At 42.4% G+C, this 144,179-nt stretch overlaps 3 protein-coding genes across 14 annotated transcripts; 2 read left to right on the top strand and 1 right to left on the bottom strand.

Moving 5' to 3' along the window:
- The first annotated feature begins 76,785 nt into the window (after positions 1-76,785).
- LOC135524351 (receptor-interacting serine/threonine-protein kinase 3-like) lies at positions 76,786-93,701 on the top strand. Of its 3 annotated transcripts, none has more exons than XM_064951809.1 (10): positions 76,786-76,892; positions 79,963-80,114; positions 80,302-80,632; positions 80,894-81,045; positions 81,140-81,192; positions 89,545-89,667; positions 89,846-89,928; positions 91,817-91,856; positions 93,066-93,314; positions 93,545-93,701. In XM_064951809.1, the coding sequence occupies exons 1-10, from the start codon at positions 76,812-76,814 to the stop codon at positions 93,562-93,564; spliced, it is 1,284 nt and encodes a 427-aa protein (XP_064807881.1). In that variant the 5' UTR covers positions 76,786-76,811; the 3' UTR covers positions 93,565-93,701. The 3 variants fall into 3 exon arrangements, with proteins under 3 accessions (XP_064807881.1, XP_064807880.1, XP_064807882.1); XM_064951808.1 differs by having other exon boundaries at positions 89,500-89,667; XM_064951810.1 differs by having other exon boundaries at positions 79,946-80,114; positions 89,500-89,667.
- A 1,189-nt stretch (positions 93,702-94,890) lies between these two features.
- LOC135524354 (uncharacterized) lies at positions 94,891-98,861 on the top strand. 3 transcript variants are annotated; one of them, XM_064951812.1, is made up of 6 exons: positions 94,904-95,169; positions 95,290-95,572; positions 95,986-96,048; positions 96,533-96,781; positions 97,012-97,062; positions 97,236-98,861. In XM_064951812.1, exons 2-5 carry the CDS (start codon positions 95,299-95,301, stop codon positions 97,029-97,031), a joined length of 606 nt encoding a protein of 201 aa, XP_064807884.1. In that variant the 5' UTR covers positions 94,904-95,169; positions 95,290-95,298; the 3' UTR covers positions 97,032-97,062; positions 97,236-98,861. The 3 variants fall into 3 exon arrangements, with proteins under 3 accessions (XP_064807885.1, XP_064807884.1, XP_064807883.1); XM_064951811.1 differs by lacking the exon at positions 97,236-98,861 and having other exon boundaries at positions 94,910-95,169; positions 97,012-97,180; XM_064951813.1 differs by lacking the exons at positions 95,986-96,048; positions 97,236-98,861 and having other exon boundaries at positions 94,891-95,169; positions 97,012-97,180.
- Positions 98,862-103,561: 4,700 nt separating this feature from the next.
- LOC135524350 (protein FAM107B-like) lies at positions 103,562-134,279 on the bottom strand. 8 transcript variants are annotated; one of them, XR_010452932.1, is made up of 6 exons: positions 133,693-133,844; positions 118,907-119,081; positions 117,162-117,318; positions 111,578-111,753; positions 104,408-104,583; positions 103,562-104,259 (listed from the first exon to the last, which is right to left on the bottom strand). XR_010452932.1 is itself a non-coding variant. In XM_064951806.1 (4 exons), the coding sequence occupies exons 1-4, from the start codon at positions 133,709-133,711 to the stop codon at positions 111,634-111,636; spliced, it is 471 nt and encodes a 156-aa protein (XP_064807878.1). In that variant the 5' UTR covers positions 133,712-133,843; the 3' UTR covers positions 110,738-111,633. The 8 variants fall into 8 exon arrangements, 1 of the variants encoding a protein (XP_064807878.1); XR_010452934.1 differs by having other exon boundaries at positions 103,562-104,201; XR_010452937.1 differs by lacking the exon at positions 133,693-133,844 and adding an exon at positions 134,091-134,279 and having other exon boundaries at positions 103,562-104,583.
- Between the last annotated feature and the right edge of the window lie 9,900 nt (positions 134,280-144,179).

Genomic DNA, 144,179 nt, shown 5'->3' with positions numbered 1-144,179 from the left:
GATTGTGCACACACATTACCTCAGAAAGTCATCACTGCACAAACCATAGTCTGGACCACCACTATCACCTGAAAACACACACACATGCACTCTCACTCATGACACACACACAGGCCACACCCCGGGCCCAAACTTGAAACGCATGTTAAGTGGTTAAATGTTTGATGCAAATATGACATATTTAATCCATATTTAATTTAGACGGGCTAAATCATAGAGAGAAATGGAGTAAACATGATGCTAACCCCAGGGGTCCAGGGGAACATGGGAGAACACAGCTAACACAGGAGGGAGAGAGAAAGATTCTGACCTCGATTCATATCTTTCCTCCATCTTTCTGCATGGATGTGTTGGATGTCATACTGCCACAACCACTATCACTGTCACTGTCATACTGCGCCTTGTAATGCCCCTCAGAATCACTCTAGGCAGAATAGAATTGAAGAATAAAATGGACCTTCATTTTCTACATCAAAATTCTACCAACACCTCTCTCAGGCCCACACTGCACACACACACACACACACAGTCATATAACACCCCCCAGCCCCCCGCCCCCGCCCCAGAGATAATTAATAATTGTGATCTAACTACCCCCCTATAAAGCTTGTGTATCTGTACCCCATGCATCCCAGCACTACAGCTCAGTGAGAGTATGCAGCCCCCAACCCACCCTACCCCACTCCACAAATGGATCATCACAACCACCGTTCCATCTTACAAATATCTATCTACTGCCCATCTGCCCTTCAAGACTGTGGTTGGCCAACCCAAACCCTGCTGACTGCTACACCCCTCCCCCACACCAGGCAGTATTACTACAGTCCAGATGGGACCAGTAACGTTACCCTGCTGTACTGAAACCATTGTCCTGACATTACCTGAGGAGGGTGGGGTTCTCCTTTTGTTCCAATGATAGGCAGTAACAGAGGCAGGGGAGACAAATTCCCTTTGAAGTGACACTGAGGGAGGGGAAGAAGAGAGAGGGGGAGTCACTCTCCCCCTAGGGCCAGTCCTGTCCCATCTACAGTATGTCTGGATGACCGTTTCTCCTCATCATGGGGTATGGTATGGGCGACAGGGAGTGAATGATAGGGGGCTAGAGGGGCAGAGCAGAGAGAGGAACACGGGGAAATGAGGTAGACAGAGAGGCAAGGGGAGGATCAACGAGGAACAGGGAGGAGGGGTCAGAGGTAGTAGAGAGGGAGGAGCCAGGGGTTAAGTCCAGTGTAAAGGTCTCTCCAGGAAACAGAAGACGTTACAGGCCTGTCAATCTGTCACTAACGCACCCTGTCATTATTATTTCACATACTGCCTATAACACATACTGCATACACTCTCTCTCCTTCTCATTCCCCTTTTCTCTCCTCTTCTCTCTCTCTCTCTCTTTCTCTCTCTCTCTTTTCCTCACTCTCTCACTGGCCAACAGCATATGCTACAATTTGACAGCGGGAGGGGCAGGCTGAGGTCATCAATTAAACATGCACTAGAACCCCCTCGTTAGTGGCCATGTCATAGAGTTAGGAGGCTGACAGATGAGTGGGGAGAGGGTGTGTGTTTGTGTGTGTGTGTGCGTGTGTGTGTGTGTGTGTGTGTGTGTGTGTGTGTGTGTGTGTGTGTGTGTGTGTGTGTGTGTGGTGCGCATACATGTGTGTGTGTATATGATATGTGGGGAGAGATGTCCAATAAAAGGCTTAGTTTATTGGGGCCTTAAGGGGAACTATACAGAGTGACAGGGCCACAGCTCATTACAGTCTGAGCTGATCACAGGTGATTCCCATTAAACAGCACACTCTACTGGTCATCCCCAGAACTGCTGCTGAGGAGAGGGCTCTTCAGAGGAACAAAGATAAAAAGATATTTACAAGGTACGCACATGGACACACAAATATAAAATGCCAAATCTTGGGAAGACACAACAAGATGTACTGTTTACATTCCATAAAGGTCTGTCCTGGTGACTTGAACCATACATAAAGTCAGACGTCATTACAGTGAATCTACAGCATGATTATCTAGAGGTCTATCTATCTCAGGCCTGGGAAATTATTTTCCATGGAGGGCCACAGAATATATTTTTGACATCATAGGCCAGAATCATAATACAGGATTATACATCATGTGTATGACTGTGTTGGCAGATGTTACTTATTTAACATGCACAGAAATAAACCACATATATGTTCTCCTTTTGGTATGCATTTTCATTATTAAACATGCAGTGAACTACATGGAGGGAAAAGTACACTGTGCATTCAGCACCACGGACAGAACTCTTGTTAACTGGTACAAAAACACAAGAAAGAGAGAGAGCTCAACATTACATTTAAACTACTCAGTCAGTGTGAGGAGTGAAGTCTCTGATAGGCATTGACTAGAGTAATGAAGTCAGGTATAGTTTCTGATGTCGCTATGCCCAGGATTGCTGAGAGGTGAGGGTCAGTAAGAGATGATCTGTGCCTTGACTTGTTATATTTCATCACTGAAAATGTCTGTTCACATACATAGGTTGACCCAAACATTACAAACATCTTCCGAGCATGACTCCTAATCTTTGGAAAGTTTTGTTCATCGAAGATGCATTGAACCTTGTCAGTTCTATGCATCTCATCAACGTCAACAGTAAAGAGGCGACTCTTGGGATGCTGGCATTCTAGGCAGTGTTGAAAGAAAAGGCCATATCTCAGACTGGCCAATAAAAAGAAAAGATTAAGATGGGCAAAAGAACACAGACACTGGACAGAGGAACTCTGCCTAGAAGGCCAGGATCACGGAGTCACCTCTTCACTGTTGACGTTGAGACTGACTATTTAATGAAGCTGCCATTTGAGGACTTGTGAGACGTCTGTTTCTCAAACTAGACACTCTAATGTACTTGTCCTCTTGCTCAGTTGTGCACCGTGGCCTCCCACTCCTCTTTCTATTATGGTTAGAGCCAGTTTACGCTGTTCTGTGAAGGGAGTAGTACACTGTGTTGTACGAGATCTTCAGTTTCTTGGCAATTTCTCGCATGGAATATCCTTCATTTCTCAAAACAAGAATAGACTGACGAGTTTCAGAAGGAAGTTCATTTTGAGCCTGTAATCGAACCCCCAAATGCTGATGCTCTAGATACTTAAGTAGTCTAAAGAAGGCCAGTTTTATTGTTTCTTTAATCAGTAACAGTTTTCAGCTGTGCTAACATAATTGCAAAAGGGTTTTCTAATGATCAATTAGCCTTTTAACATGATAAACTTAGCTAACACAACATGCCATTGGAACACAGGAGTGATGGTTGCTGATAATGGGCCTCTGCACAGTTATATAGATATTCCATAAAAAACAGCCATTTCCAGCTACAATAGTAATTTACAACATTAACAATGTCTACACTGTATTTCTGATCAATTTAATGTTTTTTTAATGGACAAAAAAGTGCTTTTCTTTCAAAAACAAGGACATTTCTAAGTGACCCTAAACTTTTGAACGGAAGCGTATTTATTTATCTTTGATCTCTCTGTGTTTCATGATTTTCCTTCAATTCGCAAGAGGCTGAATGGATCTCACAGGACAAAGCATCTGAGTGAGTGAAACAGTGCCGCGCAGACTCTCCACGTGTAGGCCATCTATCTGATGATGTCTGGTTCAAACGAGTATGAGATTTCGCCTCCCATAGCAATGAAGGCAAGAGAATCCAGTGAGTATCTGGCCTTCCTAGACAAAAAAATACATCAAAAATTTGCCAATCAGCATTGAACTAAAATGAGCGTGCTCAACTGTTAATGGTCCTGGCGCACCAAAAAAAGTGTCACGGTAAGCCAGTTTGATTTTGGTGTCACTCATATCAAATCCCATTGAGAGCAAACATCATTGACAGAAAAACTTGAGTTGCTGCATCTCCTTATGTTGTTGTCCTCCAGTGGCTGGCTAGCTAGCTAAAATTGTCCCTTTCCTAAATTAGCCATAGGTGGAGATAGGGATTTGGACTTGTGGTTTTACTTAATTCTCTGGACTGGCCAATGATTATAATGTCAATTCTGATCTAACCATACATTCAAGCATTGTTGTGCCCATGGCCTGAGAGGATGGAAGTTCAATATGTAGCTAGATGTAGAAGGCTAATGTTAACTAGCTAACGTTGCCCATGAATGGACGTTAGGCTAGTGAGTTATAGCCAGGTAGCCTAGGACAACAAAAAATACTGTATGACAGTGATAGACCGTTTCGTCAATATAAAAGAGAGAAGGATGGCATTGGCGTTGCTCCACAGGTAGGGAGAGTCAACATATTTTTCTACTTGCACGAAAGCACACGCGCACACACACAAATCAGAACCATGGACAGCCACATCATATTTAGCTTACGTTGATTGGACTAAATTGTTTTTGTTATATATCTGTTGTCACTGCATTAGACTAAGCAGAGGTGATTTGATTGAAAGGGTGCTGGAATAGTGACGACAGCTCCTGTTTTCTTTATGACTTTGCTGAAACTCTGTGGTTCTAAATCAATAGTTGTTTAGTGGTCCAAAAATGTGGGAAACATTAACTTGCTTGACCCTGCTGTAGGTCATGTAACTGTCTTACTGTACATGCAATATGCTTTGTGGAATTCACTGGACTATGTGTGTGGTTTAATTTAATTTATTCTGCCACTGTGTCTTCTTACATATCACGGTGTCAAGGTATATGAACTAACAGGCTATAAAGCCAGCAACCCAATTATCACAACACATAGGATGTAATATGGGTTATACACACCGCTACTGTCTAGGCCTGACCGCTACTATCTAGGCCTGACCACTACTGTCTAGGCCTGACCACTACTGTCTAGGCCTGACCGCTACTGTCTAGGCCTGACCGCTACTGTCTAGGCCTGACCACTACTGTCTAGGCCTGACCGCTACTGTCTAGGCCTGACCACTACTGTCTAGGCCTGACCGCTACTATCTAGGCCTGACCACTACTGTCTAGGCCTGACCGCTACTATCTAGGCCTGACCACTACTATCTAGGCCTGACCGGTACTATCTGGGCCTGACCGGTACTATCTAGGCCTTACCACTACTAGCTAGGCCTGACCGGTACTGTCTGGGCCTGGCCGGTACTGTCTGGCCCTACCACTAGCCTAGTGGTTAGAGCGTTTTACTAGTAACCGGACGGTTGCAAGTTCAAATCCCCGAGCTGACAAGGTACAAATATGTCGTTCAGCCCCTGAACAGGCAGTTAACCCACTGTTCCTAGGCCGTCATTGAAAATAAGAATTTGTTCTTAACTGACTTGCCTAGTTAAAAAAAAAGGTAAAAAAAAAATCTAGGCCTGACCGCTATTATCTAGGCCTGACCGGTGCTATCTAGGCCTGACCACTACTATCTAGGCCTGACCACTACTACCTAGACCTGACCGCTACTATCTAGGCCTGACCGCTACTATCTAGGCCTGACCGCTATTATCTAGGCCTGACCGGTACTATCTAGGCCTGACCGGTACTATCTAGGCCTGACCACTACTATCTAGGCCTGACCAGTACTAAGGCCTGACCACTACTATCTAGGCCTGACCGCTATTATCTAAACCAGTACTATCTAGACCTGACCACTACTATCTAGGCCTGACCACTTCTAGGCCTGACCACTAATCTAGACCTGACCACTACTATCTAGACCTGAAACTATCTAGGCCTGACCACTACTATCTAGGCCTGACCGCTATTATCTAGGCCTGACCGGTACTATCTAGGCCTGACCACTACTATCTAGGCCTGAGCACTACTATCTAGGCCTGACCACTACTATCTAGGCCTGACCACTACTATCTAGACCTGACCAGTACTGTCTAGGCCTGACCACTACTATCTAGGCCTGACCAGTACTGTCTAGGCCTGACCACTACTATCTAGCCCTGACCGGTACTATCTAGGCCTGACCAGTACTATCTAGACCTGACCGGTACTATCTAGGCCTGACCACTACTATCTAGGCCTGACCAGTACTGTCTAGGCCTGACCACTACTATCTAGGCCTGACCACTACTATCTAGGCCTGACCACTACTACCTAGACCTGACCGCTACTATCTAGGCCTGACCGCTACTATCTAGGCCTGACCAGTACTGTCTAGGCCTGATCAGTACCATCTAGGCCTGACCAGTAATATCTACGCCTGGCCACTACTGTGTTGGCCTGGCCACTACTGTCTAGGCCTGACCGGTAGTATCTAGGCCTGGCCACTACTGTCTAGGCCTGACCGCTACTGTCTAGGCCTGACCACTACTATCTAGGCCTGACCACTACTGTCTAGGCCTGACCGGTACTATCTAGGCCTGGCCACTACTGTCTAGGCCTGGCCACTACTGTCTAGGCCTGACCACTACTATCTAGGCCTGACCACTACTGTCTAGGCCTGACCACTACTATCTAGGCCTGACCACTACTGTCTAGGCCTGACCGGTACTATCTAGGCCTGGCCACTACTGTCTAGGCCTGGCCACTACTGTCTAGGCCTGACCACTACTGTCTAGGCCTGACCGCTACTGTCTAAGCCTGATCGCTACTATCAAATCAAATCAAATTGTATTTGTTACATACACATGGTTAGCAGAAGTTAATGTGAGTGTAGCGAAATGCTTGTGCTTGTAGTTCCGACCATGCAATGTAGTAATCTAACAATTTCACAACAACTACCTCATACACACAAGTGTAAAGGAATGAATAAGAATATGTACATAAAGATATATGAATGAGCGATGGCCGAACAGCATAGGCAAGATGCTAGATGGTAAAGAGTACAGTATATACATATGCGATGAGTAATGTAGGGTATGTAAACATTATATAAAAGTGGCTAGTGATACATTTATTACATCCATTTTTCATTATTAAAGTGGCTGGAGTTGAGTCTGTATGTTGGCAGCAGCCACTCAATGTTAGTGATGGCTGTTTAACAGTCTGATGGCCTTGAGATAGAAGCTGTTTTTCAGTCTCTCGGTCCCTGCTTTGATGCACCTGTACTGACCTCGCCTTCTGGATGATAGCGGGGTGAACAGGCAGTGGCTCGGGTGGTTGTTGTCCTTCATGATCTTTTTGGCCTTCCTGTGACATCGGGTGCTGTAGGTGTCCTGGAGGGCAGGTAGTTTGCCCCCGGTGATGCGTTGTGCAGACCTCACTACCCCCTGGAGAGCCTTACAGTTGTGGGCGGAGCAGTTGCCTCTACCAGACGGTGATACAGCCCGACAGAATGCTCTCGATTGTGTATCTGTAAAAGTTTGTGAGTGTTTTTGGTGACATGCCGAATTTCTTCAGCCTCCTGAGGTTGAAGAGGTTCTGTTGCGCCTTCTTCACCACGCTGTCTGTGTGGGTGGACCATTTCAGTTTGTCCATGATGTGTACGCCGAGGAACTTAAAACTTTCTACCTTCTCCACTACTGTCCCGTCAATGTGGATAGGGGGCTGCTCCCTCTGCTGTTTCCTGAAGTCCACGATCATCTCCTTTGTTTTGTTGACATTGAGTTTGAGGTTATATTCCTGACATTACACTCTGAGGGCCCTCACCTCATCCCTGTAGGCTGTCTCGTCGTTGTTGGTAATCAAGCCTACCACTCTAGTGTCGTCTAGGCCTGACCTCTACTGTCTAGGCCTGGCCTCTACTGTCTAGGCCTGACTGCTACTGTTTAGGCCTGACCGGCACTATCTAGGCCTGACCACTACTGTCTAGGCCTGACCTCTACTGTCTAGGCCTGACCTCTACTGTGTAGGCCTGACCTCTACTGTGTAGGCCTGACCTCTACTGTCTAGGCCTGACCTCTACTGTCTAGGCCTGACCTCTACTGTCTAGGCCTGCCCTCTACTGTCTTGACCTGACTGCTACTGTTTAGGCCTGACCGCTACTGTCTATGTCTGACCCCAAATGTACGATCTTTGTCCCCATGTGCAGTTGCAAACCGTAGTCTTGCTTTTTTCATGGTGGTTTTAGAGCAGTGGCTTCTTCCTTGCTGAGCGGCCTTTCAGGTTATGTCAGTATAGGACTCGTTTTACTGTGGATGTAGATACCTTTGTACCTGTTTCCTCCAGCATCTTCACAAGGTCCTTTGCTGTTGTTCTGGGATTGATTTGCATTTGTGCACCAAAGTACGTTCATCTCTAGGAGACAGAATGTGTCTCCTTCCTGAGCGGTATGACGGCTGCGTGGTCCCATGGTGTTTATACTTGTGTACTATTGTTTGTACCTTCAGGTGTTTGGAAATGTTTCACAAGGATGAACCAGACTTGTGGAGGTCTACAGTTTTTTTTCCTGAGGTCTTGGCTGATTTCTTGATATTTTTCCATGATGTCAAGCAAAGAGGCACTGAGATTGAAGGTAGACCTTGAAATACATCCACAGGTACACCTCCGTTTGACTCAAATTATGCCAATTAGCCTATCAGAAGCTTCTAAAGCAATGACATTATTTTCTAGAGTTTTCCAAGCTGTTTAAAGGCACAGTTAACAACTTAGTATATGTAAACTTCTGACCCACTGGAATTATGATACAGTGAATTATAAGTGAAATAATCTGTCTGTAAACAATTGTTGGAATAATGACTTGTGTCATGCACAAAGTAGGTGTCTTAACCAACTTGCCAAAACTATGGTTTGTTTACAAGAAATTTGTGGAGTGGTTGAAAAACTAGTTTTATTGACTCCAACCTAAGTGTATGTAAACTTCTGACTTCAACTGTATGTCCATCTGTCTGATGTGTAGTTGTGCAGCTCTCACAGATGTGTGTAGATGTATGGGTAAACGTAGAGGGTAGTGGTAGGGTGTGTGCATATGTGTGTGTGTGTGTGTGTGTGTGTGTGTGTGTGTGTGTGTGTGTGTGTGTGTGTGTGTGTGTGTGTGTGTGTGTGTGTGTGTGTGTGTGTGTGTGTGTGCGTGCGTGCGTGCGTGCGTGCGTGCGTGCGTGCGTGTGTGTGTGTGTGTGTGTGTGTGAGTGAGTGAGTGAGTGAGAGAGAACTGTTCTGAATGTGTGCGAGCTCAGTTTCTCCTTTGTATCCTTGGGCAGCAGTGTATGTAAATCATGAATTAGACATTTGTGCACTTAAGCATAAAAACTGCAGCTGCAAATGCAGTGTATGCTAATATCACAGACACTGCAGAAGGATTACAATAACTGAACACTGAGAGAGGAAAAGGTGCACTGCAAATACACTACTTTGTGTGTGTGTACGTGCATGTAACCAACTTGATTTCACTACATCAACATTGCCCAAATCAGAGAAATGTTATTCTCTGATACGCAAATCAACTGATACTTACATGCACGTTTTGCAACCTCCTAGCAAAAAATGTATCTTATTGCTCTTGCTGCCTTTCCCCTGTCTCAGGGCTGTGTCACCAGATGCAAAGATCAAAGGAAAATGTTATGCCTCTTAAAACTGTTCGGAGATATTCCAAGTACTACAAGCTTCAAATGTGTTATATTTAACAGTGTCTGCTCGGAAGAAAAATAACCTAAATTAACGTTGATCTGCAGTTAGAATTCTAACAATCCCTCCATTTCCTTGGAGATGCTACCATCTCTGCATGGGCAGACAGATGGTGAAATGTATGGATTCATAGCCATGGGGGTAAAACACCTTTAATAGCCCCCTGATGTGTCTAATCCCCCCTCTCATACCTACACCCCTCTCTTCCACTGGCCCTAGGACAGTGCTGACACCAGACCAGCTAGGGGTCAACCAATCAAATTTCACAAGGCGTAGATACAGAGTGAAGAGTTGAAGAGCTGTAGGGGAAAGGGGGAGGGAGGAGAGAGGTAGAGGAGAGGATTTGATGAGGGTGAAAGAGAGTAGAGGGATGGGTGATGGGGTGAGGGAGGAATAGAGTAATGGGAGACATTGTGAGGAGAGCGATGAGAGAGGGTGACGGACAGGAAGGCAGAGAGAGAGTTGAAGATTTGATGAGGAAGGTATGGAGACAGGGAGGATGAGAATGGGGGATTGGTGGAAGGTTGAGTGGAGGTAGGAAAGGATGGGTTATGGGAGGAAGAGAAGAGAGGATTGAGTCAAAAGGGGTTGAAGAAAGGAGATAAGAGATGAACAGAAAATGAGGTGAGTGGGAGAGATAAGCTGCTTTCCTATGCAAGGTATACTTCTCTTTCTGCAGGTGCGCGTGCGTGCGTGCGTGTGTGTGTGTGTGTGTGTGTGTAAGTAATAGCCTGTCCAGGCTATGTAGATCGTGAGATAGGGTGGTGTATGACACCTGCTCTATTGGAGAGGTGACCCACCGGTGACAACACTAATCCACTACTTGTTACAACCGTGTGTGTGTATTTATGCATCGTTCAGATGCATGCCAAGGGATGACTTTAAATCATTACTCCCCCCCATACAACCTGAACCCCCCCACACACAACACACACACATACACACTCACTGAAAATAATATAAAGCCCAAGAACTGATGGCAGCCAATGAAGTAGAAAATTAGGTCACTGTGTTTCCATGACAACCGCTAACATTATGTTTTTCATTGGTTCACTCATTCTGTTGTTCTGTGGCACACACAGGCCCAGTAGAGATCAGAGATTGTTTGCTTGTGCGACCTGCAGTGCCATACTGTTTCAATAACAGGCCCAGGACAGATCAGAGACACATAGTGACAGTATCAAACAGGTACAGAGGGTCAGTCAGTCTACATGTCCTCCTACAGCTCACTGACATCACCACCACATGACTGTCTGCTGGTTCTCTCTTTTGCCTGGCACTTGGTTCCCTAAAATAATTCTAAATCAAATGCTGATTTGAACGGAAGAACAAACCAGCAGACACCAAGGCCCCCTAGGACCAGAGATGTCTGTCCCTGCCCCTGCCCCTGACTCTAAAACATAATAACAAATTAGATCATAGATGACTGCCCCCACCTGCCAATCCCCCCTGGTCTGTCTGAGAGCACTAGTGACAGCTGGGAGACAGAGTATCCTGGCTCTGCCTTCAATATGGCCGCCTGTCCTTTGCTCTCTGTCCGCTCTAGCCTTTACCTGCTGCCAATGTGTATGTGTGTGTGTGTGTGTGTGTGTGTGTGTGTGTGTGTGTGTGTGTGTGTTTGTCAAGGGAGTCCACCTCTCACCTCTCTTGTAAGGTCGGACCTTTCAAGATATGCCTTTCTCTCCTAATTATATTCAAGCAGGCAGCGAGGCGGGCAGCTCTATGGGGTCCTGGCCTGACCACCTCCCTCTCTATTCTTCCTTCACCTCATTTTCTCTCTCTGTTCTCTTCCTTCTCTTCTTTTAACCTGAACCATCCTGACTGCTGTCTGCCCTCCAATGAACCAGGTGGAGGGATGGAGGAAGGGAGGGAGGGGGATGAGGAGAGGGATGGAGATAGGGAGGAGGATGGGAGTGAGAAAAGAGGAGGCGAGAGGGAGAGAGTAGGGGGGCGCAATAAACATGATGCTTGAGGCCAGCCTGCTATATGGGCTGCCTAGGAGAGTCATTTTGGCTGCTGGAGGCTGTGTATGTGTGTGTGTGTGTGTGTGTGTGTGTGTGTGTGTGTGTGTGTGTGTGTGTGTGTGTGTGTGTGTGTGTGTGTGTGTGTGCGCGCCCGTCCATGCTTGCGTGCGTGTGTCTTCCAGCCCTTGGCCGTTCCTATAATGGCTCAATCTGTTAGTATAAACACAGACAGCTGGACACCAGATACACATACAGTACATGTTCACACACACACACACACACACACACACACACACACACACACACACACACACACACACACACACACACACACACACACACACACACACACACACACACACACACACACATGTTCTCTTTAGTAAGGACTAGTAAGCTGTTGCGTTTCGTACTATTCTACTGCCCTACATGCATACATTACACACTACAGATGATACCACAAGGGACAGAGATGGTGTTTGTGTTTGTGTGACATTCTGATTTCTGCATAGCTATATAACTAAACAAAGAGGCATGCAAGTACAGTCCAGTGACGCTTGTTTTATTCAAATGTTATGCTTGACTGACCATCATTACTACCATGGCTATTGAATGTACAAAAGAGAGAGAGGTAGAGTGAGATAGAAGGAGGGAGAGAGAAAGGGAGAGAGAAAAATAATCAAGGGAACAGAAATCAGAGATTGGGAGACATGATAGACAAAGTGAGAGAAAGAAAAAGGAGAGATAACAGTGCCACTGGTAATTGCGGTCTCAGAAAGAGTTTAGCTCTATGGGCTCGAACACACCGATAGCGTTTGCCTGTCAAGAGTACTTGCAAACCGAGTGCAAATCAATTTGACATGTCTGCAGTCAGACTTCAACAGCGCGCTGAACGATCGGTAGAAGAACGGGAGATCCATTCAGTGCGATGTGTGCAACCCTTTAGGCTTGGGAATGGCTATACTGTCCCTCCTCTCTCTACCAACCCCAACTCCCACCAGTCTCTTTAACACTGTTTAGTGTTTAAAGTAACATATATCGAGTTGAAGTGTACCAATCAGAATTGGAAAGACTCTCTTTCTATGTGTTCATATGTGAGTAACCTGACACAAACCCATTCAAATGTACAGTATACAGTGTGAAACACTGACCTTCTTTTAGCAGACAACTGTCATTATGTCTGACACTCTAGTCAATGAAATCCATGGAACTCCCCTTGGCTGTTTGGTTTGGCTTGGCTGGGATTGATATGGAGATGGCACTGATACATTAGGGCTGGGTGGAGGGGGTGGCACACACAAAGACAGATGGCAAACCACTCCTAGCCCTCCTAGCCACCCAATAACTCTCCACTTGGCTCAGATCACAGAGAGATCTGGAAAAACCTATTACAGAGATCAGATGGACTGCCAAAACAGAAAGAGAGAGAGAGTCTGGAACCATTGATGTAGGGGGATTGATGGAGGAGAGTAAAGGGGAATGAGATGAGAGGAGAGGAGGACGAGTGTTGCAGTGTGTGAAAACCCTGATTGGACAAACCCCTTCAAAATTGGTTTGTAACTCACTGGTCGTGAATTCAGGTGTGAACATGTTGAGTGGAGAGGATTAGATCAGACTCACTCTACCACACACACACACGCACGCGCATGCGCACGCACGCACGCACGCACACACACACACACACACACACACACACACACACACACACACACACACACACACACACACACACACACACACACACACACACACACACACACACACACACACACACACACACACACACAGATGTGCGTACATGGGGTTGGAACTCACTGTGCTCACTGTGTTCATTTTATAGTCTAAGAAGTCCATGAAAAGAATAGTTGTCCTCACTTGATGCTCTGAGGTTTTCAAGCAAGAGACAACATGCTGCAACCAGCTTGACTTTGTTACACACTCAACAGTTTATAGCCAACAGCTTGGATTTACACCTTTACCACTCTGTGTGGCTGGGGAACACTGTTAACATGTTGGAGAGTAGAGGGGTGGTGTGTGTGTGTATATGTGGGGGGGGGGGGCACAGGGGAGAGAGGGGTGAGGGGAGGGAGAGAAGCCTGTAGAGATGTGAAGGGAAGGGGGATTCTGTCTAAATTATCAACTCTCCTCTCCCAGGAGATATTAGAACTACACAGTCATTCAGCCCACTGTATAACTGGGATTGTGTGTGTGTGTGTGTGTGTGTGTGTGTGTGTGTGTGTGTGTGTGTGTGTGTGTGTGTGTGTGTGTGTGTGTGTGTGAGAGAGAGAGAGGACTATTCAGTGCATATCTTACTGAACAATGGACATTAATCAACACTACACTGTGACAGACAAACAGAGAGCAACATTTCACCTCCCATCCCTGATGATAATAGCAGAATGCTATTTTATCTGGTCATAGCAGCAGCAGCAACAACATATACATATTTATTACAGCAGCACTGCCCTTCCCCATCTATATTGTATACTATGATGTTTACTCACACCACACTCATACATACACAGGGTACCTACAAATGTTATGCTCAGCCAGGTTACCTGTGATACAAGTCATTATTCCACATCCATCCATGTCTGAGGACGTTGGGAGAGGATGTGGAAACTGGGCACTAGGGGCAACAGTGAGCGATGTTACCTTCAAGTAGGTTTCAGTTTTGCTAGGATATTGTGGATGGTGAATTGGTGTAAGCGTCTGCCTTTGATAGAGAGACTGTATGGAACAAATGGAACAGTAGATAGACTCTGTATGGAACAAATGGAACAGTAGAGAGACTCTGTATGGAACAAATGGAATAGTAGAGAGACTCTGTATGGAACAAATCGAACAGTAGAGAGACTGCATGGAACAAATGAAACAGTAGAGAGACTCTGTATGGAACAAATGGAACAGTAGAGAGACTCTGTATGGAACAAATGGAACAGTAGAGAGACTGTATGGAACAAATGGAACAGTAGAGAGACTCTGTATGGAACAAATGGAATAGTAGAGAGACTCTGTATGGAACAAATGGAACAGTAGAGAGACTGTATGCAACAAATGGAACAGTAGAGAGACTCTGTATGGGACAAATGGAACAGTAGAGAGACTCTGTATGGGACAAATGGAACAGTAGAGAGACTGTATGGAACAAATGGAACAGTAGAGAGACTCTGTATGGAACAAATGGAACAGTAGAGAGACTCTGTATGGAACAAATGGAACAGTAGAGAGACTCTGTATGGAACAAATGGAACAGTAGAGAGACTCTGTATGGAAAATGGAACAAATGGAAAATGGAACAGTAGAGAGACTCTGTATGGAACAAATGGAACAGTAGAGAGACTCTGTATGGAACAAATGGAACAGTAGAGAGACTGTATGGAACAAATGGAACAGTAGAGAGACTCTGTATCGAACAAATGGAACAGTAGAGAGACTGTATGGAACAAATGGAACAGTAGAGAGACTCTGTATGGAACAAATGGAACAGTAGAGAGACTCTGTATGGAACAAATGGAACAGTAGAGAGACTGTATGGAACAAATGGAACAGTAGAGAGACTGTATGGAACAAATGGAACAGTAGAGAGACTCTGTATGGAACAAATGGAACAGTAGAGAGACTGTATGCAACAAATGGAACAGTAGAGAGACTGTATGGAACAAATGGAACAGTAGAGAGACTCTGTATCGAACAAATGGAACAGTAGAGAGACTGTATGGAACAAATGGAACAGTAGAGAGACTGGAACAAATGGAACAGTAGAGACTCTGTATGGAACAAATGGAACAGTAGAGAGACTCTGTATGGAACAAATGGAACAGTAGAGAGACTCTGTATGGAACAAATGGAACAGTAGAGAGACTCTGTATGGAACAAATGGAACAGTAGAGAGACTCTGTATGGAACAAATGGAACAGTAGAGAGACTCTGTATGGAACAAATGGAACAGTAGAGATACTCTGTATGGAACAAATGGAACAGTAGAGAGACTCTGTATGGAACAAATGGAACAGTAGAGAGACTCTGTATGCAACAAATGGAACAGTAGAGAGACTCTGTATGGAACAAATGGAACAGTAGAGAGACTGTGTGAAACAAATGGAAAAATAGAGAGATAGGAACTGCTATGATTGAAACACACACAGCATGTAAACCTGAATTTTCACAGCAGTATGACTCCTCTCTTCAACATTCTGCCCATCGCCCCTAGCAACGGCGGCAACCATTAACTTTCCCTCTGACTTCTATCATCACCACGGTGACAGCAGCATGAGAACCCAAATTGTTAAGGCAACCAAATCCTGTAAACAAATTTTCAAGTTTATCATCACCATAGTGGTGCGGAGTGGTGCCAGGAAAATATTCTCTCCTTCAACTTCAACAAAATGAAGGAGCTGATCGTGGACTTCAGGAGTCAGCAGAGAGAGCACGCCCACATCCACATCGACGGGGTCACAGTGAAGAGGGTGAAAACATTCAACCTGAAATGGTCCATTAACACAGACAGTGTGGTGAAAGCGCAACCTCGGGAGGCTGAAGAAATTCGGCTTAGCCCCTAACTCCCTCTAAACCTTCTGCAGATGCACCATTGAGAGCATCCTGTCGGGCTGTATCACTGCCTGGCACAGCAATTGCATCGTGCACAACCGCAGGACTCTCCAGAGGGTGGTGTGGTCAGGCCCATGCATCACCGGGGGCACACTGCCTGCCCTCTAGGGTATCTACATCACACAGTGTCACAGGAAGGCAAAGAAGATCATCAAAGACCTCAGCCACCAGAACCACGGCTTGTTCACCCCGCTACCATCTACAACGTGGCGACGGTACAGGTACATCAAGGCTGGGACTGAGAGCCTGAGAAACAGCTTCTATCTCCACATCAACAGACTGTTAAACAGTTATGGCCTGCTACCACCTGGTACTCTACCCTGTCCCTTAGAGACTGCTGCCCCATGTGTATAGTCATTGAACACTGGTCACTTTAATCACATTTACATTTTTACTCACTGTTCTTGCCACAATAAGAACTTGGTCTTTTACCAAATAGGGCTATCTTTTATATACCACCCCTACGTTGTCACAACACTACTGATTTGTTCAAATGCATTAAGAAGGAAAGAAATTCCACAAATGAACTTTTAACAAGTCCCACTTGTTAATTGAAATGCATTCTTGGTGACTTCCTCATGAAGCTGGTTGAGAGAATGCCAATAGTTTGCAAAGCTGTCATCAAGGCAAAGGGTGGCTACTTTGAAGAATTTCAAATATAAAATATATTTTGATTTGTTTAACACTTTTTTGGTTACTACATGATTCCATATGTGTCATTTCATAGTTTTGATGTCTTCACTACTATTCTACAATGTAGAACATAGTAAAAAAATAAAAAAAAACCTTGAATGAGTAGGTGTGTCCAAACCTTTGACTGGTACTGTACATATAGAGTGGGTAAAAAAAAATATACTTTATACAGTATATATATATAGTTATTCCTGACTTTTATTTTTGGGATTTGTCTGTATTGGTAGGTATTACAGCATTGTTGGAGCTAGAAACATAAGCATTTTGCTGCACCTACGATAGCATCTGCAAATATGTGTACTCGACCAATAACATTTGATTTGCTTTGATTTAGTAAAATTAGCCCGGGTAACTAACAAACAAACACGCACACACGCACGCACGCACGCACGCACACACGCACACACGCACACACACACACACCTACCCTGGTCCTCATGGGAGAGAGCAGTCCTTCCATGTCAGATCCTGGTAGTGATCCAGTCAGTCAGTATATTATATTCCAGATGAATAGATCCTGTTAGGAACGTTGTTAGGGATGATGTCTCATCCTCATCATTCCCAGTATTTCCAATATAACGCTCTAGATTCAACCCGAGACCGGAGGAGACTGGAAGAAGAGTGTGAGTCCTCTCTCGCTGGCGCGCGCGCGCACACAGACACAGAGGGGCGCATAGGAGGAAAGGACAAACTCGCTGTGTGTCGCTCTTCACAGCAGCTTCTGTGTGCAGTGACGGTGTAAGATCTCTCTCTCTATGTCTCTCTCTATGTCTCTCTGTCTTTCTCTCTCTCTCTATGTCTCTCTGTCTGTCTCTGTCTTTCTCTCTCTCTATGTCTCTCTGTCTTTCTCTCTCTCTCTATGTCTCTCTTTCTGTCTCTCGGTCTTTCTCTCTCTCTATGTCTCTCTGTCTTTCTCGATCTCTCTATGTCTCTCTGTCTGTCTCTCTGTCTTTCTCTCTCTCTCTATGTCTCTCTGTCTGTCTCTCTGTCTTTCTCTCTCTCTCTATGTCTCTCTGTCTGTCTCTCTGTCTTTCTCTCTCTCTATGTCTCTCTGTCTGTCTCTCTGTCTTTCTCTCTCTCTCTATGTCTCTCTGTCTGTCTCTCTGTCTTTCTCTCTCTCTCTATGTCTCTCTGTCTGTCTCTCTGTCTTTCTCTCTCTCTCTATGTCTCTCTGTCTGTCTCTCTGTCTTTCTCTCTCTCTCTATGTCTCTCTGTCTGTCTCTCTGTCTTTCTCTCTCTCTATGTCTCTCTGTCTTTCTCTCTCTCTATGTCTCTGTCTGTCTTCTGTCTTTCTCTCTCGCTCTATGTCTCTCTGTCTGTCTCTCTGTCTTTCTCTCTCTCTCTGTCTCTCTGTCTTTCTCTCTCTCTTTCTCTCTCTCTCTATGTCTCTCTGTCTTTCTCTCTCTCTCTATGTCTCTATGTCTTTCTCTCTCTCTCTGTCTCTCTGTCTTTCTCTCTCTCTATATCTCTCTTTCTTTCTCTCTATGTCTCTCTGTCTGTCTCTCTGTCTTTCTCTCTATATATCTCTCTGTCTTTCTCTCTATGTCTCTCTGTCTGTCTCTCTGTCTTTCTCTCTCTCGATGTCTCTCTGTCTTTCTCTCTCTCCCTGTCTCTCTGTCTTTCTCTCTCTCTCTATGTCTCACTGTCTATCTGTATTTTTCTCTCTCTCTATGTCTCTCTGTCTTTCTCTCTCTCTATGTCTTTCTCTCTCTCTATGTCTCCCTGTCTTTCTCTCTCTTTGTATCTCTGTCTTTCTCTCTCTCTGTCTCTGTCTTTCTCTCTCTCTCTATGTCTCTCTGTCTTTCTGTCTTTCTATGTCTCTCTCTTTGTATCTCTGTCTTTCTCTCTCTCTGTCTCTGTCTTTCTCTCTCTCTCTATGTCTCTCTGTCTTTCTCTCTCTCTCTATGTCTTTCTCTCTCTCTATGTCTCTCTGTCTTTCTCTCTCTCTGTCTCTGTCTTTCTCTCTCTCTCTATGTCTCTCTGTCTTTCTCTCTCTCTGTCTCTGTCTTTCTCTCTCTCTCTATGTCTCTCTGTCTTTCTCTCTCTCTGTCTCTGTCTTTCTCTCTCTCTCTATGTCTCTCTGTCTTTCTCTCTCTCTATGTCTTTCTCTCTCTATGTCTCTCTGTCTTTCTCTCTCTCTGTCTCTGTCTTTCTCTCTCTCTATGTCTCTCTGTCTTTCTCTCTCTGTCTCTGTCTTTCTCTCTCTCTCTATGTCTCTCTGTCTTTCTCTCTCTCTCTATGTCTTTCTCTCTCTATGTCTCTCTGTCTTTCTCTCTCTCTCTGTCTTTCTCTCTCTCTATGTCTCTCTGTCTTTCTCTCTCTATGTCTTTCTCTCTCTCTATGTCTCTCTGTCTTTCGCTCCCTCTGTCTCTGTCTTTCTCTCTCTCTCTATGTCTCTCTGTCTTTCTCTCTCTCTCTATGTCTTTCTCTCTCTCTATGTCTCTCTGTCTTTCTCTGTCTCTGTCTTTCTCTCTCTATGTCTCTCTGTCTTTCTCTCTCTCTGTCTCTGTCTTTCTCTCTCTCTCTATGTCTCTCTGTCTTTCTCTCTCTGTCTCTGTCTTTCTCTCTCTCTCTATGTCTCTCTGTCTTTCTCTCTCTCTCTATGTCTTTCTCTCTCTATGTCTCTGTCTTTCTCTCTCTCTGTCTCTGTCTTTCTCTCTCTCTATGTCTCTCTGTCTTTCTCTCTCTCTCTATGTCTTTCTCTCTCTCTATGTCTCTCTGTCTTTCTCTCTCTCTGTCTCTGTCTTTCTCTCTCTCTCTATGTCTCTCTGTCTTTCTCTCTCTTTCTCTATGTCTCTCTGTCTTTCTCTCTCTCGCTCTCTCTCTGTCTTTCTCTCTCTCTATGTCTCTCTGTCTTTCTCTCTGTGTGTCTCTCTGTCTTTCTATCTCTCTGTCTCTGTCTTTTTCTCTCTCTGTGTGTGTCTCTCTCTCTCTCTGTCTCTCTCTCTGTCTCTCTGTCTTTTTCTCTCTCTGTCTCTGTCTTTTTCTCTCTCTATGTCTCTCTGTCTTTCTCTCTCTCTACGTCTCTCTGTCTTTCTCTCTCACCCCTCTCTCCTTCTCTCACTCTCTTGTTCTCTTGCCCTTTTCCCTTCTACTAATTTCTACCCTTGCCTCCATCATTCTCTCCCGCTCTGACCCTTGGCTGGGGTCATGGTGTGTGTGTGTGATTGAGTGTGTGTGTGTAAGGTTCAAGGGGTGTCTTCTCCAGGGCTTGATTGTTCCACCAGACAATAGAAGCTCCTAAATGCTTAGCAACCTGATCTACCTCTATTCTCTTACAATATTGGGGGTGATTCACACACACGCACACGCACACGCACACACGCGTGCATATACCCTAGGGATGCACCAACATGAAATGCATCCTTACGTTATAGGGCCATTCCATTCCGGAGTTCTGCTGGGAATTGCAAAAAACTAGCAATCTCACAGATCAAAATGACACCTACCTACTGAATTTAAAAACATGTATTTTTAATCACTTGACTTCCAACCATTTTGGCACACACACAAATCTGCCACCAGCGCCTCCCTTTATTTTAAAGGTTTTTGGGGGTTCAGCCAAGCTTGCCAGCTAGCTTACTAGCTTAAGTTATGCTAATGTCTATGTGAAAAGATAGTGGATTCCTAATTTTATAGCCGGCTATTTGCCAGCAATGTACAATCATCTACACGCCACAGCTAACGACAATAAAGCAAAATGGCTTACTTATAACTTGAGCATAAATATCTAGCCTCCCCATAGACCCCTAGCTATGTAGTTTGTGGCAGAAGGGCTAACAGAACCTGGCCATTTGCAAGGTATTATGGAATCAGTCAAAATAAAATACTGTATACCCCTTTTAAGTTATACACTGAGGAAATCACTATAACCAGCCAACCAGCTCTGTCCTGGATATCATGAGTGGGTGCTTAATGGAGTGTGTGTACGTGAGTGTGTGTGTGTTTGAGTATGTGTGTCCGTGCAAGTGCGTGTCTGTAGAATGGACCAACAGGGTGAAGCCTCACCTCTGCTCTCCGAGCGGCATCTCGGCGTTACCATGGCAACAGCATTCGTCACCGACGAGAGAGAGCGAACAACTGAGACCATTAGAAGAGAAAACCTCTGAATCAGGGACCACAGTACTGAACAACATGCTAAGTGCCACTCCTATCTTATTTATTTCAAGTGTCAAAGATAGGATCAGTCCTAATGTGCCATTACAGAAGCAAATCCTAATGTTAGGACACTATTTAGGACCTGTAATCTGCTAACCTCAATAGTGTGCACACCCTCTAACCACACTACTGCTGTTCAGTACCTGTTCTAGCTCCAACACGACAATGATGAGATCATGAGAGACAGTCCCGTAGTACTGGAGAGTATAAGGAGATGAATTTGCAGGATGTCTTTGGCCTGTATTCTCTCTGACCTAGTTACAGCACTAGGAATTCAATTAAACCCTCTGGAATTACCATAGAAGATCCTCTCATTAACACACGTACCCACCCACACACACACACACACACACCAAAAGGAATTACCACAGAGGGATAGGCATTAGTTTCACACTGTGCCATTTAATTCAAGGTTAAAGTATGTCCTTACTATAGCCTAGATATCAATTAATAACACATTGTGATCTGAAATTAACCTCAAATTAATGACCTACACCCTGTCATTCATGACTGTATGGATTTAATATTATGTCACTAACTGATATTAGTAGTAATGTATAGCTATACCAGGTGTCCAGGAGTGGGATGAAGTAATGTATGTCTGTCTCTGTGTGCCTCTCTCTCCCTCTGTGTGTGTGTGTGTGTGTGTGTGTGTGTGTGTGTGTGTGTGTGTGTGTGTGTGTGTGTGTGTGTGTGTGTGTGTGTGTGTGTGTGTGTGTGTGTGTGTGTGTGTGTGTGTGTGTGTGTGTGTGTGTGTGTGTGTGTGTGTGTGTGTGTGTGTGTGTGTGTGGTATGTACATGTGGGAGTGTCTGCATCTCCACCCCTACAATTACCACTGGTGACTGCGGGACCAGTAATTGATTCGTGCCGACAACCAGGCAATTTACTGCAACGCTGATACACCATCGATTTACCACTGTGACTGGACGACACAGACATCCCTGCACAACAACGCATAGAGACGATCAATTCTCAATTTCACCAATACCAGTTAGAAAAATGTACCTAAAATACATCTTAAATATAACTCCAAAATGAAGCCCATCCAAAACTAAGTCTACATTCTTTCAACACATCTCTAAACCTCGTATTTAACAGTACATAACTCAAAAACCCAATTCAACGGCCGTGTAGGACTCATCTCGTCTCTCCAGTCCTCGAGAGGTAAAGCAGGGTTGTATACAGAGTATAAATCCAATATGGAAGGATAATGGAGAAGAGATAATTGACTGAATGTGTTCTCTCTCTAGATATATACCCTATTTCCCTTATCCCCTGCTCCCACTGCAATTCCCCTATTAATTCTACAAACACTTTCTCTGTCACCCCCTTTCTCTCACTCTTCCTCGCCCACTCTCTTCTCTTCCCCTCTGTATCTTCTCTCTCTCTCATTGTTTCTTTTTTGTTGCCCCATGTCTCAGTCTCCTGCTCTTTAAATCTCCATCTTTCCAATCACAATTTTCTCTAATTCAATCTCCATTTCCACCTGACCACCCTCTCAAGGTTCGTTGAGTGGTTGGTGCTATCGTCTGTGGACCATCTGTGATGTCCCTGGGTTGACTCATAAGGATTATGTGTCATATGTCTTGATGTAGTATTCTGTTTGTGTGTTTGCACCTGCATGCCTGACACCTACAGAAAGGAATTCAGCTACTCAGAATTACTTCCAGACTTAACAGTGTCATGACGTTGCCCTGTTGGGTGAGGTTTATGACCCCCCCCCCATAAATACCTTTCCCCGTTTCTCTCCACTCTACAGAATGGCCTCTTGGAAAGCCCTGTGTTACCACAGAGAGAGTATGGGAACATCAAAAGGTTGGGGAATTAAACAATATTTCCCTTTCTCAACCAGTTGAAAGTGTCGGTTGGTACTTAATGAATATGATGTCAGATCAGTTGGACATTATATCTGATGATAGGATGACATAAATTGTATCTTTGAAAGTCTAGACATTCTAGTTATCAGATTCACATGGAATTGTTCTGCAATTTATTTGTGAAAAGATTACAATTAATTTTAGCATCTAAATTAGAAAAAAAAAATCATAAGATAACTATACTCACTCAGTGGCCACGCTCAAGTGAACAGACATTGGTTATGAAACATCCCCTTCTCTCCCCCAAATCAAAAGCCCGTTGACAGAAGACAAATTTAGTTCCCGACGACGTGAGGACTGCTGTCCATACATTTCAGCTAATTTCAACTACAACCTAACAAAATTAACATTTAGTTTCTGATGACGTGAGGACTGGTGTCCATACGTTTATTAAAAGGGCTCATTTCAACGTGGAGGTGACGATCACCACGTTGGAATAGTGAATTTCGACCAGCCAGAATACAGCGTGAGCTGGTTATGGCAACTTGGTATGAACTTTGAACGATTATTCACTAAAAAAGTGATACATCCTAGATGTCGAGTTCTCAGCTGCAGCTGTAAACATATGTGGCCTAGGAAAGGACAGACAATCTCAGAAGAATGACAGTCTACTTTAATGTATCCACTCTACAACACTACGACCAGAAAGATTCTTCAAAGGACAATGGCAATCTCCGCTGGGTAAACCAGACTTCTATCTTCAACCCATCTACCGAAGCGCAGCTCAGAATACATATTTTATCTTCCATTTTCCTTTTCCAAATGGGCGGTTACTAGAATGCATAAGATTCTGTATTAACAGTAGCATAGCTTCTCAAGGTCCGATAGACCCAATCCCTTTTTCCCTCAGTCTTCCCGCTCTTTCATTCAAACCCAACCCCCTTCCTCATATCAGGTTAGCGCAAAAACAAATCAAATGTATTTATATAGCCCTTTGTACATCAGCTGAAATCTCAAAGTGCTGTACAGAAACCCAGCCTAAAACCCTAAACAGCAAGCAATGCAGGTATAGAAGCACGGTGGCTAGGAAAAACTCCCTAGAAAGGCCAAAACCTAGGAAGAAACCTAGAGAGGAACCAGGCTATGAGGGGTGGCCAGTCCTCTTCTGGCTGTGCCGGTTGGAGATTATAACAGAACATGGCCAAGATGTGACAATGTTCATAAATGACCAGCTTGGTCAAATAATAATAATCACAGTAGTTGTCGAGGGTGCAGCAAGTCAGCAACCCAATAGGGGCTTTTCATGACATGATTAGTAATTGATGTGTGATCTACCCTGTGTATATATATGTCATTCTGTGTGATTATTTTGGTATTTAGTAAATAAATAATTAAGACAATTTGTGTATTGCTGATTCAACTTGTTAGCTAGGGTTTATGCAGATAACCAAGTACTTACAACAATCAGAATGAGACCAATCGAGGTGACGATTAATAATGGACTACTATTGATATAAAAGATTTTCTGATCTTTAAGAGAGTGGATTCGGGAGATAACCGTGGTTCTGTGGTGCCCCAGGTTATTAATGGTTTAATTGTTGCATGGTTTAATTTAATCACGTAATAAATAAATGTTAGGTAATCGATTTGATAAAATAGCATGTCTTATAATGTAATCAGTCAGAGACACGACAACAGGTAACTGGTCTACAAGCACACACATACACACGCACACACACAGATTTCTAGAATTGGTGTATAACTTTATCTTGAAGCTAATGACCATATCATTATGCAGACTAATTTAAATCTGGATTCATATTAATAACATGATTTCAGGGGAAAAGCAAATTATTCCCAGGCCAGGCACCACCATGGAATATAATTACTATGCGGTCCACAACACAATCACCCAGAGAGACTAGCCAATTCACACAACCAACCTAGTCCATCAGACCATGTGATTACACACACACACACACACACACACACACACACACACACACACACACACACACACACACACACACACACACACACACACACACACACACACACACACACACACACACACACACACACACACACACACACACACGCACACACACACACAGTCCTACCCCTCCATTCCCACACACTCATTGCTAGTGTATATAATTGAATAAGAGCTGTGTTATAGCAGCAGCAGTTCCAGTGGGGAGGAGGTGAGACGAGAATCTTCACAACCTGCTACTAACATCTCATTATGCTGCTGACCCCTGACCGTGTGTGTGTGTGTGTGTGTGTGTGTGTGTGTGTGTGTGTGTGTGTGTGTGTGTGTGTGTGTGTGTGTGTGTGTGTGTGTGTGTGTGTGTGTGTGTGTGTGTGTGTGTGTGTGTGTGTCAGCCATGTTGGCTCAATAAACCCCAGGGTCCACAGTTTCCTGCTGCTCACTTATTAAACCTGGCGGGATGGGTACCACACAATCTTAGGCCTGATAATGCCGTGTGTGTATTTATTTGTATTTACACATGCATGCTTCTGTTTACTGATAAAGTATGAGAGAACACAGGTGAAAGGGTCATTCCAGTCAGCCAATGCAGTTGCAATGGTGAAAAATATCCCAAGAAGCAATGAGCATAGTAACATGGTTTTAAAATAAATGTAATTTAAATAAATATAATAGAGGCAGTTGTAATAGAATTGGATTTCTGCTGTTTTCTGTTTTCTGCTGTAAATGCATACTAATATAATTGTACAGCCATAAGACATAAGCAAAGCTTTAGGCACAATAATGCATGTGTAAAGGTGCATGTGTGGGTTGGCAGGTAGCCTAGTGGTTAGAGCGTTGGGCCAGTAAACGAAAGGATGCTGGATCAAATCCCGAGCTGAAAGGATAAAAATCTGTCATTCTGCCCCTGAACAAGGCAGTTAACCCACTGTTCCCCAGTAGGCCAGCATTGTAAATAAGAATTTGTTCTTAACTGACTTAGTCAAATGAAGGTTAAATACAAGATAACAAATGTTAAAAAAAAAGGTGAGCAGTGTTGATATAACAATAGTATAGCAGCATTGTTGTGTCTGGCTGTATGTCTGTTTGTCTATATATACAAAAGTATGTGGACACCTCTTCAAATGAGTGGATTTGGATATTTCAGCCTCATCCGTTGATGACGTGTATAAAATCAAGCACACAGCCATGCAATCTCCATAGACAATCATTGGTATTAGAATGGCCTTACTGAAGAGCTCAGTTACATTCAACAAGGCACCGTCATAGGATTCCACCTTTCCAACAAGTCAGTTTGTCAAATTTCTGCCATGTTAGAGCTGCCGCGGGCAACTGTAAGTGCTTGTGAAGTGAAAACGTCAAGGAGCAAATCCGGCTCAGCCACAAAGTGGTAGGCCACACAAGCTCACAGAACAGGACCGCCAAGTGCTGAAGCGCGTTGTTGTCCTCGGTTGCAAAAATCACCACCGAGTTCCAACCTTCTCTGGAAGCAGAGTCAGCACAAGAACTGTTAGTCGGGAGCTTCATGAAATTGGTTTCCATGGCCAAACAGCCGCACACAAACCTAAGATCACCATGCGCAATGCCAAGAGTCGACTGGAGTGGTGTACAGTTCACCGCCATTGGACTCTGGAGCTGTGGAAACACATTCACTGGAGTGATGAATCACACTTCACCATCTGGCAGTCTGATGAACAAATCTAGGTTTGGCGGATGCCAGGAGAACACTACCTACGCCATTGTGTAATGCCAACTGTACAATATGGTGGAGGTTGAATAATGGTCTGGGGCTGTTTTTCATGGTTCGGTCTAGGCCCCTTAGTTCCATTGAAGGGAAATCTTCACACTACAGCATACAATGGCATTCTAAACGATCCTGTGCTTCCAACTTTGTGGCAACAGTTTGGGGAAGACCATTTCCTGTTTCAGCATCACAATGGCCCTGTGCACAAAGTGATGTGACGACCCTCCCACTCTGTCTGCCGTATTCTGTCTTTGTTCTTGTTTCCTTATTAGGATGCCGGTGGGCGGAGTTGGGGAGGGTCGTCAGCTACATGGGAAACACCTGGGCCAGGTGTGTCCCAGGATAAATAGACCTCTTCCACATTCATGGAGGAGACTCTCTCCATGCAGACACCTTTGTAGATTGTGTTGTGGTTCTTGGTGGCCTTTTGTTTGTTTGCATTGGCACCTTTCAACACCCTGCATTATCACATTCATGCATGCAAAACACTCACTTACTCTACTGATTACTGATTACACACACCATTGTATATTTTCCTTCGTTGCTTTGGTTAATAAATATATATTTTGTTACTCCTTATCTCCACGTTGTCTCCCTTTGTTACGGGCTTTGAGCCGGTTCGTGACAGTGAGGTCCATACAGAAATAGTTTGTCAAGATCGGTGTAGAAGAACATGACTGGCCTACACAGAGCCCTGACCTCAACCCAAGTCGAACACCTTTGGGATGATTTGGAACACCAACTGTGAGCCAGGCCTAATTGCCCAACATCAGTGCCCAACCTCAGTAATGCTCTTGTGACTGAATGGAAACAAGTCCCCACAGCAATGTTCCAACATCTAGTGGAAAGCCTTCGCAGAAGGGTGGAGGCTCTTATGGCAGAGGGTTCACCAACTCCATATTAATGCCCATGATTTTGGAATGAGATGTTCGATGAGCCCATGTCCACATACTTTTGGTCATGTAGTGTATCTACAGTATCTGTATGTTTCAACAGAGGCAGAGTGACTTATAGCCCCATCAAACCCTAACATACTTTCCTGCTGACGCAACATTAACCTGTCAGCCATTCACACACACATGCATGTGCGCACATATTAGGGGTAATAAATGGCCTTAATGAACCATGAACGCGTTTCTTGAGTAATAAAAGTCACTTTTCATTTTGTATTTATTCATTATTTTAGAAAAAATTGGGACCCTTAATTTCTAACAATGTGACGCGTGAATTTCTGATTCATTCAGATCCAATTCAGTCCACAATATAATGGCCACTGTACTAACATGACCCCTTCACTGTTGACCATCTGTCAAGTTGGGGGTTACAATGCCTGTATATAAATACAACACATTAACCACATTATAACCATTGTTCATTGGGTCTACATTGAACACATGAGATATCTCTGTATTTCATTTTTTATAAAATTGCAAGCATTTCTAAAAACATGTTTAGATGTGTAGATGGGTGAGATAAAAATTATATTGAATCAATTTTGAATTGAGGCTGTAACACAACAAAATGTTGAATAAGTTGAGGGGTATGAAATACATGATTTATGTCTAAATATATGAAGACACCAAGAACGTCAATTACAGGTCAATTACTGTTTAATGCATTTAACCTAATTATTGTAGACCCAATGAACAATGTTATAATGTGGTTAATGTGTTGTGTTTATTATCAGGCATTTTAACCCCCACCTTGAACAATGGTAAACAGTGCAGGTGTTCTGTTAGTAAAGTGGCTATTATATTATTGAGTGAATTCGATTAATGCAACTGTTTCAAACTGAATTAATCAGACGTTTACACATCATATTGTTATAAATAAACTTGGTTAAACGTTCCTCAAAAAAATATGTTCAAGCGTTCACACGCTTAAGTCACACCAAGTCAGACAATGATTATTAAAAAAAAATGTGTTCACACTTTCACATGTTCACACGTTCAACTGTTCATTTGTGGTATTTACCACACATGCACAATTTGTCCCTCCCTATGTCCCTCTTCAGCCCCACTCCCCTCAGGAGTAGATGAGTGGATGGGTGGGGGAAGGGACAAAGTAGTGGAGAAGATAGTAGAGAAAGACAATATACAGATAGGACAATGCTAGACAATATACCACTCACTGCCACCCCTTCTGCACGAGCGACACCGTCCCCTTTCCCTAGTCCCCTCTTCCCTGTCTCCCCAGTCCCTCTATCCGTCTCCCCTCTTTGCTCCTGTGTTTTCTTTCTGTGCTTCAACAAAGAAAATGCAATTACACTCTTCAGAAAACATTCTAATGGATTTCGGCTGTTGGCTCTGTTCACTTAAAAAGAGCCGTTAATTTGGCTCCCAAACGGCTCTTTGTTCAGTAGTGCTTAACAATTAGTGAAAAACCATGAAAGATTGTATATTTCTAATTGAAAGCCTTAAAGGTTGCCTACCATTATGTCAGTTTGTGAAATGTGAGTTCAAATACATTTTCACCAGGTGAAATTAGATTGCTTGCAAAATTGTAAAAAAAATATTTACAATTTAGCGTGGACCAGAATGAGGCTCTCTCCTCACTATCTATTGTTCCTGCAATGAGGAATTACCTCATTCAGATACATTTTTTTATAACGTATCTACAGATAACCGTTGTCTGGAGCTAAAAAGCAGTAGTAGCAGTATGCAAATCAGGGAGCCAAATGAACGGCTCTTTAATCCTGATGTTCACCAAAAAGATCTGTTCAAAAAGAGCTGTTCGCTCGCGAGCGACCCATCACTATAGGCTATTTCAAATAGAATCCTTAAACACTTCGATGTGTAAAACAACACGAAGCACATCCAGAAGAGGACTGGCTACCCCTCAGAGCCTGGTTCCTCTCCAGGTTTCTTCATAGGTTTCTCCCTTTCGAGGGAGTTTTTCCTAGCCACCGTGCCTCTACATATGCATTGCTTTCTCTCTGGGGTTTTAGGCACGGTTTTGGTTTCTGTATTTTTTATTTCACCTTTATTTAACCAGATGGCCAGTTGAGAACAAGTTCTCATTTACAACTGCGACCTGGCCAAGATAAAGCAAAGCAGTGTGACAAAAACAACAACACAGAGTTACACATAAACAAACGTATAGTCAATAACACAAAAGAAAAGAAAAATAGAAAAATCTATGTACAGTGTGTGCAAATGTAGAAGACTAACAAGGTAGGCAATAAATAGGCCCAAGAGGCGAAAATAATTACAATTTAGAATTAATACTGGAGTGATAAATGTGCAGATGATGATGTGCACGTAGAGATACTGGCGTGCAAAAGAGCAAGAGGGTAAGTAATAATATGGGGATGAGGTAGTCGGGTGTGCTATTTACAGATTGGCTGTGTACAGGTACAGTGATCGGTAAACTGCTCAGACAGCTGATGCTTAAAGTTAGACTCCAGCTTCAGAGATTTTTGCAATTACTTTCAGTCATAGGCATCAGAGAACTGGAAAGAAAGGTGGCCAAAGGAAGTGTTGGATTTGGGGATGACCAGTACAATATACCTGCTGGAGCGCGTGCTACGGGTGGGTGTTGCTATGGTGACCAGTGAGCTGAGATAAGGTGGGGCTTTACCTAGCAAAGACTTATAGATGACCTGGAGCCAGTGGGTTTGGCAACGAATATGTAGTGAGGGCCAGCCAACAAGAGCATACAGGTCGCAGTGGTGGGTAGTATATGGGGCTTTGGTGATAAAACGGATGGCACTGTGATAGACTACATCCAGTTTGCTGAGTAGAGTGTTGGGGGCTATTTTCTAAATGACATCAAGGATCGGTAGGATAGTCCGTTTTACGAGGGTATGTTTGGCGGCATGAGTGAAGGAGGCATTGTTGTGAAATAGGACGCCAATTCTAGATTTGATTTTGGATTGGAGATGCTTAATGTGAGTCTGGAAGGAGAGTTTACAGTCTAACCAGACACCTAGGTATTTATAGTTGTCCACATACTCTAAGTCAGAACCATCCAGAGTAGTAATGCTAGTTGGGCAGGAGGGTGCGGGCAGCAATTGGTTGAAGAGCATGCATTTAGTTTTACTAGCATTTAAAAGCAGTTGGAGGCCACGGAAGGAGTGTTGTATGGCATTGAAACTTGTCTGGAGGTTTGTTAGCACAGTGTCAAAAGAAGGGCCAGATGTATACAGAATGGTGTCATCTGCGTAGAGGTGGATCAGAGAATCACCAGCAGCAAGAGCGACATCATTGATATATACAGAAAAAATAGTCAGCCCGAGAATTGAACCCTGTGGCACCCCCATAGGGACTTCCAGAGGTCCAGACAACAGGCCCTACGATTTGACACACTGAACTCTATGTGAGAAGTAGTTGGTGAACCAGGCGAGGCGGTCATTTGAGAAGCCAAAGCTATAGAGTCTGCCGATAAGAATGCGGTGATTGACAGAGTCAAAAGCCTTGGCCAGGTAGATAAAGACGGCTGCACAGTACTGTCTTTTATCGATGGCGGATATGATATCATTTAGGACCTTAAGCGTGGCTGAGGTGCACCCATGACCAACTCTGAAACCAGATTGCATAGTGGAGAAGTGCTCTTATTCTCCAAAGGACTTTACAGTGTCCCAAAACTTTTGGAATTAGTGCTACAGGAAGCAAATTTCTGTTTAAAAAAGCTAGCCATAGCTTTCTGACTGAATATATTGGTCCCTGACTTTCCTGAAAAGTTGCATATCGCGAGGGTTATTCGATGCTAATGCAGAACGCCACAGGATGTTTTTGTGTTGGTCAAGGGCAGTCAAGTCTGGGGTGAACCAACGGCAATATATGTTCTTAGTTCTACGATGTGACATGCTTATATAACCTCTTTGTACTCTAGGGGCAGTATTTCATTTTTGGATAAAAAAACGTTCCTGTTTTAAACAAGATATTTTGTCACGAAAAGATGCACGACTATGCATATAATTGACAGCTTTGGAAAGAAAACACTCTGACGTTTCCAAAACTGCAAAGATATTATCTGTGAGTGCCACAGAACTGATGCTACAGGCGAAACCAAGATGAAACTTCAAACAGGAAATTAGCAAACTTTTTGAAGCGCTGTTTTCCAATGTCTCCTTATATGGCTGTGAATGCGCCAGGAATGAGCCCACAATTTCTGCCGTTTCCCCAAGGAGTCCGCAGCATTGTGATGTATTTGTAGGCATATCATCGGAAGATTGACCATAAGAGACCACATTTACCAGGTGTCCGCCCGGTGTCCTGCGTCGAAATTGGTGCGTAAACCTCAGCTGCAAGTATTTTTCCATGTAATTCAGAGAAGAAAGCAGACTTCCACGAACGATATATCAATGAAGAGATATGTGAAAAACACCTTGAGGATTGATTCTAAACAACGTTTGCCATGTTTCAGTCGATATTATGGAGTTAATTTGGAAAAAGGTTAGGCGTTTTGGTGACTGAATTTTCAGGGTTTTTTGGTAGCCAAAAGTGATGTACAAAACGGAGCGATTTCTCCTACACAAAGAATCTTTCAAGAAAAACTGAACATTTGTCACGCCTTGGTCTTAGTATTTTGTGTTTTAGTTAATTAGTTGGTCAGGCCAGGGTGTGACATGGGTTTATGTTATTGTGTTGTCGTATTGGGGTTTTTGTAGGCATTGGGATTGTGGTTGATTAGGGGTGTGTTTAGTTTAGGTTTGGCTGCCTGAGGCGGTTCTCAATCAGAGTCAGGTGATTCTTGTTGTCTCTGATGGGGGAACCGTATTTAGGTAGCCTGGGTTTCACTGTGTATTTCGTGGGTGATTGTTCCTGTCTCTGTGTAGTTTCACCAGATAGGCTGTACTTAGGTTTCACGTTCCGTTTTGTTGTTTTGTATTTGTCTCAGTATTTTCATGTAATCGTCATTTGTTTCATTAAAAAACATGAGTAACCAACACGCTGCATTTCGGTCTGACTCTCTTTCGACAAACGAAGAACGCCGTTACAACATTTGCGATCTAACTGAGAGTCTCCTCATTGAAAACATCCGAAGTTCTTCAAAGGTAAATGATTTTATTTGAATGCTTTTCTGGTTTTTGTGAAAATGTTGCCCGCTAAATGCTACGCTAAATGCTATGCTAGCTATCAATACTCCTACACAAATGCTTGTTTTGCTATGGTTGAAAAGCATATTTTGAAAATCTGAGATGACAGTGTTGTTAAGAAAAGTCTAAGCTTGAGAGCAAATATATTTATTTCATTTCATTTGCGATTTTCATGAATAGTTAACGTTGCATTATGCTAATGAGCTTGAGGCTATAAATAGGATCCCGGATCCGGGATTGCCAATGAGCTAAGATGGAAATCAGGCATCCTCTACTGACGGGATGAGGTCAATATCCTTCCAGGATACCTGGGCCAGGTCGATTAGAAAGGCCTGCTCGTGAAGTGTTTTAGGGAGCATTTGACAGTGATGAGGGCTGGTCATTTGAAGACCCAAACGCTGGCAATGATGCAATGATCGCTGAGATCCTGGTTGAAGACAACAGAGGTGTATTTAGATTGGTCAGGATGATATTTTGGTTAAAAACCTGGTAGGTTCCTGGAGGCCTTTGGGACCGGTATCACCGGGCTAACACGCACCTCAGGGCGAGTGTGGAGGAGGCACAGAACATACTGGACTCTGGAGGCGCACTGGAGGCCTGGTGCTTAAAAATGCGTCCTGGCTGGATGCTCGCTAAGCCCTCTGCGGGGCGCTCACAGGATGCACTGGGCTGTGCAGATGCACCGGAGACACAGTACGTAGAGCCGGCGCAAGATGTCCTGGTTCAAGGAGGTGTACTGGCTGAGCCAGCACCATCCGTCCTGGCTGGATGCCCATTCTAGCCCGGCAAATGCGAGGAGCTGGAATAGAGCGCACCGGGCTATGAATGCGAACTGGAGACACTGTGCGAATCACTGCGTAACACGGTGTCTGACCAGTCACACGCTCCCCACGGTAAGCATGAGGAGTTGGCTCAGGTCACCAACCTGACTCAGCCAATCTCCCCGTTTCCCCCCAAAATTTTTTTATGGGCTTTCTCTCGTGCTTGTCTCGTTGGTACAACTCCTCGTAATATCGCCATTCCGCTTTCGCTGCCTCTATCTCCTCCTTAGGACGGCGATACTCCTCAGCATGCGTCCAGGGTCCTGCTCCATCCAGAATCTCCTTCCAGGTCCATTCCTCCTGAACACTCTGCTTGGTCCATTTTTGGTGGGATCTTCTGTCACGTTCGTTATAAGGATCGGACCAAGGTACAGCGTAATATGCCTACAATCTTATTTATTGAAAGAATGAATACTGAACAAACTAACAAAAAAACAAAACTAAACTTGAAACTATACAAACGAGTGCTGACAGGCAACTACACATAGACAAGATCCCATAAACACCAAAGGAGAAATGGCTACCTAAATATGATCTCCAATCATAGACAACGATAAACAGCTGTCTCTGATTGGGAACCATATCAGGCCAACATAGAATTACAAAAACCCTAGACAATACAAAAACCCTAGACAATACAAAACTAGCGTACCCACCCTAGTCACACCCTGTCCTAACAAAAATATAAAGAAAACAGAGATATGTCAGGTCGTGTCAGGTCAAGTTCGTGCTAAACACTGCTGCTAGAATCTTGACTAGAACCAACATATTTGATTATATTACTCCAGTGCTAGCCTCTCTACGCTGGCTTACTGTAAAGGCTAGGGCTGATTTCAAGGTTTTACTGCTAACCTAGAAAGCATTACATGGGCTTGCTCCTACCTATCTCTCCGATTTGGTCCTGCCGTAGATACCTACACATACGCTACGGTCACAAGACACAGGCCTCCTTATTGTCCCTAGATTTCTATGCAAACAGCTGGAGGCAGGGCTTTCTCCTATAGAGCTCTATTTTTATGGAATAGTCTGCCTATCCATGAGAGAGACTCAGACTTGATCTTGACCTTTAAGTCTTTATTGAAGACTCATCTCTTCAGTAGGTCCTATGATTGAGTGTAGTCTGGCCCAGGGGTGTGAAGGTGAACGGAAAGGCACTGGAGCAACAAATTGCCCTTGCTGTCTCTGCCTGGCCGGTTCCCCTCTCTCCACTGGGATTCTCTGCCTATAACCCTATTACGGGGGCTGAGTAACTGGTTTACTGGTGCTCTTCCATCCCGTACCTAGGAGGGGTGCGTCACTTGAGTGGGTTGAGTCACTAACGTGATATTCCTGTTCGGGTTTGGCGCCCTCCTCGGGTTCGTGCCGTGGGGGAAGATCTTCATGGGCTATACTCTTGTCTCAGGGTAGTAAGTTGGTGGTTTGAAGATATCCCTCTGGTGGTGTGGGGCTGTGCTTTGGCAAAGTGGGTGGGGTTATATCTTGCCAGGTTGGCCCTGTCCGTCGGACCCCTCCTGTCTCAGCCTCCAGTATTTATGCCGCAATAGTTTGTGTCGGGGGGCGAGGGTCAGTCTGGAGTATTTCTCCTGTCTTATCCGGTGTCCTGTGAGAATTTAAGTATGCTCCCTCTACTTCTCTCTCTCTCACTCTCCCTCCCCTCCCGGAGGACCTGAGCCCTGAGACAATGCCTCAGGACTACCTGGCCTGATGACTCCTTGCTGTCCCCAGTGCACCTGGTTGTGCTGCTGCTCCAGTTTCAACTGTTCTGCCTGCGGCTATGGAACCCTGACCCGTTCACCGGACGTGCTACCTTGTCCAGGACCTGCTGTTTTCGAACTCTCTCTGCTGCACCTGCTGTCTCTTACTCTGAATGCTCAGCTATGAAAAGCCAACTGACATTTACTCCTGAGGTGCTGATCTGTTGCACCCTCTACAACCACTGTGATTATCATTATTTGACCCTGCTGGTCATCTATGAACGTTTGAACATCTTGGCCATGTCCTGTTATGATCACAACCTGGCACAGCCAGAAGAGGACTGCCTACCCCTCAGAGCCTGGTTCCTCTCTAGGTTTCTTCCTAGGTTTTGGCCTTTCTAGGGAGTGTTTCCATGCTACCGTGCGTGTTGCATTGCTTGTTTTTTGGGGTTTTAGGCTGTGTTTCTTTATAGCACTTTGTGACATCGGCTGATGTAAAAAGGGCTTTATAAATACATGTTCATTGCATTGGCACTCCCTAGTAGGAGCAATCCTCCATAGGAATGAATGTACATCTACAATATTTCAATTAAATGTTTCAAGTACAAAATTATATGTATTTAAGTATTTTTTGTTGTTGTTGTAGTGGAGACAGTTACATCAGTACTCTGTAAAAAAATACTTTAAGGTGAACGTATTTATATACAGTATAAATGTTTATCTCACATAATATAATTAAAGCGTTTGCATTAAGATGTCTGTAATAGAAGAAACGTGTCAGAAACTAATTTAGACACTAATAAATGCATTTATATAGCTTCCAATATATTCTTTTCAATTGAGGAGTGCCAAGATGGCTGCACGGCGGCTTCAAAACAGAGCATCCTGTCAGTCATCCAGGGTTTATTGGACAGAGACTCACTTGACCAGGGAATAAGTTACAGAGGCATGCAGGTACAGTGAACAGCACATGGGGAAAGAGAGAGAGAAGTGCTAGAAGTGCAAATATTTCAACTGTACACTTTCCACATGTTTGTTGAATTTAAATGAATTGAATGAGAGAGTGAATGTCACATTCAATGTTCTTTGGTTTGATCATTGTTCAAAGCAGTGTTCTGAAGGGAGTGATCCGGTAAGTCTGACCTGTGACATCTGACCCTGTCATACTATTACCAATAAATCAATCTCCCAACACGTAGAACAGCTTTCTGCTCATATAGCTTTTCCTTTAACACTGGCCAATAGCTTCGACTCAGGGGGAAGGTTGAGAGAGTAGGTTTCTGAGGGATTACAACAGTAAGCTGGAATCTACTGGTTAATTACTGACTAAATCAAATAACAACATTTAACATCAGACATTATACAAACACAATGGTCCTGCTGGAGAGGGGAGATAAGATGGAGTAAATTGATAGATCTAGAAATTAGTGTGGATGAAACATACACACACACCCACACACACACACAATATCTCACTAGTCCTTTTGCAAACCATGCACGTGATGAGTACCTTGTTGGATCAGACTTGACAAGATCATCTACCAGAGCTGTGTGTCAGGTGCTAACCCACTCCCAGGCCATGTTTGAGAGAGCAGGGAAGTTGTTGTCATTGATATTCTCTTGCAGACGTGTTCAATATGAGACTTGTTAAGACTTGACATTCATGCATTAGGCTATTACTGATGGGCATTCCGTGTTGTTTCGGTGAGTCAGATCTTTTGGCTCTGTTCACCTAAGAGTCGTTCATGTGGATCCTAAAGAACTCCTTGTTCAGTAGTGCTTAACAATTGATGAAAAACCATGAAACATTTCTAATGTACAGCCTAAAAAGTTTGCCTACCATTATGTGAGATCGTGAAATTTAAGTTAAAATGCATTTTTACCGGACGTAAAGGGTAACTTGCAGGCTCAGGTACTAACCCACTTCCAGACCATGTTTGAGACAGCAGGGCAGTTCTCATCCAGAGGGACTGGCTCTGACATCCACTTGAAACATATATTTTTTTGTTTATTAGGCTAAATCACACTTTGTTAACATATGACTTCAAAGTGATCTGTTCTTGCAATTTGTAGTCATTGACATTTCAGATTTCCATATGATAATGTTTCACGAAGTAGTTTGGTTGTAGTGAACAACTTTTTCAAAGTAAATTTAGTTAGTTAAACTTATTTTTCTTAAGGGTAGCTTTAGTGTAGCTTAACTTCTTCATGTGTGATGTAATTGGTAGCTTGGTAAACTACATTTGTAGAGTAGCTTCCCCAACATTGCATGAATCATCAAGTTTGCGGACGACACTACAGTGGTAGGCTTGATTACCAACAATGACGAGAAGGCCTACAGGGAGGAGGTGAGGGCCCTCAGAGTGTGGTGTCAGGAAAATAACCTCACACTCAATGTCAACAAAACAAAGGAGATGATTGTGGACTTCAGGAAACAGTAGAGGGAGCACCCCCCTATCCACATCGACGGGACAGTACTGGAGAGGGTAGTAAGTTTTAAGTTCCTCGGCGTACACATCACGGACAAACTGAATTGGTCCACTCACACAGACAGCATTGTGAAGAAGGTGCAGCAGCGCATCTTCAACCTCAGGAGGCTGACGAAATTCGGTTTGTCACCAAAAGCACTCACAAACTTCTACAGATGCACAATCAAGAGCCTCCTGTCGGGCTGTATCACCGCCTGGTATGGCAACTGCTCCGCCCACAACCATAAGGCTCTCCAGAGGGTAGTGAGGTCTGCCCAACGCATCACCGGGGGCAAACTGCCTGCCCTCCAGGACACCTACACCACCCAATGTCACAGAAAGCCATAAAGATCATCAAGGACAACAACCACCCGAGCCACTGCCTGTTCACCCCGCTATCATCCAGAAGGTGAGGTCAGTACAGGTGCATCAAAGCAGGGACCGAGAGACTGAAAAACAGCTTCTATCTCAAGGCCATCAGACTGTTAAACAGCGATCACTAACATTGACTGGCTGCTGCCAACACACAGACTCAACTCCAGCCACTTTAATAATGGGAATTGAAGGAAATTGATGTAAAATATATCACTAGCCACTTTAAACAATGCTACTTAATATAATGTTTACATACCCTACATTACTCATCTCATATGTATATGTATATACTGTACTCTATATAATCTACTGCATCTTTATGTAATACTGTGCATGTATCACTAGCCACTTTAAACTATGCCACTTTGTTTACATACCCTACATGACTCATCTCATATGTATATACTGTACTCGATACCATCTACTGCATCTTGCCTATGCCGTTCTGTACCATCACTCATTCATATATCTTTATGTACATATTCTTTATCCCTTTACACTTGTTTGTATAAGGTAGTAGTTTTGGAATTTTTAGGTTAGATTACTCGTTGGTTATTACTGCATTGTCGGACCTAGAAGCTCAAGCATTTCGCTACACTCGCATTAACATCTGCTAACCATGTGTATGTGACAAATAAATTTGATTTGATTTGAAGGGAAAACCCTTCTATCCTTTCAACCCAACTACAGCTCAGAGACACGACTATCTTATCTGTATACTGCAGAGATTGAGAAGGGGAGAGGGAGAAGGAGAGAGAGAAGGAGAACCACCGAGATAACAAATGTTGATTCTGGGAACATTCTAGGAACGCTCTCCGAAGGTTGTGGGAGCGTTCCCTGAACGTTATACCAATGTTCCCTAAAGGTTCAAATGGATGCTTTTCTTAACGTTCTCTGAATATTTTCGTTTGGTTGTATGAAGGTAGCGGGGAACGTTCTGTGAACGTTCTCTGAAGGTTACAAAGTTGGGCACATTCTGTAAACGTTCTCTGAAGATTACAAAGTTGGGGACATTCTGTAAACGTTCTCTGAAGGTTACACAATTAGGAACATTCTGGGAATGTTCTCTGAAGGTTACCAATGTTCCTTAAAGGTTCAAACAAATGGTTTTCACAACGTTCTTTGAATGTCCTCTTTTGATTATATGAAGGCAACTGGAATGTTCTGGAAATGTGGTCTGAAGGTTACAACATTGGGAACACACTTACACCCAGGATTACACAATTAAATATGAACAACAACACAATTATGGTTTCAATTATCAATTTGTTTTATAAAACTGTTTGGAGAAATCTAATTGACATATATACACAAACACACGCGCACACACACACACACACACAAAGGATTACACAAAAAATGACTGATATCATACAAGATGGAGGGAACGTTGGAACATCACTAACAAAATAAATTTAAAAAATTAAAATTAAAATTAATAAAAATAAAAAATGTACACTTGATCTAGTATGTATAAACTAATGTATAGAATTTATTATTCAAGAGAATAATCAGAAATTCTACAGCACAACGGCAGAGTCATGTCTTAAGTGTAAAACTAACAATTACTCAATAATCCACGACTTCTGCGAATGCTATAAAGTCCAAATGTTATGGGCGGAGTTAGAAAGTTATTGGTCAGAAATATCATAATGTAAATGTATTTTTAATCCACCTGCCTGCATATTTCAGGACATGAAATATGACCTGATAGGTTGGATGATACCTTTCTCATCAAACATTGTGTAATAAATCCACACTGGAAATCAACCAATCCTCCATCGCTAACACAATGGAAAGGTCAAATACTTTATTATATAAATATTGCGTGGGCGACCTAGAGAAACAAAAAGGTGCAATTTGAAGCCATGTGGCGTGTCATGAATGCTGTCGTTTGAATGTGTATGCTTTGTATTTTTTGAAAAATAATACAATCTTACAAAATAATAACTATATTAACAGTTAAAACATTTCTAATTTTAGTTAACAATTCAGAAATCTGCAATGTAATTGGCACACACACACACACACACACACACACACACACACACACACACACACACACACACACACACACACACACACACACACACACACACACACACACACACACACACACACACACACACAATTGTCTTGTTTGAACACCGTTCACTTCTCCACAACCTCCTATGCAACCCTCTCTGCAAACTGTAAACTAAAGAGTTCTTAATAATTAGTTATAACTTCAAAAGGATCAGTGTCCCTTCCACGGGACGGTTGAGCTAGCGTTTGCTAATGCGATTAGCACGAAGTTGTAAGTAACAAGAAAGTTTCCCAGGACAGACATACAAGTATCTGATATTGGCAGAAAGCTTAAATTCTTGTTAATCTAACTGCACTGTCCAATTTACAGTAGCTATTACAGTGAAATAATACCATGCTATTGTTTGAGGAGAGTGCACCATTTTAAACACAAAAAGTTATTAATAAACAAATTAGGTATATTTGGGCATTCTTGATACAACATTTTTAACAGAAATACAATGGTTCATTCGATCAGTCTTAAACTTAGCAAATACACTGCTGCCTTCTAGTGGCCAGAATGTATATTGCACCTGGGCCAGAATAATACATTATGGCCTTTCTCTTGCATTTCAAAGATGATGGTACAAAATAAATACAAAATAACATCATTTTTTTCTTCTTAGTATTATCTTTTACCAGATCTATTGTGTTATATTCTCCTACATTCCTTTCACATTTCCACAAACTACAAGGTGTTTCCTGTCAAATGGTACCAGGAATATGCATATCCTTGCTTCAGGGCCTGAAGTACAGGCAGTTAGATTTGAGTATGTAATTTCAGGTGAAATTTGAAAAAAAGGGGTAGGTCCTAAAGAGGTTTTTAAATACTATTATCATGGTTCTTAAACTATTGGATCAGGACCCAAAGTGGGCCCTGGGTATGTGAGTTAATACATTTGTAATCACATATAATACTGTTTCTTCTTAATTAATTTGGGTTGTTGGAAGGACAGTTAATTCCTAATCTGGGTCTCGAGCTGAACCCCTGAGGTAGAGAACCGAGACATAACACAAATCATGTCACATACACACAAAGGTGATGAAAGAGAGAATGCTGTATTGGTCAGAAAACAGACTGGGAGCACGACCTCAGCAGATCCCTGACCAGGAAAGACGGTCACCACCTGGGCCAAATAATTGTCACTTGACTGTTAGTGGACTTTGTAAGAGCCATTTTGCCAGTCTGTGGACGGATTCAAGAAAACTGCACAGAGCAGAAAGCGCACTGAGAATGATTACTTTCTGTGTACCAGTGACATGGTTGTGTTGGCAGTACGTCAAATTCTGCAATCAAATGATCAAGGAGGGGAAGCCGTTATACTGCATCATCAAAAGTCCTTGCGCTCGCAATGACTAAGGCATGGATGGCAAATCTTGGTGTACATGCTCCTGCTCTTGAAGAGAAACCTGTGTGGAAGGAATAACAGAGGGAAAACAAACAGAAGGAAAAGTAGGCAGTTTGAACTGGACATCAAATATTTAGCAATACTTGTGCCCTCAATGTTTAAAAGCAGAGAGGAGAGGAGCGACATGAGGGAAAACACGAAAGCTCCCACTAGGATGGACTCACAACAACAAAAACTCATTGCTCAATGAATAACACTGAAACAAAACACAAACTCTCATTCCATGTCATACACTCAGAATGTGCAGCCTAAGGATAGGATATACACAGTGGAGGACCAAGAACAATATTAATCCTCCTACAGACCCACGGACTCTCTTAGGCCTCCGGCCCATGTCTCAATTAGGCCCTCAGAAACGTTAGGGCTCAACAATGTGGAATCAAGGGCTCTAACAGATACCTGATATCTTTAGAGCCCTTGATTCCACCAGTAGACTCAGGCCTCTCTTAGACCCCAAAGGGCAAACTCTTGTAACACTAACTGAAAATACACCCCATGTATCTGTGAAGATGGTCACCCAGTGGAGCAGTGTACAGAAGAAGTTAAATGCACAAGAAAAAGATCACCTTTCTACAGGAAGAGGGATCTATTCTGGCTGATCATAGGAACCATCTTGCCTGCCTCTCAACCAAACCAATAGTCCTTGCTAACCATCAAATATCTGGTCATGTTGGGGCCAGGAAGCAAGTGTAAGAACTGGACACGCAAGGAGGAAGGCGCAATCAGATTTGTGAACATGGTCCCTAGCTGTGTGTTGCCGCTTTCCATGTTGTCTGTTGTCTGTAGCTTGTGAGGTGTGGAAACACTTTGTTGCTTTTATGAATTTTGTCTTGCTGCTTTTTGCTCTATGTTGCTCTGTCTGTATGCTACGTCTTGCTTGGCCTATGTTGCTATGTCTTGCTTGTTCTATGTTGCTATTGTCTATATTGTAATTGTTTTTAATAACCTGCCCAGGGACTGCGGTTGAAAATTAGCCGGCTGGCTAAAACCGGCACTTTTACTGAAACGTTGATTAATGTGCACTGTCCCTGTAAAAATAAAAATAAACTCAAACTCAACTCAAACTCAAGCTGGAACATATCCGTGTAGTGTATTAAGACATTTTGCTACTTCACATTTAAGAAAATAACTGCAAATCATGTCAAGTAAGTGATGGTCCTTTCTTCATTTTTATCTGAACAAGTTAAACGATTTGCTAGACCAGCAGGATAACCCACTAGAGTCGATTGACGCACCGGTGCATCAATCTAAGTTGCATTAAAAAATCCTCATAAAAATCAGTCAGTTTAAACTAGAGATATCTGTTTCGTGTGTGTATTGGATGCGTCTCAAGAACACGATGGTGTTCTCTGTTTTGCTCTACGACCTGAAGTGTCAGGAGATTCGTCTGAAGTCAGTATAGTCGATGTGCCAAATTCTGTTTGTTAGCGTCCGAGCTGTTTGGGCTACAAACTTATTGGAACCCACTGTCGAAACGGGAGATTCTTAAGAAAACATAAAGGGGCAGTATTGTATTTTGAGACAGGCTTGAATAAGCTAAGTAGCCAGTAGGCGGAGAAGAATGGCGCCGGAGGGACTGGCTGCATTTTATGGGCTCCTAACCAAACGTGCTATTATGTAAAAAGAAATTGCATAGCATTTTGTGACATTGGCTGATGTAAAAAGGACTTTATAAATACATTTGATTCATTGATTGATTTGCAACTTATTGTTTAACTTATTTAGTACATAATGCTATCGTCTTTTATGACCGAAAAAAACTTCTGGTCATCAGAACAGTGATTACTCAACTCAAACTGGACAAAGATTTTTTCTTTAATGAGGCTGACGCAAAGGGTACACTGCTTTCTCGGGAACGGGCCCAAATCCACACCCTTTGCGTGAAGAAAATACTGAGAAAAAGGGAACGGAGGTCGGGCTGCCTTCTGAGAATTCGTAGAAGAAACTTCCACAACCATCCGTTCTATTGGCCAACGTGCAATCATTGGAAAACAAAATGGATGATCTATCCAACCAACGGGACATTAAAAACTGTAATGTCTTATGTTTCACCGTGTCGTGGCTGAATGATGACACGGATAATATTGGAACCACCAAGACTCTTCCTAGAGCACTGAGCGATCATGGGAAAAGGGCCTTGGTGGCGAGACGGAAGGCACCTAAAGGACTCAGATCATGAGAAACAAGATTCTCTGGTCTGATGAAACCGAGATTTAACTCTTTGGCCTCAATGCCAAGTGCCACGCCTGGAGAATACCTGGCACCATCCCTACGGTGAAGCATGGAGGTGGCAGCATCATGCTGTGGTGATGTTTTTCATCGGTAGGGACTGTGAGACTAGTCAGATCGAGGGAAAGATGAATAGAGCAAAGTACAGAGAGTTGCTTCAGGACAAGTCTCTGAATGTCATTGAGTGGCCCAGCCAGAGCCTGGACTTGAACCTGATCGAACATCTCTGAAGAGACCTAAAAATATCTGTGCAGCGACGCTCCCCATCTAACCTGACAGAACGTGAGTGGAGTTGCAGAGAGGAATGAGAGAAACTCCTCAAATACAGGTGTGTCCAAGAAGACTCAAGGCTATAATCACAGCCAAAGGTGCTCAGCAAAGTACCGAGTAAAGGGTCTGAATACTTACACTACCATTCAAAGGTTTGGGGTCACTTAAAAATGTCCTTCTTTTTGAAAGGTAAGCTAATTTTTGGTCCAATAAAATAACATCAAATTGATCAGAAATACAGTGTAGACATTGTTAATGTTGTAAACAACTATTGTCGTTTTTTTAATGGATTATCTACATAGCCATAGGCCCATTATCAGAAACCATCACTCCTATGTTCCAATGGCACTTTGTGTTAGCTAATCTAAGTTTATCATGTTAAAAGGCTAATTGATCATTAGATAACCCTTTTGAAATTATGTTAGCACAGCTGAAAACTGTTGTGCTGATTATAGAAGCAAATAAACTGTCATCAGCATTTGTGGGTTCGATTACAGGATCAAAATGGCCAGAAACAAAGACTTTTCTTCTGAAACTTGTCAGTCTATTCTTGTTCTGAGAAATGAAAGATATTCTTGGCAAGAAATTGAAGATCTCGTACAATGATGTGTTCCCTTCACAGAACAGCGCAAACTGGCTCTAACCCGAATAGTAAGAGGAGTGGGAGGCCCCGGTGCACAACTGAGCAAGAGGACAAGTACATTAGAGTGTCTAGTTTGAGAAACAGAAACAACTGGCAGCTTCAATAAATAGTACCCGCAAAACACCAGTCTCAACGTCAACCTTTGAAGAGGCGACTCCGGGATGCTGGCCTTCAACAAATCAAAACTATCTGTTTCAAAATACTCAAATTATTACCCAACTTATGACATAGCAGTCACTTCAGAGGGTTATCAGACTTATTTTGTCACTCTTTACAACTTTAAAATGTGTTTTTATGGTCAGACCTAGCTAGAAGCCAATGCAGCTGGAGAACATGCTCACTAAACTTTCTAATTTACACATAAAAAACTTTCATAATAACTATGCTACCCCTAACATGTTCATATAAACATGTTTTGTAGTTTTGCTTCCCTGACTCCTTACCTGTAAAAATAGTAATGTTAGCAGTACTTGAAACAAGCTAAACTGCCTGGCAGCCATTTCCCAACCGTCAACAGTTGCTATGGTGATCAAGGTGTCACATGATCGTTTGACTTTTAAATAAATTGTTCAAACGTTGTTTTTGGGGGGGGTGGAATAAAAAACTAGTTAGCTAGTTACAAAATGATGTGCACTCATCTCCGCACATACTTTATCTCCTCTTTCAGCAGTTTTACTATCCAAAGACCCTTAGATATGTAATGTTCCCAGAACTTATTTTCTGGAAACTACAGGGGAACGTTTCGTAAAAATTCACAAAAAAATAGGTTATTTGAACATTCTTAGAACAATGTGATTCTGCCTTACCAAAATAGTAATGTTCACTAAAGATTCTCCTTTGGCCCCTATGTTCTCAGAACATTCTGTAAAAGTTATTTTTCTAAGAACCAAAGGAGAACCTTTACAGAACGTTACAAGAAAGTTCTGTGCTCGCTGGGCTGTGTGCTCCTGTATGAAGTCACTCTGGATCGGTCTCTTAGCAACAGTCGTCAGGGGCAACCACGGCCTCTGCAGATGACACACCGTGCTCTGCTGTGTATGTGTGTGTGTGTGGGTGTGTGTGTGTGTGTGTGAATGTGTGTGTGCGTGTGTGTGTGTTTGTGAGCCCAGTACTCATGTAGCCCAGTGTCCATATGCCTCAAACCATATTCCAAACTACAGGCTCTTATTCATCATCTGTCAGTCCTACATATGACATACAGCCATGGAGCAGCATGCATAGCATACTGATTCAAGTTACGCTAGCGAGACCCATTTCGGCACTGATGCTCACACACGCACGCACACGCACAGACACACACACACACACATACACACACACACAATAATGTATAATCCCACAGCCTCTCACAGACATAAACAGATACTGCCCCCTACTGCCGAATATCATAAAAAAACAGTTTCATAGCTGTGAGAGTGAGAGGAAGAAACCATCTGAGATGTCCAAACATAACATTCAGGTTGACCTATATACAGACCTGGGCTTCACTGCTATTTCAACACGCTGGTGTTATGTTCTATCTGTCAACTATGTTGTAACTGGCACAACATCAGACCAAGAGAAAACAGCTTATTTGGTTTATTTTACAGTTGGCAATTTACAGTTTATTCACCATCCCTCTACACATGACACGGTTAAATTGTATGGGAATTCAGAATGTATTAGAATCTAATAGGAGTCACTTAGGAGTCACTTTGTTACTAGTGTTGTTACTATGGTAACAGTCCCACGGCTCTGATTGGAATGTTATTGTAGAGAATCTAATCACAGTATTCCATAATTATACTAAGTTAGAATCATCCTATTTTATTCCTCTCATCGTCTCTCCTCTTTCATTACTCATTCCTCTCTCATCCTGCCAAAAATCGGACTTTAATTAAATGTATATCCGTCTCTCTCAGCTAACATTTAAGAGGAGGTTCATATTGATGTGTAATCATCCTGTGAAATGTATTTATAGTAAGATATATACATTAGTGCAATTCAGGTTAATTATGCTATAGCCAAACATTAGCACTACTGTCTCAATACTCATTGAATATTTGCTGTCTGATGTCCTTTTTTTGAACATATTGAAAGCAGTAACTCCCTTCAATGTACTCTGAACATTTCATGACTCTAGGACCAACAAAATGCATTCAAAATAACTTCTGAAGTTTCATAATTGTAGGTTTGTTAATGGGAAAATATATATTTTTTCAATTTCCTGAAAACGTTCTGTTCTGGAGATAAGCAGCGAATCACAAACACCCCCTCGCCCCTACCATCTTGCTCGGTGGGCCCTCTGTCTTTACATGTTGCTGATAAAACTCTGAGGGTGACTTCCATAGAGTGGCGAGGGGATCAATAAACCCATCAAATTCGGGACACACTTGCGACTTAAAACCTCGAAAGGATCGGTGTCCCCACCGCGGGACGGTTCAGCTAACTTGCGCTAATGTGATTAGCATGAGGTTGTAAGTAAGAAGAATATTTCCCAGGACATAGACATATCTGGTATGGGCAGAAAGCTTGAATTATTGTTAATCTAACTGCACTGTCCAATTTACAGTCGCTATTACAGTGAAATAATACAAAGCTATTGTTTGAGGAGAGTGCACAGTTATGAACTTGAAAATGTATTAATAAACCAATTAGGCACATTTGGGCAGACTTGATACAACAGTTGAACAGACATGCAATGGTTTATTGGATCAGTCTACAACTGTGCACATACAATGCTGCCATCTAGCGGCCAAAATCTAAATTGCGCCAAAGCCGTAATAATACATTGTGGCCTTTTTCTTGCATTTCAAAGATGACGGGAAGAAAAGAAAAACACGCATGTTTTGTCTTTGTATTATCTTTTACCAGATCTAATGTGTTATATTGTCCTACTTTAATTTCACATTTCCACAATCTTTAAAGTGTTTCCTTTCAAATGGTAACACGAATATGCATACCATTGCTTCAGGTCCTGTGCTACAGGCTGCTAGATTTCGGTATGTTATTTTAGGCGAAAATTCACTGAACTTCTGGAGAGAGTTTGCTGCACTGAAAGTAAAGGGGCTGAATAATTTTGCACGCCCAATTTTTCAGTTTTTGATTTGTTAAAAAAAGTTTGAATTATCCAATAAATGTCATTCCACTTCATGATTGTGTCCCACTTGTTGTTGATTCTTCACAAAAAAATACAGTTTTATATCTTTATGTTTGAAGCCTGAAATGTGGCAAAAGGTCGCAAAGTTCAAGGGGGCCGAATACTTTCGCAAGGCACTGTATATATATATATATATATATATATATATATATATATATATATATTATATATATATATCTTTTAAATATTTCAGAAATCTGAGGAGTTTTTCAAGAAACGACTTATCAACCAAAAAAGCACCCTCTGTGCCTTGCGAAAGTATTCGGCCACATTTCAGGCTTCAAACATAAAGATATAAAACAGGTCCGAGATACTGTTGTGAAGAAGTTTAAAGCCGGATTTGGATACAAAAAGATTTGCCAAGCTTTAAACATCCCAAGGAGCACTGTGCAAGCGATAATATTGAAATGGAAGGAGTATCAGACCACTGCAAATCTACCAAGACCTGGCTGTCCCTCTAAACTTTCAGCTCATACAAGGAGAAGACTGATCAGAGATGCAGCCAAGAGGCCAATGATCACTCTGGATGAACTGCAGAGATCTACAGCTGATGTGGGAGACTGTCCATAGGACAACAATCAGTCGTATATTGCACACATCTGGCCTTTATGGAAGAGTGGCAAGAAGAAAGCCATTTCTTAAAGATATCCATAAAAAGTGTTGTTTAAAGTTTGCCACAAGCCACCTGGGAGACACACCAAACATGTGGAAGAAGGTGCTCTGGTCAGATTAAACCAAAATTGAACTTTTGGCAACAATACAAAACGTTATGTTTGGCGTAAAAGCAACAGAGCTCATCACCCTGAATACACCATCCCACTGTCAAACATGGTGGTGGCAGCATCATGGTTTGGGCCTGCTTTTCTTCAGCAGGGACAGGGAAGATGGTTAAAATTGATGGGAAGATGGATGGAGCCAAATACAGGACCATTCTGGAAGAAAACCTGATGGAGTCTGCAAAAGACCTGAGACTGGGACGGAGATTTGTCTTCCAACAAGACAATGATCCAAAACATAAAGCAAAATCTACAATGGAATGGTTCAAAAATAAACATATCCAGGTGTTAGAATGGCCAAGTCAAAGTCCAGACCTGAATCCAATCGAGAATCTGTGGAAAGAACTGAAAACTGCTGTCAACAAATGCTCTCCATCCAACCTCACTGAGCTCGAGCTGTTTTGCAAGGAGGAATGGGAAAAAAATTCAGTCTCTCGATGTGCAAAACTGATAGAGACATACCCCAAGCGACTTACAGCTGTAAACGCAGCAAAAGGTGGTGCTACAAAGTATTAACTTAAGGGGGCTGAATAATTTTGCACGCCCAATTTTTCAGTTTTTGATTTGTTAAAAAAGTTTGAAATATCCAAATAAATGTCGTTCCAATCTTTTGTTTAATGGTACAGTGCGCTAACTGTGCGTCAAGTTTCATAATGAAACATAAACAAATGCACATGACATATAATTAGGCACACCGCCATTATTTTGTGTGGAATTGCAAAAACTCTAAAACAATGGCAGTCCCTTATAGACAGTTTGGTTGTTTAGCAACAAAACTATAGCGCAAAACAGAGAGGGTTGGCTTAGATTGTCGACAACATGTTAACTATATTTCGTTTCCAATGTTTATTGGAAAAAAATACATTTTCACGGTGAGCACTTGTCTCTCAAATACATTGTTACAGATATTGTTAGCTAGCTAGTGAAATTTTGCTACATTAGCATAGACATGACATCAGTCAAAACACCTCAAAAGAAGACATGGTATCAATAACAAGATAAAACTGGCAAAATAGATTCCAAATCTTAGCAGGACTATTTCTCTCAACATTTGTGCACAAACATCTTTAGGTCCCTGTTAGTGAGCATTTCTCCTTTGCCAAGATAATCCATCCACCTGACAGGTGTGGCATATAAATAAGCTGATTAAACAGCATGATCATTACACAGGTGCACCATGTGCTGGGGACAATAAAAGGCACTCAAAAAATGTGCAGGTTTGTTACACAACACAATGCCACAGATTGGCATGCTGACTCCCGGAAAGTCCACCAGAGAATTGAATGTTTATTTATTTACCATAAGCCGCCTCCAACGTCCTTTTAGAGAATTTGGTGTTACATCCAACCGGTCTCACAACCGCAGACCACGTGTATGGCGTCGTGTGGGCGAGTAGTTTACTAATGTCAACGTTGTGTACAGAGTGCTCCATGGTGATGGCGCCGTTTGAATAGGCATAAGGTATGGACAACGAACACAATTGAATTTTATTGATGGCAACTTGAATGCAATGAGATACCGTGATGAGATCCTGAGGCACATTGTCGTGCCATTAATCCACCTCCATCACCTCATGTTTCATGTTGCAAGGATCTGTACACAATTCCTGGATGCTGAAAATGTTCCAGTTTATCCATGGTCTGCAAACTCACCAGACATGTCACCCATTATTTACAGTACAAGTCAAACGTTTAGAGACACTTACCCATTCAAGGGTTTTCTTTATTTGTACTATTTTCTACATTGTAGAATAATAGTGAAGACTATGAAATAACACATATGGAACCATATAGTAACCAAAAAAGGGTTAACCTTTCTAGGGCAGCGGAACCCCTCGACAACATTCCACTGAAAGGGCAGTGCGCGAAATTCAAAAATATTTTTTTTTAATATGTAACTTTTACACATTAACAAGTCCAATACAGCAAATGAAAGATAAGCTTCTTGTTAACTTCTTGCGTCAAGCAATCCCGGATCCGGGATCCTATTTATAGCCTCAAGCTCATTAGCATAAAGCAACGTTAACTATTCATGAAAATCGCAAATGAAATGAAATAAATATATTTGCTCTCAAGCTTAGACTTTTGTTAATTAACAACACTGTCATCTCAGATTTTCAAAATATGCTTTTCAACAATAACTAAATAAGCATTTTTTAAGAGTATTGATAGCTAGCATAACTATAAGCCTAGAATTCAGCCAGCAACATTTTCACAAAAACAAGATAAGCATTCAAATAAAATAATTTACCTTTGAAGAACTTCAGATGTTTTCAATGAGGAGACTCTCAGTTAGATAGCAAATGTTCAGTTTTTCAAAAAATATTATTTGTGTAGGACAAATTGCTACATTTTGTTCACGTTTGGCTATGAAAAACCCTGTATCCAGTTATAGCCTCAAGCTCATTAGCATAACGTAACGTTAACTATTTATGAAAATCGCAAATGAAATGAAATAAATATGCTATCTCTCAAGCTTAGCCTTTTCTTAACAACACTGTCATCTCAGATTTTCAAAATATGCTTTTCAACCATAGCAAAACAAGCATTTGTGTATTGATAGCTAGCGTAGCATTTAGCGTAGCATTTAGCGGGCAACATTTTCACAAAAAAACAGAAAAGCATTCACCAAAACGCCAAACTTTTTTCCAAATGAACTCCATAATATCGACTGAAACATGGCAAACGTTGTTTAGAATCAATCCTCAAGGTGTTTTTCACATATCTCTTCATTGATATATCGTTCGTGGAAGTCTGCTTTCTTCTCTGAATTAAATGGAAAAATAATTGCAGCTGAGCTTTACACACCAATTTCGACGCAGGACACCGGGCGGACACCGGGCGGACACCTGGTAAATGTGGTCTCTTATGGTCAATCTTCCAATGATATGCCTACAAATACGTCACAATGCTGCAGACACCTTGCGGAAACGGCAGAAATTGTGGGCTCTCTCCTTGCGCATTTACAGCCATATAAGGAGACATTGAAAAACAGCGCTTCAAAAATTTTGCTCATTTCTTGTTTGAAGTTTCATCTTGGTTTCGCCTGTAGCGTCAGTTCTGTGGCACTCACAGATAATGTCTTTGCAGTTTTGGAAACGTCGGAGTGTTTTCTTTCCAAAGCTGTCAATTATATGCATAGTCGAGCATCTTTTCGTGGCAAAATATCTTGTTTAAAACAGGAACGTTTTTTTATCCAAAAATGAAATACTGCCCCTTGAGTTCAAAGAGGTTAATCTGCCCACAATGTCTGATTTCAAAAAGGCTTTACAGCGAAAGCACACCATATGATTATGTTAGATCATAGCCAAGTCAAGAAAACACACAGCCATTTTTCCAGCCAGAGATAGGAGTCACAGCAGAAATATAGATAAAATTAATCACTAACCTTGGATGATCTTCATCAGATGACACTCATATGACATCATGTTACATAATACATGTATGTTTTGTTCAATAATGTGTATATTTATATCCCAAAATCTCAGTTTACTTTGTCACGTTACGTGCAGTAATGTTTTGATTACAAAACATCCGGTGATTTTGCAGAAATACTTATAATAAACATTGATAAAATATAAAATATACAAGTGTTATTCACAGAGTTAAAGATAGACTTCTCCTTAATGCAACCGCTGATTTAAAAAAAACTTCACGGAAAAAACATAATCTGAGAACGGCGCTCAGAGCCCAATTCAGCCAAATAAATATCCACCATGTTGGAGTCAACAGAAGTTAGAAATAACACTATAAATATTCACTTACCTTTGGTGATCTTCATCAGAAGGCACTCCCAGGAATCCCAGTTCAACAATAAATGACTAATTTGTTCCATAAAGTTCCATCAAGTCCATAATTTATGTCCAAATAGCCACTTGTTGTTAGCTTGTTCAGCCCAGGCGCGAGCACTTCGTCCTGACAAAAACTCTAAAATGTCCATTACAGGTCATGGAAACAAGTCAAACGATGTATGGAATCAATCTTTAGGATGTTTTTAACATAAATCATCAATAAGGTTCCAACTGGAGAATTTAATTGTCTGAAGAAAAGCACTGAAATGAGAGCTAACTCTGTCGGGAGCGCGCGTCATGAGCCTGAGACACTCTGCCAGACCCATGACTCATTCAGCTCCCATTACCCCCTCCTTTATAGCAGAAGCCTGAAACAAGTTTCTAAAGACGGTTGACATCAAGTGGAAGCCGTAGGAAGTGCAACTTGATTCCATAGACACTGTGTATTCGGTAGGCCAAGCTTTGAAAAACTACAAACCTCAAATTTCCAGCTTCCTGGTTGGATTTTTCTCAGGTTTTCGCCTGCCATGAGTTCTGTTATACCCACAGACATCATTCAAACAGTTTTAGAAACGTCAGAGTGTTTTCTATCCAATACTAATAATAATATTCATATATTAGCATCTGGGACAGAGTAGGAGGCAGTTCACTCTGGGCACGTTATTCATCCAAAAGTGAAAATGCTGCCCCCTATCCCATAAAGGTTAAACAAATAAAAATAAAAAAGTATATTTCAGAATCTTCAAAGAAGCCACCCTTTGCCTTGATGTCCGCTTTGCACACTTGGAATTTTCTCAACCAGCTTCATGAGGTAGTCACCTAGAATCCATTTCAATTAACAGGTGTGCCTTGATAAAAGGTTATTTGTGGAATTTATTTCCTTCTTAATTATGGATTAACCCATTTTTTTCAATTTTAATCTAAAATGACATACCCAAATCTAACTGCCTGTAGCTCAAGCAAGGATATGAATATTCTTGGTACCATTTCACAGGAAGCACTTTGAAGGTTATGGAAATGTGAAATGAATGTAGTAGAATATAACAGAGATCTGGTAAAAGATAATACAAGGAAAAAAACAACCGTTCTTTTGTAAAACATTTTTACCATCATCTTTGAAATGCAAGAGAAGGCCATAATATATTATTCCAGCCCAGGTGCAATTAAGATTTGGCCACTAGATGGCATCAGTGTATTTGCAAAGTGTTAGACTGATCCAATGAACCATTGCATTTCTGTTCAAAATGTTGTATCAATACTGCCCAAATTGCCACATTTGTTTATTAATAACTTTTCATATTTTAAATTGTGCACTCTCCTCAAACAATAGTATGGTATTATTTCACTGTAATAGCTACAGTGCAGTACTGGACAGTGTACTGGACAGTGCAGTTAGATGCAGTTAGCAGCTAATTTACTCTTTCTGACAATATCAGATATGTCTATGTCCTGGGAAATTTTCTTGTTACTTACAACCTCATGCTAATCGCATTAGCCTATATTAGCTCAACCGTCATGTGGAAGGGACAGAAGAAGTTTTAATGCATTTGAGCCAATCAGTTGTGTTGTGACAAGTTAGGGGTGGTATACAGAAGATAGCCCTATTTGGTAAAATACCAAATCCATATTATGGCAAGAACAGCTCAAATAACCAAAGAGAAACGGCAGTCATCATTTCTTTAAGACATCTGGAACATTTCAAGAACTTTGAATGTTTCTTCAAGTGCAGTTGAATAAACCATCCAAGCTCTCATGAGGACCGCGACAGCAAAAGAAGACCCAGAGTTAAATCTGCTGCAGAGGATAAGTTAATTATTAGAGTTACCAGTCTCAGAAATTGCAGCCCAAATAAATGCTTCACTGAGTTCAAAGTAAGACACATCTCAACATCAACTGTTCAAAGGAGACTGAGTGAATCAAGCCTTCATGTTTGAATTGCTGTGAAGAAACCACTACTAAAGGACACCAATAAGAAGACTTGCTTGGGCCAAGAAATATGAGCAATGCACATTAGACAGCTGGAAATCTGTCCTTTGGTCGAATGAGTCCAAATTTGAGACTTTGGATTTCAACCGACCACCATGTCTTTGTGAGATGCAGAGTAGGTGACCAGATGATCACTGAATGTGTGGTTCCCACTGTGAAGCATAGCGGATTAGGTGTGATGGTTTGGGGGTGCTTTGCTGGTGACACTGTCTGTGATTTATTTTTAGAACTCAAGGCACACTTAACCAGCATGGCTACTACAGCATTCTGCAGTGATATACGCTTAATGGGACTCTCGTTCGTTTTTCAATAGGACAACGACCCACAACACAGGGCTTTTTGACCAAGAAGGAGAGTGATGGAGTGCTGCATCAGATGACGTGGCCTCCAAAATCACCCGACCTCAACCCAATTGAGATGATTTGGGATGAGTTGGATCGCAGAGTGAAGTGAAAGCAGCCAACAAGTGCTCAGCATATGTGGGAACTCCTTCAAGACTGTTAGAAAAGCATTCCAGGTGAAGCTGGTTGAGAGAATGCCAAGAGTGTGCAAAGCTGTCATCAAGGCAAAGGGTGGCTTCTTTGAAGAATCTAAAATCTAAAATATATTTTGATTTGTTTAACACTTTTTTGGTTACTAAATGATTCCATATGTGTTATTTCATAGTTTTGATGTCTTCATTATTATTCTACAATGTAGAAAATAGTAAAAATAAAGAAAAACCCTTGAATGAGTAGGTGTGTCCAAACCTTTGACTTGTATTGTATGTTTGGATGCTCTGGATTGGCCTGTACAACAGTGTTCCAGTTCCAGCCAATATCCAGCAACTTCGCACAGCCATTGAAAAGGAGTGGGACAACATTCCACAGGCCACAATCAACCGCGTGAAGAACTCTATGCAAAGGAGATATGTTGCACTGAATGAAGCAAATGGATGGTCACTCCAGATACTGACTGGTTTTCTGATCCAGTCCAAGGTATCTGTGACCAACAGATGCATATCTATATTCCCAGTCATCTAAAATCCATAGATTAGGGCCTAATGTATGTATTTCAAATGACTGATTTCCTTATATAACTGTAACTCAGTAAAAAAAATAGAAATTGTTGCATATTGCATTTACATTTTTGTTCAGTATATATTTAGTTAATAATAGCCAACATCTGGATCCAGTCTTCTCATCATACACTGTGGCTAAAACAAATAGACACTAGGCCTACCTACCACTTATTTTTGCACCTGATACTGACTCCGCCTCAGCTGTTGTTGCTGCTCAATGTAGTCTAGTTGATCTAAAACACGCACCCATGGGTGCATCCCATGAATATCTCCTTTCTCCTGAAGTGTTCATGAAGGCTACTTCCTACAAATCTAAACGTGTTGGATTGGTGACATAGGCATTGGAGGCATGGGCTATAGAGGGAGTTTACACCAGTCATTTCCTTTCAAATCAGTCATGGAAAGTGAACAAGTGCACACTTTGGATAGATAGGAGAGGAGGAGAGATAATTGGGACATATCCCCAGAGTAGACGTACTCACCTAGTATGGGCAGCAAGGAAGAGGCAAAGTGCAAGGGTTTACTCCACCCAAAATCTGTCCACAAAAAAAAGACCACCAGTGAGGAATTTTTGTTTGGAGTTCGATGAGAGTGTCAAATTTGGTCAACAGAAATGCAGTTACTACGTGAGTCTTACTCGGTCAAGCAGATGTTTCGTAATCGTTAGGTCATCACAAATGCACTGATATAAGTGGACGCATGTGGCATTTCTGCAACTTTGAAAAAATCTAATTAATATCGTAGTTGTGCTTGTTGTTCACATGCGTATCTGCCCTCTCATTGGCTAAAATGGTCCCACCTGATCTCGCCTCCTCCCACCAACCTTCCATTGTTGAGGACATGTATTTCCATTGTTAGAGTGATCACTAGAATATCTTATCAATATAATAGAAAATCTTTGGTATGGTTATTGGAACGTTTTCATTATACAGAAAGCAGTATGAGTCATTTGGTCTCCCTCTATAGGAAGCTACTGCATTAGAAGTAATATCTCTCTCTCTCTCACACACACTCTCTTTATCTCTCTCTGTAGGGGAGTAGGTGGGTGGTAGGGGGGGAACAGAAAATACTGCAATACACAGTTTGACAATGGTTGCTATGACAACCAAGGTGAAGCACTCATCTGTCTAATCATGTGTGTAGGTATGCCTCATCTCTGTCTCAGAGAGAGAGAGAGAGAGAGAGAGAGAGAGAGAGAGAGAGCGGAGTGCAGATAGTTAAGCATTCATTCCCTCTTAAAGTGGAGTAGCCATGTGGCTTGTAAATGAACAGCATCTGTCACGGCTCTCACACAGCCCACACAACTGGTCCCATGTGGCTCTGTCAGTAGAGCATGGTGCTTGCAATGCTGTGGTTGTGGGTTTGATTCCCATGGGAGACTTGTGTGAAAATGGATGTACTGATTCCTCTGGATAAGAGTGTCATGTGAATGTTTGTTGATTTTTGCAGTTCAAACAACATCTGTGTAAAAAAAATTTTTTTTGATGAGCAACGCAGCATCTGCCAGCCACACATGGGGCACGTCTACCTCATTACTGGCTTTAATTAGTTCCTCAATTACATCATGTCTCACTCACTTGCACGCACGCACACAATATTTCAGCAGTGAGCTCAATTGAAAACTTTGAACCAGTCAGTCAGGCACGAGATTCACATAGAACCCTGTTACATTAACATGCAGCTAGAGAATACCTTTCATTACACACACACACACACACACACACACACACACACACACACACACACACACACACACACACACACACACACACACACACACACACACACACACACACACTTCTCACAGACAAATGCACACACACACTACATTATAATGAGATGTAATCACCTCCAGCTCCATCAATAGGCCTTAACAGTCTGCAGAGTGAACACAGAGGACTTAACAGTCTATTTTGGTTAAGTGCACCATTCACAGTCAGAGCACACACACACACACACACACACACACACACACACACACACACACACACACACACACACACACACACACACACACACACACACACACACACACACACACACACACACACACAAAATACATGCACTGTGCACACATACAGGCCTTTATGCATTCTAATGCATGCAGTGCAGTCACACAATGGTGTGAGAGTTACAGTACCTACCCATGGGTCTAATGTGAATATCTGTCTTTCTCTTTTTCTCCCTTGGTGTCCTGGACGGACAGAGGATTGCAGCAGTAGAGACAGGAGAAGAAGTATAAGACCACAGTAAGCTATGTGAGATATGAGATATGAGGTATTTACATTGATGATTTGGTTTTGTTGTACAATGCATCTAAACCAGTAATGAGGAGGTGTTTGCAGTATGTCCTTCTCCCGCAATATAGCATTGGCTATAGAACTAAGCTGCTTAGTATTGACATGAGCCCAACCTCTCATCATTATTCCTCCAGCCTGGATATGCCCAATCATGCCAGGCCATACTAAGCCATTCTAAGCCATGCCAAAGAGCAGGGGCACAACTTTAACTGGGGACGGGGGACTGGGGACATGTCCCCCACCCCACATTCTAAAATGGCATTTTTGGACCTCCCAGTTTTACCATTTCTCTGTGATACAAAAAGCGGCATCGGTGTCCTATAGGACAATGTGGAAGACTCCGAGCAGTCTGGTAGGCTGTATCAGCAGGCTGGATTTTGGACCCGCGGACAGTATATTATAACAGTCAGTGAACGGATACATAGTTCCATCTTGAGTTGATGGGTAGGGTAGAGTCTGGAATCTGGGAATAATGGTAATTTCAATTATTGAACCTTTGATTATATTATTGGATAACATAATGTATAAATGTACACCAAGGTGATTCTTTGTCATGCCTCATCTGAGCAGGATCAGATGGTGATAGGGGTCTCAGCAGGGTCAGACAACCAGGGAAGACCAGTTTGTGACAGTGCTGAGGTGAACTTTTACAAATGTAACACTTTATTCTCCCTGTGCAGCAAACACTGGACAAGCCAGACGCTTAAAAGATTGAAACTATTTTAAAGCAGTCTGACAAACCTCTAAAGTTGATTTCCAAACTGTATCGAGGGTTGGAGGCTTACACCCATGACACAAAACATGTCAAACACAAATGTGAAGAAGACCTAGGAGACACTGTTGATGATGATGGACACAGATGTGTTTCAATGCCTAGTCATGATCATATAATCTCAGACATAATTTACTGCAGTTTAAACAATCCATAGGACATACTATACATCAGTGAAAATAAATATCATGGACACAGATTCTCGCTTCACCATGTTTTTGTTTGCTTGGAAATGTTGATACTGGAGACTGTTATCAGAAGAAACTGTGTAACCTTATTACAATATCAAGAGTATACTGTGCAACTTTCATAAGGTATAGATGCCTTATATGAAATACTGTACCACAAAAGGAATCTGTATTAAAAACCTGCCCACGTCAGGGGGGATACCTGTCTAGGCAATCCCTAGCTGCTGGGTTGCTCAGTCCTGGACCTGGGGGTCTGCCATAATGTTGTGTTGGTTGTCACTCTGGCCTAAGCCTAACACATCTAAAACCAATAATGAATGTTTCACTATGCTGAGTAGGGTGTGTTGGGTTTTGGCATTGCAGGGCAGTGGATCCCTAGTGGCAGGACGGGGTGACCCAGCTATATTGTGTGTAAGTAAAAAGAGCTCTACACTACTATCAGGCCTATGTTATACATTACAGGATGAGCTCAGATTCAAGGGTGTTTATTTAAATAATAGCTCAAAAAGAAAAAGTATCCCCCATGAGACCCTCTCTGGGATGCCGTCTTCTGGGTCTGGCGGTATCCTGTCGGGCACAAAACTGAACCCCCTCTTCTTACCTCTGCAATCATCAATCATACCACAGTAGTGCTTCCCCCCCCCCATTCCTCCCTGTGTGCTGCCCTTCTGGCAGCTTTATGGGCCTTCCACAGCTGGTGAGCAATCCGCCCTTGATTACTCACCAGCTCCCAATCAGCCCCAATTAGTCCTGGCTGGAGAGCACGTCGAGACCTGGCACGTCCAGCAGATGGAGCCATCGCCTTGTGATGTATACTCCATCTGTAACCAGGCCTCGTCGAGTCTCCCCCTGGTGGCTGACTTGCTGTACTATATATATATATATATATATATATATATATATATATATATATATATATATATATATATATATATATATATATATATATATATATGTATATATTGAAAGTCAATATATATAAAAAATATTTAAAAAATAAAGAGAGTTCTTAACAGGGCGTGTTTTTTTTTTACCCTCGCAGGTGTCGTCTATATATATATATATATATATTAACCTTTCTTTAGCTAGGCAAGTCAGTTAAGAACAAATTCTTATTTTCAATGACAGCCTACACCGGCCAAACCCGGACGATGCTGGGCCAATTGTGCGCCGCCCTAGTATAGAACAGACTCTGCAGACTGTTTCTCATATTTGGTTGACACCTGTACAATGTGGAATAATCCCCAATGTCATTTTGTTAGGAGAAATACAGTAGTGATTCTTCAGCTGAATTGGGTCTCGCCTGAAGTGAAAAGCTCTGTGACACTGACATCAGCAGTAATATACCCAAGGCCTAACTACAGTACCACTCAGACAGTACAGTGCTGTATTATAATTTCATGTCTCATGCATCATCACCAAAATACAGACAACACAGAAAATGCATCTCCTGAAATTCAAATGACAAACTTCCTATTGAACACTTCAGACAAAATGCAAATGCATGCAAATGTGTTTATGTTTTCTCCATGCAGTTGCATCAAGTGAATTACCCTCCTCACTCAATTTGGTTGAATTGTTTCTCTGTAATCACACACAGCAGAGTGTGTGAAATCTACAATTAGCTTTCACACAGCTACCAAAACATACACACACACACACACACACACACACACACACACACACACACACACACACACACACACACACACACACACACACACACACACACACACACACACACACACACACACACACACACACACACACACACACACACACACACACACACACACACACACACACACACACACACACACACACACACACACACACACACACACACACACACATACACACACACATACACACACACATACACACACACAGAAACACACACACACAGAGACATACACACAGAAACACACAGGAAGAAACACACACACACTGATACAGCGATTGAGATAGAGAGGGAGATAGCATACAAAGAGAGAGAACTAAACAATTAGAAATAGATTGAGAGAGAAAAGAGATATACAATGACAGTAGGGAACAGAGAGAGAAACCGATAGGGGATAAATGCACATCCATGGTGGGTGTGTGTTTGTGCGTTTGCGTTTGCGTTAACGCACATTTGACTAGCGTGACATGGAAGTGAAAAGGTTTAGGTGAGGTGACTGAGGTGAGAATTCTCTCTGTCACAGTCTATGTAGGTGCATTTTGTCTGCAGTGGTGATTATTTTATCTGACATTACAGTTTTTTCCAACTGCTTACACACAAAATATTTTCATGTCACACGATTTTTGAAACCTCTCACTCAAAGTGCAAAACTACACACCAAATATCCAAAACCATAAGCTATTTCTCAGCCTTTGACTCAGTTGTCAATTGCATAAAACACTTTTTTCAAAACACTACGCACAATTCTCTATCTAAAACACAAAAATCTAACAGGAAGTGACCTGCTTTCCTTTTCCAAACACAACCAATCAAAATGCTATACTTATTCACACTCCTCACATGTGCAAACACTAATAGCTTAACAGATCACTAACCAATCACTGCTCTACTGTAGTATAGGCCTATAAATAGGTCGAAGGTCAGATTACCTGTTTTGAACAATGGATGCCAACAATGGACAGAGAGCAAGAGGAGTAGGAGGGAGAGAAAGAGGAAGAAGAGGACGAGGGCAAAGAAGTGAAGGAAGGAGAGCCATCTCTGATGAGATTAGGGCACTTGTTGATCATGTGATCAACCACGGTTTGACCATGAGAGAGGCTGGACTGAGAGTCCAGCCCAACTTGAGTCGATTTACAGTGGCGTCCATAATTCGAACCTTCAGAAATGAGAACAGGTATGCAACTATCTAATGATTCTTTTAGCATTACAGTAATGTACTGTAAAATACGTATGACTGCATAGTATTGCATAAACATTTGTAACTCTAAGCTGCACTGCACTGCATTGAATGAATGAGGTTGGTTATCATGCTGTACTACATTTTTGTGTACATTGTTTACAGTTCCTATGCTGAACACATACTGTGTTTGAATTCTGTACAGAGTGGAAAGGCAAAGACATCATGGAGGACGAGGACGCTTGTTTACAGATGTACAAGAGACTGCAATTATAAATATGGTTTTGGCCAACACTGCAATTAGGATTTGAGAGATTAGAGAGCATATATGGAATAATGACACCATATTTAACAAAATTTGAGAGAAACTCTGAAATGTAAATGTAAATGTAAGAATATGCGACATGACTTTGTAGAGGTATGTATGCAACACTACTTCCAGTACTTCCATATTTACTCATCTGTATATTATTTTGTCTGTTACAGAGAGTATTGGAGCTGGATGCCCATGTAATTCGCCATGAATTTATTTATGTGGATGAGGTTGGCTTCAACCTCACCAAAACCAGGCGCCGCGAAAGAAATGTAATAGGACAGAAGGCAATTACCAATGTCCCTGGACAGCGTGGGGGTAATATAACTATGTGTGCGGCCATCACTCAAAACTGGGTCCTCCATCACAATGCCACACTGGGTCCGTACAACACCGGCCATATGCTCACTTTTCTGGATGCAATTTACACAATGCTTGTCCCTGATCCAGATCAGGAGCCTGCTAGATTTGTGTTATGGGCCAATATTAGTTTTCACCGGGCTGTTCTGGTCCAAAACTGGTTTGCCATCCATCCACAATTTGTAGTTTTGTACCTACCCCCATATTCACCTTTTCTAAATCCCATAGAGGAATTCTTCTCAGCCTGGCGCTGGAAAGTGTATGATCGCCAACCCTATGCCCGCATGCCGCTTCTCCAGGCAATGGAGGACGCATGTGGGGACATAGAGGTTGCCTCTGGCTAAGGTTGGATACGCCATGCTAGGAGATACGTTTTCTCTTGCCAAACATGGAGGGAAGTATCTTGTGATGTGGACAAAGTATTGTGGCCAGACCCAGGCCGGAGAAGATATGAAGCGTGGTTTAGCACTGGTGACTGCCCCTCTCGGGACCCCACACACACAATTGTGTTCTTTACTGTATTCTAAAGAATATACTTTTGGTTTACATATGTTTATGGTTTTGTTGTATGCTACTGTATACAACTGTAATGTTTGGCCTAATAAATATTTTCTGTTTCTGCATTGCATTGGTGTTTACAGTGTACTTGTTACCCCTCTCAGCAGATTACTTTCACTGTAGAACATTGTATTGAAATGTAGATATAAGCCTATGAAAGACCAAAGCGCTTTAGATTTACAACAGTGTTTACATGGTATATCCAAAAATGTACTATTATGAAAGCAGTGTTTGCCATTTGATGCAAATGCTTCATTCTGACATGTGTTTGTCATTTTGAATGCAGTGTTACATTTTGAAGGAGATGTGAGGCATTTTGCATTTTGTAAATTGTGTGTAGAGATTTGAAAAAAAGGAGACAGTTTTGAAAACGTGTGTAAGCAGTTGGAAAAAACTGTAATACAAATATTACTTTGCAATTTAAGAATGGGGCAGAGAACGACACAGGGTAATACACACAAATCCACGTCTGTACTGCAGGGTAATCAATTAGAATACTGCATGATAACATACGGCCAGATATTACATTACCGAGAGATACTGTACAATCTCTGAACACAGAAATCATACACCCTTTGTCTCTTCATCAACAGCCCTCAATGCAAAAAAATATTGCATGTCCTTTTCTTGTTGCAAATACTTTTTTTTATTAAACTAGGCAGGTCAGTTAAGAACAAATTCTTATTTACAATGATGGCCTACCCCGGCCAAACCCGGACGACGCTGGGCCAATTGATTATGAATTATCACTACAACTTCTTATAGGCATCGTCAAAAGAGACATGCTGATGAAATGATTGTGAATACACACTGTTGGCGTATTGCGAGTGCTGTTAAAGATAGAAGTCATTCTCAAGCAAACACACACAAGTCATAGAGGGTAAATTGATGAGATGTGAATAAAGAGCTTGGCTCCATCAGACTGAGTCATCTGCTCTTATCTTCTGCAATCAGCCCTAACCTAATATACTACAAACAAAACACGTGCATGAACGCACACATGCACACACACACACATGCACACCCACACATACATCATTTGATGTTCTGTAGTGTGTGATATGAATAGACATAATTTTATGGAGGCAGGAGTGACATGTATCCTACTGAGGAGATCAGATGTGGGGCATCCAGGTCACCCATGATATAAGTTCATATTTGACATCCATCCATGTCTGAGGATGTCGGGAGATGACATGGAAACCGGCCAATAAGGGCACCAGTGAGTGCTGTTACCTTCAAGTAGGTTTCGGTTTTGATAGGGCTTTTTGGACTGGGATGGCGGATGGGTGTAACCATCTGCCTCTGGTGCATGTTTGAATCCAGCAATAGAACGTTAAGATTGAGATTTCGGAGTTCATGCCTAAACCTAACCTTAATTAAACACTTTGAAATTTGATGTTTGGAACCACTTTGAAATTGGACGTTGAGAATTTTAGAAAAATTCTGAAGTGAGACTGTGAGACTGTCCCCCATTCTTTCCCCCGATTTTAATAGAAAAACAACCAAATTTGATTCTCTGTGTTCAAAACAATGATGACCTGGATGATCTTTTTGGCCTTCCTGTGACATCGGGTGCTGTAGTTGTCCTGGAGGGCAGGCAGTGTGCCCCCGGTGATGCGTTGGACAGACCGTACCGCCCTCTGGAGAGCCCTGCGGTTGCTGGCGGTGATACAGCCCGACAGGAAACCCTCAATTGTGCATCTGTAAAAGTTTCTGAGGGTCTTACGGGCCAAGCAGACAGGCTTCAGCCTCCTGAGGTTGAAGAGGCGCTATTGAGCCTTCTTCACCACACTGTCTGTGTGGGTGGACCATTTCAGATCATCAGTGATGTGTACACTGAGGAACTTGAAGCTTTCCACCTTCTCTACTGCGGTCCTGTCGATGTTGGATAGAGGCGTGCTCCCTCTGAGGTTTCCTGAAGTCCACGATCAGCTCGTTCATTTTGTTGATATTGAGGGAGAGGTTATTTTCCTGGCACCACTCCACCAGGGCCCTCAACACTTCCCTGTAGGCTGTCTCGTCATTGTTGGTGATCAGGCCTAATAGTGTTGTGTCGTCTGCAAACTTGATGATTGAGTTGGAGGCGTGCACAGTCATGGGTGAACAGGGAGTATAGGAGGGGGCTGAGCATGCACCCTTGTGGGGCCCCTGTGTTGAAGATCAGTGAAGTGGAGGTGTTGTTTCCTACCTTCACCATCTGGGGGCAGCCAGTCAGGAAGTCGACCCCAGGTGTGGCCGCCAATGGAATCGTGGAGTAAAAGGCCAGTAACACTCCGTATTATTCAAAGCCCCGTGAAATGACACCATATATACATTCTACAGACTCTATTGAATATTCCCTACAATACTTTACTATGCCACCCAGAATAGTTCTTGCTCTAAGCCAATATATATTCCATATACAGTGATTCGCATTGGAGGATTTATTTGACCCTGGTGCATGTTTTAACACCCAGATTTAAGATAAATGTAACTTAAAAATGAACAAATATGAAACATTGTTAAATGTTTAGACAAGTATTTTTCATATCTCATGAAAACACAGTTTTTTGACACTTTTTCACTATTACGTTAATATGTTTCTACTATAATAATTACCCGCAATATTAGACATAAAAAGAATCATATGTGGGGGACTTTATTTTGAAAATTTCTGAAATTCCGTGACACGGAAGTACTTTTTTAGTGTTGTTGACCAAACGCTGATCATGACGAGACGCAAATCAAATTAGCACTTGTGGTGCCACTGGGAAGCGAAAAATAAGTGACTTAACCTTTATGTATTGTAATTTAAATTTGTTTGTGGTAGTTGAGTGTTGAGTTAGATTACATACTGTAGCTACCTCAATTGTTAATTCAAATAATTTTGGGGACTTTAAGCAATTGCTAGCTAGCCGAAATTTAGCTAGCTAGATACAGCCACGTCTCATAGTCACATCATGAGATTTGTAAATAAAAGAGGAATATAATAACATGAATCGATTGGAGATTCCCATCTCCCCATTTGGAGTTTCTGGAACAGCACAGAAACGCCTTATCCAGATGGTGTGACAAAGGCATTTCCTAACAGACCTACTAACTTTCTTTGCTACTTTTAAGGTTGGAACCAACATGCAGTACCTATAGCAGGCAGAGAGGCAAGAACCATTGATTTGCCAGCTCAGGGTGAAGCTACACTGTTCACAGCCCTGTGTAACGTTCAATGTAATTGCATTGATGGACTTTTTAAAACGTAATGTATTGTTTCACAAATTTACAAATGAAAGGAAATATATAACTTTTTTCAACTTTTTCACCCCAGAGGCTTTTTCTGAACATGGTTCTACAGGACGAAAAAGCTAAGTAGTAACATTAACACAATTTCATCTAATTTCAGTGTAGGAAAGGATGAACCAGCGTCTGTGCCACCAATAAGTACAGATAGTAGTATACACCTCCCTGCACAGTCCCCATAGCCAGACAATTTTCTCAATGCTTCTGGAAATGTGATTGGAGCTGAGTTACAGTACAGTAGTTATAACTCTGAGTGGTCTCAGGCGAGTCATAAAGAGCAGGTCTAGGGGACAGCAAAACCGATTGAAACCCGGAAAAAATATTTTGTTATTTAAATTACGTTTAACTTATAAAGGCTAAAATAAATGTGATGCAAAGCATCTATAATGGTATGTTATAAAGGGTTTATAAATGTGGCATAACTGTGTGACATAATCACTGAGTTCCCTGAATTCCTATCGCACCTTGTAGTCATGGCAGATAATATTCAAATTGTTGGTGACTTTAATATTCACATGGAAAAGTCTACAGACCCACCCCAAAAGGCTTTCGGAGCCATCATCGACTCAGTGAGTTTTGTCCAACATGTGGACCACCATTTTAATACATTTGTAATCGCAGCAATTAATCTACTCGAGACCCCAACCAAGGATCATCAAAAGTCATGCAATAAATTCTCAGACAACCCAAAGATTCCTAGATGCCCTTCCAGATTCCCCCCACCTACCTAAGGATGTCAGAGTACAAAAATCGGTTAACCACATAACTGAGGATCTAAATGTAACTTTGTGTAATAACCTAGATGCACCCCTAAAAACAAAAAACATTTGTCACAAGAAATGTGCTCCCTGGGAAACAGCAAATACCTCAGCAACCTTCCAGAAAATTGGAATGGAAATGGGGCTCCACCAAACTGGAAGTCTTCTGACTAGCTTGGAAAGACAGTACTGTGCAATATCGAAGAGCCCTCATTCCTGCTCGATCATCTTATTTTTTCAACATAATTGAGGAGAATAAGAACAATCCAACATTTATTTTTTGATACTGTCGCAAAGCTAAATAAATAGCAGCATTCCCCAAGAGAGGATGGCTTTCACCTCAGCAGTAATGAAAAGATCAGGATCATTAGAAAGCAAATTACGGACTCCTCTTTGAATCTGACTATTTCTCCAAAGCTCAGTTGTCCTGAGTCTGCACAGAACTGCCAGGACATAGAATCAATGGATACTCTCACGTTTTTAAATCCTGTATCTCTTGACACATGACAATAGTCATGGCCTCTAAACCTTCAAGCTGCATACTAGAACGTATTCAAAATAAACTACTGAAAGAGCTACTTCCTGTGATTGGCCCTCCTAGGTTGAACATAATAAATGGCTCCCTATCCACCAGATGTGTACCAAACTCCCTAAAAGTGGCAGTAATAAAGCTGGCAGTAAAGAAAGCCTCACTTGAAAAAGCCTAACATTGACCGGGTCAATGTAAAAAAAACATTTGGCCTATATCAAACCTCGCATTCCTCTCAAACATTTTAGAAAAAGCTGTTGCGCAGCAACTCACTGCTTTCTGAAGACAAATAATGTATACAAAACGCTTCAGTCTGATTTTAGGCCCCATCATATCACTGAGACTGCACTCAAGGTGTTAAATAACCTTTTAAAGGCATCAGACAAAGTCTCTGCATGCTCGTGCTCCTATACCTTAGTGCAGCTTTTGACTCCATCGATCATGACATTCTTTTGGAGAGATTATAAACCCTAATTTGTCTACACGGACAAGTTCTTGCCTGGTTTAGATATTATCTGTCAGAAAGATATCAGTTCGTCTCTGTGGATGGTTTGTCCTCTGACAAATCAACAGCATGTTTCTGCGTTCCTCAAGGTTCTGTTTAAAGACCACTATTGTTTTCACTATATATTCTACCTCCTGGTGATGTCATTCGTAAACACAATTTCAACTGTACAGATGACACACAGATGTACATTTCGATGACTGCCAACCCTGGAAGCCTGTGTTTCAGACATAAGGAAGTGAATTTGGCAATTATTTTCCTTTTAAATTCGGACAAAACATAGATGTTAGTTCTAGGTCCCAAGAAACAAAGAGATCTGCTGTTGGATCTGACAATGAATCTTGATGGTTGTACAGTTGTCTCAAATAAAACTGTGAAAGACCTCGGCGTTACTCTGGACCCTGATCTCTCTTTTGACCAACATATCAATACTATTTCAAGGAGTGCTTTTTTCTATTTTGTAACATTGCAAAAATCTGAAACATTTTGATAAAAAATGATGCAGAAAAGCTAATCATATCACGCCTGCTCCCGTACTCCCTCCCTGGAGCTCGAAGACACCAGGCTCCCCAGCATTACTCTCTCCTTCCACCATCATTACGCACACCTGCCTTCTCCCGTCACACGCTTGATCAATTATTGGACTCACCTGGACTCAGTCACTTCTGTCATTATCACTCCTATACTTGTCAGTTCCCCAGCTCTGTTCCCTGATGCCCCCTGATTTGTCATCTGTCCTTATGTTACCTGATGCTGACGCTGTTGCTTGTGTCCCTGGCGGTGAAGGTGAGTCTGTTATATCTGGTGTTATTCTCCTGTCTTATCTGGTGTCCTTTGTGAATTTAAGTATGCTCCCTCTAAATGTCTCTCTCTCCGTCTCTCCTTCCCCTCCTGGAGGACCTGAGCCCTAGGACCATGTCTCAGGACTACCTGACCTGATGACTCCTGGCTGCCCACAGTCCAACTGGTCTTGCTGCTGCTCCAGTTTCAGCTGTTCTGCCTGCGGCTATGGAACCTTGACCTGTTCACCAGATGTGCTACCTTGTCCTGGACTTGCTGTATTCGACTCTATGTCTCCCTGTCTACCGCACCTGCTGTCTCGACCCCTGAATGCTCCGCTATAAAAAGAAAACTGACATTTATTACTGAGGTACTGACCTGTTGCACCCTCTACAACCCTACTGGTCATCTATGAACGTTTGAACATCTGGAAGAAGAATCTGGCCTTAATGGCCATGTACTCTTATAATTTCCACCCGGCGTAGCCAGAAGATGACTGACCGCACCTCAGAGCCTGTTAACAATGGTGCAAACATTTTGTGACAGATATTTCAGTGGGGGAGTGGGTGAATGTGTCAAAGACCTGACTGGGCCCAGCTCCGCACGGTATGGCTGGTTTTGTTTTGTTTGATGTTGTGTACTGAGGAACATGTCACTTGGTTCCAGAAGAAAGCTACTTTCAATTTCTTTAGGATAGGGGCTTTCATCAACGTCAGTGTTTCTTGGTGGGATATCAACCATTCAAAGTTGGCCTTAGTGGGAGTGACCTGTGTAAAGTTTTTGTCATCGTTACTAGTTAAAAAGTCAAAAAGTCATAATTATATATAAACCCTGCACATTTCCACAATTTATCTTGTTATAATGTGATTTTAAACCTAACGCTAACTAATGAAGGCCAGGTTTGATGTGTTGGTCCATCAGACCATTTGAGCGTAGGTGTCCGGGAATGAGATTAGGTGTAATGTGACTAACATGACTTCACTTCAGAGCATATGCTCCCGAGTGGTGCAGCAGTCTAATGCACTGCATTTCAGTGCTAGAGGCATCACTACAGACCCTGGTTCAATCCCAGGCTGTATCACAACCGGCCATGATGGTGAATCCCATAGAGCGGCACACAAAATACCATCCTTCAGCACAACATATCCCCTTTTTAAAGCACATGTTTATATCATATTCTGCATAGTGGGTTATGTCATATTTGACATTGGTGATTATGTCACACAGTTATGCCACATTTCTGAACCCTTTATAACATACCGTTATAGATGCTTTGTATCACATTTATGTAGTGTTTATGAAGACTTTTTTTAGCCTTTATAAGCTAAATGTAATTTAAATAACAAAATATTTGTTCCGGGTTTCAATCATATTTGCCGTCCCCTAGACCTGCTCTCTATGACTCGCCTGAGACCACTCAGAGTTATAACTACTGTACTGTAACTCAGCTCCAATCACATTAGTTCCAGACAGATGGAGCCCAGAGGATAACAAAAACACATTTTACTGCATGTCTTTATTTCTATCAGCCACAACAAGACTCCTCAGCACAAATAAAAAGCCATTTCCTGCTGCCTCTAATTGAACGAGGTTACTTCCTGTCCGCTAACGGAATGAGGTTGTTTGGTCCTTAGTCAGTGGTTCTGGAATGGGTTTGGGGTCTGTGCACGGAGGAGAGGGTTATACTGTGGCTAAGAACCTGTCTAAACGGATAGATGTGTTCATCTCAGCTGAAGGTTGATAATAGCTCCATGTTCTCACAAGCTTCGCCCCGAGCCCCATCCATCATTTACATTTATAATGATGTTAACATGCTAAATAAAATAATGATTACATTTGCAACATCATTAAACCTTTCCAAGAGGAGACACCACATAGAGGAGTATGAATGAGAACGAGAGAGAACGAGAGAGAGGAGGAGAGAGGGAGAAAGAGAGAGCCTTCTATTGCTCGTTGTGTAAGCAGCCTCTGTACCCAATAATGAGAAGGTTCCCTCAGTGAATTTGGCACAAACATAACAGCAGATGCCCTTCTTAACACACAGAGAGAGGGAGAAGAAAAGAGAGAAGGAGAGGGAAAGATAAATGGAGAGAGTAAAGGATTGTGATGGAGAGGGGTAGAGTGATGGAGAGGGGTAGAGTGATGGAGAGAGAAAATGATTGTGATGGAGAGGGGTAGAGTGATGGAGAGGGGTAGAGTGATGGAGAAGGGTAGAGTGATGGAGAGGGATAGAGTGATGGAGAGTGGTGGAGTGATGGAGAGGGGTAGAGTGATGGAGAAGGGTAGAGTGATGGAGAAGGGTAGAGTGGTGGAGAGGGGTGGAGTGATGGAGAAGGGTGATGGGAGAAGGGGAGAAGGGTAGAGTGATGGAGAAGGGTAGAGTGGTGGAGAGGGGTGGAGTGATGGAGAAGGGTAGAGTGATGGAGAAGGGTAGAGTGATGGAGAGGGGTAGAGTGATGGAGAAGGGTAGAGTGATGGAGAAGGGTAGAGTGATGGAGAGGGAGATCTTTCTGCAGGTTGTGTGTGGTTGCTCTGTATTATTTATGTGTGTCAATATTTGCTGTGGGTGATGTGGGGTGTTTACAGTGTAGTCTGTGTGCTATTAAAATCACTTCCTGTAATTACAGGAGATTATCACTGCCTTACCTGAAATATTAATACATACTGCAGAAACTTTATGAATATTTATACAGACACACATAGCCACACTCTAGCATACACACACACACACCTCTAAGCTGCATAAATCTACGCACACACACACACACACACACACACACACACACACACACACACACACACACACACACACACACACACACACACACACACACACACACACACACACACACACACACACACACACACACACACACACACAGCACCCCTCCCCTCTGGTAACAGTGGTTTCTACTCTACTATGTCTCATAACCAGCCCACTGCAGAGATATCCCTGTGAGCACGTGGAACATTTAGACAAAGCAAGGGAACATACTGTAGTTCACATCACAGGCTGAAGCACATACATTTATCATGAAATGAAGCATTGTTTGATGATAATATTGTATTGCATAACTACTGATTTCTATATGATAGAGATGGAAGATTTGTGGAGGGGTGTATAGTAGTGTGTAGTATCTCATGCAACACCACCTCTCATGGGGTGACAGCTTACCACATGCTTCAGTTGCTGTGTGTGTAAATGTGTGGTTGTGTCTGTGTATGTGTGTGTGAGTGTGTGTGTGTGTGTTTGTGCATGTGTGTATATATGAAGAACTAGGACCTCTCCCACTCACCATAAGCAGACAGACGGCTGATTCCGGCATGAGTTGGACGGCCATGATGGGGTCCTGTAGACTGACTGAAGTATACCAGGTAAAACGACCAAACCGACTCAACTAGAGAGTCCTCCTCTCCTCCTCTTCTTCTTCCTCACAGACCAGTCTTCACTTTGTCCTTACCCTCTGGTTGTTGTTTCTACGCTCTTTTTTCTTAGTAGACACTCACCTTCTTCATTCTCAACACAACCCCCTCGAGACCATCTCCAACTCGTCAGACTGAGGGAACACCGCTACCTCTCTTTCACACTTCACTCATTTTATAACTCTCTTTTTGTCCTGCTTGTCTTTGATCTCAGATAAAACCCTGTGTCCTTTTCTGTCTTGACCCTCCTCCCGTAGACCCCTCGCCCCCCTGCCAAAACCTCCTGGAATCCTTGTATCTCAGGAGTACGCCCTCCTCTCTCCTCTCCTCCCCTCTTATCTCCCTTCGCTTCTCACAACACAAAACATGATCGGCAGAAATATGCTCCTCTCTTCTTGATCTCTTCTTTTGTTCCTCTTCAGTCCACAGTTGTCTCTGTCTGTCTGTTCTGTCCTGGGACTGCTGTCTCTGCTCCATAGGACCCCCTCTCTGGATGTGATATTCCCCCACCTAAAGTGCTCCTTGCAGGGGTAGTTGCAGGAGCTCACAGCCTCTCTGTCAAACAGAGACCCATGATACTGCAGCAGAGACGGAGCTCACACACACTCACTGATCCCTGCCTCATATCACAAAGCATGACACGAGCAGAAAAAGACTGAGGAAATGTGAGGGAGAGAGATAGAGATACATATAGATGGAGATGAATAGGAAAGCAGCGAGTCACCGGTTAGATTTCCTCGCTGAGCAGAAAGGGTGGGAGAGAAAGAGAGAGAGAAAACAGACGTCACCTATCAACAACGGCAGAGAGTAGATCAGACGGTGCATGGGAGTTGGGAAAACACACCTCAGCTTGCTTAATGAATGGGGTGTGTATGTGTGTGTTCATGTTTGTATAAGTGCATGGGTGTGAGTGTTTGTGTAACCCCCACTCTGGCCACAGAGTATCAACAAGCAACTGTGTTCCAGACAGATTTTTATAGATGACTGACAGCAGCATGGCAGATAAATAATTCAGATAAATCACTGTCTCAGCGTGGCTTTTGTTCTCTGTATGTGTGTGCTTGTGTGTGTGTGGAGGGGGTGAGAGTAGAGAGAAATTTATCCAAACATGTAATTACACAGCCGGTCGGTCCCCCATAGCCTCCCTCTCTCTCTCTCTCTCTCTCTCTCTCTCTCTCTCTCTCTCTCTCTCTGTCCGTCTCTGTCTGTCTCTGTCTGTCTCTGTGTGTGCTCTCAGGGCTAATTGGACCTCTAGAGGGCTGATCCTGATGACATCACTGCTACTGATGGATCACTACAGTAACCACACGTGACACAACCATTGAATAAACCAGAGGACAAAAAAAAGTATGTATCCACCTAATTTTTGAATGTTGCTGTAGGAAGAGCCGAACAATGGAAGTGATTGGTTCCACTTCTTGCTTTACTTCCGTAATGCAGTAAACAAGTGTAAGTGTATGAAGTGTAATTTTATATTTATTTCATTCAGTTTTGCTAACGTTAGCTAGACCTACTAGTAGTTTGGTTGTGCTAACATTAGTTGTCACAACTGATGTTTTGTTGTTGCCTCTACCACAGACAGCTATGTCGGTCTGCTAATACAGGACTACTAAAGGCCCAGTGCACTACTTTTGTTTGTATGCGGAAGACACATTTCAGTTGAATGCATTCAGTTGTACAACTGACTAGGTATAATCCTTTCCCTTTCCCTTATTCATGTTTTTTTCATTCATATTTTTCAGGGGGTGCTGCAGCCCCCCATACTCTATGCTCCAAAACATGGGGAAGTTATATTATTTTTAAACTAATACAATTGCTCAGAGAAAAATTTATATATTTTTTTACAAGTAGTACTTTAGATAGGTGTAGAAGTTATTGGCAACCCTAAAGATTCTTACAAATAAAATCTAACAAAATAAGATCTGCATTAACATTTCACTTAAAAAAAATGAATCCCAGTTTAAGGAACTGTATTGTGGCCTTCCATGACTTCCAGTTTCACTGGGATATAATAATTTGGTAAAACACATGTAAAATCCATTTGTCTTTCACCATGGGGAAAGACAAAGAAAGAGACAAATGGTTCTTGACCTTCATAAATCAGGCAATGGGAACAAAACAACAGCTAAAAAATAAATACCACTTCCTACTATTAAGGCAATAATTAAGAAGATAAACCCCCTTGAGTCAATGCCCACTCCCCCACAGAAATCCAATTAGCATAATTAAAAACATCCCTATCAAAATCCATCTGTTTAAGCTAGAGATATCTGTTTTTTGCTTGTGCTGAGTCTCAATACAACACATCCACCAATAGCAGCCTTCTGCATCTGCGGTGGAAAGGGTCTGTTCGTCAGACCATGAGATATTACAAAAATCAGTCTTCTCATGAAAATGTCTGTAGCGTCCGAACTGTTTGGGCTACAGACTAAAATGACCCACTATGAAAAGATGAGGCCCTCACGAACACATACATGTCAGTTCTCTCTAGGAAGCCCACAAGCCTCACAGGAATTGTCGGAAGGTAGCCCGTTACAAAAATGAATGGAAGTATATATCAAAGTACGTAGTTTAGTGCCAACTAGTGGTTAATTACATTATTTAAAAAAATCCTTTATCACTTTAAAATACACTTTAAAACAAACTTCCTTTTGATTTATTTTTTTTACAATATGTTTTTCCAATGTGTTTCTATGGGCTAACAATAGTAAGGCCAATTTCAATGTTCAATGGCAGTACTGGTGCGTGAGTAAAATCCCTGGGGAAGCCAAGCCAATAAAATAGCCATATCACAACTATGTTGTTTGCTCTATAACCCATTTGTTCATACGCTACCCCGATATACAATAAGCCCGAGACAAGAAAAAGACAATAGTCACAGTGGCAGAATAAATTCAACTACACATACATTTGTTTCATCACAAATTGTAGAGCAAAATATTGCAGGTAACAAAGTTATATGACCTGTAGCATGGTCAAGCAAGTTAACGTTTTTTTGACAGATTACTAGAAAACTACTGATTTAGAACCACAGAGTTACCTCAAGTCAGAACAAAGACAACAGGAGCACTGTGTCACGCCTTGGTCTTAGTATTGTGTGTTTTAGTTTATTAGTTAGTCAGACCAGGGTGTGACATGGGGTCATTATGTATTGTATTTTCGTTTTTGGGTTTGTAGTTGATTAGGGGTGTGTGTGTGTGTTAATTAGGTTGGCTGCCTGAGGCGGTTCTCAATCGGAGTCAGGTGCTTCTCGTTGTCGCTGATTGGGAACCGTATTTAGGTAGCCTGATTTCGCTTTGCATTTCGTGGGTAATTGTCCCTGTCTCTGTGTAGGTTGCACCAGTCAGGCTGTATTAGGTTTCGTTCTGTTTGTTGTTTTTTTGTATTTATTTAGTTATTCGTGTTAGTTCGTTCGTTTTGTCTTCTTTAAATAAACATGAGTAACTTACACGCTGCATTTCGGTCCGACTCTCCTTCAACTAAACAAGAACGCCGTTACACACTGCCTCCGCTATTCCAGCACCATTTAAACATAATCAAATCAACAAGGCATTACGCTTAGATTAATACACTGAAAACAAACTTAAAGATACCAAAAAAATTGTCCAATCAATGTTTCTAAATACAGTATCATATGTCTGTCCATGGTACTGATTTGTGTGTGTGTGTGTGTGCGTGCTGGCTCACCATAAAAGTTTACTCATCCTACTTGTAGACTAGTTGAACACCAATGCCATCCTCCTCTCCTTCATGTTGGTAAAATGGTAAAAAATCTCTGTCATACAGTACACTTTAAGTTTTTGTTTTCATAGGCTACCTAGCTAAAATGCTTGCTAGCCTAACTTACTTGCATGGGCAAAAATGTACCAGCTAAGTTAAATAGCTAGGTAACGTGAGAGTACTAGGCTACATCTAGGCTACATATTGAACTTCGATGGTCTCAGGCCAGTGGCACAATACATTAATTTATGGCAGGACATCAACACAAGCAGATCAGAAACAGACAGTTTCTCTGACAATCATGACATTTTGTGAAGGATGTGATTTTATTGGTGTGAAGCCAAATCCAAACTAGCCTCCCTTTGGGGGAGTTTTGCTGCGAAAGGACAACCCACAGTTGAGCTCAGCGCACTGCTAATTGGAAAATTATTTAATTTTATTTTTAATCAAGGGAGGCCAAATGCTTCATGGCATCAATCAATCAAATGCTATGGCGGCAACATGTCATACTTTGTTGTTCCAGACAGCATCGGATACATGGGCTTCACATACTGAGACAGATGACGACTGTTTTCCTCGCTCAGATGTTTTCTCAGAAGAGATTCATCCACTTGCGAATTGACAGAAAATTATCAATACAGAAAGACGGATAAATTATTTTGACAATTTGTATTTTTTTATTGGTCCAATGTTTGGGAAGCCTGGCTTCTCTTGGTATCCATGAATACCCGCCACTGCCTAACTGGGTCCTAAAATTCTAAATCAAATAGTTAAATGATCATTGGTATGACCATCTTTTGTTAGCTTAGTAGAGGATCTGGAGGAAAATAAATATCCAAGGGCCACAGTTGGAGAATTCCAGAACTTGGTCGCATTTTATGGTCACCAAGTCTCTTAATCTACAAATAGAGGCCACCTCCATGCCAATAGGCTCTTTGGAAGGGTTACCAGAAAAAAAAGCCTTCATTTAGATCATACAATAATCTAAATGCCTTGAATTGGAACCAGGTGCTATATGATATGAAAATAACGGTCTTTAGATTGCACACTCCAGCAGTGGGTTGAGTGTAAGAATAAGGCTATAACGTAACAAAATGTGGAGAAGTCAAGGGGTCTGAATACTTTCCGAAGGCACTGTAAAATGTAGTGATGATCTCAAATATTACAAAACCATGTCGGCAATGTACATTCGACATGCTAACTGCACTCCATGCTGTCAAGTAAGTACTGAAACTTTTACTCCACCTCTCAGATCCAGATACAGGGGTGGAGACTAGAATGCATTGAAAATGAAAGTAAAATTCTTCAAGAAAACAACATTTAAGAGCAAGGGGACTGGGAATATAATCTGTCTAACACAAGAATACATGGTAAGAACCTACAAGTGTTATGATTAAAATAAATAATATTTGGAGTTATGAGATCTTTAGTTAGAGATTTCAGCTGCTACTTAATTTAACAAATAAGAGTGTTGAGAATGTTAGTTAAGTCATCATTATCAAGAGGTGAGTTTCTGCTCAGTAAAAGACACTGTCCCAGGGTAAACTAAATCAAAAAGTGTCAAGGAATGCTTTAATCAGCCTGATTTGTGTTTGCTGATATCTGAGTATTCATTCTGGTACAGTTAAAACAAACGTTTTAGAACTTTAACTGGCATTTGTAACGCTCCGGGTGTCGTGGGTGTGGAGTCAGACGCAGGAAACAGAGAGTGCAATACTGTGCTCTTTAATGCACTAACGCAATACTGGGTGCTCAAAACCAATATGCCCCAAACACGGGGGACGAAAATAGTACAGCAGAATACACGACCAGGAACAAACGCGTCCCTCTACTACATAACCGAAGCGCCACGCGACCGGGAAGGGGAGCCACCCTCGGTCGGACTCGTGACAGCATTAAAGTCACCGGCCACTAGGAGCGTCGCTTCTGGATGAGCATTTTCTTGCTTGCTTATGGCTTGAGTGTGGTCTTAGTGCCAGCATCAGTTTCTGGTTGCTATGCAGCAACGCTCCCCATCCAGCATGACAGAGCATGAGAGGATCTGCAGATAGGTAAGGGAGAAACTCCACAAATTCAGGTGTGGTAAGTTTGTACCCAAGCAGACTTGAGGCTGTAATCACTGCCAATGGGGCTTCAATACAGTACTGAGTAAAGGTTCTGAATACTTAAGTAGATGTGATAATTATTTTTCGTATTTTTGTAAATCAGCAAACATTTTTAAAGCCTGTTTTGGCTTTGTCATTATTGGGTATTGGAGTCAAAAATACACAAAACTGAGTGACATGCAGTGCCTTCAGAAAGTATTCAGACCTCTTAACTTCTTCCACATTTTGTTAGGTTATGGCCTTACTCTAAAATGGATTAAATCGTTTTCCCCTCATCAATCTACACCCTACTACTTTCACAAAGATAGTACTGCATCAACTTAATTCAAATTGCATTCAAAATGTATAATCCTGTTCAAGATTGACATAGACTTTAGTGAACCATCATTTTAGTCTGCTCTGTATTTGTACTGTAAGGCATTATATATTTTGAAATGTATCTGTGGTAATCATTAACCACGTTTCCACCCACAGTTTTTATGAGAGTAAAGTCATACGTATGTTTCGGTACAATTGTAGCTATGACAACGAGAAATGGCGGTGGAAATGCCTTGAAGCGCAAATATTGATATTATGACCATCACATCGAAGTAAACTTGGAGTCACATGATGATATGGTGTGTGGTCCTCCCAATATATATTGGGAAACCATGTAGTTTATTAGGCTACAGATGAAATAACTTACGATGAACAGTCATAGGGTGGTGAAAGTGCACGGAAACCTTGATGCTGCTTTCAAAAAAAGATTGAGGGTCTTATTCTGGTGACATGATGATCGTGATGATCGATGATTGACTGCCATTTGACAAATACAAATACTCTCACTCTTAATAATCTCATCATGTACACTAGTTTACCTGCACAGCCTTCCGGGACTGTATCTGTCTGCGAGCAGTTGGCTAGATCGTACCAGTCAAGACCAGAGGAGGCACATTTGCTATTTAACTCAACAGTTTTTATGACAAAACTATCGGTAGAGTTGAAAATGGGATGGAAACCCATTTTTTCAGTAGATGAAAAAGTACATTTTGTGTGCAGTATGTCATCACACACCGATTACTATCCACAACAAGTCTGTTTGGTGGAAACACTACTGGTGGGAAAATGGCCATAATCTCTTGATGCAGATTTGGGATATTCATGTGAAAATCTGTCTCCAAATGGCTGGAAACTTAGCTTATATAGTACAATCAATAAATGTGATACTTTTCAAGTTAAAACAGATGGCTAGTATAGTCTCAAATAGAACACAATTATGCATGCTACACCATGCCACTGCATTCAATGCCATCTGGTGGAGTAAATGTGTCAAGTCCTGACTGTACAAACTTCAACATTTCTGACTCCACCCTCCTCTGATAAACAAAATGAGGTGGAAACACCTAAGATTCTGTAGTGAGAGTCAAATAAATTAAGTGAAGATTCCATTTAAATACAGGAGAGTTGCGGGGAGCATAATTTCTTAAGCACGGTCACAGGTAAGGAACTCATAGCATAATGAATACAATGGATACTCTATCTAATCTTATACACATAATAAGAATGCTACCATTATCAGGCGGTAAGTTGATGCGCAGTAACGTAGAGGAGAGACTGTGCCTGGGTAAACTAAATGATAACTCAACATTGATATGTGGTGTAATGTGAAGCTGAATAACCTGCTTGATTTTTGAGATTATTATTTCAGAGACAATATGAGCTTTAGAGAGGTAGGAAGTAAGTCAGCTATTATCATATCACACAAACTGGTAGTCCAGGGCAAAGGTTGAATATGACTGATGATGTGCAATCCTGTAAACTGTTTTATCAGAAAACAGGATAAAAACAGGATGAACTTGGATGAACAAAAGAACGTTAGTATAATGCACTGTTAACAAGGTACACTCAGAAGCTTTTTGGCTCTCCAAAAGGGGAACAGAGAGAAAATCTTTGGGAAAGAGTTGTCCTGAAGAATGAGAGACAGAGAAGGTAACCTTTTAGGTAGAACACTTTTAGGTAGAACACTTTTTGGTTCCATGTAGGGCTATCTGTGGAACGGGTTTTACATGGAACAGAAAATGGTTCTACCTGGAACCAAAGGGGTTAAACCTGGAACCAAAAGGGTTATTGAAAGGGTTCTCCTATCGGGACAGCTGAAGAACACTTATGTTCTTGATATCACATTTTTTCTAAGAGTGTATGGAACAACCTTATAAAGGACAGTGTTAGCTACAGTAGTGTCTCAAAAAGGAGAACCAATACCATGTGACTTGATGAGAGTTGATGCGACTTGACTTGATGTGGAACTTATTTGATGCAAACACTGAATGCCATTACAGATCATTTTGATTGACAGATGGACTGGTCAAGCCCGGCAGCAGTAATTGTTAACAACAGTCTGGAGAACTGGAAAGTGATTGGTGCAGGAGGGTTTGGACAAGTCCACAAAGCCAGACATGTGGTTTGGGGATTGGATGTGGCCATCAAGTTGCTACAATGTGATGATGGGTAAAATGTCTATACTTAAACACTTGATTGTATGTCAATTAAATGAGTTTTATATTCCATTATAAACTGATTTGTCTTTCATGATGTGGTCAACCATTTTAGTTAAGACAATATTCCTGTGTTGCCCTCACTCTTTTTGTCCACCCCCTCCCTTGTCCTCTCCTTCCCACCCCTAACTTTATCCCAGCTCTAGCACTTCCCTGTATAATGAGGCAGAAATGCTGCGCAAGAGTACAAGCCCCCATGTGATAAAGATTCTTGGAGTGTACAAGGATTGTCCCCCCAATTGCGGCCATTCCATCCAGCTGGGTCTTGTGATGGAGTTCATGGAGAGGGGGACACTGGAATCCCTCCTGGACACCCTCTCTCTCCATCAACATTGGCCCCACCCCCTTGCCTGTCGCTTGGCCCACCAGATCACTCTGGGGATGAACTTCCTCCATTGCCTCATCCCACCCCTTCTGCATCAAGACCTGAAGCCCAATAATGTGTTGCTGGATAACAACCTTAATGCCAAGGCAAGTTCCAGGCTCCTGGTTCTGATTAGGCTTTAACTGGTGGGAACACGAGCAGGAACTGAGGTTCAAAGGCACTATTGCTTGTATTATTGAGGCAATATTATAATAATTATTATTGATATTACCATTAATTGATTATTAACTATTTCAACAAATATAGTTAGATGACATGAGTTATACTGCCAGTAATTGTAATGCATAAACCGAACATAAACTGAAGACTATCTCTCTGTCTCTGTGTCTCTCTCTCTGTCTCTCTAGCTTGCAGATTTTGGCCTGGCCAAGGTATCCCACAGTGTTTCCAAGATGAGCAAAGAGTTCCCTGGGAAGGCAGGGGGAACATCTAGTTACATGCCCCCTGAGGCTTTGGAAAATGTGTCATACAAACCCATTCGTGCCTTTGACATCTACAGGTACGTCACTAAATGCCTCAAGAAGAATCGATATGGACATATATGACTTTACAATGACTCTTTCTATCTCTCTCTCACACATTCTCTTCTCCAGCTATGGTATACTTCTGTGGTCCATCATCACTGGTCAGTCGAATCCATATCCTGGTGAGTAACACTTACAATGAATACCATCTTCATGGTGCATTATACTCACATTCATTGCACTTTGCTATGCATAGTAACGTTACGTTATAGCCACACGGTGGCTGTACTAAATTCTACAGGGACTTCAGGTTACGAAAAAAAAGAAGGTATGGGAACTGTTTAAAATATCGGAACATTGTGAAGTGGATATGAACACACACGTACTACATGCTTGCTTACACATACGAACTTATACATACACACACTTGATCTCGCTCTCTTCTCTCACCCTCTCTTTTATTTTCTATTCTCTTCTCTCCCTCTCGATTGTTGAGAACTGGAATACATTTGTACTGTAGTGAAGCCGTCTCTAGAGTAATGCAAGGTCTCTTTCATGATCATGTGAAACGTCAATTGCTATGGATATGCTGGAATGTGTTTTTCAATTATGTTAAAGGTAATTATGATGCAACTATGATGGTGATACGATATGGATTACAATTATGAATATTCAGGATATACGCACTACATGTTACACACATAGACACTCAAACAGTTATTATTTATTTGGACATCACAAATTATAGTCTTACTCTTATACAGACATCATACACACTCTCACTATATCACATTCGATATCATACACATCAACCTACTCAGATTTGTTACACACATCATTTGTCTCAATTTTCTAACATCTGTGGCATTGGCTCACAGGCAAACAGGCAAGGGAATAATAAAAACATTGCTAGAACCTATTTCTTGAATTCTAAATATCAGACATTTGAAAGCTCTAGTTTCGACCTTCATAATACCTCTGATGGCAGTAACTTTACAAGAACTAATTACGGTGAAATTAGCCTGAGAATAGTATCTAGTTATGGTAAGGGGTGAAATACACATAGCTAGTTATAATTGTAATGGTTTGGCAGATTATAAAAAAAGAAGATCAGTATTTACAATGCGAAAAGAAAAGGAATATAACATGTACTGTTTACAGGAAACTCACTCTACATCCTTAAATGAAGTTGAGTTGAAAAAGGAATGGGGTGGTGAAATAATTTTCTGTCATGGACAAAGGAACTCAAAGGGTGTGATGATATTAATTAAGCAACATTTCGATCTGAATGTGCAAATAATCAGGAATTATTTGCAAGGAAGGTGGATCCTTTTGAATATGAAAGTGGACAAAATAGAGATTTGGCTCATTAATCTATATGGTCCAAATCAGGATGATCCACACTTCTTTGAAAACATTTATACCAATTTATACCAAAAAAATGATCTAATCATTATGGTAGGAGACTATAAAACAGTGTTAAGTACCTCAATGGACAGTAAGGTAATCACTGTACAAACTATCATCACTGTGCCCTTAAGGAAATCACAACTATTATGGACACATTAGAAATAGTAGATATTTGGAGACTAGAAAACCCCGACCTAGTGAGATATACATGGAGGAGACTTAATCAAGCTAGTCATCTTGACTACTTTCTTGTCTGTTACGCTCTTGCATCAAAGTTTTTAAAAGTTTTAATAGGAGACAGAATGCGATCGGATCATCATCTAATTGGCATTCACATAACTCTAGTAGATTTTCCACGTGGACGGGGATATTGGATATTTAATCAAAGATTACTGGAGGACAAGTTATTTTTAACTAAGACAAAATAATTTATAAATGTATTTTTACAGTATAATATAGGTTCAGCATATGCCCTTATTGTTTGTACCTTCAGGGGTCATTCAATTCAATATTCATCAATAATTTAAAAAAAGCAGTTTCTGGCTAAAGAAACAAGACTAACAAGACTAACTAATAGTACAGGTAGATAGCAATAAAAACGATACTACAGAGATACAAAATACGATATAGGAAAAACAAAAAGAACTTGAGGAACTTATTCAAGAACGATCTAATGTAATCTATTACAACATTAAAGCAAACTGGATGGAATATGGAGGAAAATGCACAACATTCTTCCTGAATCTCCAATACAGGAACGCTAACTAAAAGAATTTGCAGAAACTCGTTACTGAAGACGGAGTCATCTATGATTCTCAGAATTATATTTTAAAAGAGGAAGCTAATTATTTTAGGCAGATGTTTTCCGTCTCATCCTCTCACAGTGAATGAAGATTAAGTTAAGGAATTCTTTCCAGATAATATAAAAAATGTAAAATTAACAAATGTACAGAAAGATCAGTGTGAAGGCCAAATTACAGAGGAAGAACTTTTTGAGGCTATTAAATCCTTTCAGTCTGGAAAAACCCCAGGGCTTGATGGCATACCGGTAGAGGTATATAAAATATTTTTTGATATACTAAAAGCTCCATTGTTATATTGTTTTAACTACTCCTATAGAATAGATCTGTCAGGTACTCAGCAGGAAGGTCTAATTTCTCTATTATTAAAATAAGACCCAGATGGCAAATAAAAAAAACTGGAGGCCTCTTACACTTCAATCTTGTGATGCAAAAATACTAGCAAAATTCATAGCACTCAGAATTAAAAGGGTTTTACCAGGTATTGTTCATCCTGATCAGACAGGTTTTTTACATGGACGATACATTGGAGATAATATACGACAACTACTAGAAATAATAGAACATCATGAAACATATAAGAAGCCAAGAATGGTATTTATAGCAGATATTGAAAAGGTATTTGATAAAGTAATATTGGATTTTATTTATAAATGCCTGGATTTTTTCAATTTCAGTAATTCCCTTATAAAATGGGTAAAAATAATGTATAGCAACCCCAGGTGTAAAAGAGTAAATAACGGCTACTTCTCAGAGAGTTTTGGATTGTCAAGAGGACTGAAACAACGGTGTCCACTGTCACCATATCTATTCGTTATGGCCATCGAAATGCTAGCTATTAAAATCAGATCCAATAACAACATTAGAGGATTAGAAATCCAAGGCTTAAAAACAAAGGTGTCCATGTATGCCGATGACTTAAGTTTTATGTTAAGTCCACAAGCTAGATCCCTGCAATGTCTCATTAATCTCTCTGGGATATGTGGGACGCTTGCATCCCACTTGGCCAAAAGCCAGGGAAAAAGCCAGGGAAAATTCAAATAAATTACTATAAAAATCTAACTTTCATTATATCACACATGGAAGATAGCAAATTAAACCTACACTTGTTGTGAATCCAGCCAACATGCCAGATTTCAAAAAGGCTTTTCGGCGAAAGCAAACGATGCTATTATCTGAGGATAGCACCTCTGTGAAAAAAGAGTGAGAAGCATATTTCAACCCTGCAGGCGTGACACAAAACGCAGAAATTAAAATATAATTCATGCCTTACCTTTGACAAGCTTCTTTTGTTGGCACTCCAATATGTCCCATCACAAATGGTCCTTTTGTTCGATTAATTCCGTCGATATATATCCAAAATGTCAATTTATTTGGCGCGTTTGATCCAGAAAAACACCAGTTCCAACTTGCTCAACGTGACTACAAAATATCTCAAAAATTACCTGTAAACTTTGCCAAAACATTTCAAACTACTTTTGTAATACAACTTTAGGTATTTTTTAACATAAATAATCGATAAAATTGAAGACGGGATGATCTGTGTTCAATACAGGAAGAAAACAAACTAAAGCATGCTTTCTGGTCATGCGCCTCTAACAGTACACTTCAAGTGACCCTCGTTCAAGATGGTCGTACTTCTTCATTACACAAAGGAATAACCTCAACTAATTTCTAAAGACTGTTGACATCCAGTGGAAGCGATATGAACTGCAAGAAGGTCCCTTAGAAATCTGTATTCCCAATGAAAACCCATTGAAAAGAGAGTGACCTCAACAAATTTAAAATCTGAAAGGTTTGTCCTCGGGGTTTGGCCTGCTAAATAAGTTCTGTTATACTCACAGACATGATTCAAACAGTTTTAGAAACTTCGGAGTGTTTTCCACCCAAATATACTAATAATATGCATATCTTATCTTCTGGGGATGAGTAGCAGGTAGTTGAATTTGGGCATGCATTTCATCCGGACGTGAAAATAATGCCCCGTCACCAAGAAGTTAAAAAGCTAGATAACTTTTCTGTACTCTCTGGACTAAAACCTAATTATGATAAGTGTACAGTATTACGTATTGGATCCTCAAAAAAATACAACTTTTACATTACCTTGCAGCTTACCTATAAAATGGGCTGATGGTAAAGTACACATACTCGGTATTCATTTTACAAAATATATAAATAAGCTATCCACAATGAATTTAAATAGAAAACTTGTAAACATAGACAAGATCCTGCTACCATGGAGAGGTAAATACCTGTCCATTTATGGGAAAAATTGCCCTGATTAACTCCTTAGTCATATCTCAATTTACTCACTTACTTATGGCGCTGCCTTCTCCCGATGATTCGTTTTTCAAATCATATGAGCAAAAATAGTTTGCTTTATCTGGGACGCTAAAACCAGACAAAATAAAATGAGCCTATCTATATAACGAATATAAATTGGGTGGGTTGGAGGCGGCGAAAGCAGAGAGGCACTGGTTTGAAGAGGCAGCACGGCGACGCGGTTGGAAGCCCGAGAGTCAGCCCCAAAAATTTCTTGGGTGGGGGCTCACAGGGTGTATGGCTACACCAGGTAGGAGACCTGCGCAAACATCCTGTGGTTACCGGAGGGCTAGAGAGACCGGGCAGGCACCGTGTTATGCTGTGGTGCGCACGGTGTCTCCAGTGCGGGTGCATAGCCCGGTGCGTTCTATTCCAGCTCCGCGTATCGCCCGGGCTAGATTGAGCGTCGAGCCAAGTGCCATGAAGCCGGCTCTACGCATCTGGTCCCCAGTGCGTCTCCTTGGGCCAGCTTACATGGCACCAGCCTTACGCTCGGTATCCCCGTTTCGCCTGCATAGCCCAGTGCGGGCTATTCCACCTTGCCGCACTGGCAGAGCGACCGGGAGTATTCAACCAGGTAAGGTTGAGCAGGCTCGGTGCTCAAGAGCTCCAGTGCGCCTGCACGGTCCGGTCTACCCAGTACCACCTCCACACCCCAGCCCTCCGGTGGCAGCTCCCCGCACCAGGCTTCCTGTGCGTGTCCTCGGCCCAGTACCACCAGTGCCAGCACCACGCATCAGACCTACTGTGCGCCTCGCCTCTCCAGCACTGCCGGAGCCTTCCTCCTCTCCTGCGCTGCTGGAGTCTCCCGCCTGTTCAGCGCAGCCAGAGCCTTCCGCCTCTACAGAGTTGCCGGAGTCTCCTGCCCGTTTAGCGCAGCCAGAGCTGCCAGTCTGCATAGAGCAGCCAGAGATGTCAGTCTGCATGGAGCATCCAGAGATGTCAGTCTGCATGGAGCAGCCGGAGCTGCCAGTCTGCATGGAGCTGCCAGTATGCATGGAGCTGCCAGTCTACAAGGAGCTGCCAGTCCGCAAGGAGCTGTCAGTCTGCAAGGAGCTGCCAGTCTGCAAGGAGCTGCCAGTCTGCAAGGAGCTGCCAGAGCTGCTAGTCTGCATGGTGCAGCCAGAAATGCCAGTCTGCAAGAAGCCGCCAGAGCTGCCAATCTGCATGGAGCAGCCAGAGCCGCCAGTCAGCATGGAGCAGCCAGAGCCGCCAGTCAGCATGGAGCAGCCAGAGCCGCCAGTCAGCATGGAGCAGCCAGAGCCGTCAGTCAGCATGGAGCAGACAGAGCCGTCAGTCTGCCAGGATCCACCAGTCAGCCAGACTCTTCCAGATCTGACAGTCAACCAGACACTTCCAGATCTGCCAGTCAGCCAGACTCTTCCAGATCTGCCAGTCAGCCAGACTCTTCCAGATCTGCCAGTCAACCAGACTCTTCCAGATCCGCCAGTCAGCCAGGATCTGCCGGATTCAACTACCTGGCTGGGCTTCCTCTCAGTGCTGGGCTTCCTCTCAGTGCTGGGCTTCCTCTCAGTACTGGGCTGCCTCTGTCCCGAGCTGCCTCTGTCCCGAGCTGCCCCTCTATCCCGAGCTGCCCCTCTGTCCCGAGCTGCCCCTCTGTCCCGAGCTGCCCCTCAGTCCAGTGGGGTCATTAGTAGGGTCGCTGTGGTTCGGAGACCACGGAAGCGGACAAGGTGGAGGACTAAAACTATGGTGAAGTGGGGTCCACGTCCAGCACCAGAGCCGCCACCGTGGACAGATGCCCACCCAGACCCTCCCCAATAGGTTCAGGTTTTGCGGCCGGAGTTCTTGGGGAGGGGGTACTGTCACACCCTGACCATAGTTTGCTTTGTATGTTTCTATGTTTTGTTTGGTCAGGGTGTGATATGAGTGGGCATTCTATGTTACATGTCTCATTTGTCTAGTTCTATGTTTGGCCTGATATGGTTCTCAATCAGAGGCAGGTGTTAGTCATTGTCTCTGATTGGGAACCATATTTAGGTAGCCTGTTTGGTGTTGGGTTTTGTGGGTGATTGTTCCTGTCTCTGTGTTTGTTGCACCAGATAGGGCTGTTTCGGTTTTCCACGTTTATTGGTTTGTATTGTTCGTATTTCATCTTCATTAAAGATGTATCTAACTAACCACGCTGCATTTTGGTCCGATCCTTGTTCCACCTCTTCGTCAGAGGAGGAGTTAGAAGAAACTCGTTACAATACTTTTTTCAAAGTATCTGTCTTTTTCAAACAAGCCTTAAAGAGCTGGCTACAATTTCAATTTCAAAAGATAGAACAAATATTACAACAAATATTATGGCTGAAGTCAAATGTGCTGGTTAATAAAATACCTGTATTTGTGGGAAAAATGTTTGAAAAGGGTATTTTGTTCCTAAATGATATTGTAAATTTTAATGGTAGAGTTATGTCCTTCATGGAGTTATCAGAATTATACGGGAAGGTCTGCTCAGTCCAAGAGTCCAACCAATTAATTATATCATTGCCCCAAAAATGGAGGAGGCGGGTGGCAGCGGGAGGAGGTAGGGAAATGGTCTTTCTGCCCAATATAAAGGATCAAAGCTGGCAGAGGAATAAAAATAGCATAAATAGGAAAGTATACCAGTTTTATTTGAGGATCAGGATGTTGACAACTGTGCCATACAGATTGCAAAATAATTGGGATGAGATTTTTGATGTACCGATTCCATGGTACACGGTGTATGAGTTGATATATAAAACAACGCAAGATTCACGACTTCGTGCTTTTCAGCTAAAATGATTATACAGAATTTTGCCACCAACAAAATGTTGAATATTTGGGGCATTAAATCATCGAAGCTCTGCAGATTTTGTTGTGAGGATACAGAATCAATAGACCATTTATTTTGGTATTGCCCTCATGTATCCTGTTTCTGGTCTCAGGTTCAGGAATGGCTGAAAATGCATAGCATTGATCTAAAATTGACCCTAGAAATAGTACTGTTAGGAGATCTGGAGAGACCGGGTCAGTCAATTACTAATATAATAATACTCTGAGTAAAAGTATTTATCTTCAACACGCAATCTGTAGATTCTATTAGATTAGATAGATAGAAATTGTATGTTAAACATCATAGCATAGTTGAATGATATGTGTTGTGTAGAAATACGAAGTGGGTGACCAGCAGAGGTAGATGGGATGGGCTTAGGGAAGCTGAGGGTTGGTATGTGGAATTGGAGACAAGTGGGAGTGGAGTTGCTGTGTGAGAGAGAGAATGATGGTCAAAAGATAAAATAAAGAGAATGATGTCAAAAAAGTCCAAATAAAACATAATAAAAGTACATTTGAATGACACTAAATGGCAGTGTTTTTACAACTAATGCCGGTTTGCCAGAGGCTGATGCCGTGCAGGTGTTTGTACACATGCATATACACACACTCTCATTCAAATAAACACATACAAGAACACACACATACATGCAACAGTGCCAGACATACACAAACATATAAAGTAGGAATTGCTGTTATTTCAGTTGTCATTGATGTCCTTTGTTTAAAATTATATATTTTTTTTCATTGTTGTTTGCTGTTTTCTTCTGTCTTTTCCTTTTTTCTCTTTTGTTCATTCTCTTGGTTTTTAGTGCATTGGGGGGTTCTTGGGGGTGGGAATGGAAATAATTGTATTTTTTATTTTGTTTCTTCTGGGGGGGACTGTGGGAGGGGTCTCAAATGGTTGAGGGACAGCTATTGGGGAACTGTTGGGGGATCTTGGAGGGTTCGGGTTTCACAAGATTGTGATCCTGAAAAAGGTTTTTAAAATAAAATAATAAAAAATAATAATAAAAAAAGTTACATTATACTGTACACATAGACAATAATAACTGTTCAGAAACATTACATCTACAAGTACATTCATAGAGAAATATGGCAGGACTGTTTAAGACTTCTTGGAGCACCTTACCTTTACTCTTCAATCTCTTCTAGATGTCCACGCCAGAGAGTTCAGCAGGTTCTGTTTTCTCATCAAAGACAGAGGACAGAGGCCTTCCCTGGAGGCAGTGGACAAAGAGCAGGTCGAGGGGCTAGGGGACCTGGTGGATCTCATGAAGAAGTGCTGGGACCATGAGCCCTCTAAGAGACCCACCTTCAAGGGTAAGAGTACAGGAGTGTAGTTGGAATATTCATGTTTTTATCACATAGGGTAGCTATACTCATCCAGTTAGGATTGTGTACATCTTGATTGTCATAACATAAGCATGTATGTCTTTATTTAAGAGTTTTACACATCACTGATACATGTCGTTTGGAACTCTTCCTGTTTATTTTTCAGAATGCTTCCCTGTGACAGGAAGTCTGTTTGAGAAGCACAAGAAGGAGATACAGAATGTCGTCAATCAAGTGCTGCTAAAACTGGTACAGAACAAGACACTAAAGCTATGTTCTGATATGTACACTACTGTACCACTCGGAATAAACAAATGTATTTGTCATGCATTTAAGTGGTAATGCTTATGTGGGCATTGGAACATAGCATGCATCTATGGCTTGATGAGAAAACACAGAATAATATTGCCTCCATAACTCTTGGTCTGCTCATCCTGCTCCTCCTGTAAACAGTGGCAGATTTAGGTATAGGTGACATGGGCAGCCGCCCAGGGCGGCGTCTTGCAAAAACATTCGGAATGGTGACATTTGCGCAATCGGTTTTCTATCGCTCATTTGCACCTCACGTCAATGATATGTCACCGTGTGGAAATGTGGGTCAATTAACCTTGTTGGAGTGGTGGCCCTGATTCTAGTTTCTGAGCAAGGCAGGCTACTGCCTGGGAAGGTCTCCCACTCAGAAGTACAAGATGAAGAGGGGGCGGGGGTAGGTTGACCTCAGATCTCCCTACTGGAAGACAGAGGTTGGGGGAGGAGGGGAATCTATCAAATAGCGCACCTCTAACTTTGTACAGTACTAATGCAATTAGTTGTCCAATTAGTTATGCAATTTAGTTTGTCTGTTTCTTGTTTGAAGTGCAATAGTGTAATAATCAGATTCTCGTCTTTATAAGTGTGCTATTCTATTTGTGCATTTGTGTGATATAGGATTTGTGCAATTTAGTTTTATTTGTGTGATTTTTGTTAGCAATAGGGTAATAGAGTAATAATCTGATTCTCTTTTTTATTTGTTCATATATACTTGTCACACTGACCATTATTTGCGTTGTTTGTTTCTGTTTTGTTTGGTCAGGGTGTGATATGAGTGGGCATTCTATGTTGCATGTCTAGTTAGTCTGTTTCTATGTTTTTTGGCCTGATATGGTTCTCAATCAGTGGCAGGTGTTTGTCGTTGTCTCTGATTGGGAACCATATTTAGGTAGCCTGTTTTGTATTGTGGTTCGTGGGTTATTGTCTATGTGATGTTGCATGTTTCCACACAGTATTGATAGTGGTCACGTTCGTCTTATTATTTTGTTCATTTGTTTAGTGTTCGTCGTGTTCTTTCATCTACACTAAAATAATGTATTCACACCACGCTGCGCTTTGGTCTCCTCCCTACGACGATCGTGACAATACTACAATTTGTTTCTATTTGTCTTTGTTACTTCTTGATATTTATGAGTCTTATTTTGTATATATATTCATATTTACATTGTTTTAAATGTTATGAGTGTTTATTTGTGTTGTTCCAAATGTCTGATTAAAAATTACAGTTAGTGGGGAGGGGCTAAAGGTATAAAGGCTCGAGGCCAGACCCAGATGCAGATGGTTTGAGTATTAGATATTTATTACTTCCAAAAGGGTAAGCAAGAGAATGGTCATGGACAGGCAAAAGGTCAAAACGAGTTCAGAGTCCAGGAGGTACAGAGTGGCAGGCAGGCTCGAGGTCAGTGCAGGCAGACTGGTCAGGCAGGCGGGTAAGGAGTCCAGAAAACAGGCAAGCGTCAAAACCGGGAGGACTGGAAAAAGGAGAATAGCAAAAGCAGGAGTACGGGAAAAACACACTGGTTGACTTGAAACAGACAGGACGAACTGGAACAGAGAGACAGGAAACACAGGGATACATACACTGGGGAAAATAAGCGACACCTGGAGGGGGTGGAGACAATCACAAGGACAGGTGAAACAGATAAAGGTGTTACAGTACAGTAGTTTAATATGTTATAATTATTTATTTGTGTTGTTACAAATGTCTCACAAAAAATTACAGTTAGTGCAGAATGGTGCTTTTTGGGGCTGTAAGGCTGCTCATATTATGGTTTTCAAACATATCAATTGTGATTTTGTAAATTGCTTTAATTTCTGCTTACTGTAGGATGTGGCTGATGGCTTGTCCTCAAAACCAATCGACGAAGGTAAAATAATAATTTAATTATCTCTCTTCTCCTCTCTCTGCTCTTCCCTTACTCTCTATATCTCACTTCTTTTAATTTCCAATCATATGAGTGTGAGAACAGCTTGTCAAATATATCAGGTATGAAAAACAGAGTTATTTGCACTCCTTGTATTTCTCCAGGTACATTAGAAAAATGTCAAAACTTGTAAGTGAAAGTCCAGTGAATTTGCAGTCATGCATACTCAAAAAATGTTTTTAACTTTTCTTAAATCAACGTTTTGGTCAATAGACTGAAAAATGTCTAGACACCTTTACTTTTTATAACCTCAGACAGGATGTGATCCATATAGACAAAATATAATTGCTACTACATGCATATGGTCCCTTGCAGCTTTTGCCCATTTGTCATTATATGTTGTCCTATCTGTCTGTCCTGTCTGAATGTCCTGTTTGACAACCCACGTCACTGCATGGGAAATATCCCTTGATGTGATTTTGTTGTTGTGCAGAAAGACAAACAGTCATTTTTGATGGAGTCAGGCACAGATGAGACTAGTCTAAAGGAAAAGTGGCTAAATCAACCTTTTCCAAAGCTCTGCTGAAACATGAACCTCTTCTAGTCAAAGATTTAGGAAAGCAGCACCCCCCTTTTTGTAAGCTTCTCTTTCTCTGCTGTTGGTGACATATCAAATACATGTATATTCCCGTTATTTACCAATGTTAAATCTCTGTCTCTGCTGCCATGTGATCAGCTATAATGTTGATGATCTACACATTGATTTCATTGTATATCCCACCAGGGGACAATCTGGAGTTTTTAGATGAATTCTATGTTAGATCAAATCAAGACAGTAACTATTATTTTAGCAGGTGATCTAAATCATACATTTGATAAGATTGAAAGACATAGTAATAAAAAGGGGCACATTTAGAGAACCTCCAAAGATGCTGAGAAATGTAATTTCTGCAAACAATTTACAGGAAACCTAGAGATTGCTTTTTCCAACTGCAAAGACTTTAGTAACTCAGATTGTGACTATTGAATATCATTTTCATTCAGGAAACAATTCTGATGCAAGGTCTTTCATAAGTCATGTTTGTAAGATGATGCCAAAAGAAAAACTTCTGTTTCGGTCTCACCTGTATAGTCCTGTACATTCACGGTTAGATTAACTGAAAATCAATCATTCTTTAAGGTTGTTTGAATAACAAAAGTTCTCTAACCCAGGTGCCCAATTTGTGGATGATAACATGGAACAACTTGTTCAAAGGATTTCCCTAGTGATGCCAATAGCAGATGGCCTGTACCAGAAGAAAATGATCCATTATGAGGATTACATTGAAATCACTGCGGCCCAAACCAGTATGGCAAAGATGAGAAAGCTATATGTGGCCCTGCAACCAGGAGGATCGGTAGCTAAATCAGCCTTTTACCAAATTCTACTGAATCAACAATCTCTTCTAGTCAAAGAACTGGGTAAACTCCTCTCTCTCCTCTTTTGGTATCATACGTATCTATCAGTAAAATATATGTGTATTCCAGTCCCTGCTCCCCTGGAATCAGCTGTAATGTTGATTATCTATCATGAGTCTAAATGGAGAAGTTGATGGTTTGTTATGGGGCTGCAATGTTCCCCCTAGTCACCCTGTAATTTTAAACCCTGCACACAACTGATTATTTCCCTTTGTTTTCCTATATGACTACAGGTGGGGTTGTCCAGAAATGAAGTCATAACTTGAGTGGCTTCTACAGTCTTGGTCTGGACTCACTTTTTTTCAAATCTCACAATTACCTCAGAAATATTGGTCCTTTCACACCAATTGTCAAACAACAATTTGTAACAAAATAAATACAGGAAAAATATTCAATCACGTCATGTCTTTTCCTGGTTGCTTAAGTGTTCAGACTGCCTAACGAAGACAGCGAACTAGGACCCGGACTGGAATTTGCCACCAGACAGGAGAAGTCATACAAAACCCTTGACATCTGAATCTTTAATGGTTTTAATATATAAGATTTTGAAAACCAGTGTGTGTGAATGACAGGAGGCTGGTGAGGAGGTGACGGCGCATAGAAATGGCTGAAATGGAGGAAATGGAATGCCGTTACATTCATTCCTTTCCAACCATTACTATGAGGTCGTCCTCCCCAAATAAGGTGCCACCAGCCACCTGTGGTGGGAATGCTGCAAATATCTCACCATTATGCCTTAAACATACCTGGAAACATATTAATTTGAAAAAAAATGTTGATCCAATACTACATCTGTGAAATATAAGAGTTTGTCAATGTGGTGAGTGTTCAGGTCCAGGTGGTGGATAGGATACATTTTTACTCACAGTGTAAAGTTGCTCTTTATTCTACAGAAAAATCACTGTGTAAACACACATCATCCCTACATTATATCTGTATTCTATCACCGTAGAGACCAGTATTCACAAGCAGCACATGGAGAATATCCTTTGCTATTTTAATGTTCTTGTTTTTTTAATATGTGGTATATCTGTCACGAAGTACCAAGGTGGGTGGAATCAGGCGCAGAGAGCAGGTTACAGTAATTGACAGTTTATTCTCCGATGTACAAAAGACGACGGTCAACCCAACACACAGGGTGAATGATCCAACACAGGATCATAAAATGACCGGAGAATAAAAACCACAAGTACTCCACCAAATGACATGAAGACAAAAGAATCCTGCACAAAACAAGGGCGGGACAACCTACTACATATACAGACACTAATTAACTAAAATACACATAGGTGAAAACAATCAGACAAAACCAACAGACAAACGAAAAGGGATCGGTAGTGGCTAGTAGGACGGTGACGACGACCGCCGAGCACCGCCCGAACAGTCAGGAGAGCTAACCTCGGCGGAAGTCATGACAATATCTGCATGTTTTGTGATTCCTGCATAAGTAATTGCCTCTGAGGACAAAGTTATCTGTATCTAAATCTGACCTGTATTAACTTTGATCACCACTAGATGGTAGTCACTGACCAGATTATGTAGAATTACATTTCTATCCAGAAAAGTAAATGTGCATTTGGCATAGAATAGATATGTTGTATTTGGTGAAGCCTGTAGACCTGAGACCAGTGGGGTAGATGGCAAAGCAGGATCAATTATTTCTGAGATAGACCAACGTGCTCTGAATAAAACATGTGATTACTTGTCTGTAAATAGTCTTAACTCTACACTTGGAAGTCCACCACCTCTGATTCAGATAAAAAGGGGTGGAGAATGTAAAGAGAAAACTGAAAGTAAAAATCGGAAAAAGTTTGAGACAAAGAGTTACTGGGAGTTATCTGTCCAACACAGACACATTGTAAGTACTGGGTGTAATGGGTAAAATAAAGATTGCCAATGTGTCAATATGGTTGACTCCATATTTTTGCTCGTAGTAAAGTTGTATTAATTGAATATTTTCATATTTGACCCATTCTAGTGATCTACAATGGCCACACCCATTCCACAGCGGCTGCTGGCTACCCTAGAAAAACTAGACAAGGCTACATTTGAGACCTTCCAGTGGAACCTGATGGAGGAAACACTCGAAGGCTTCAATCCCATGTCAATCGCCAGTCTAGAGGATGCTAGCAGGCACAAGACAGTGAGTAAGATGGTACAGGCCTACACGAAAGAAGGTGCTATGAAAATCACACAGAAGATCCTGGAGAACATAGGAATGATTGATCTAGCAGATAAGTTAAAGACAGAGGGCAAAAAAGGTAATTCAGAATTAACTGATTACAAATTCTGTATGCAACAAATGTACTTTCATTTGTGCATTTTAATCATTCTTCCACATACTGTAAAGTTGATTATAGTAAATATCTATTGTTGATAGTTGAACATTGAAAGGCAGTTTCCTGGACGCAGATAATTAAAGCTACACCTGAACTAAAAATAATTTTCAATTGAGATTCTCCATTGTTATTGCTTTTTATTCCAGATGAAGGCTTCTAATCTGTGCTCAGGAAGCTGCCCCTGAATGTTGGCCAACTTGTGCAATGAAGTAAAAGCAGTTCTGCATGCCATACGTCAATATGTGCTCTATTTAACTCAGGCTACAAATACAGAACATGTATTGGATGTTGATTCTTTACAAACAATGTCATGGAGAGTCTCTCTCTCTTGCCAGATCAAGATGCTACTCCCCAGTCTAGCCAGGATCCATCTGCAGTCATGGAGACAAAGCAGTATGGTATTGTAACCTGCCTTGTTTGCATGGGATAAATGCTGAAATATTACTGAACTAGTGTTGTAAGAAGATACAAAATAATGGAACTAAATAATTACTGTAATTTACCAGATTCACAATGAGAGGCGTGATGAATAAATAGATGACCTAAAGTCAAGAGTCTATCAATCTGCAAGACAACAGTATACATTTTACTGAGGAAATATTCATAATGGAAAATATGGCATGCTCAACTCTTAAACAAGCTTTGTTTGGTGCTGATATGAAATGCATTTTAGTAACTCAGATTGTGACTACTGAATGTCATTTTCATTCAGGAAACAATTCTGATGGAAGGTCTTTCTTAAGTCATGTTTGTCAAATGATGCCAAAAGAAAATATTCTGTATTACGGTCTCACCTGTATAGTCCTGTACATTCACGGTTAGATTCACTGAAAATCAATAATTCTTTAAGGTTGTTTGAATAACAAAAGTTCTCTAACCCAGGTGCCCAATTTGTGGATGATAACATGGAACAACTTGTTCAAAGGATTTCCCTGGTGATGCCAATAGCAGATGGCCTGTACCAGAAGAAAATGATCCATTATGAGGATTACTCTGAAATCACTGCGGCCCAAACCAGTATGGCAAAGATGAGAAAGCTATATGGGGCCCTGCAACCAGGAGGATCGGTAGCTAAATCAGCCTTTTACCAAATTCTACTGAATCAACAACCTCTTCTAGTCAAAGAACTGGGTAAACTTCTCTCTCTCCTCTTTTGGTATCATACGTATCTATCAGTAAAATATATGTGTATTCCAGTCCCTGCTCCCCTGGAATCAGCTGTAATGTTGATTATCTATCATGAGTCTAAATGGAGAAGGTGATGGTTTGTTATGGGGCTGCAATGTTCCCCCTAGTCACCCTGTAATTTTAAACCCTGCACACAACTGATTATTTCCCTTTGTTTTCCTGTATGACTACAGGTGGGGTTGTCCAGAAATGAAGTCATAACTTGAGCGGCTTCTACAGTCTTGGTCTGGACTCACTTTTTTTCAAATCTCACAATTACCTCAGAAATATTGGTCCTTTCACACCACTGCTCTCAAACAACAATTTGTAACAAAATAAATGTTTAAAAAAAAATTAATCAGACCATGTCTTTTCTACAAATATTTTCATTTCTTTTCCTGGTTGCTTCATTGTTCAGATTGCATACCGAAGACAGCGAACTAGGACCCGGACTGGGATTTGCCACCAGACAAGAGAAGTCATACAAAAACCATCTTTAATAGTTTTACTCTATAAGATTTTGAAATACAGTGTGTGGGAATCACATGAAACTGGTGATTAGAGGACAGCTCATACTAAGGGCTTGAATGGAGGAAATGGAATGGTATCAAACAGATTGATCTGTCCATTCATTCTGTTCCAGCCATTACTATGAGCTCATCCTCCCAAATTAAGGCACCACCAGCCACCTGTGGTGGGAATACTGCAAATATCTCACCCTTATGCCGAAACATACCTGGAAACATTTTCATTACAAAAAAAAGTTGGTCCAATACTACAACTGTGAAATTTAAGAGTTTGTCAATGTGGTGAGTGTTCAGGTCCAGGTGGTGGATAGGATATTTTTACTCACAGTGTAAAGTTGCTCTTTATTCTACAGAAAATCACTGTGTAAACACAAATCATCACTACATGTGCACTTTATAACTGTGTCAGCTTGGAGAGCAGCGCATAGAGACCTCTATTTACAAGCAGCCCATTAAGTATATTCTCTGCTCTTTTAATGTGGAACAGAAAGCATTTTAGCAACAGGACATCTTATTCAAATCTTTTTTATACACCCCCATTTTCTGGAAAGCGAGCACTTAGATACATGGTCATTAACACATTTTCATGAAGTCTTTGAATGTTTGGGAATTATGTATACTTAAGAATTTGTGAAAATTCAAAAGCAATATTGAGTGGGAAAGTGGCCACCGGTTTGGACAATTAAGACACTGCAGCAAATAAAACCTAATAAAAACATCTGTCTCGTCCAGGACTGGAGTCCACGCAGACCGTTGCTCCATAGCCAATCTGAATATCCACATTACAGCCTTATCCTAAAACTGAATAAATATTTTTCTTCTTCATTCTACACACAATTCCCCAAATTAACAAAGCGAAACAGTCTTTTTAGAAATGTTTGCAAATGTATTACAAATAAAAACAGAAATACCTAACTTCCATAAGTATTCAGACCCTTTGCTATAAGACTCAAAATCGAGCTCAGGTGCATCCTGTTTCCATTGATCATCCTCGAGATGTTTCTACAGCTAGATTGGAGTCCACCTGTGGTAAATTCAATTGATTGGACATGATTTGGAAAGGCACACACCAGTCTATATAAAGTCCCACAGTTGATAGTGCATGTCAAAACAAAAACAAAGCCCTGAGGTAGAAGGAATTGTCTGTAGAGCGCCGAGGCAGGATTGTGTCGAGACACAGACCTGGGGAAGGGTACTAAAAAAGTCTCTGAAAAGTCTCTGAATGTCCTTGAGTGGCCCAGCCAGAGCCCGGACTTGAACCCATTCGAAAATCTCTGGAGAGACCTGAAAATAGCTGTGCAGCGACGCTCCCCATCCAACCTGACAAAGCTTGAGAGGATCCGTGCAGAAGAATGGGAAAAACTCCCCAAATACAGGTTTGCCAAGCTTGTAACGTCATACCCAAGAAGACTAAAGGCTGTAATCACTGCCATAGGTGATTCAACAAAGTACTGAGTAAAGGGTCTGAAAACTTATGTACTGTAAATGTGATAAATGATTTTTTTGTGGCAAAAAAATATGAAATCCTGTTTTTTCTTGGTCATTATTTTGTGTAGATTGATGAGGAAAATAAACAATTTATTCCATTTTAGAATAAGTCTGTAATGCAACAAAATGTGGAAAAAGTCAAGGGGTATGAATACTTTCCGAATGCACTGTATATGCCAACAAGAAATTTACCACAATGGCCGGTCATCATTCACTTCAAACTGTACTGTGTGTTCACAGGCAATTGCAACAGCTCGACTTCCTTACTTCGCATTAGGCAAAAGCCACAAAATACACTTGAATGGATTTCTGTAAATATGTAGCTAAATACCACTCTTACATTTGGGAAATTGACAGTCCTATTGATCAAACAACCATAAAAAGGTAGGCTATCTTTCCCTATGTGAACATCAACAACAGCAAGATAAACAACTAAAGCTAGCCAGAGCAAGATGAGCTCAAATCTAATTAAGGAACAATAGATTACCCTCTCAAACCTTTTCAGCTTTTGTTGGCCTTCAAAATTGCACTGCCACCGACGGGGATTATCCTGCTCGTCCTGCAGTTTGCCTGCCAATTTATGCGTTGTCCCAACAAAGCACACATGCTAACTGGCTAAAGTTGGCTAGCTTGCTAGCTACTTCCAGACACAAATGACAGAACACCTCACTGACCATTTTTATATAGACCATTCGTGACTAACAATTGCTTTTTTTTGCCTACATTTACTTACACCGGCCATATTCAGCAGGTCTTGCGCGTTCAAATTATTCTGCGCTCTGGCCCACTCAGACAATAGTAGATAGCTAGCCAGAGTTAATTTGCAAATACAAGAGATATGCTAACTAGCTAGCAAATCTTTTGATATGCTAACTAACTAGCTAGCTAGCAAATCTTTTCACATGTTAGTGTTTAAATACTGGAGAGTCGAGACCAAATCACGGGCGCTGGACAGAGTGGATTTCAGTTGTAACAAAAGGCAGTTTTATTGAGTCAAAAGATATCTTGTCCCGCAGTTTAACGTGCACGGATCTCATTCATATAACTCGGTAAGGAGTCAGGTGAAAAAGAGACTTAGATATTGGTCACAGCAGATTTTATACATGGAATATGTAGGTGGAGTCTTGTCGTATTGGTCTTCTGACTGGTCCCGAAGAGTTGGAGGCGGATCTGCTCTAGCCATAGCAGGAGCCCCATTGGTGCAGAGCAGAGTCTTCTGCTCTGAGCACTCGACAAGTAGAGGGGGGATGTCTGTGTTTTATCCAACAAGATATTTGTGTGTCAGGGGACAGTGAGACAGGAGAGCAGAGGGGGTCGTGAATCATCAGAGCTGAGGGGGTAGTTTTATTGCAGGGAGAGTGACCTGGTTCCTGTTTTAGCAGCGGTACGTGAAATGACTTGAGTCAGGCAGATTAGCTTAGCGCTGTATAATATATGAGCTATGTGTATGAATATACACACACATATACACACACACAATGTGTGTATATATATATATATATTATATATGACCCACATTTCTTGCTATATAATGACATGTGCATCACTAGTTTTGTAGCCCCTGAAAAGCGATAAGAAGTGAAAGTCACTCACTAACCCACTCCTCCAATGACATGAAGTCCACCTAGCGGCTAGCTAGCTAATGTTAGACTGAGTTTTTAGCTTGCTACTACCTAAATAGATATGCTACATGTAGCATATTAGCCTTGTTATGACTGACTTGTGATCATTGCCCTTTCTAGTTTGACACATCGTCCGTTTTTGTCCAAAACATAGTCATTGAAACTGAAACAGTGCCTTCCAAACAGAGGCAGCAAACAATGTACCAGGCCAGCTGTGTTTTACAACCTGATAGGAATATGTTTTGGACTACCAAGAAATGTATTGGTGAATTACTGTATATTAATCATGAATTGAACTTCATCCATCTATTCTTCCAAAAATGCCTTAGTGTATGTCACGTAATCAAAAAAACTGGAGGGCCAGCTGCTGAGTTCCTGTCTTTTGTCTTTCCCCAACTGCCAAATGGTCACTAACAACGACCGCAGACAGGCACTCCAGGTGAGGGAGAAGTTGACCACAATTCTCATCGCCAGCAGGTGAAGTCCCATGGCAGCATGCGGTGGAGTGAAGGTTATTTTAAAGAAACATCCACCGTTGTCCATAAAATAAAATTCCTCAGATTATTTAATGGCTCATTGTCTCTCTTCATTTGTAAGTCATTAAGTGAATTTGAGAGTAAAGACCACACTGTAACCTCTTCCCTCTAACATCAGTATTATATGTACCTGGCATGGTACATCAGGTGAGCAGGAGCTCTAATTAAGGTTATACGACATACAGTTAGGTTGATAACAATGGGAAAGGGTAATCTAGGGTAAATTCAATTAGTACAGTTTTCCACCATCTTCACTGGTCTGACAACAAAATGCAGGTGGACAAAAAAATGAATTAGGAAGAGATTGGGTTTTTACTTTCATCTTGTCTTAGACCCTTTCCTCTGTACACCTTTGCAGATCTAATTGAGATACTAAGAAACAAATGAAATGAAAAACATTACAGGAGAAAGTACAGGAAAGAACATGACTGGTATGTGCATTATTGAAAGGGGTGTGTGTGTGTGTGTGTGCGCACGCATGTATGTACGTGTAAAAAGTAAAAATTAAATTGAAGATAAACACACAAATCACCTGTAATCTATAAAAGAAAAACAAGAGCATGTATTTTTGGCACAACTAAAAGGGAATGCGTAGCCACAATACAGGTAATCACACATTTCACCTTCAGTCTTGTAAAAGAACAAGAGCCACTGAATTCTCCAGTTTGTAAGTTTCAATTCAGTCAATTTTCATGCAATCTATGTACAATTAATAATAAATCCTATCTTAAGTATTGAGTAACTATTTACTTACTAACAAGGACATGGTAAGCGGAATAAGGACAGTTGGAAAATCTCAGTTGCATTTCCTTTGATTCCGTCCTCTGTCCTGACCTACCACTGAAAACCCATTGGAGGTCAGTATGAAGGAACTTGACATTCCCCCTCTCTGACCTTCTCCAATGGAGCTTTGAGAAGGTGGTGAGGAGTCAAGGAATTATGGTTTAGATTCTCCCATGGAGAGACAGTAATACAGACAGTCAACCCACCCCCTCACCAGTCTGCCTGCCTTCTCCCCTCTATCTGCCTTGGCTCCATTCCTATGGTTAGCCACCACCATTCTTCTCGACAGCCTCCTCAGGCAGAGGGAGATAAAAGGGCAGGGCATTGGACAGGTGAGGTGCCTCGAGGAGAAGAGCAGTGTTTGTGTCTATCTCTGAAAATAATGTGTAGCCATAACAAACAGTTCCAATACCATGGATTTCAGGGTTTTTTAAATTAAAGCAATCTATTCACCTTTATCCCAACAAGAGCATCTGTGAATTCTCTGGTGTGTGATTTTCACTTCAGTCAATTTAGAAATCTATGTAACACTAACAATGAATGCTCTTTTAAGAATTTAGTAACAATTAACTTTATAAATTGACAGAATTGACACGTGTGTGAAAGGAAAAATGAGGGAGGTAAAACAACAACTCCTCTCTCCTTCCTGTCGTTCCTGTGAGCTGGTCGGCTATCTTGACTCCATCTCTGCTACGGAAGAGAAAAACAACACATACAAGCAATACATAATACCATAGAAGGTGAGATTTATGTTTACTAAATACCGGTGGTAGACATACTGAAGATGACGTAGAGGGTCACGCTGTACCGGTGGTAGACATACTGAAGATGACGTAGAGGGTCACGCTGTACCGGTGGTGGACATACTGAAGATGACGTAGAGGGTCACGCTGTACCGGTGGTGGACATACTGAAGATGACGTAGAGGGTCACGCTGTACCGGTGGTGGACATACTGAAGATGACATAGAGGGTCACGCTGTACCGGTGGTGGACATACTGAAGATGACGTAGAGGGTCACTCTGCACCGGTGGTAGACATACTGAAGATGACGTAGAGGGTCACTCTGCACCGGTGGTGGACATACTTGAAGATGACGTAGACTGTCTAGCTGCACCGGTGAAGGAAGTGGTCGCACTTACAGATAACGTTGGAGAGTCTGGCTGTAAAATTTCCACTTGTTGCCCTAGGCACAATAAATGGATCCAGAAAATAGAAAATGTAGCAGAAGTGCCTGAAGCTGCTGACCCGGACATCATCGTCTCTGCCCCTCGCTCTGATACCTGTCCGTGAGTCCTCTCCATTCCCTCCTACAGTCTTCTTCTACATAGCCATGAGTACATAAGCCAAACCATCACCTAGCATAACTATAGCGAACATGGACATGTCATCTACTGTACACACAGACACACTTATCTGACCAATTGATCAGGGAAAGTGTCAACCATAATTTCTATTACTATTTCTCTCACACACGGTTATTTGGCCAAATTACCAGGGGTAGTAACTAGCATAATTTATATGACTTTCTCTCTCCCTCACAAAACACACATTTCATTGGCTAGGTTAGCAAGCTAGCTAGCTAGCTAGCCAGCCATATCTAGAAGTTTACTGCTAAACAGACCTGGAAATCCTAGTCGTGGCCAAAAGTTTTGAGAATGACAAATATGCACTTCCACGAAATTTGCTGCTTCAGCGGGTTGTTTTTGCAAAGCAATGATGACGCCACGTGTTTCCTTGCAGGTAACCATGGTTGACAGAGGAAGAACAATTATTCCAACCACCACCACTGATTTACTGTCACTTTTATTCATACAAAAAAAAAATATAGAAACCATTATAATTATAGAAAGAAAAGTCTCACACTTGAAAGGGATTCTAGTATTGCTTCAAATAGCATTAGCTGAGGAAGTGGTATGTTGGAGATAAAAAATAAAAAAGTAACCTGGGTGTTTTTTCACACAAACACTCGTCCTGTCCTGCTCAGGTTCCACACATTGACCTGTAAAACTAAATAGATGTCTCACACACTCCCTACATGGGGCTAAAATACTACAAACAAACATAAATAACAGCACATTAATTTGGCATTTTTACAAAACACAGTTAAGAGTCCATCCAGTGTCCGCATTTCTATTCTGGGTTCTGAAAATGAAAACGACAACAATAACAGAAGGAGAACTTTGTGGCCGGAGAGAGAGGAGCAGAAAGGAGAGAGGGAATGGAAACTGTGTGGGTTCTGTTTGTCCCTGCATCAGGCTTCCAAGAAGACTGGCTGACTGTCCATGTGTAGCATGTTCCGTGTTTTGTGTCCATGTTAAGTCTCCTCTCTGTCTGTGTGTTGAGTGGAGATGCTGATGTGAGTAATACAGCAGGCAGACAAAGCAGTCAGTAGTCTATAGGGGATTCTCTTCTCTGCAAAGTCTGTCTGTTGGTGAGAGAAGCTGACGTGGTTACGTTTCTTTGGTCACTGCCTGTGGTGAGTGCTGTAGCAGACAAAGAGATATGTAGTACTGTTGGTATTTAGTAGGCAGACAATTGTCTGTAGTCTTTCTCAACAGGGTCAGAAAAATCAGAATCAGGAAGTGAATTCCACCTCAGATGACATGTGCCATAGACTCTGCACAAACATACCTCTATGTACACAGTTGCCCTCTCCTTCTCTCTCAAACATTCCCCCCCGTGGGCCCCTAGGTGGTACGTTCCTCCCCATTAGCCTCCTGCTTGGTCCTCCTAAGATTGCTCTTCATCTTCACAAACTCAGGGGTGTTCTCCTGCTCCTCCTCATCCTTCTGCTGGTCCAACTCCAGCTAAACACAGACAGAGAAGTATGTTAGGTTAAATATTAGTACAAGTACATTTTAGCTTGTAAACTCAACAAAAAAATAAACTTCCCTTGTTCAGGACCCTATCTTTCAAAATTCTTCAGAGTAAAGGCATTAAACAGTTTCCCATGCTTGTTCAATGAACCATAAACAATTAATGAACATGCACCTGTGGAACGGTTGTTAAGACACTAACAGCTTACAGACGGTAGATAAATAAGGTCATAGTTATGAAAACTTAGGACACTAAAGAGGCCTTTCTACTGACTCTGAAAAACACAAAAAAAGATGCCCAGGGTCTCTGCTCATCTGTGTGAACGTGCCTTAGGCAAGAAGGCATAAGGACTGCAGATGTGGCCTGGTCAATAAATTGCTATGTCCATACTGTGAGACGCCTAAGACAGCGCTACAGGGAGACAGGACGGACATGATTGTCCTCGCAGTGGCAGACCATGTGAAACACCTGCACAGGATTGACAGGTACAAGATGGCAACAACAACTGCCCAAGTTACACCAGGAATGTACAATCGCTCCATCAGTGCTCAGACTCTCAGCCTATTGCGGACAGAGGCTGGACTGAGGGCTTGTAGGCCTGTTGTAAGGCAGGTCTTCACCAGACATTACCAGCAACAACGTTGCCTATAGGCACAAACCCACTGTCGCTGGACCAGACAGGACTGGAAAAAGTGCTCTTCACTGACGAGTCGCGGTTTTGTCTCACCAGGGGTAATGGTCGGATTCGCGTTTATCGTCGAAGGAATGAGAGTTACAGAGGCCTGTACTCTGGAGCGGGATCGATTTGGAGGTGGAGGGTCCGTCATGGTCTGGGGCGGCGTGTCACAGCATCATCGGACTGATCCTGTTAGCGTTGAGATTGCCTGCAATGACATGCGTTACAGGGAAGACATCCTCCTCCCTCACGTAGTACCCTTGTTGGATCGGAGGGTGAGGGCTTGGGCCATTCCCTCCAGAAAAGTTTCCGGGAACTTGCAGTTGCCTTGGTGGAAGTGTGGGGTAACATCTCACAGCAAGAACTGGCAAATCTGATGCAGTCCATGAGGAGGAGATGCACTGCATTGCTTGCAGTTGGTGACCACACCAGATACTGACCGTTATTACCACCCCCCCCCCCCTTGTTCAGGGACACATTATTCAATTTGTTAGTCACATGTCTGTGGAACTTGTTCAGTTTATGTCTCAGTTGTTGAATCTTATGTTCATACAAATATTTACACGTCAAGTTTGCTGAAACTTAACACAGTTGACAGTGAGAGGACGTTTCTTTTTTCTGCTGAGTTTAGGTGTGTGTGTGTGTGTGTGTGTGTGTGTGTGTGTGTGTGTGTGTGTGTGTGTGTGTTGAGCTGCCAGTATTGTATCAGGGTGACCTGTGTGTGAGACTTGGGCTATGGTGGTCATACCATTTTGTCAGACTGTGTTTGGCAAAAAAATATGAAATCCTGTTTTTTCTTGGTCATTATTTTGTGTAGATTGATGAGGAAAATAAACAATTTATTCCATTTTAGAATAAGTCTGTAATGCAACAAAATGTGGAAAAAGTCAAGGGGTATGAATACTTTCCGAATGCACTGTATATGCCAACAAGAAATTTACCACAATGGCCGGTCATCATTCACTTCAAACTGTACTGTGTGTTCACAGGCAATTGCAACAGCTCGACTTCCTTACTTCGCATTAGGCAAAAGCCACAAAATACACTTGAATGGATTTCTGTAAATATGTAGCTAAATACCACTCTTACATTTGGGAAATTGACAGTCCTATTGATCAAACAACCATAAAAAGGTAGGCTATCTTTCCCTATGTGAACATCAACAACAGCAAGATAAACAACTAAAGCTAGCCAGAGCAAGATGAGCTCAAATCTAATTAAGGAACAATAGATTACCCTCTCAAACCTTTTCAGCTTTTGTTGGCCTTCAAAATTGCACTGCCACCGACGGGGATTATCCTGCTCGTCCTGCAGTTTGCCTGCCAATTTATGCGTTGTCCCAACAAAGCACACATGCTAACTGGCTAAAGTTGGCTAGCTTGCTAGCTACTTCCAGACACAAATGACAGAACACCTCACTGACCATTTTTATATAGACCATTCGTGACTAACAATTGCTTTTTTTTGCCTACATTTACTTACACCGGCCATATTCAGCAGGTCTTGCGCGTTCGTAAATTATTCTGCGCTCTGGCCCACTCAGACAATAGTAGATAGCTAGCCAGAGTTAATTTGCAAATACAAGAGATATGCTAACTAGCTAGCAAATCTTTTGATATGCTAACTAACTAGCTAGCTAGCAAATCTTTTCACATGTTAGTGTTTAAATACTGGAGAGTCGAGACCAAATCACGGGCGCTGGACAGAGTGGATTTCAGTTGTAACAAAAGGCAGTTTTATTGAGTCAAAAGATATCTTGTCCCGCAGTTTAACGTGCACGGATCTCATTCATATAACTCGGTAAGGAGTCAGGTGAAAAAGAGACTTAGATATTGGTCACAGCAGATTTTATACATGGAATATGTAGGTGGAGTCTTGTCGTATTGGTCTTCTGACTGGTCCCGAAGAGTTGGAGGCGGATCTGCTCTAGCCATAGCAGGAGCCCCATTGGTGCAGAGCAGAGTCTTCTGCTCTGAGCACTCGACAAGTAGAGGGGGGATGTCTGTGTTTTATCCAACAAGATATTTGTGTGTCAGGGGACAGTGAGACAGGAGAGCAGAGGGGGTCGTGAATCATCAGAGCTGAGGGGGTAGTTTTATTGCAGGGAGAGTGACCTGGTTCCTGTTTTAGCAGCGGTACGTGAAATGACTTGAGTCAGGCAGATTAGCTTAGCGCTGTATAATATATGAGCTATGTGTATGAATATACACACACATATACACACACACAATGTGTGTATATATATATATATATTATATATGACCCACATTTCTTGCTATATAATGACATGTGCATCACTAGTTTTGTAGCCCCTGAAAAGCGATAAGAAGTGAAAGTCACTCACTAACCCACTCCTCCAATGACATGAAGTCCACCTAGCGGCTAGCTAGCTAATGTTAGACTGAGTTTTTAGCTTGCTACTACCTAAATAGATATGCTACATGTAGCATATTAGCCTTGTTATGACTGACTTGTGATCATTGCCCTTTCTAGTTTGACACATCGTCCGTTTTTGTCCAAAACATAGTCATTGAAACTGAAACAGTGCCTTCCAAACAGAGGCAGCAAACAATGTACCAGGCCAGCTGTGTTTTACAACCTGATAGGAATATGTTTTGGACTACCAAGAAATGTATTGGTGAATTACTGTATATTAATCATGAATTGAACTTCATCCATCTATTCTTCCAAAAATGCCTTAGTGTATGTCACGTAATCAAAAAAACTGGAGGGCCAGCTGCTGAGTTCCTGTCTTTTGTCTTTCCCCAACTGCCAAATGGTCACTAACAACGACCGCAGACAGGCACTCCAGGTGAGGGAGAAGTTGACCACAATTCTCATCGCCAGCAGGTGAAGTCCCATGGCAGCATGCGGTGGAGTGAAGGTTATTTTAAAGAAACATCCACCGTTGTCCATAAAATAAAATTCCTCAGATTATTTAATGGCTCATTGTCTCTCTTCATTTGTAAGTCATTAAGTGAATTTGAGAGTAAAGACCACACTGTAACCTCTTCCCTCTAACATCAGTATTATATGTACCTGGCATGGTACATCAGGTGAGCAGGAGCTCTAATTAAGGTTATACGACATACAGTTAGGTTGATAACAATGGGAAAGGGTAATCTAGGGTAAATTCAATTAGTACAGTTTTCCACCATCTTCACTGGTCTGACAACAAAATGCAGGTGGACAAAAAAATGAATTAGGAAGAGATTGGGTTTTTACTTTCATCTTGTCTTAGACCCTTTCCTCTGTACACCTTTGCAGATCTAATTGAGATACTAAGAAACAAATGAAATGAAAAACATTACAGGAGAAAGTACAGGAAAGAACATGACTGGTATGTGCATTATTGAAAGGGGTGTGTGTGTGTGCGCACGCATGTATGTACGTGTAAAAAGTAAAAATTAAATTGAAGATAAACACACAAATCACCTGTAATCTATAAAAGAAAAACAAGAGCATGTATTTTTGGCACAACTAAAAGGGAATGCGTAGCCACAATACAGGTAATCACACATTTCACCTTCAGTCTTGTAAAAGAACAAGAGCCGCTGAATTCTCCAGTTTGTAAGTTTCAATTCAGTCAATTTTCATGCAATCTATGTACAATTAATAATAAATCCTATCTTAAGTATTGAGTAACTATTTACTTACTAACAAGGACATGGTAAGCGGAATAAGGACAGTTGGAAAATCTCAGTTGCATTTCCTTTGATTCCGTCCTCTGTCCTGACCTACCACTGAAAACCCATTGGAGGTCAGTATGAAGGAACTTGACATTCCCCCTCTCTGACCTTCTCCAATGGAGCTTTGAGAAGGTGGTGAGGAGTCAAGGAATTATGGTTTAGATTCTCCCATGGAGAGACAGTAATACAGACAGTCAACCCACCCCCTCACCAGTCTGCCTGCCTTCTCCCCTCTATCTGCCTTGGCTCCATTCCTATGGTTAGCCACCACCATTCTTCTCGACAGCCTCCTCAGGCAGAGGGAGATAAAAGGGCAGGGCATTGGACAGGTGAGGTGCCTCGAGGAGAAGAGCAGTGTTTGTGTCTATCTCTGAAAATAATGTGTAGCCATAACAAACAGTTCCAATACCCTGGATTTCAGGGTTTTTTAAATTAAAGCAATCTATTCACCTTTATCCCAACAAGAGCATCTGTGAATTCTCTGGTGTGTGATTTTCACTTCAGTCAATTTAGAAATCTATGTAACACTAACAATGAATGCTCTTTTAAGAATTTAGTAACAATTAACTTTATAAATTGACAGAATTGACACGTGTGTGAAAGGAAAAATGAGGGAGGTAAAACAACAACTCCTCTCTCCTTCCTGTCGTTCCTGTGAGCTGGTCGGCTATCTTGACTCCATCTCTGCTACGGAAGAGAAAAACAACACATACAAGCAATACATAATACCATAGAAGGTGAGATTTATGTTTACTAAATACCGGTGGTAGACATACTGAAGATGACGTAGAGGGTCACGCTGTACCGGTGGTAGACATACTGAAGATGACGTAGAGGGTCACGCTGTACCGGTGGTGGACATACTGAAGATGACGTAGAGGGTCACGCTGTACCGGTGGTGGACATACTGAAGATGACGTAGAGGGTCACGCTGTACCGGTGGTGGACATACTGAAGATGACATAGAGGTCACGCTGTAGGTGGACATACTGAAGATGACGTAGAGGGTCACTCTGCACCGGTGGTAGACATACTGAAGATGACGTAGAGGGTCACTCTGCACCGGTGGTGGACATACTTGAAGATGACGTAGACTGTCTAGCTGCACCGGTGAAGGAAGTGGTCGCACTTACAGATAACGTTGGAGAGTCTGGCTGTAAAATTTCCACTTGTTGCCCTAGGCACAATAAATGGATCCAGAAAATAGAAAATGTAGCAGAAGTGCCTGAAGCTGCTGACCCGGACATCATCGTCTCTGCCCCTCGCTCTGATACCTGTCCGTGAGTCCTCTCCATTCCCTCCTACAGTCTTCTTCTACATAGCCATGAGTACATAAGCCAAACCATCACCTAGCATAACTATAGCGAACATGGACATGTCATCTACTGTACACACAGACACACTTATCTGACCAATTGATCAGGGAAAGTGTCAACCATAATTTCTATTACTATTTCTCTCACACACGGTTATTTGGCCAAATTACCAGGGGTAGTAACTAGCATAATTTATATGACTTTCTCTCTCCCTCACAAAACACACATTTCATTGGCTAGGTTAGCAAGCTAGCTAGCTAGCTAGCCAGCCATATCTAGAAGTTTACTGCTAAACAGACCTGGAAATCCTAGTCGTGGCCAAAAGTTTTGAGAATGACAAATATGCACTTCCACGAAATTTGCTGCTTCAGCGGGTTGTTTTTGCAAAGCAATGATGACGCCACGTGTTTCCTTGCAGGTAACCATGGTTGACAGAGGAAGAACAATTATTCCAACCACCACCACTGATTTACTGTCACTTTTATTCATACAAAAAAAAATTATAGAAACCATTATAATTATAGAAAGAAAAGTCTCACACTTGAAAGGGATTCTAGTATTGCTTCAAATAGCATTAGCTGAGGAAGTGGTATGTTGGAGATAAAAAATAAAAAAGTAACCTGGGTGTTTTTTCACACAAACACTCGTCCTGTCCTGCTCAGGTTCCACACATTGACCTGTAAAACTAAATAGATGTCTCACACACTCCCTACATGGGGCTAAAATACTACAAACAAACATAAATAACAGCACATTAATTTGGCATTTTTACAAAACACAGTTAAGAGTCCATCCAGTGTCCGCATTTCTATTCTGGGTTCTGAAAATGAAAACGACAACAATAACAGAAGGAGAACTTTGTGGCCGGAGAGAGGAGCAGAAAGGAGAGAGGGAATGGAAACTGTGTGGGTTCTGTTTGTCCCTGCATCAGGCTTCCAAGAAGACTGGCTGACTGTCCATGTGTAGCATGTTCCGTGTTTTGTGTCCATGTTAAGTCTCCTCTCTGTCTGTGTTGAGTGGAGATGCTGATGTGAGTAATACAGCAGGCAGACAAAGCAGTCAGTAGTCTATAGGGGATTCTCTTCTCTGCAAAGTCTGTCTGTTGGTGAGAGAAGCTGACGTGGTTACGTTTCTTTGGTCACTGCCTGTGGTGAGTGCTGTAGCAGACAAAGATATGTAGTACTGTTGGTATTTAGTAGGCAGACAATTGTCTGTAGTCTTTCTCAACAGGGTCAGAAAAATCAGAATCAGGAAGTGAATTCCACCTCAGATGACATGTGCCATAGACTCTGCACAAACATACCTCTATGTACACAGTTGCCCTCTCCTTCTCTCTCAAACATTCCCCCCCGTGGGCCCCTAGGTGGTACGTTCCTCCCCATTAGCCTCCTGCTTGGTCCTCCTAAGATTGCTCTTCATCTTCACAAACTCAGGGGTGTTCTCCTGCTCCTCCTCATCCTTCTGCTGGTCCAACTCCAGCTAAACACAGACAGAGAAGTATGTTAGGTTAAATATTAGTACAAGTACATTTTAGCTTGTAAACTCAACAAAAAAATAAACTTCCCTTGTTCAGGACCCTATCTTTCAAAATTCTTCAGAGTAAAGGCATTAAACAGTTTCCCATGCTTGTTCAATGAACCATAAACAATTAATGAACATGCACCTATGGAACGGTCGTTAAGACACTAACAGCTTACAGACGGTAGACAAATAAGGTCATAGTTATGAAAACTTAGGAAACTAAAGAGGCCTTTCTACTGACTCTGAAAAACACAAAAAAAGATGCCCAGGGTCTCTGCTCATCTGTGTGAATGTGCCTTAGGCATGCTGCAAGAAGGCATAAGGACTGCAGATGTGGCCTGGTCAATAAATTGCTATGTCCATACTGTGAGACGCCTAAGACAGCGCTACAGGGAGACAGGACGGACATGATTGTCCTCGCAGTGGCAGACCATGTGAAACACCTGCACAGGATTGACAGGTACAAGATGGCAACAACAACTGCCCAAGTTACACCAGGAATGTACAATCGCTCCATCAGTGCTCAGACTCTCAGCCTATTGCGGACAGAGGCTGGACTGAGGGCTTGTAGGTCTGTTGTAAGGCAGGTCTTCACCAGACATTACCAGCAACAACGTCGCCTATAGGCACAAACCCACCGTCGCTGGACCAGACAGGACTGGAAAAAGTGCTCTTCACTGACGAGTCGCGGTTTTGTCTCACCAGGGGTAATGGTCGGATTCGCGTTTATCGTCGAAGGAATGAGAGTTACAGAGGCCTGTACTCTGGAGCGGGATCGATTTGGAGGTGGAGGGTCCGTCATGGTCTGGGGCGGCGTGTCACAGCATCATCGGACTGATCCTGTTAGCGTTGAGATTGCCTGCAATGACATGCGTTACAGGGAAGACATCCTCCTCCCTCACGTAGTACCCTTGTTGGATCAGAGGGTGAGGGCTTGGGCCATTCCCTCCAGAAAAGTTTCCGGGAACTTGCAGTTGCCTTGGTGGAAGTGTGGGGTAACATCTCACAGCAAGAACTGGCAAATCTGATGCAGTCCAAGAGGGGGAGATGCACTGCATTGCTTGCAGTTGGTGGCCACACCAGATACTGACTGTTATTACCATCCCCCCCTTGTTCAGGGACACATTATTCAATTTCTGTTAGTCACATGTCTGTGGAACTTGTTCAGTTTATGTCTCAGTTGTTGAATCTTATGTTCATACAAATATTTACACGTCAAGTTTGCTGAAACTTAACACAGTTGACAGTGAGAGGACGTTTCTTTTTTCTGCTGAGTTTAGGTGTGTGTGTGTGTGTTGAGCTGCCAGTATTGTATCAGGGTGACCTGTGTGTGAGACTTGGGCTATGGTGGTCATACAATTTTGTCAGACTGTGTTTGTCAAGCAAATAACTGCCAATCTCACGGTAATTAACAAATACATTTAGCATCACCTGGCTTCCATGCATAGCCTACAAGCCACTGATGCAGACCTTTGGAACATTTTGGTAGATTTTTTAAAAAGTCAAATAAATCCATGTAATATAGCATACACAACAAATCCATTATTTATTTTAGATTGGTCTAAAGAAACATGATATGAAGAAAATGTAATCTATTTCAGAAGAACAGAATAGCATACTCTGAGTTGTCCTTATGTTAGGCCCTGATCTGGCTATTGCATATGGCTATGGGCTACACTAGTTCATTTGGCAGACAAGATTTGCTTAGATTTCTGTGGCATTCTTTTATGTCATTTTATAGTATTGATGGGTTCTGACTCCTAAACTTGAAACATTTTTAAATATCAGGTATCCTATGGAAATGAGGAGTGCTATGGTCTGGTTTCTACACCAGAAGTTAATGGTTATCTGTAGGATGAATGTTTATGGTGGAGGCAATTAAGCTTGGAATGTATTGAGTAATGGAAAGGCAATCACATGGTTGCAGTCACTGATAAAGGTGGAGAGATGTGGATTAGTGAGGAATGGGGGCCAGGGTCAGGTCACATTAAGGGAGAAGGAACAGTTTATTGTCTGCATCACTTAAATTCCTAATTAGCAATAAAGATGTAATGTTTAGAGGGAAGGAGGATACTTAACCCAAATTGGGAGATATATATACACACACGCACACACACACATACACTTGTGTGGACGAAACCTGTCTTAGTCTTTCAGCTGTTTGACCCATTGAGTAAATAAACTTGGTTTGAGCTTTACTAATCATTGGTGAGTTTTTAATCTATTTAGAAACAAACAGTATCAAGAATATATTTGAACATAGCTGAAAAAAATAGAAAGGATATTGTCTCCAAACGATTTGAGGGAGTGCATGCATTCGGCTACTCTGTGTTGAGCAGTTCACAAAGAAACAAGTCCTGCTATCTGCTTAATTTAGAGTTATTAATGTAACTTTAGATGCGATACAAATGTTGGGCTATATGTTTTGATTTGTACAAGGCTGCATGATGCAACTAATGAAGGCATGAGCCCTGCTTAGTTGTTTTTTTTTTGCACAGGCTGCACACACTTCATCAGTCTCTCATTCACAATTTGACAAGTACTTGGTAATGCCTCAAATTTCCCGGCGGCATCCCCTTTGCGTGGCCGTAATGCCCCCTAAAAAAGTACATGCCTTCTGTGGCCAGTGGCTATTGTGCTCTTGGGCTGAATATAATATTTATAAATCCCTTGTCCCGTCTGTGTTCTCCCAAGCACCTCTCTCTCACATGGCTCACCCAGCAAAAACAGGGATTTAGACATTTTTGCAATAAATATAATTTCATTTTTTTATTATAAGTAATCAGACCCTTTACTCAGTACTTTGTTAAAGCACCGTTGGCAGCGATTACAGCCTCAAGTCTTTTTTGGAATGACTCTACAAGCTTGGCACACCTATAATTTGAGGAGTTTCTCCCATTCTTCTGTGCAGATCCTCTTGAGCTCTGTCAGGTTGGATGGGGAGCGTCGCTGCACACCTATTTTCAGGTCTCTCTAGAGATGTTCGATCAGGTTCAAGTCCGGGCTCTGGCTGGGCCACTGGTTCCGAAGCCAGTCCTTTATTGACTTGGCTGTGTGTTCAGGGTCGTTGTCTTAATGGAAGGTGAACCTTCGCCCCAGTCTGAGGTCCTGCACGCTTTGGAGCAGGTTTTCATAAAGAATATCTCTGTACTTTGCTCCGTTCATCTTTCCCTCGATCCTGACTAGTCTCCCAGTCCCTGCTGCTGAAAATCATCCCTACAGCATGATGCTGCCACCACCATGCTTCAATGTAGGGATGGTGCCAGCTTTCCTGAAGCCACGACTCTTGGCATTCAGGCCAAAGAGTTCAATCTTGGTTTCTTAAGACCAGAGAATCTTGTTTCTCATGGTCAGAGTCCTTTAGGTGCCTTTTGGTAACTCCAAGTGGGCTGTCATGTGCCTTTTAATGAGGAGTGGCTCCCATCAGGCCACTCTACCATAAAGTCTTGATTGGTGGAGTGCTGCAAAGATGGTTGTCCTTCTGGAAGATTCCACAGAGGAACTCTGGAGGTCTCTCAGCGTAACCATCGGGTTCTTGGTTACCTCCCTGACCAAGGCCCTTCTCCCCTGATTGCTCAGTTTGGCCGGGCAGCCAGCTCTAGGAAGAGTCTTGGGGGTTCCAAACGTCTTCCATTTAAGAATGATGGAGGCCACTGTGTTCTTGGGGACCTTTAATACTGCATACATTTTTTGGTACCCTCCCCCAGATCTGTGCCTCGACACAATCCTGTATCAGAGCTCTATGGATAATTCCTTCAACCCCATGGCTTGGTTTTGTTATGACATGCATTGTCAACTGTGGGATCTTATATAGACAGGTGTGTGTCTTTCCAAATCATGTCCAATCAATTGAATTGACCACATGTGGACTCCAGTCAAGTTGTAGAAACATCTTACGGCTGATCAATGGAAACAGGATATACCAGAGCTAAATTGCGAGTCTCAAAGCAAAGGGTCTGTTTTTTTATTAGTAATAAATTTGCAAAAAATTCTGAAAAAACATTTTCACTTTGTCAATATGGTGTGTTGTGTAGATTGATGAGGATTTGTTTTTATTTAGATTAAGGCTGTAACGTAAAAAAATGTGGAAAAACTCAAGGTCTGAATACTTTCCGAATACACTGTATTCTCAATGTAGCTCATCCTAATATACCTACTACTGTACATACCATTTTATTTTCCAAACTATATACGTACCACATATTTATACTCTGGATACTCACATGCTCACAAATATATCTACTTGGATTGTTATTTCTTGTTTAGATTTTTTTACTATTATTTGTATATTTGCGAGACATTCGACTGCACTGTTGGAGCTGTAACATACCCATTTTGCTTCACCTGCCATAACACCTGCAAATCTGTGTACGAGACCAATTAACTTTTATTTGATTTCTCACACTCCGTCATGAATTGTCTTCATAAGGCATTGGGCCACCATGAGCCAGAACAGCTTCAATGCACCTTGGCATTAGGGTTAGGTGATAAAAAAAAACTGGATATCATTTCATTTTGGTTTTAGATTACACTTTTTTTATGCACAAAACTATTTAAGCAACAGGGATCTTGATCGAGGAGGGGATTGAATGGATCTTCTGTAACCACTTAGCTAGTAAGTTAGCAAACCAAATGGATACCTGCAGCCCTGAGCTGGATAGGATTTATTTGACATCTTAGATTTCTTATAGTTATACTTCATTTATAGTTATAAGCAGTGGCGTATCATACACCCCCAACCTCCCCCAAAATAAAATCATATATTTTTAAACGGTATTGAAAATCATACCCTCAGTATTTCAAAATACCCCGGTATACAGTATATTGCCCAAGCCTAATAGGAATAGATTCTACAAGTGTCTGGAACTCTTATTGGAGGGATTCAACACCATTCAGTATCAGGCGCGGCTCCAGAAAATCCCCCATAAGTGTACAATTAGTGTTGTCACCAGGCGGTAAATTAGTTAGACCAATAAGAGAATTCCAAACCTCTTCCAATAATAGCTAGTTTTCCCTTTCCCACTCAGACCACTCCCAGACAGTCCTAACAAAATTCTTGCTTGAGAAATTGATCTTTGCTAAGAACCTGTTATTTTCAATTAAAATGGTTATATATATATATATATATAAATAAATAAATAAAAAAATCACAGTATATTTGTTACCCAGATAAAAACGGCTTCATTGGTCCTTTATTTAACTCAGGAATCACCTGTGTGGAATAACCTGCTTTCAGTGTACGTTGTATCCCTCATTTACTCAAGTGATTTCATTATGTTGGCAGTTACCTGTAGGTTTACAGTGTTGGGTGTGTGTAAGTATCACAGTGTGTGTGCGGAGGCATGTGTGTGTGTGAATGTGTTTACCTGTTCTAGTTTCTGTTGTCTCTTCATTAATTCTATCTCCAGGTCGCTCCTTTTGGTGTGGGCCTCCTGCTCCTCCCTCTGGGCCTTGAGAACCTGCTCTCTCTTCCTCAGCTCCAGAACCTTCTGGAGCTCTGGCTTGTTCTGGGGAGCTAGGCCCCTAGGAGAAACAACCAATCGCAGGAGCTGTTAGTACAAACATCCTCTTTCATAATATAACTCTCCCTTTCTTTTACTCCAAATTCTGAGAAGTGACTTGAGCAGTCCCCTTACTGATAGACATGCCATTGATGAAACAGGCGTTTCCATTTTGTTGTGACTTGAGCAGTCCCCTTACTGATAGACATGACATTGATGAAAAAGGCGCTTCCATTTTGTTGTTACGCACCTGTGTTGGGTTGGGGGTTTTATGATTTCAAAATGTCTCTGCCTTCTGCCATGACATAAACACAGACCCCAGCCACCACTGTAGTCAGCTAGTTATCTAATAAGTAACTGCAGCATAATAGTGTGTTTGTGTTACAGTTAGAACATAGGTAGTTAGGGAAGAGTAAGAAACTCTGAAGGGGATGGTGTAGCATACTGGTTAAGAGCGTTGGGCCAGTAACCGAACAGTCGCTGGTTCGAATCCCTGAGCCGGCAAATAGTAATAATCGTCCGTTCTGTCCTTGAGCAAGGCGGTTAACCCCCAACAAGAACTGCTCCCTGGGCTCTGATGACGTGGAAGTTGATTAAGGCAGCTCCACGCACCGCTCTGATTCAAAGTAGAATGCATTCGGTTGTGGAACTGACTAGGTATCCACCTTTCCCTAATCCTCCTTACAGAACGTTCCTTACCATCCCTGGCTCTCATCATCATAACCACCACCATGACTAATCCACTTTAAACCAAATGTAAAAAAATCCTCTCAAGTTCCCCCTCACATCCTTTCACCCCTCTCCTTTCTTCCCATCCTTCATACTCCAGAGCTCTGTGTTCATGTCCATAATGCGCTTGGTTCTGTGCAGCGTGCTAACAGGCCAGACACAGTGATGTACAGCTGTCAACAGTACACACTGTTTATACATATATACATACATACATACATACATTACATACATAAACACAACATGGCAACAAGGTTTTGAGCATCTGTCCATTCAGAGTGAGAGGAAAAAGACACCCTTTGAGCCTCAGCACTGATGGTGTGAATCAAAGCCTCACACAGTCATGCATGCAAGCACACACGCATAACCAGTGTGAATTGCAGCCACGGTCCATTCTGTAACTTACATTTTCCCAAGTGGCAACTCAAGGCATTACAAAACCATTCAGCCAAAAATATTTTTCTCAATTCACCGAGATCCATCCATTTATTCTACCCATCCACTCAAGTGCAGAACTGTTCACTAGAAACCAATAGATGGAAATCAACACAATCAAACGGTATGCAAGGATAAACCTTTGAACCTCTGTGTGCAGAGTTGAACGCCAGGGTTATATACTGTTCATGTCAACCTCATTAATGGCTTGGATCTCATCCATCCACGGTCTGAGCCAGGATGTATTTCTACCACAACACAGTGACCTGCCCTGGGTGAGTCAGTCAAAAGGAAGATAAACTGGTGTTGTATGAATAGAAACGTTACCGTTGCCCTCTCGATTAAGACGAAGATCAGGGTATAGACAGCTGGGAAATAAAATGTAGTAGAAACAGGAGAAGGAAGAGAAGTGTGTGTTGCCCCAGTGTTGTTCCCAGTCCCCTTACATCTTCTGGTTCATCATGAGTTCTCGATGGAGGTCTTGGTGGTTTCTGGAGCCCTTGACTGGGTTCAACAGCTTCTTGGGTTTGATCATCTCCTCACAGTCCCCCTCCAGATAGTCCGGCTCAGCCATCACACTCCTGCCCCGAGACAGAGACAGACCTGGGTCCACACACCGATCTGACGAGGAGAGAAGACGGGATTCAATATGTTATTAGTCATTTATTATACATCTCAATTCATGGATTCATTTACACACTCTAATGGTCAACTATACCAGCTCTCTTTCACACAAACATGTCAAAAATCAGGCTTCAGCTCTGGATGCTATCGAGACATCCATCTGTTTAATGCACCGAGACATTACGACCCTCACTACTGAGAGGTTGGAGTTACATAATCATTCCATTACACTAGAGGAATGTTCTATTCTCCAGAATGAGGCAAACATCTGCATAGAGACTCTCACAGGCAGGGCTGGTTCCAAGCATAAGTTACATAAGCTGTCACCTTATTGCAGAATACCTACCGGACACATAGGGTACATGCCAAGGGGCCCTGACCCCCAAGGGGACCCCATTGATTTTGATATGTTATGCTAATAATATACCTGCATGAGAATGACTAAGTGATTAGAAAATGTGTAGAATTACAGAAAATGTGCTTTAAAACAAATTCTTCACTCCTGTCAAAAGGGGGGCCACTAAAATGTTGTGCCACAAGGTGAGGGGCCCCCCAACCAAATCTTGCTTCGGTCCCCCAAAAGGCTAGAGCTGGCGCTGCTCACAGGTCTCACAGATACTGCTCGCAACAACAAGCCTATATCCATCAAAATATCACTTTTATATGGATATACTACATTTAAAATGTCATCCAGAGATGCAATTACTTGATTACAGACATACAATACAGTCCCTAAGATAATCAGCTATCAACTCAAATAGGGAGTAGTCCCATTAGCTATTCTCAATTTCTCACAAACTGATTTGAATATCCAAATAGAAGGTTACACATTTCCATTAGTCCTACATAGATTTGATCATCTATATAGATCAGAGTACAATTTCCTGCAGCCACCAAATTAATGTAAAATGTATGGATAATATATACAGCATGTTTATTTAAGACCATTTCTCCCTGGAGACAATGCCATATTATCATACCAAATCTTCTTATTGTACTTTGCATGAAAACCATATGAAGAGTTATCATGACACAGACAGTCTGCATAACAATAGCAAAACTCACACTGCATATGCAAAAATCCCACCCATTGTCCTTTCATTAGAAAACGTTACTTTAACCGGTAACACATTTAAGCATAATAAAGACTGGTTAAAATGTGTCAAATTATCTAGACATTGGGAAATCTAACAAAGGTTCTCCAATTTACTCTGCAGTAGGTGAGGGAAGACTGGTATTCTTCATAGTAGCCATCTCAACTGTTGATTTAAAGTCAGAATAAGCTAACAGACTTCCCACTGAAATAGCTCAATTTGAACACTAGACAGGGGAGGAGAGATTCACTACTGCTGTGTTCCCTGTGCGCGCAGCTGTCCTACTGAGGTTAGAGCAAAGCGGCTGGTTGGAATGAACTATGATGAAATGTGCTATTACCTGTACACAGCGTCCCCTCACACACACACACAGTTCATATTTTATTTATTGACCTGGAAATAACTTTAATGACAAAGCTTGTCTCTTTCTCAGAGATTAAAAGTCAGCCAGGAGTATAATTAGCACATTCCAAGAATAGGTGCATTCATGAATGACTTTTGTAAGTAGGCCAAAAACACCAAAATGGGATTTTATAACTGTGTGTAGATTACTTAGGTAGTGGTAAGATTTCATAGCCTGACATAAGAAGTATTCTCATGATTTGTTCATCATCATCATGCAGCGTAGGCTACAGGGCCCAAAACATGTCACCTGAGACATAGGCATGCTAGGCTACAGGGCCCAAAACATGTCACCTGAGACATAGGCATGCTAGGCTACAGGGCCCAAAACATGTCACCTGAGACATAGGCATGCTAGGCTACAGGGCCCAAAACATGTCACCTGAGACATAGGCATGCTAGGCTACAGGGCCCAAAACATGTCACCTGAGACATAGGCATGCTGGGCTACAGGGCCCAAAACATGTCACCTGAGACATAGGCATGCTGGGCTACAGGGCCCAAAACATGTCACCTGAGACATAGGCATGCTGGGCTACAGGGCCCAAAACATGTCACCTGAGACATAGGCATGCTGGGCTACAGGGCCCAAAACATGTCACCTGAGACATAGGCATGCTAGGCTACAGGGCCCAAAACATGTCACCTGAGACATAGGCATGCTGGGCTACAGGGCCCAAAACATGTCACCTGAGACATAGGCATGCTGGGCTACAGGGCCCAAAACATGTCACCTGAGACATAGGCATGCTGGGCTACAGGGCCCAAAACATGTCACCTGAGACATAGGCATGCTGGGCTACAGGGCCCAAAACATGTCACCTGAGACATAGGCATGCTGGGCTACAGGGCCCAAAATATGTCACCTGAGACATAGGCATGCTGGGCTACAGGGCCCAAAATATGTCACCTGAGACATAGGCATGCTAGGCTACAGGGCCCAAAATATGTCACCTGAGACATTGCTAAACATAGGCATGCTGGAAAGACATAGGCTTTATGTCACCTGAGACATAGGCATGCTAGGCTACATACCATTTTTTAAAAACTTAATTAGACCTATATGTTGAAGAAACAACAACGCTGGGAAGCGGCGAGCATGGAGCTGTAATACAGTACGGACAGGTTCTCAATTTACTGTTGACAGTTAGAATAGTAGAATACACAAGGTGTGATTTAGAACTGTGGTTGTGCATCAGTAGTTTCTCGTTATGTCAGTCACTGACACAGTCACTCAATTAGCAATGTCAGTCACTGACACAGTCACTCAATTAGCAATGTCAGCTAACAATTTGTAGATTAACTTACCAGTCTAACGGCCAGCTATCTAAACTTATTGATTATGATCGTCATTCTCACTCACTAGGGGGCGGTTGGTGAAGGGGGCCACTGAGGAGAGCTGTAATGTTTACATCTCAACATTAGAGGCCTCACATCCCAGAGACGAACAAAGAGCCAGTTGCATAACAAAGAGGTGGATAATAAGAAAAACATCTCTCTCACGTTTTGACTGATCTTTTTCTCCGGCGATGTCCATCTCATTATGGGAGACAGAAAACAGCCATTGTGTTTTACACCTTGTGGGGGTAAAAATGTTTGGTTGTCATAAATCAAACATTACCCCTATGTATTTCACATGAAGGCAATACGCAGTGTGTGCCTGTGTTCAAGTTTTAGGTCACATGCACAAGTACAGTGAAATGCTTAACTTGCAAGCCCCAACCAAAAGTGTAGTATTCAATATAAAAAAAGTACAAGAAATAAAATTTTAAAAACACGAGAAATAAGAGAGGAAGCTATATACATGGTCAGTGCCAGTACCAAATGTACAATGTGCAGGAATACAGGAGTATTGGGGTAGATATGTACATGTAGGCAGGGATTAGGAGAAAGTGACTGATAGCATGATAAATAATAATAAGGGTAAACAGTATGGCAGCAGCATAAGTGGTGGGTGGGCATGTGCAGAAGTGTGTCTATGTTAGTGTGAGTGTGTGGGTGTGAGTGCGCAAGAGTGTCAGTGTAGGCGTGATAGGCGGATATACAATACATGTAAACAGGGCACACTGTGTGTGTGTGTGTGTGTGTGTGTGTCTGTATATGCGTGTTGCTGCTGAGTATATCAAAAGCAATACCCGTTAGTGTGAGCAGCAGGGGGTAGTGGAGCAACCAGGCTGGGGGTATTGAGAAAGCATCCATTCGCTTAACACATCTGGTGCCACTTCCTCTCTGCCCCAGGGGAAGAGTAAGTGACATTGGGAGTTGAAAGGGCCCAGGCTAGTCCCAGACGGGCTGTATTTCATATTCTAAAATGGCTTCCCCACCTCATCTCATTTTCTTCATGATCAATCATCTGGCATGACCTGACTGATGAAAACATAGATTTCCAGCACTATCTGTGGTTTTAGAGAGGATACAAGGGAAGGAAGCCATTTTAGAGTGTGGAGATATGTCCTCTCCCTTCTTGCCTCGGACAGACTGCTAAGCGCAAACTTTAAAGTTGTGAAAATTCAGTGCAACTTCCAGTGCGCTTTTTATTGTGACCACTGAGGCTGTACTCGCTTTAAGTTACCGGTTTAACAGTGGTCAAGGAGGCTACTGTTGCTATTTGATCATAATATAGGCCTACCAGAGTGGCCCTACCATGAAAATCAATGGAGAAAATGCATCCCATAACACATGGAAATAGCTGTTCTATCATTCAACCTACAGTAGCAGCCAATGTGTGGTGTTCAATGTAGGCCTACACGTTTTAGAAGAAAAAAAATGCAGGGCTTGACATTAACCTGTTTATCCACTTGTCCTTCCGACAAGGAATGTTTGATGCAAGAAACCACAAAATAAATGACAGCGAATCAGGCAAATTATGCTACCCTCTATTGACTACTTAGTCTTGAATAAGCCGTCTCAAAATACAACACTGCCCCTTTTAAGACAAATCAAATCTTTATCTGACTCGCTTTTCAAATATGTCTGGAAATGTACACGTTTTGGGCTCTTGTAGGAAGCAATTGCTAACTTCTATAACTGGGCTAATAACGCACTAACTAGCAAAGGATATTAACAAAATGTGCCTACGTGGCTACATGCAGCTCTCACTTTGATCTCAAAACAAGCGCATCTACTCACGACTGCTCATGCTGTAAACACAGTTCAGTTCAAAGTAAATTGCACAGACTCATATATGGCAATGGTCTATTTGCATATAGTTCTAATGCAGCTCTGATTGGATATGCTGCACCGGTCTGTGTAGAGTATAGGTATGGCCTGAGTCGTCCCCGTCGATGAAATAGAATCCTACAGATGAGTTCTGCCTACAACAAAATCTCTAACATAGTTTGTTTTGTTTCGGTATGTTGCATTGAAAGTGGCTAATATTGCGTTGATTCGATCACAATTACCACAGCAAAAGGTAAATGTTGATTGTGTTAACAGGGAAAACTTCAGAAAGTTGAGTGAAGTTCAATATCGTGCTTCTCTGTGTGGCAGTCCTGTGGAGCTGCACGGCAGTCTTGGGCGCGCAGGGCAGTGTGACATGCTGCCACAAGACTTTCTCACTACAATACTGTCACAGAGAGCAAAAGACAGAAAGAGAGAGAGAGAGAAAAACACACATGCCCTCCCATCTTATCCTGTGGGACATACAGCATCTTGTCAACACCATGACCGAAATATGATTTTAGGCTGAAAGAAATAAACAGCTTTCAGCAGTGTGAGTGTAGAGGACTTTTTAGAAGTGCACTTCCTGCTATTCCAGGCATCCCCATTAAAGCAGCTCTTTCATGTTTATAGGTGTAGGAACCAGATGGCAAGTGTGTGATTCTCCAGTCAGACCTGACAACCTCACTACAGAGGAACTAATACTCTACAAAAACACTGCTACGTGGTCAGATGACACTGACATACATAGAGAGAAGAGGAATTAAACCTTGGTATGCATCTTCTTGTTTACTCTTTCCATGTAGAACCCTCCCACAACCTCTACGTTATGCTGTGTGTAAGGGACACTGGGAAACCAGGGGGCGGGAGAGAGGGGTGAAAGGTCAAAATTAACAGAGATGGAGACATTGAGAGAAAGAGAGCAGAACTAGCCCATTCATTACAATCAGAGGCTGTCAACATCTCAAAGCAATACTAGTGAGTGAACTAATGGGTGAGTACTTTCTCAAGGGTGTTCACTTGTGTTTGCATTTATAAGGAGCAAGAGAGAGAGGAAGGGATGGAGTGACTGAGTGTGTAAAAAGTAGGTGTGTGTGTGTGTCACTGAGTCTACACTATCGGGCGGCATTAGAGTTAATTGAATGACAGTCTTGGCACTGCACAGGGCTACTGCATCAGAACAGATTGTCCTTCACTGGGACTGCATGAACTAACAGCTAAACTCACGCACACATCCACTTCCTGTTGTTGGCCTTGTGTCTATGATGGTGAGAGTGATGACTGGTCTCCATGTTGATGGAGGAAAAAAATGACAATTGAGAAGAAGTTGAGATGATTCAGACCAAAAGACTCAAAGAATGAGGGGTGGGGACACTTGCTTCGTGCGAGGTCATAGGTTGAAAGAAAGTAAGAGATTATAAAACCCTTCCTCTTCGTCCATGTGGTGCCGATGTCCTCATTAGAGAGACCAGCTGGCGGCCTGCTTTACCATATGACCCCCTGCCCCCCCACAACACACATACACACTTAGTCATGAAGAAATCCCTGATTAAAAAAGAGATATACAGCCTTCTAACTGACAGAGGCGGATGGAGGGTTGAGGAGGTGGTGGAGAAAGAGTTATATGTGGACCAGTGGTGTTTAGCAGTGCAGATGTTGTTTCTCACTCAGCACATCCACCTAGAATGAGTTTCGGGGGGCTGCGGTCTGGTTTGTATTTCCTGTCCTAGAGCGAGAATAGCAGAGAATTCTAGGGTCTCAGCCCTGAATGATTGCTGGGAAACACCCCTCCCCAGTTTCAAAGTAGGGTGGGGGCCGATACACAATCAAATGTTTCTCAGGATACACACCCACATAGAGCAGCGTGAGTCATGACAGCGGGAGTCGTGTGAGTCATGATCTGTGTCAGAGTCAGAGCCCTCTAACATTAGAAATACTGAAACAGTGAAACACCCAAAATGGAACGTTTGTGAACTCTATTCAGCCCGGATGTCATTCCACAGGGAATAGTGAAAAAGTACAACACACATCCTATCAGTGTCAGCCTAATGCTGAGAGATTATTACAGCTACCAGCCAGAAGACACACAACAACAATCATGTCTACGGCACAGAGAATGTCGGTGTTCTCAAACACACAGTTCTTGTCGTCACCTGCAGCATGTGCAAACTGGTGTTTCCTGGGAAGAAAACTGCAGCAACAGGATTTCCCAACCATGACCTAAGCACTTAACTCACTACATGGTACACACGGGCAGTGTACAGCACATGATAGTTACTTGCTCATAAAATGTATTCAATATAAGCCTACTCATAAGAGGGCTGAATCAGTTACGAGCGTATTGAGTTAGGATAGATAGCTTTGTACAGAAACCAATCTGCAGAGAGATGTTCTCTCCCTCCCTGTGCCACACCCAGACCTCTTCCTGTGCGGCAATCTGCACACTGTACAGAGAGATGGCTCCACTTTGTGTACTCTTTCACAATTTCCTGTTGATAGGAGCGTTGTCTCATTCTAAGTGACTAACTAACCAACCTAACTAACGAACTAACTAACTCGCCAGACCCAGTTCTACATTAAAACCAAATGTCTCTCTGAAGCCTCGGAAGACAAACTGTCTGTTCTTAGTTAAACTCAGATTTTCTGAGGCACCGAGTGTGGTATTTAGCCACGAGCAGTAGCCTGTCTAAGTTGGACACAAAATAGACACAGTGAGGGAAAAAGTATTTGATTCCCTGCTGATTTTGTACGTTTGCCCACTGACAAAGAAATGATCAGTCTATAATTTTAATGGTAGGTTTATTTGAACAGTGAGACAGAATAACAAAAAAAATCCAGAAAAAAAATGTTAGAAATTGATTTGCATTTTAAATGAGGGAAATAAGTATTTGACCCCCTCTCAAATCAGAAAGATTTCTTGCTCCCAGGTGTCTTTTATACAGGTAACGAGCTGAGATTAGGAGCACACTCTTAAAGGGAGTGCTCCTAATCTCAGCTTGATACCTGCATAAAAGACACCTGTCCACAGAAGCAATCAATCAGATTCCAAACTCTCCACCATGGCCAAGCTCTCCAAGGATGTCAGGGTCAAGATTGTAGACCTACGCAAGGCTGGAATGGGCTACAAGACCATCGCCAAGCAGCTTGGTGAGAAGGTGACAACAGTTGGTGCGATTATTCACAAATGGAAGAAACACAAAAGAACTGTCAATCTCCCTCGGCCTGGGGCTCCATGCAAGATCTCACCTCGTGGAGTTGCAATTATCATGAGAACGGTGAGGAATCAGCCCAGAACTACACAGGAGGATCTTGTCAATGATCTCAAGGCAGCTGGTACCATAGTCACCAAGAAAACAATTGGTAACACACTACGCCGTGAAGGACTGAAATCCTGCAGCGCCCGCAAGGTCCCCCTGCTCAAGAAAGCACATATACAGTGGGGCAAAAAAATATTTAGTCAGCCACCAATTGTGCAAGATCTTCCACTTAAAAAGATGAGGCCTGTAATTTTAATCATTAGTTGAAGTGTACCTATGACAGACAAAATGAGAAGAAACAAAATCCAGAAAATCACATTGTAGGATTTTTAATGAATTTATTTGCAAATTATGGTGGAAAATAAGTATTTGGTCACCTACAAACAAGCAAGATTTCTGGCTCTCACAAACCTGTAACTTCTACTTTAAGAGGCTCCTCTGTCCTCCACTCATTACCTGTATTAATGGCACCTGTTTGAACTTGTTATCAGTATAACAGACACCTGTCCACAACCTCAAACAGTCACACTCCAAACTCCACTATGGCCAAGACCAAAGAGCTGTGAAAGGACACCAGAAACAAAATTGTAGACCTACACCAGGCTGGGAAGACTGAATCTGCAATAGGTAAGCAGCTCGGTTTGAAGAAATCAACTGTGGGAGAAATATTAGGAAATGGAAGACATACAAGACCCCTGATAATCTCCCTCGATCTGGGGCGCCACGCAAGATCTCACCCCGTGGGGTCAAAATGATCACAAGAACTGTGAGCAAAAATCCCAGAACCACACGGGGAGACCTAGTGAATGACCTGCAGAGAGCTGGGACCAAAGTAACAAAGCCTACCATCAGTAACACAGTTTGCTCGAGAGCATTTGGATGATCCAGAAGAAGATTGGGAGAATGTCATATGGTCAGATGAAACCAAAATATAACTTTTTGGTAAAAACTGAACTCGTCGTGTTTGGAGGACAAAGAATGCTGAGTTGCATCCAAAGAACACCATACCTACTGTGAAACATGGGGGTGGAAACATCATGCTTTGGGGCTGTTTTTCTGCAAAGGGACCAGGATGACTGGTCTTATTATACTTATTTTCCACCATAATTTGCAAATAAATTCATTAAAAATCCTACAAATGTGATTTTCTGGATTTTTTTTCTCATTTTGTCTGTCATAGTTGAAGTGTACCTATGATAAATTATAGGCCTCTCATCTTTAAGTGGGAGAACATGCACAATTGGCGGCTGACTAAATACTTTTTTGCCCCAACGATTCAGACGACAACTGGGTGAAAGTGTTGTGGTCAGATGAGACCAAAATGGAGCTCTTTGACATTAACTCAACTCGCCGTGTTTGGAGGAGGAGGAATGCTGCCGATGACCCCAAGAACACCATCCCCACCGTCAAACATGGAGGTGGAAACATTATGCTTTGGGGGTGTTTTTCTGCTAAGAGGACAGGACAACTTCACCGCATCAAAAGGATGATGGACGGGGCCATGTACCGTCAAATCTTGGGTGAGAACCTCCTTCCCTCAGCCAGGGCATTGAAAATGGGTATTCCAGCATTACAATGACCCAAAACACATGGCCAAGGCTACAAAGGAGTGGCTCAAGAAGAAGCACATTAAGGTCCTGGAGTGGCCTAGCCAGTCTCCAGACCTTAATCCCATAGAAAATCTGTGGAGGGAGCTGAAGGTTCGAGTTGGCAAACGTCAGCCTCGAAACCTTAATGACTTGGAGAAGATCTGCAAAGAGGAGTGGGACAAAATCCCTCCTGAGATGTGTGCAAACCTGGTGGCCAACTACAAGAAACATCTGACCTCTGTGATTGCCAACAAGGGTTTTGCCACCAAGTACTAAGTCATGTTTTGCAGAGGGGTCAAATACTTATTTCCCTCATTAAAATGCAAATCAATTTATAACATTTTTGACATGCATTTTTCTGGATTTTTGTTGTTGTTATTCTGTCTCTCACTGTTCAAATAAACCTACCATTAAAATTATAGACTGATCATTTCTTTGTCAGTGGGCAAATGTACAAAATCAGCAGGGGATCAAATACTTTTTTCCCCTCACTGTAAACTGGGATGTCATGTTCCTGCCTCTTTGTTAAGAGTTGTCTTTAATGCAGAGGCTTGTGTTATCACTCACTCACACACACATTGTGACAAGCAGGGTGATAGATTATGGTGTGAATGGAGCTCATTGAAAAGGCAGAGACATCAGTTTGAGTCACGCCATAGGAATGTGATGAACCTACAGAACTATTCTAATACTGGAGCATGACCGTAGTCACACACCTCCGAACAGAGGACGGTAGAGGAGTGAGATACAGATGGCTGGGTAACCAAACACCTGTCCTCCAGACAAGTGAAAATCTAAGCAGATATAGACACACACACCTGGACACCTGTCCCGCTCTCCTGTCCCCCTGACACAATGGCTGCTCTATGAGCCAGATATACACGCTCACAGTTGGCACCAACACATGCTAACATAGGAATGCTCAAGGTATATCTGACCAACCATATCTCTTCACTGTATTTCAGACACCACTGCCAGGAGGAAGGACTTTACTACAACTGTCACACAAACACAGTTAGAACAGACAGTCAGACACTTGCATCGCTCTTATTGGCTGAGGCCAGTGGTGAGCTAAGACGGTAAGGTGGATTCGGTGTCTTTTGTTTACATACTGCTGGAATTTATTTATATATTTTTTTACTGTTACCGTTAGAAACACAACAGACTACCGTTACAGATAAAGACAGACGGACAGACAGACGTACCACACTGGCAATAAACACACAGAACACGGTAATGACACACAAACATTAATTGAACACATGGGTCACCAAACAACCAGGTGACCCAAAAACACTAATAGTTATCATACATAGTCTTTATTCTCTTTTGTGTTATGTTGTCTAAATTGCAGCACAAATTAGGAGCTGTAACATTGCAACACACAGACATTTTTTTTCCCCTATCCTTTTGTCAACAAGCTATTTATCAATTATGGCACTGGAACTCTTCCCCATTATAATAGGTATGGACAGTTAGTTGGCCTACTCTGACTGACCTCAAAGACTACAGTAATGTTCCTCCATTCTGAACAGAGACTGTCTGTGTTACTAATAAGACAGGATCATGTCGGGATTCAGCCAGGAGGTTTTAATCCAATTCATGTAGCTCAGACTCCCCATCTCCTGTATACTTTAACCCAACAAGCACTCTTACTGTAGGGAGGGGTGCTTTTAGTCTTGTGTGTGTGTGTGTGTGTAAAAATCAATTTGTGAAATACAGAGTGGCCTGTTCAGTAATGGTACTTTATTCTGATTGAGGCTCCTGGCACAATGAAGGGAAATCAATGCCGAGCCATAGAGAAGCTGTGTGTTTGTTCCTTGCCATAAAACATTTTCAGAGAGGTAGTGTATTAATATGTAACATTAAAAACCTGTTTGTGATTAAAGGGATACTTCGGGATTTTGGCAGAGGCCCTTTCGCTACTTCCCCAGAGTCAGATAAACTCATAGATACCATTTTTATGTCTCTGTGTGCAGTTTGAAGGAAGTTGCTGACTAGCGCAATTGCTAACTAACATTAGCACAATGACTGGAAGTCAATGGGTATCAATGGTATAGGTGATTAGGGAAGGGGAGAGACCATGCCCCCTCAAACCTCAATACCGGAGCTGTGCAGCAAATAATGTGTATCGGTGCCAGCTTCAAATTAGTGGATTCAGCCATTTCGACTGGCAGGTTTATAAAATTGAGCACAGCCATGCAATCTCCATAGACAAACATTGGCAGTAGAATGGCATTACTGAAGAGCTCAGTGATTTTCAGCGTGGCACCGTCATAGGATGCCACCTTTCAACAAGTCAGTTCATCAAATTTCTGCCCTGCTAGAGCTGCCTCAGTCAACTCTAAGTGCTGTTATTGTGAAGTGGAAACGTCTAGGAGAAACAACGGCTCAGCCGCGAAGTGGTAGGCCACACAAGCTCACAGAACCGGACTGCCGAGTGCTGAAGAGTGTAAAAATCATCTGCCGTTGGTTGCAGCACTCACTACAGAGTTCCAAACTGCCTCCGGAAGCAATGTCAGCACAAGAACTGTTCGGCGGGAGCTTCATGAAATGGGTTTCCATGGACAAGCAGCCGCACACAAGCCTAAGATCAACATGCGTAATGCCAAGCATCGGCTGGAGTAAAGCACGCCGGCATTGGACTCCTGAGCAGTGGAAACGCGTTCTCTGGAGAGAAGAATCACGCTTCATCCTCTGGCAGTCCGACAGACAAATCTGGGTTGGCAGATGCCAGGAGAACACTACCTTCCCAAATGCATAGTGCCAACTGTAAAGTTTGGTGGAGGAGGAATAATGGTCTGGGACTGTTTTTCATGGTTCGGGCTAGGCCCCTTAGTTTCAGTGAAGGGAAATCTTAACGCTACTGCAAACAATGACATTCTAGACGATCCTGTGCTTCCAACTTTGTGGAAACAGTTTGGGGAAGGCCCTTTCCTGTTTCAGCATAACAATGCCCCCGTGCACAAAGAGGAGGGCCATACAGAAATGGTTTGTTGAGATCGATGTAGAAGAACTTGACTGGCCTGCACAGAGCCCTGACATCACCACCTTTGGGATGAATTGGAACGCAGACTGCAAGCCAGGCCTAATCGCCCAACATCAGTGCCCGACCTCTTGTGGCTGAATGGAAGCAAGCTATGTTCTACCATCTAGTGGAAAGCTTTCCCAGAAAAGTGGAGGCTGTTATAGCAGCAAAGGGGGACCAACTCCATTAATGCCCATGATTTTTGAATGAGATGTTCGTCAAGCACATGTCCACATACTGTCCTTTTGTTCATGTAGTCTATTTCTCCCTCATTGCACAGACACCTTGCACATGCAGAGTTTATAGGTTTCATAGGTTTACAGTGTAGCCTGTGGTTTTTACAGTGTACGTTATTCATATAAATTCATTGGTTTAAACTTCCTGTCTGTATATTCTGTGTAGCGTCTGTCAGTATATTACCCATATCCACAAAGCGTCTCAGAGTAGGAGTGCTGATCTAGGATCAGGTTCCTACCTGTACATATAATTATATTCATTATGATCTAAAAGGAGAAACTAATCCTAGATCATCAGCACTCCTACTCAGAGAGTCTACACAAACACAGAGGAAGACATAGAGAAGCAACACTCTATACATTCCTGCTCATAAATACAAATCATATGGACTGTCCCTCTAACCACATTGACATCAATGCAATCGAAAATCACATCAAACAGAAGGACACAGGAAATTAAATAAGAGCGAGCGAGAGAGGGACATGGAGGTAAATGTGCAGCATTTGGCTGTATGTCTGGGGCTCAGGTCAGTCTGCTGACTAATGGACATGGATGTCCTACTCCTACTGCACAGAGACATTACACAATGACGGATGTATATAGAGGACCCTAAACACACACATGTGCATTATAGGAATGTATCAGATTAGGTCCAAAAGGAAAAAGGCACCTGTAACTGCCCTACTGCCGCAGTCCTTTCAGAATACCCGAGACAAGGACACACTCCATTTCAGCATACCTGAGAGCAACTTTTCTTTGTGGGGTATTCCTGCATGCTGCAGTTGGTAATGTAGAGTATATCCTTGATAATCACTGGGGATGATGATATGGAGAACTCCCTACCAGTGTGTGTGTGTGTGTTGTGGGGGCATGATGAACAGAGAACGAGCAGGGCCAGGAGGTGGAGAGAGTGAGATAGAGTAAATAGAGAAAGGGAAGGGCAGTTCAAAGATCAGAAAACAGATGTAAAGCGTTCAGTAAATTCATTTCTAAATGACTAACACGTGTTGGGCCTTTCCCCTCATCCTCACTCACTCTCAACTGTGCAATTTACACATTCATATTCTGGATTTCTTATTAAGATGTACTGTAGCTCTCTTTCACTCAGCTCTCATCTCCTCTCTTCCACCCCTCTCCGGTAGTTGATTACTGAAAGTGAAGTTCTGAGAAATTACTCAAGACAATGATTTCCTCTCTGACCCAATAACTTACACAAACTTTTGGCATTGCAAGCAAGATTTAGTTCTGAGTTCCGAATGCATGTATACTCCAACTACTATCTGTGGAATATAATACTTTACGGCCTTCAAGATGGAATCTCTCTCCTGTACCCACTGGGCTATGCTACAGATCTGTCTAGAGATATCTGGGTTGAGTGTGGTTAGTTTGACAAAGGTAGCTAGTTATCAGTCATTAGAACCCTTGGCTATAACTGACCACAGGGACAAGTCTGATTGCATAAAAGATCAAATGTCACAGACACAAGACATAGGGTACACACACACACACACACACACCAGGAGTGTCATGTCTCTCTGGTTGACAGTGAAAGGTCAGTGTGTCAGAGAAGACTAGGGCCATGTGCTCCAGACCTGCAGAACAGAGTGATTCATCACTGCCTATCTATGCTGTACACACTGATACAATCTCATACCCAATTGTTTACTCAGACCTCAGCTATCCAACTCAAAACTAACAAAAGGCAACTAAGATGATGTAGGTAGCCCACTTCAGTGACAATGTGTATAGCCTATAAACCAATCTGTATATTATGTCAAATAGTTAAATAAATCACTCACACACATTGATTCATACGATTTCAATACGTCTAGGGAGTCTTACTTTCTCCAACAGGTTCCATAAACTCATTGGTTAAAGTCCTGAAGTTGATAATGACTGGATTGATTGGAGGTAGACAGATGGGCGAAACAACGGTCTTATTCTGAATCTCTTCTGCTTCTTTCTTCACTGTCCCGTTAGCGAAACAATATGCGCTTTTAAAGCAACAATGACTCCCGAGTTTCTGTTTCGCAATATCTCCGTTTCTATAGCCTCAAATTGAACACTTCTTATCAGGGCGGCGTTGTTTCAAGAAAATCAAACAAATCTAGATGATTAAATCGGGCACTACACGCGGCCCGATGGATAGGCTATAACCAAAGCACACACGCTGCTTTGTGTGTGCGCTCATGAAACAGACACAACTGAAACAGACAGACAAAACGAAAACATACACATACCTACCTAAAATCGATCCCGACGCTACTTCTCCAAGTCGACTAGTTAAATAATTAAAAGGGCAAAGTGGTTTTGAGCCTCATCAGTGCTTCTCCAGATCACTTCTCCGTTTAGGTGTGTCTGCGAATCTGATTTTGTGCTTCTATGAAACTGTTCAACTGCCCTACATACACATTCGGCCCATAGAACATTTAAATGAATGCCGGATGGGCGGGCCAATATGATGTCATGCTCCTCCTCTCTTTCTCTTTCTGCCCCGAGCTCTTAACGGGGTGTGGCAGGGTAGCGAGCGGCTGTGGCTGGGTCTCGGAGACGTACAGAGAGACACACGCACATAGAGATCCGATACATACATGTACCAACCGATACCCATCCACATCAACTAGCTGCAGAGGAGAGGTTCAAAAGCTACAAGTTCCTCGATGTGTACATCACTGAGGAACTGGAATGGTTGCTTCACACTGACAGAGTGGTGAAGAAGGTGCAACTGTGCCTCTTCAACCTCAGAAGGCTGAATAAATTTGTCTTGGTCCCTAAGACTCTCACAAACGTCTACAGATGCACAATCGAGAGCATTCTATCAGGCTGTATCACCCGGTGTCACAGGAAGGCCAAGAAGATCATCAAGGCCCTCAGCCGCCCGAGCCATGGCCTGTTCACCCTGCTACCACCTAGAAGGCGGAGAGAGAACAGGTGCATCAACACTGGGACAGAGAGACTGATAAAGAGCTTCTATCTCCAGGTCATGATCAGACTGTTATATAGTCATCACTAGCCGACCTCTGCCCAGTACCATGTCCTGAACCTTAGACACTGTCACTTGCCGGCTAACCTAATATAGCCAGGCATGAAAGAAAGGCCTGAAACTAGATTCTGTTCTTGATAAGAATTTTTAAAAAGGAGTGTCGCCTTTTTAACGTCCAAAAGCAGAAGTTGAGTCCCAGGCTCTCTCTCCATTTCCCCTGAAAACAGGAACTTCCGGCAACTCTGCTAAGACTACTAGCCGGCAACCACCCTGTATTCTGCACCTTAGAGACTACTGCCCTATGTACATACTCATTGAACACTGGTCACTTTAATAATGTTTACATACTGTTTTACCCACTTTATACAGTGCCTTGCAAAATTCATCCCTGTGGCATTTTTCATATTTTGTTGCTTTACAACCTGTAATTTAAATGGATGTTTATTTGGATTTCATCTAATCGACATACACAAAATAGTAGACATTTGTGAAGTGGAATGAAAAATATAACTTGTTTTAAAAAATGTAAATGTTAAAAACTGAAAAGGGGTGCGTGCATATGTATTCACATCCTTTGCTATGATGCCCCTAAATAAGATCTGGTGCAACCAATTACCTTCAGAAGTCACGTTAGTCACTTAAATAAAGTCCACCTGTGTGCAATCTAAGTGTGACATGATCTGTCACATGATCTCAGTATATATACACAGGTTCTGAAACGCCCCAGAGTCTGCAACACCACTAAGCAAGGGACACCACCAAGCAAGCAGCACCATGAAGACCAAGGATCTCTCCAAACAGGTCAGGGACAAAGTTGTGGAGAAGTACAGATCAGGGTTGGGTTACTAAAAAATATCCAAAACTTTGAACATCCCACCATTAAATCCATTATTAAAAATTGAAAGAATATGGCACCACAGCAAACCTGCCAAGAGAGGGCCGCACACCAAAAGTCACGGACCAGGCAAGGAGAGCATGAATCAGAGAGGTAACAAAGAGACCAAAGATAACCACAGAGCTGCAAAGCTCCACAGCAGAGATTGGAGTATCTGTCCATGGGACCACTTTAAGCCGTGCACTCCACAGAGCTGGGCATTACGGAAGAGTGGCCAGAAAAAAAGCCATTGCTTAATAAGAAAGAAAAAAGCAAACACATTTGGTGTTCGCCAAACGGCATGTGGGAGACTCCCCAAATATTTGGAAGAAGGTACTCTGGTCAGATGAGACTAAAATTGAACTTTGTGGCCATCAAGGAAAACGCTATGTCTGGCACAAACCCAACACCTCTCATCACCCCGAGAGCACCATCCCACAGTGAAGCACGGTGGAGGCAGCATCATGCTGTGGGGATGTTTTTCATCGGTAGGGACTGGGAAACTGGTCAGAATTGAAGGAATGATGGATGGCGCTAAATACAGGTAAATTCTTGAGGGAAACCTGTTTCAGTCTTCCAGAGATTTGAGACTGGGCCGGAGGTTCACCTTCCAGCAGGACAATAGCCTGTCTTGGAATAGCCTAGTCAAAGCCCAGACCTCAATCCAATTGAGAATCTGTGGTATGACTGAAAGATTGCTGTACACCATCGGAACCCATCCAACTTGAATGAGCCGGAGCAGCTTTGCCTTGAAGAATGGGCAAAAATCATAGTGGCTGTATGTGCCAAGCTTATAGAGACATACCCCAGGAGACTTGCAGCTGTAGTTGCTGCAAAAGGTGGCTCTACATTGACCATTGATTGGGGGGGGGGGGGGGTGAATCGTTATGCACGCTCAAGTTTTCTGTTTTTTTTTGTCTTATGTCTCGTTTGTTTCACAATAAAAAATATTTTGCAAGTGGTAGGCATGTTGTGTAAATCAAATGTGTAAATCAAATGACCCCAAAAATCTATTTCAATTCCAGGTTGTAAGGCAACAAAATAGGGAAAATGCCAAGGGGGATGAGTACTTTCGCAAGCCACTGTATGTATATATTGTATTCTAGTCATGGCTCATCCTATATAACTACTGCTGTACACACCTTTTCTAATAATATATTGTCCATACTGTCTATACACATCATTCACATACATACAATACATACAATATGTGAACCCACGTACGTGTGTCTGTGTGTGTGTGCGCGTGTGTGTGTGTGTGTGTGTGTGTGTGTGTGTGTGTGTGTGTGTGTGTGTGTGTGTGTGTGTGTGTGTGTGTGTGCGTGCGTGTGTGTGTGTACAGTACAATTGGTCAAGACAAGGGTCACCACTGACAGAGACGACACTCCCACCAGAGACCACTGTTACTGCAGCCTCCCATCATTCAGGAAACAGATGGAGACAGAGAGAGACTGAGTAACATCATAGGAATTAAACACTGCTTTTACAGTGTAAGTTCATAGTTATGAATATGATTAATCATGAGAGCAAGTAGAACTATGACTAATCATTGAGAGCAAGTATTCATTGATATTGTATTGCAAACAAGCATAGCTTCTGGCTAAAGTGTTTGCATTCTTTGCACTGTAACAGATTTGTTTGCGTGATGAGTAAGCTTACCTGAAACCTGAAGACATGCATTAGCTCCCAATACTCATGCCTAGACTTTAGCTCAGTAGGCTAAATCTATATTGTGTTGCACAGGCGACCCAGAATACAATTCAGTCAGTTCGGCCTACATACAGGAGTCTTGCCATGTAGTCATTGTTAATTCCTCACAAACCTGGTTAAAGAAAGGTTCAATAAAAAGACTTGCGTAACTTTATTTTCGGTTGTGGATTGTCATGGAAACGGGTATGTGTCGGAAAGTAAACATGCCACTGATCAAAGGCCTTATCACACACATCTGTTAACTGCTTCCGTTCAGGGGTAAGGCTCGGTGGTTAAAGGGAAGTTTGGGGAGCTTTTTTTTATGTGGTTTCAATGGTAGTTGGTTGAAATGCAATGGGTTGCACTATATAAGATGATTCTGAAGTTAACTGGTGTTTACCTATTATTTATAACTAGATATACAGTATATCAAATGGGTACTTCGTCATACTTATTAAAATCATTTATCAACATTGAAGAGTATGTTTCCAGAATGCTATATCCACACATTTGTCACATTTGGGTTTTTTCATCAGAAACGATTGCCTATGTGTACCTTCATGAGTATGTCAAATATTACTGTTTTGCGATTTTAAATGTGTATGACAATGCTATATGTCCATTGTTTAGCTGGAATGGTATGTTTGTATCTCGTATATTTTACTCTGGTATGTGGTTGTCTCACCAAGTTATCTTACAGTTTTGTTTAATCGCTTTGGTACTATTTTCACAAGTATGTGGTAGAATTTCACAACTCTTTGTACAAATCTCAAAATAGATCATCAAAAAGGCTGTACATCACACAGTAACTTTTTCAAATCAAACCATGTTGTATTTGTCAAATGCGCCGAATACAACCGCCACCTCACAGTGAAATGCTCACTTACAAGCCCTTAACCAACAATGCAGTTTTAAGAAAATCCCTAAAAAGTAAGAGATAAGAATTACAAATAACTAAAGCGCAGCAGTAAATAATAATAGTGGGGCTATATACAGGGGGTACCTGCTTGGCGGGGGGGTCAATGCAAATAGCCTGGTTAACCATTTGATTAGCTGTTCAGGAGTCAGGAGTCTTATGGCTTGGGGGTAGAAGCTGTTTAGAAGCATCTTGGACCTAGACTTGGTGCTCCCGTACCACGTGCCATGCGGTAGCAGAGAGAACATTCTATGACTAGGGTGGCTGGAGTCTTTGACAATTTTTAGGGCCTGGTTTAGAGGAAGGAAGCTTGGCACTGGTGATGTACTGGGCTGTACGTACTATCCTTTGTGCCTTGCGGTCAGAGGTCGAGCAGTTGCCATACCAGGCAGTGATGCAACCCGCCAGAACGCTCTCGATGGTGTAGCTGTAAAACCTTTTGAGGATCTGAGGACCCATGCCAAAACTTTTCAGTCTCCTGAGGGGGAATAGGTTTTGTCATGCCCTCTTCACTACTGTATTGGTGTGCTTGGACCATGCTAGTTTGTTGGTGATGTGGACGCCAAGGAACTTGAAGCTCTCAACCTGCTCCACTACAGCCCAGTCGATGAGAATGGGGGCGTGCTCGGGCCTACTTTTCCTGTAGTCCACAATCATCTTCTTTGTCTTGATCATGTTGAGGGAGAGGTTGTTGTCCTTGCACCACACGGTCAGGTCTCTGACCTCCTCCTTACAGGCTGTCTCATCGTTGTCGGTGATAAGGCCCACTGTATCACTGTTGTGTCATCAGCAAACTTAATGATGGTGTTGGAGTCATTTGTTGTAGTTGTTCACCAAACCTAATCAGTGTTTCATCTACAAATACCTTTCATAAAGTAATTGCCTTACAGTGCAATACTCACAATACTTCTCATTTGTTAAAATATACTTGACGATCACTTAATCCAACTGTGCTTAATGTTAATCACTTAACTGCTTGGTAAACCAATAGATTTTAAACTGGTTGGTCTACTATATATGGATTTTGAGAACGACAGAAATAAAATGTGTGTTTGTAAAGTATAAACATCTAAATTACATGTATGATACATGATAACCATACAAAATGACTGTAACGGTTCTCGTCTGGTGAAGGAGAAGCGGACCAAAATGCAGTGTGGTATTTTTGAGACATGTTTAATGACGACGAAAAAACACGAACAATACAAAAACAACAAACAGAACGTGAAAACCTATACAGCCTATCTGGTGACAACAAACAGAGACAGGAACAATCACCCACAAAATACTCAAAGAATATGGCTGCCTAAATATGGTTCCCAATCAGAGACAACGATACACACCTGCCTCTGATTGAGAACCACTCCAGACAGCCATAGACTTTGCTCGATAACCCCACTAAGCCACACACCCAACACCCCACAAAACCCCAAGACAAAACACACCACAATAAACCCATGTCACACCCTGGCCTGACCAAATAAATGAAGACAAACACAATATATTATGACCAGGGCGTGACAGAACCCCCCCCTAAGGTGCGGACTCCCGGACTCACAGCAAAACAATAGGGGAGGGTCCGGGTGGGCGTCTGTCCATGGTGGCGGCTCCGGCGCGGGACGTGGACCCCACTCTATCAATGTCTTAGTCCCTCCTCCTCGCGTCCTTGGAGAGTCCACCCTCGCCGCCGACCATGGCCAAGTAGTCCTCACCCAGAACCCCACTGGACTTAGGGGCAGCTCGGGACTGAGGGGAAGCTCAGCACTGATGGGAAGCTCAGCACTGATGGGAAGCTCAGCACTGATGGGAAGCTCAGCACTGATGGGAAGCCCAGCACTGAGAGGAATCTCAGGCAGGTAGTTGGATCGGTTCTGGCGGTTCTGGCAGATCCTGGATGACTGGCGGATCTGGAAGAGTCTGGCTGACTGGCGGCTCTGGCTGCTCCATGCTGACTGGCGGTTCTGGCTGCTCCATGCTGACTGGCGGCTCTGGCTGCTCCATGCTGACTGGCGGCTCTGGCTGCTCCATGCTGACTGGCGGCTCTGGCGGCTTCTTGCAGACTGGCAGCTCTGGCTGCTCCATGCAGACTGGCAGCACTGGCAGCTCCTTGCAGACTGGCAGCTCCTTGCAGACTGGCAGCTCCTTGCAGACTGGCAGCTCTGGCTGCTCCATGCAGACTGACAGCTCTGGCTTCCTTGCAGACTGACGGCTCTGGCTGCTCCATGCAGGCTGGCAGCTCTGGCTGCTCCATGCAGGCAGGCAGCTCTGGCTGCTCCATGCAGGCAGGCAGCTCTGGCTGCTCCATGCAGGCAGGCAGCTCTGGCTGCTCCATGCAGGCTGGCAGCTCTGGCCGCGCTAAACAGTCAGGAGACTCCAGCAGCGCTGTAGAGGCGGAAGGCTCTGGCAGCGCTGAACAGGCGGGAGACTCCAGCAGCGCAGGAGAGGAGGAAGGCTCTGGCTGCGCTGAACAGGCGGGAGACTCTGGCAGCGCTGTAGAGGAGAAAGGCTCCGGCAGCGCTGAACAGGCGGGAGACTCCGGCAGCACAGGAGAGGAGAAAGGCTCCGGCAGCGCTGAATAGGCGGGAGACTCCGGCAGCGCAGGAGAGTAGGAAGGCTCCGGCAGCGCTGGAGAGGCGAGGCGCACTGTAGGCCTGATGCGTGGTGCTGGCACTGGTGGTACTGGGCCGAGGGTGCCTGGTGCGGGGAGCTGCCACCGGAGGGCTGGTGTGTGGAGGTGGCACAGGATGGGCTAGACCGTGAAGGCGTACTGGAGATCTTGAGAGCAGTGCTGGCACAGGACGTGCAAGTCTAGGGATGTGTACAGGAGGCCTGGTGCGTGAGGCTGGCACCAACTTCACCAGCCGACTAACACGCACCTCAGGACGAGTATGGAGCGCTGACCCAGGTGCCATCAAATCCCCGACACGCTCCGTCGGGCGAATTCCATGCAAAAAGCACCAACACAGCAACTCCCTCATTTCTCTCTCCTCCAATTTCCCCATTAACTCCTTCACAGTCTCTGCTTCGCTCACCTCCAACACCGGCTCGGGTTCTGGTCTCCTCCTTGGCTCCTCACGATAAACAGGGAGAGTTGGCTCAGGTCTGACTCCTGACTCTGCCACACTCTCCCTGAGCCCCCCCCCCAATAAATTTTTGGGGCTGACTCTCGGGCTTCCTTCTGCGCCGCCGTGCTTGCTTCGCCAACCTCATTCTCTCGTAACCTTCCGCACACTGCTCCATCGGATCCCAGGCGGGCTCCGGCACTATCCCTGGGTCGACCGCCCACCTGTCTATCTCCTCCCAAGTTGTGTCGTCCAGATTTTGTTGCTCCTGCTGCCGCTGTTGCCTCTCCTGCGGCTCCTGCCTGTTGACACGCCGCTTGGTCCTGTTGTGGTGGGTGATTCTGTAACGGTTCTCATCTGGTGAAGGAGAAGTGGACCAAAATGCAGCGTGGTATTTTTGGGACATGTTTAATGACGACGAAAAAACACGAACAATACAAAAACAACAAACGGACCGTGAAAACCTATACAGCACAGCCTATCTGGTGACAACAAACACAGAGACAGGAACAATCACCCACAAAATACCAAAAGAATATGGCTGCCTAAATATGGTTCCCAATCAGAGACAATGATACACACCTGCCTCTGATTGAGAACCACTCCAGACAGCCATAGACTTTGCTAGATAACCCCACTAAGCCACACACCCAACACCCCACAAAACCCCAAGACAAAACACACCACAATAAACCCATGTCACACCCTGGCCTGACCAAATAAATGAAGACAAACACAATATATTACGACCAGGGCGTGACAATGACTACTTGTTATTGCTAATTGATTTCACATAGTGGTAAGCTCAATTGGTCACCATATAAAAGATGGTATGTGAACACTTGCAATTTCTTTCAACATGGTGCAGGATACACAGCAAGGGATAGGAAAAAAATCAAAGAGCTCCTATACAAGGGCTCGTCAGAGAGGTGGGCATGGGCCCCATCAAAGAGGTCAAAGAGGCGGGCATGGGCTCCGTCAGAGGTCAAAGAGGTGGGCATAGGCTCCGTCAAAGAGGTGGACATCAGAGAGAGGGAGGCAGATGGCAGGGAACTGTTGTGTCTAAGGAAGTCCTGCCCATCGTCGTTGACCATGTGGTAAAAAGAGGCCTTACCCTGGCAGAGGTTGCCTGATTAGTTTACCCCAGTCTGAAAATATCAACTGTCTTCGATCATGAGAACATTTCATCAAGAAAACCGTTAAGTCTATGGGACATGCACTATGCTTTACCATTACATTTACAGTAAATTACATGTTATAGATTCTTACAGTATGATCTATTGACAGTATACTGTCCTCTACCCTCAGAATTGTCAGAAGACCATGTGGTGGTAGCTGTGGCCGTGTTTTTAGAGGGTGATGGTGCTTGATGCTGCTGTGAACCATAACAAGTGTATCTTTATTGGTGAATCGGGCTTCAACCTGGGTGGAACCACATTGGCCAACGGGTGACCATCCAAGTGCCGAGACAATGTGGGGGAAAAATCTCCATGTAACCAGCTATCTCTAAAGACGGTGTAGTAGGACGTAAGCCATTACTTGGATCCTACATCGATGCATATCTCATTGTGGTTCTCAGTAAAATTGAGCAGGCCTGTCAAGGTGAAGGGGTCACAGACACTATATGACCAAAAGTATGGACACCAGCTCATTGAACATCTCATTCCAAAATCATGGGTATTAATATGGAGTTGGTCCCCCCTTGGCTGCAATAACAGCCTCCACTCTTCTGGGAAGGCTTTCGTTTAGATGTTGGGACACTGCTGACTCTTCTGGGAAGGCTTTCGTTTAGATGTTGGGACACTGCTGCGGGGACTTGCTTCCAGACAGCCACAAGAGCATTAGTGAGGTAGGGCAATTAGGACTGGCTCACAGTCGTTGTTCCAATTCATCCCAAAGGTGTTGGATGGGGTTGAGGTAGCGTTCTCCTGGCATCCGCCAAACCCAGATTCCTCCATCGGACTGCCAGAAGGTGAAGAGTGATTCATCACTCCAGAGTACGCATTTCCACTCGTCCAGAGTCCAATGGCGGTGAGCTTTACACCATTCCAGCCAGTGTTCTTAGGCTTTTGTGAGGTTGCTCAGCCATGGAAACACACTTCATGAAGCTCCCGACGAACAGTATTTGTGCTGACGTTACTTGCAGAGGCAGTTTGGAACTGAGGACAGACTATTTTTACGTGCTACACGCTTCAGCACTCGGTAGTCCTGTTCTGTGAGCTTGTGTAGCCTACCACTTCGAGGCTGATGCGTTGTTGCTCCTAGACGTTTGCACTTTACAATAACAGCACTTACAGTCGACCAGGCAGCTCTAGCAGTGGCATCCTATGACAGTGCCATGTTGAAAGTCACTGAGCTCTCCAATAAGGCCATTCTACTGCCAATTTTTATGGAGATTGCATGACCGTGTGCTCAATTTTATATACCCATCAGCAATGGGTGTGGCTGACCGAGCCTAATCCACAAATTTGAAGGGGTGTCCACATACTTTATATATCTAGTGTATGTCATTGCGTGACAATGTCAGGTTCCACATGCAGAGGTGTTTCAGACATGGTTTCGGGGGCCATCCCCGATTTGTGACCCTATACCTGCCCCCATTCTCTCCTTTCCTCAACCCTATTGAGGATTTTTTTCAGCATGGAGGTGGAAGGTGTACGATCACCATCTCCATAAGCATGCCACCCTCCTTCTGGCCATGGATGAGGCATAATATGACATCAATGCAGACCAATGTCAAGCTTGGATTCGTCATTCCCAAAGGTTTTTCCTGTGGTGCATGATCAATGAGGGCATTCACTGTGA

Source organism: Oncorhynchus masou, chromosome 31 (assembly GCF_036934945.1).
Source record: "Oncorhynchus masou masou isolate Uvic2021 chromosome 31, UVic_Omas_1.1, whole genome shotgun sequence".
Lineage (NCBI taxonomy): Eukaryota > Metazoa > Chordata > Actinopteri > Salmoniformes > Salmonidae > Oncorhynchus > Oncorhynchus masou.
This window is presented reverse-complemented; position numbering and strand designations above follow the sequence as displayed.

Coding starts and splice junctions, on each gene's coding strand:
- LOC135524351 (XM_064951808.1), top strand. CDS start 76,812: ATGAAAGTAAAATTCTTCAAGAAAACAACATTTAAGAGCAAGGGGACT. Junction 76,893..79,962: donor GTCTAACACAAGAATACATG/GTAAGAACCTAC, acceptor TTTGATTGACAG/ATGGACTGGTCAAGCCCGGC. Junction 89,929..91,816: donor ATCAAGTGCTGCTAAAACTG/GTACAGAACAAG, acceptor TGCTTACTGTAG/GATGTGGCTGATGGCTTGTC.
- LOC135524354 (XM_064951812.1), top strand. CDS start 95,299: ATGGCCACACCCATTCCACAGCGGCTGCTGGCTACCCTAGAAAAACTA. Junction 95,573..95,985: donor AAAGACAGAGGGCAAAAAAG/GTAATTCAGAAT, acceptor CTCTCTTGCCAG/ATCAAGATGCTACTCCCCAG. Junction 96,049..96,532: donor CATGGAGACAAAGCAGTATG/GTATTGTAACCT, acceptor TCTCTAACCCAG/GTGCCCAATTTGTGGATGAT.
- LOC135524350 (XM_064951806.1), bottom strand. Junction 117,319..118,906: donor CTCATGATGAACCAGAAGAT/GTAAGGGGACTG, acceptor TGTTTCTCCTAG/GGGCCTAGCTCCCCAGAACA. Junction 111,754..117,161: donor GACAACAGAAACTAGAACAG/GTAAACACATTC, acceptor GTCTGTGTTTAG/CTGGAGTTGGACCAGCAGAA.